This window comes from Pseudocercospora fijiensis, assembly GCF_000340215.1.
Source record: "Pseudocercospora fijiensis CIRAD86 unplaced genomic scaffold MYCFIscaffold_8, whole genome shotgun sequence".
Taxonomy (NCBI): domain Eukaryota; kingdom Fungi; phylum Ascomycota; class Dothideomycetes; order Mycosphaerellales; family Mycosphaerellaceae; genus Pseudocercospora; species Pseudocercospora fijiensis.
The window spans coordinates 2,786,593-2,898,764 of NW_006921539.1; the positions used below are offsets into that span (position 1 = coordinate 2,786,593).

At 44.8% G+C, this 112,172-nt stretch overlaps 25 protein-coding genes across 25 annotated transcripts in view; 16 read left to right on the plus strand and 9 right to left on the minus strand.

Moving 5' to 3' along the window:
• MYCFIDRAFT_178167 (uncharacterized protein) overlaps positions 1–1,254 on the plus strand; it is a gene marked incomplete at both ends in the record, with an annotated part of 1,443 nt that extends 189 nt beyond the window's left edge. The window contains 12 exons of the mRNA XM_007932066.1: positions 36–81; positions 117–141; positions 177–238; positions 274–322; positions 351–386; positions 433–553; positions 595–638; positions 663–676; positions 705–763; positions 789–1,026; positions 1,056–1,076; positions 1,117–1,254. Coding sequence (XP_007930257.1) covers positions 36–81; positions 117–141; positions 177–238; positions 274–322; positions 351–386; positions 433–553; positions 595–638; positions 663–676; positions 705–763; positions 789–1,026; positions 1,056–1,076; positions 1,117–1,254 — 853 coding nt within the window. The remainder of the gene's footprint in view (positions 1–35; positions 82–116; positions 142–176; positions 239–273; positions 323–350; positions 387–432; positions 554–594; positions 639–662; positions 677–704; positions 764–788; positions 1,027–1,055; positions 1,077–1,116) is intronic.
• Positions 1,255–1,282: 28 nt separating this feature from the next.
• MYCFIDRAFT_212258 (uncharacterized protein) lies at positions 1,283–2,272 on the minus strand. Its single transcript, XM_007932067.1, has one exon. The coding sequence runs from the start codon at positions 2,206–2,208 to the stop codon at positions 1,444–1,446; it is 765 nt and encodes a 254-aa protein (XP_007930258.1). The 5' UTR covers positions 2,209–2,272; the 3' UTR covers positions 1,283–1,443.
• Positions 2,273–14,481: 12,209 nt separating this feature from the next.
• On the plus strand, positions 14,482–15,236 carry MYCFIDRAFT_51832 (uncharacterized protein). Its single transcript, XM_007931539.1, has 3 exons — positions 14,482–14,692; positions 14,745–14,867; positions 14,927–15,236. Exons 1-3 carry the CDS (start codon positions 14,493–14,495, stop codon positions 15,054–15,056), a joined length of 453 nt encoding a protein of 150 aa, XP_007929730.1. The 5' UTR covers positions 14,482–14,492; the 3' UTR covers positions 15,057–15,236.
• A 363-nt stretch (positions 15,237–15,599) lies between these two features.
• On the plus strand, positions 15,600–16,796 carry MYCFIDRAFT_199298 (uncharacterized protein; the record flags this gene model as incomplete). Its single annotated transcript, XM_007932068.1, has 1 exon — positions 15,600–16,796. The coding sequence occupies one exon, from the start codon at positions 15,600–15,602 to the stop codon at positions 16,794–16,796; it is 1,197 nt and encodes a 398-aa protein (XP_007930259.1).
• Positions 16,797–16,829: 33 nt separating this feature from the next.
• Positions 16,830–18,525, minus strand: MYCFIDRAFT_37737 (uncharacterized protein; the record flags this gene model as incomplete). The annotated part of the gene is made up of 3 exons (XM_007931504.1): positions 16,830–17,828; positions 17,888–18,045; positions 18,108–18,525. Coding segments are annotated over 3 exons (1,575 nt in total), but the record flags the coding sequence as incomplete, so codon positions are not given.
• Positions 18,526–27,725: 9,200 nt separating this feature from the next.
• Positions 27,726–36,949, plus strand: MYCFIDRAFT_208836 (uncharacterized protein; the record flags this gene model as incomplete). The annotated part of the gene is made up of 8 exons (XM_007932069.1): positions 27,726–27,730; positions 32,390–32,414; positions 32,448–33,998; positions 34,026–34,120; positions 34,155–34,341; positions 34,382–35,230; positions 35,261–36,243; positions 36,295–36,949. 8 exons carry the CDS (start codon positions 27,726–27,728, stop codon positions 36,866–36,868), a joined length of 4,269 nt encoding a protein of 1,422 aa, XP_007930260.1. The 3' UTR covers positions 36,869–36,949.
• Positions 36,950–38,339: 1,390 nt separating this feature from the next.
• On the minus strand, positions 38,340–41,620 carry MYCFIDRAFT_37566 (glycoside hydrolase family 2 protein; the record flags this gene model as incomplete). Its single annotated transcript, XM_007931491.1, has 3 exons — positions 38,340–39,659; positions 39,713–39,806; positions 39,864–41,620. 3 exons carry the CDS (start codon positions 41,618–41,620, stop codon positions 38,340–38,342), a joined length of 3,171 nt encoding a protein of 1,056 aa, XP_007929682.1.
• A 4,145-nt stretch (positions 41,621–45,765) lies between these two features.
• MYCFIDRAFT_37642 (uncharacterized protein) lies at positions 45,766–47,657 on the plus strand (the record flags this gene model as incomplete). The annotated part of the gene is made up of 6 exons (XM_007931500.1): positions 45,766–46,025; positions 46,079–46,105; positions 46,158–46,207; positions 46,275–46,646; positions 46,700–46,990; positions 47,041–47,657. The coding sequence occupies 6 exons, from the start codon at positions 45,766–45,768 to the stop codon at positions 47,655–47,657; spliced, it is 1,617 nt and encodes a 538-aa protein (XP_007929691.1).
• Positions 47,658–47,971: 314 nt separating this feature from the next.
• MYCFIDRAFT_190431 (uncharacterized protein) lies at positions 47,972–49,935 on the plus strand (the record flags this gene model as incomplete). The annotated part of the gene is made up of 3 exons (XM_007932070.1): positions 47,972–48,031; positions 48,096–48,269; positions 48,340–49,935. The coding sequence occupies 3 exons, from the start codon at positions 47,972–47,974 to the stop codon at positions 49,933–49,935; spliced, it is 1,830 nt and encodes a 609-aa protein (XP_007930261.1).
• Positions 49,936–50,362: 427 nt separating this feature from the next.
• Positions 50,363–52,275, plus strand: MYCFIDRAFT_190432 (uncharacterized protein; the record flags this gene model as incomplete). The annotated part of the gene is made up of 7 exons (XM_007932071.1): positions 50,363–50,793; positions 50,867–50,980; positions 51,033–51,114; positions 51,181–51,690; positions 51,763–51,835; positions 51,888–52,118; positions 52,175–52,275. The coding sequence occupies 7 exons, from the start codon at positions 50,363–50,365 to the stop codon at positions 52,273–52,275; spliced, it is 1,542 nt and encodes a 513-aa protein (XP_007930262.1).
• Positions 52,229–60,348, minus strand: MYCFIDRAFT_208839 (uncharacterized protein; the record flags this gene model as incomplete). The annotated part of the gene is made up of 5 exons (XM_007932072.1): positions 52,229–52,759; positions 52,788–52,936; positions 52,972–54,282; positions 54,343–54,382; positions 60,340–60,348. 5 exons carry the CDS (start codon positions 60,346–60,348, stop codon positions 52,559–52,561), a joined length of 1,710 nt encoding a protein of 569 aa, XP_007930263.1. The 3' UTR covers positions 52,229–52,558.
• Positions 60,349–65,923: 5,575 nt separating this feature from the next.
• MYCFIDRAFT_178177 (uncharacterized protein) lies at positions 65,924–66,343 on the plus strand (the record flags this gene model as incomplete). The annotated part of the gene is made up of 4 exons (XM_007932073.1): positions 65,924–66,027; positions 66,056–66,180; positions 66,209–66,273; positions 66,305–66,343. The coding sequence occupies 4 exons, from the start codon at positions 65,924–65,926 to the stop codon at positions 66,341–66,343; spliced, it is 333 nt and encodes a 110-aa protein (XP_007930264.1).
• A 297-nt stretch (positions 66,344–66,640) lies between these two features.
• On the minus strand, positions 66,641–67,035 carry MYCFIDRAFT_18490 (uncharacterized protein; the record flags this gene model as incomplete). The annotated part of the gene is made up of 2 exons (XM_007931401.1): positions 66,641–66,853; positions 66,910–67,035. Coding segments are annotated over 2 exons (339 nt in total), but the record flags the coding sequence as incomplete, so codon positions are not given.
• An 833-nt stretch (positions 67,036–67,868) lies between these two features.
• Positions 67,869–68,132, minus strand: MYCFIDRAFT_19565 (uncharacterized protein; the record flags this gene model as incomplete). The annotated part of the gene is made up of 1 exon (XM_007931403.1): positions 67,869–68,132. A coding segment is annotated over one exon (264 nt), but the record flags the coding sequence as incomplete, so codon positions are not given.
• Positions 68,133–69,950: 1,818 nt separating this feature from the next.
• Positions 69,951–71,015, plus strand: MYCFIDRAFT_81077 (uncharacterized protein; the record flags this gene model as incomplete). The annotated part of the gene is made up of 1 exon (XM_007932074.1): positions 69,951–71,015. A coding segment is annotated over one exon (1,065 nt), but the record flags the coding sequence as incomplete, so codon positions are not given.
• A 235-nt stretch (positions 71,016–71,250) lies between these two features.
• MYCFIDRAFT_81078 (uncharacterized protein) lies at positions 71,251–71,949 on the minus strand (the record flags this gene model as incomplete). Its single annotated transcript, XM_007932075.1, has 3 exons — positions 71,251–71,411; positions 71,469–71,807; positions 71,859–71,949. 3 exons carry the CDS (start codon positions 71,947–71,949, stop codon positions 71,251–71,253), a joined length of 591 nt encoding a protein of 196 aa, XP_007930266.1.
• A 490-nt stretch (positions 71,950–72,439) lies between these two features.
• On the plus strand, positions 72,440–73,390 carry MYCFIDRAFT_81079 (uncharacterized protein; the record flags this gene model as incomplete). Its single annotated transcript, XM_007932076.1, has 1 exon — positions 72,440–73,390. The coding sequence occupies one exon, from the start codon at positions 72,440–72,442 to the stop codon at positions 73,388–73,390; it is 951 nt and encodes a 316-aa protein (XP_007930267.1).
• A 1,612-nt stretch (positions 73,391–75,002) lies between these two features.
• MYCFIDRAFT_167435 (uncharacterized protein) lies at positions 75,003–77,125 on the plus strand. The gene has a single exon (XM_007932077.1). It carries the CDS (start codon positions 75,033–75,035, stop codon positions 77,001–77,003), a length of 1,971 nt encoding a protein of 656 aa, XP_007930268.1. The 5' UTR covers positions 75,003–75,032; the 3' UTR covers positions 77,004–77,125.
• A 67-nt stretch (positions 77,126–77,192) lies between these two features.
• Positions 77,193–77,449, minus strand: MYCFIDRAFT_178180 (uncharacterized protein; the record flags this gene model as incomplete). The annotated part of the gene is made up of 3 exons (XM_007932078.1): positions 77,193–77,277; positions 77,307–77,411; positions 77,442–77,449. 3 exons carry the CDS (start codon positions 77,447–77,449, stop codon positions 77,193–77,195), a joined length of 198 nt encoding a protein of 65 aa, XP_007930269.1.
• Positions 77,450–77,691: 242 nt separating this feature from the next.
• On the plus strand, positions 77,692–78,804 carry MYCFIDRAFT_204877 (glycoside hydrolase family 16 protein; the record flags this gene model as incomplete). The annotated part of the gene is made up of 3 exons (XM_007932079.1): positions 77,692–78,060; positions 78,112–78,184; positions 78,262–78,804. The coding sequence occupies 3 exons, from the start codon at positions 77,692–77,694 to the stop codon at positions 78,570–78,572; spliced, it is 753 nt and encodes a 250-aa protein (XP_007930270.1). The 3' UTR covers positions 78,573–78,804.
• An 865-nt stretch (positions 78,805–79,669) lies between these two features.
• MYCFIDRAFT_199311 (uncharacterized protein) lies at positions 79,670–80,974 on the plus strand (the record flags this gene model as incomplete). The annotated part of the gene is made up of 1 exon (XM_007932080.1): positions 79,670–80,974. One exon carries the CDS (start codon positions 79,670–79,672, stop codon positions 80,972–80,974), a length of 1,305 nt encoding a protein of 434 aa, XP_007930271.1.
• An 834-nt stretch (positions 80,975–81,808) lies between these two features.
• MYCFIDRAFT_37608 (uncharacterized protein) lies at positions 81,809–83,373 on the plus strand (the record flags this gene model as incomplete). The annotated part of the gene is made up of 3 exons (XM_007931497.1): positions 81,809–82,369; positions 82,436–83,072; positions 83,123–83,373. The coding sequence occupies 3 exons, from the start codon at positions 81,809–81,811 to the stop codon at positions 83,371–83,373; spliced, it is 1,449 nt and encodes a 482-aa protein (XP_007929688.1).
• Positions 83,374–84,305: 932 nt separating this feature from the next.
• Positions 84,306–86,253, plus strand: MYCFIDRAFT_87903 (uncharacterized protein). The gene is made up of 4 exons (XM_007932081.1): positions 84,306–84,584; positions 84,656–84,878; positions 84,929–85,484; positions 85,541–86,253. Exons 1-4 carry the CDS (start codon positions 84,325–84,327, stop codon positions 86,119–86,121), a joined length of 1,620 nt encoding a protein of 539 aa, XP_007930272.1. The 5' UTR covers positions 84,306–84,324; the 3' UTR covers positions 86,122–86,253.
• A 1,097-nt stretch (positions 86,254–87,350) lies between these two features.
• On the minus strand, positions 87,351–88,145 carry MYCFIDRAFT_111024 (uncharacterized protein; the record flags this gene model as incomplete). The annotated part of the gene is made up of 2 exons (XM_007932082.1): positions 87,351–87,922; positions 87,977–88,145. Coding segments are annotated over 2 exons (741 nt in total), but the record flags the coding sequence as incomplete, so codon positions are not given.
• Positions 88,146–89,252: 1,107 nt separating this feature from the next.
• Positions 89,253–109,676, plus strand: MYCFIDRAFT_178183 (uncharacterized protein; the record flags this gene model as incomplete). Its single annotated transcript, XM_007932083.1, has 11 exons — positions 89,253–89,477; positions 89,521–89,618; positions 89,653–89,684; positions 89,714–89,747; positions 89,808–89,910; positions 89,953–90,025; positions 90,057–90,116; positions 90,151–90,160; positions 90,211–90,221; positions 100,207–100,212; positions 109,660–109,676. The coding sequence occupies 11 exons, from the start codon at positions 89,253–89,255 to the stop codon at positions 109,674–109,676; spliced, it is 669 nt and encodes a 222-aa protein (XP_007930274.1).
• Between the last annotated feature and the right edge of the window lie 2,496 nt (positions 109,677–112,172).

The following is a 112,172-nucleotide window of genomic DNA, read 5'->3' on the forward strand; positions in this document are numbered from 1 at the left end:
TGAAGCGAGGCATAGTGTTGATGACCTACCGTCAGTCGCGTAGCTTCCAGTCTCGACATGGGACGCGGACGGGCGAGATTTGTACGGAGGATTACATATCGTGCACAAGCGTGTAGGTAGAATACCCATGTCTACCATCACGTCAGAGGGGCCGGCAAAAGCAACAGCACATGTAGATCTGAAAGGAGAGCGGACGCATGGCAGCGGTATCGGATTCGGATCCATCTCAGCATATTTGGTCAAGAGCTGAAGTTCAAGCATTTGCTACTGTAGTTGGAAGAGAAGCAGGTACGCGGAGAGACGGCGGCGCGGGAGCGTCGGGGTTGCGAGGTGCGACATCCATCCGCAAGCATATGATGCTATTGCTCTCATCCAATCAGCGGTGAGTGAATGAATGTTGAGGCCGCTCCCATAATCCTATTCTACCACAAGGCCCGAGAACTCGGAACTCCATCGCTTACGCACTCCTGAAACGTCATCCATCGTTGGTGATCACACTGCAGGATAGGCTCAGGTACAAGATCTCGGTGTTGCGAGAGTGCCGCTCTCCAAAGTGCGCTCCGGTTCTCGCTCGACTTGACTTGTTGATGCTAGTTCCTATCCTGACAGCAGAACAGCGCCTAATGATCACCTCTGGAGTCTGGAATGACAACCAGGGCTAGGCTCAAGATCCAATGTATGAAGCGGCACGAGGATGAACAAAGCCGAGCGATGCCGGTACACACAGCACTGTGAGAGACGGGTACAGTCTTGCGTATGCACCGTGGGCTGGCAAGCGAGACCAAAAGAGATGTCATATCCGTAGAGGAAGCCGGAAGCGCTCCACGCATGTACACCGGACACACAGCCCAGAGAGTAGACATGCTGGGGTTTGGAATCAGTTCCCGAGGCGGCAAGGTAATGACAGTTGCCTGGTTCAATGAGCGACAAAGAAAGGTGCGGAACGGGCCAGCAAATACACCTTCGAGCTTGGACATAGATATCGTTACGGAGACACGCCGGTGTAAAATGAGATTTCGAAAAGACGTCGACTACTTGCTATGTTGCCTTTTTAGAAGTCCAAGGCTGGTGTTTGCGTCGCAGTCCTCGGGCTACTGAGTCCACACATCAGCTTAGCGAAAGAGCTTGGGATTTGAGTCAGCATCAGCAGCAGCAGGAAAGAGCAAGAACAACACGAAAGTCCTGAATGTCGATATCAGCCTTGATTGGGCGGCTGTTAATGTTTGCTGCCAGCCCTGTAATAAGCCCATGTGACAAGTGATGCAAGAGGAGCGGGAAACAATCTCTGTTAATCTTGGAGCAGCAGCTTCCTTCGTGTCAATTACAATATTAAGCTGACGGTCTATCGTTTTTACTATGCATCGTTCCATGTCTTCGTCATTCGTTCCGTGTGCCTTCATTCCTGTCTCTCGTGCTGCCGATTGCATATGCAAGACATTTCTTCTAAGTGCAGATCTCATTCCCGTCCTCATCGATCGAACATGTCGGCTCAGTGCTACAGTACTGCTTGCCATTGACATCAATGAAGCATTGTCGCTTCTGCATCGCCGCCTCCACGTCCCGCCTGAGCACACAGACTTCGTTCCCATCCTTGTCAGTGCTGCATGTGGGCACTGTGTTGCAGACACTCTCACCGCTCTCGGTGATCCTGCACTGACGTTTTTGGTTTGAGGTAGCCGACTCGCGTTTCAACACGCAAATCTTGTTGCCATCCTCATCAATGGAGCACGTCGGCTCGGTGCTGCAGAATTGCTTTCCTTCTTTGTCGATCCAGCACTGTCGCTTTTCCAAAGCAGCATCTGTGTCACGCTTGAGGACGCAGGACTCGGAGCCATCGTCATTCGTGTAGCATCGGGGCTCTGTATTGCATATTGGCTGGCCCTTTTCGTCGACCATACATTGGCGTTTTTGATTTGAAGAGCTCTCGTCTCGCTTCGATACACAGTAGATAGTGCCGTCCTCGTTCGTGGTACAAGTTGGGTTGTCGATACAAGTCTGGACACCGTCCTCGATGTAGCATTGTCGCTTGATTATGTCTTCCGCTTCTCGCTTGCTCACACAAGTCGTCACTCCGTCCTCGTTTGTGCTGCACGTGGGGTTGTTTATGCAAGTCTGAACGCCATCCTTGTCGATGAAGCATTGTCTTCTTTGCAGAGGAGCGGCGATGGCAGTGGCCGCTAGAGCTGCAGCAATGAAAGTGAGCCTCATCTTGATAGGTGAAGGAGACGGAGTTCGGTTCGAGTGCAAGGCTGGGAAAGAAAGGGTTCTTGAGAAGGTTGGGACGGGGTAAAGCTCTTGGGTGTAGATGGAGGTTGATGCCTCAGACCAGAGCAGGAACGAGAATCTTATAAGCTGTTCTTTGACTTACCCTCGTGCCTAGTTTCCTCTTCACTTCTATTCTAGAATGTCCCGTATCCAGCTCGAAGTGTCCACAGTGGGTTGGTGCTCCACTGCTCCGAGTGAATACCTGCATCATAGCCACAACGCTTCCCCGATTTACGATCTCTTTGGGATGCGCAGTCATGCTAACGTTCGGAGAAATGGTCTTGGCTACGCCAGTGAGACGCTAGTGGCCAATGGTGAGTGGCGTACTTGCAGTGCTACTAAGAATATCGCCAAGTGACGCTCGCAACTCGTGCAACCAGCCACGCCAGTACAGAGGCACCGTGACATTCGATGGGACCTTCGGTGGACCGACACAGCATTAGCTACACAGCCATCGTGATGATGCCTCGTGATTCGGCACAAGCAGGAGCAAGCGTCCAGAGAACGTGCCGACTGTCTTGCGCGTGATATTCTTGCGATATTGGATGCTACCCTCCTTCTCTGACAGCTCTACACGTGGCTGGAAATCTGCTGCTGCTCGTGCTGGCGACCATGATGATAATAAGTGAGGCGATCCGTCAGCGACGTTGTTTGCTGCTCGGCCTTTGCAGCTTTTCTGGTCATCCGGGAGAGTCTATCTAGCCTAAACCAAGGCCCGTTGAAGATTTGCACATCGGCGCCTGACCAGTCCGTTCCGCACTCGATGGACCTGAGACGAGCGAAAGAGAGAAGGAAGAGTGTGGTAGTAGTGCTTATGGGCTGTAAGTTGCCAAGGTAATGGCAATGCCGGCAGTTGTGTGGCCGTGAGCCAGGATGTTGACGCGAGAGCGGATCTCCGAGTTTATTCACTCACCTCGCACTGGCTCGCAGGAGGGCACAGTCCGCTATTGGATGCGGCGCCTTCCTCAGCAGCCAAGAATCGGGCACTCCGGACTGAGACCTTGCGCGAGCAAGCTTGTACCACCGCATCTCCGCCAAACCACCAAGCAACGGCATATATTGCATACGAGGCACACAGCTGGCAAGAGACGGGTATGAATTGGCCATGGGAAGTGGCCTTCACTGGTAAAGATACATTATCGCTCGCTTGCTCTCCATGTTGCAGCTCTGCATCATCTTACATCACGCATAACGGTCTGCGTATCATTCAATGTACTCGTCTCAAGACAAGTGCTTTTATTCGTACTTGATATGCGCACAAACAATGAGTGAACACACCGTCTTGACTCGCGTACTTTGGTCGCAGCCTCCACTTGGAGCCACAAGCGGATCTATACCAGCATTCTCCTTTCGTCGATTCCCGGGATCTCGATCCCGAAATGTTCGCATCCCGAAATGTTCGGATCCCGAAATGTTCGAATCGCGAAACTTTGGTCTTTTCTTTTTAAAATAGGATAGGGTGCAAAAGCTAAGATAGAAGATTATAGGGTTAAAGGGCATCTCGACGAATTTACCTACTATCTTATTACGTATAAGCTAGCTTATTACTAGATATCTGTTATATTAGCTTAGCTAATCTAATCTAAGGGCTTCTATAATCTATAGATTACTAGATTATAGGCTAGCTAGTCTAGTAGTCCTTACGCTAGCTTAGAAACTAGCTTAGAGACTAGCTTAGAAACTAGCTTAGAAACTAGCTTAGGGGCTAGCTTAGTAAAGTTACTACCTAAAAAACTAAATGTTAGGACTAAAGAGGTTACACGTAATTGGTATATAACTAGGCTCGAGTAAAGCTAGGGTCTTAATGCTTTAGGCAGGGGCCGTAGGGCTTGGCGCTTAGCGTTAGGCTAACTAGCCTACCTTCCTCCCTCTTCTCTTAGATCTCTATCGAATACTACCTGTACCTACTACTACCCTATCTACCTGCTAACAGACCCTTCTTATATAGTATTCGATCCACCCTTTAAAGGTAGTAGCTAGATAGTTCTTATTTCAAGCTTTTAGTAGTATAGCTACGAACAAGACTAATCTAACTATATTGCGCCCGAAGAACGGGACCTATACGTACTATTCTATCGAAACAACCGTACCAATTATTAAGCAAGGCCTTCTATACGGCCTATTATACTAAGTTAAATATACTAGACCGATATCTACTAATTCCGCTATATCCGCATCTTAGGGGCTAATAATACATTATTAGTGCTACCCCTTATTACAATAGCCGGCTTATTACGAAACAACAGTCGCGGCGCCGCTAGCAGCGCTAGCAACGATAATGCTAGTAGTATAGTGCCTGCTAAAGTGCCTACTAAAGTGCCTACTAGAGCACCTGCCAAAGTGCCTCCTACTAAAGAGCCTACTACTAGGCCTGCCGAAGAACCTGTAATTCTAGGTAACGACCTAGAGTTGCCTATTAACGACATTCTTAGCAATATTATTAACCGTCGATATAGCTAACTAGCTTTTAGCCCTTAACTATTAGGGAGACTTTAAGAAGCTACTTAAAACAGGCTTACTGCCCTACGTTAAGAACAATAGCTAAAGGATAACCTCCTCGAGCTCCGTCGCCTTTAGGAAGCCCCGATAGTAAAACTAATAGCGGGACCTTCTTTACTACCTATCTAAAAGAAGGATACTAAACTTAAGGACTATACCGTATTTAACGGATCTAGTCGAAAGCAGTATAACGACTACATTCGTAACTGTAAACTCAACTAGCGTAACGCACTAAGAGCGCTACTAGACGACTATTCCTTAGTCGTATACGCTATGTAGTACATCAATAGCGACCTAAAGCGTATATAGGATAACTATTTCGATTCCCTCGATAATTAAACCGCTATTTAGTAGCAAACCTATAAAACTATTATACTAGATACCCTTAGAAACCCTATACTAAGGCAATAATATACTTAGGACCTGTATCTTCGAGCTAAATAAAAGACCGATTAATCGGCTCGTTTATTCGAGGCCTACTTAAAAACCCTTAAAGACGACCTTCCGCCTAAGACTAATTCTATATAGATCTCTAAGATACGCCTAAAACTTAGGTAGGAACTTATCCTCGAATTGGACCGTCGCCGCGTATTCGAACAAGCTAACCTAATACGTATTTAATTTATAGTCGAAGTAGAAATAGCCGAACGAGCTGTCTAGCTCTAATAACGACTAGAATTAAGGATCCGACTAGCTAGTACTAACCGTAGTAACCGTAGTAGCCGCGGAGGAAATCAAGGTTCCTACTATAATAACAATACTAACAATAGGAATAGTAATAATAACCGTAGAAGAGGCCGTAGCCGCCGGCTATATAGAGGAGGCCGCGACAGGGGCCGTAGAAGGGGCTCGTATCCCTATAACGCTAACCGCTCGACTAATAATAGCAGCAACAATAGCTACGGCAACAATCTCCCGACCGGATTAAAGTGCTTTAATTGTAATAGCACTAGTTATCTACTAGGCCAATGCGACAAACCTAAGGACTAGGCCCGAATTGACCGTGCTTCCGCTAAGTATAGGAAACACCTTTTAGCCGCTAATACTACCCTAGTCGGCTCTTTTAATTAGTCGAAAAAAGAGTAAGCGCCGCACTAACTGTTAGCCTTATACGGCGTAAGACTATCGATATTGTGCTAGCTATAATACGCTCCTGCCTTATATAAGATACGAAGGGTACTACCTATTAAACTAAGGTTATACTAGATCTAGGAAATTCAGTTAGTGCCCTTATTAGCTATCGCCTAGCTAAGCAATTAGACCTTCGACAACTGCCGAAGACTAACCTACTAACCCTTGCTTAGTTTAATAACGCTCGGCACTTGACCTATAAGGCCTACTATATTCCTATAGCTCTAAAGGACGACCTCGGAAACTACCTCCGTTTAGGCCTTTATACATTAAGGATTACGTTCCGCGGTAGTGAATTAGTTCGAATTGTACGTAATAGCATAATTTAGGGTTCATTTGCCGACTTCCGAGCAACTAATTATACACTACTCTACCTAATCCTTTGCCTAAAGGCCTAAAGCCAAACCGCTGATTTTTATCGTAGATTCCGCTATCAAAATACGATCTCGCTATACTAACGATAACTAGCAAACCTAATACAAGGAGGTTGTAGCCCTACTAATTGCGAGTCTAACGATCCAAAAATCTCGTGTATGCGACGTATGCGCGCTAAGTTACACCAATTTAGCCGAGCCTACTTCTATAGCTGTCCGCCTATCTAGAGTTAGGCGAGACTAGCAATTCATGTTTCCTAATAATAATTCTCGAATTTGTAAAGCAATAGTATTATTAAAATAGCGGATATCCTTAATTACTGAATTATCTAGGAACCGTCTCTATAAAGTGCTATACTACGGGTAATAGTTGTTATGGTATTCGAGCTAATATACATGTGCTAGTAGGTAGATAGGCGAGCCTGCACCCGCCTAGAACAGTTTGTCGTTAGGCGCTTCGCTAGAATAAGATCTCGAATAGCGCTAAACCTAATATAGTATAGTATAGAAATAGAAGTTACGAGCAGTATATATACGAATTCAACTACGAAGCGCCTAAATAGAGGTAGCTCGGAAATGAGCGCCTGCTAGACTTTACTACCTACGCAGTAGATATAGACAGCCTCCTATCCGATATTGTTATTAGTAACCCTGTTCTTAAGTACTACGCTATAGCTATAGACCTAGGCCTCTAGAAGTAGCGATTTAGAATCGCTAGGAAAGAGGACATTAAATATATTAATGTTAGCGAGTGCCCTAACGATATTAGGGTCCTGTTTATTAGCAACCTAATACTAGCCTCCGCCTTAGCTAATCCGACTACCGATTTGCTCGGTAGTAATAACGATAAACCTGTACCCCCTAATAATCCTAATTAGCTTGCTCGTATACTAGAGCCTATCCGAGAGACCTACATTAATGTGTTTAAATACCACCTAGCATCGACATTGCCTATATTTAAGGAGACGGATTATAAGATTAATATTATAGAGGGCAAGGAGGTTCCTTTTAGCCCCCTCTACAACCTTAGTAAGCGAGAGCTTACTATGTTGCGTAAGTACCTAGAGGAAAACCTAGCTAATAGTCGAATTCGGTATAGTAACAGCCCTACTAGTGTACCCATCCTGTTCGTACTAAAGAAGGATAGTAGCCTACGCCTATGTGTCGACTATCGTAGGCTTAACGCTGTTACTATTAAAGACCGCTATCTACTCCCTCTTATTAATAAGACCCTCGATCGCCTTTCCGGGGCTTACTACTATACTACACTAGACATTAAGGATGCGTACTATCGTATCCGTATTCGTAAGGGTAACGAATAGAAAACAGCCTTCCGTACTCGCTATAGCTATTTCGAATACTTAGTTATACTATTTAGCCTAGCTAATGCCCCTGCAACATTCTAGTCCTATATTAATCGAGCCCTTTTAGGCCTATTAGACTATCTCTATATAGTTTACCTAGATAATATCCTAGTTTATATACATTTACCTAATATTGTAGAATACTAGGCCGTAGTGCGCAAGGTCCTCGACCGCCTACGAGCCTATAGACTATATTACAAACCTTCTAAATGCACCTTTGCTACTAAGGAGGTATCCTTCCTTAGCTTCCTCGTATTAACTAAGGGTGTTAAGGCTGATCCTAATCGGATCAAAACTATTACTAAATAGCCTATTCCTACGTTAATTAAGGAACTGTAGTCGTTCCTCGGCTTCGCTAATTTCTACCGTCGCTTTATTAAGGGCTATTTACGGCATATAATGCCCCTAACTAAGCTCACTAAAACTAAGGCCAACCTAATTAGAGAGTTCAAATAGACTAACAGAGCATAAGCCGCTTTTAACGGCCTAAAGTAACGCTTTACTAATGTCCCCTTATTGTACTATTTCGTGCTAAGCAAGCAGATCCGAATTGAGACTAACGCTTTATAGTTCGCTATATCGGCTATTATATTATAGCAATTAGATAATAACTATTACTAGCACCCGATTGCCTTCTTTTTACGAAAGATAATTAATATAGAACGTCGATATAAGACCTACGAGCAAGAGCTCTTAGCAATCGTAGAAGCCTTTAAGCATTAGCGCTACTATCTTAATAGTGCTTAGTATACAATTTAGGTCTATATAGACTATAATAACCTACGTAGTATTACTAAGGTTACAAGGGTTATAGGTCGACAGGCTAGATAGGCCGTCTACCTCGCCGGGTTTGATTTTAATATGTTATATCGGCTAGGCGTAAGTAACCCTACTAATAGCCTATCGAGGCGACCTAATTACGATAGCGAGACTTAGTACATCAATTTATTGTTTCTAACCCTATAGTATAAGATTGCTATAGCCTGTGTTGTTAATAAGTAAGCGTAGGATAAGCGGACTTCCGGACCCCGCGGCGGCAACAAATACTATAGCGGAGTTGTCGTTCTTTTAGTATACGTTAAGAAGGACGTAGATCGCTCGAGCTATAATAACTCGATTAAGGACATTGCTATCTATAGTAATAGTCTATATAGCGATAGTACTGTAGAAGAGGTTGCAGTAGTTCCGGCTGCTAGTACTGTTAGATGCATACAATACGTACCTCGTTTAATAGCGAGGGTGCTATTAAATAACCTTGCAAATAGGGATAGTTAATCGTTTATAGATGAGCTATTGCGTGCTCAGTAGAGGGACGCCTTTGCTATTAACCGTATTAATAGGCTTATAAGTAGGCGAACGACTCGATCTAGTAAGAGTAATTAGTCGATCGACGACAAAGGTTACTTAAAGTTTAAGGGCAGATACTATGTCCCCGCTAAACAATCGATTAGACAAGAGCTTTTAAAGAGGCACTATAATAGTAAGCTCGCTAGTTACTATAGTATAGAGAGGTCGTACGAGTTACTATCGCGTATATACTACTAGCTAAATAGTAAGCGGCATATAAAGGAGTATATATAGACCTGTGCAGTATACTAGCGAGTTAAAGCACTAAAGCACTTACTATTTAGCGAGTTGTCTTTACTCCCTGTTCTAAAGAAGCCTTTTATAGAGCTTACAATAGACTTTATTATAGGTCTTCCCCCTACTAAGCGAAAAGGAAGTAAAGACGTCTTTAACGCTATATTGGTCGTTATAGACCGATTTACTAAGGGTGCTCGCTACATTCCTGCTCGCAAGGATTGGACTGCTATTAATATAGTAGAGGCGCTATAGACTAATATCTTCTATACCTATTAGGGAACCCCTAAGGGGATCGTATCCGATCGTAGATCGATACTAATATCTTACTATTGGAGCGAGATTTGCTTGCAGCTGAGACTGGGGCATCGGCTATTAACAGCCTTCTATCTATAGACTAACGGTTAAACAGAGAGGCAGAATGCTACCCTATAGTAGTACCTACGTAGTTACATTAATAAGAACCCCGAGGACTAGGTCAACCTCCTATAACTAGCTGAATTCGTGTACAATAATAGTATCCACTTATCTACTAAGGTCTCCCCTTATTTTGCTATAATAGGCTAGAACGCTGCCTTACTACAAGACCTATTTACCTCGCTCGAGGCCGAGCGTAAGGAAAGGGAAGCGCGTCAAGTACCCGAAACACTAGCGGCTATTAAGAGGGTTTAGAAGATGCGAGAAATCTATACTAAGATAGCCGAGAAGTTAACAAAGGCTTAAGAGTACTAAAAGACCTACTACGATAAGTACTATACGCCGATAACCTTTAAATAAGGCGATATAGTTATGCTAAGTACTAAGAACCTCCGTATCCGCAAGCACCTATTACCTAACGGCAAAACAAGGCCTAAGCTCGTACTAAGATACATTAGCCTATTCCGCATTCGAGAAGTTAAGGGCTCCTCCGTATAGGCCTATTAGTTGTAGCTTCCTCCCTATTATACTATCTATAACACCTTCTATATATCCCTCCTTAAGCTATATTACCTACGCGAGGGGGATAAAGCACCTACTAAATACGAAGACATACTAGCGGATAGGGAAGAGCTATAGTCTATAGAACGTATCCTGTAGCACCGGACTAGGAAAGGCAAGAAGGAGTACCTATTAAGATAGCAAGGCTATTTACCTAAATAGGACTTATAGGAAGCTAAAGGTTCCTTTAAGGACATAACCGAGTTGTTGGATAAGTATTAGACTAGCGTAAAGAACAAGAAGAAGGCTAAAAGCTTATAATATTACTATTAAGGCCTAGGATTAATGCTACCCCCGGGGTGCTATTAGCTAACTAATTAGAGGCAAGCAATTGTTAGCAATAAGAGACAATAAGACTATACTACTATAGTAAACGCGCACCGAGTGTTAATAAGCGCGCTACGACGCGTTAATTAGTTACTGCTCTTTTAAAGACTCTACCTCTTGTTCCTTTATCCTACCGAGGCCTCGAGGCCTAGGCAATCGACGAGAATGCGCGCGCGCGCGTACGAATAACGGTGTGTTAGAAGATAGCTAGCGCGGCTATGTTAGTAACAGTGTTGCGGAGTATGTTACTATTTAAGAAAGGAAGGATACCGCTATATTAGTAACAGTGTTGCCGAGTTGTTGTTAGTCGAAGAAGGAAATTAAAAGCAAGGTAAAGTTAGCGCTAAGACGACTAGCGCCGCTATTATCGATATTACTTGCTATTATTACTACGCCTATAGACACAACCTTACCTATACTACGAGCCTAAGGCACCTTAATCAAACTTTAATTAAAACTTTAAGGCTAAGTTAAAACTTTAAGCCGCCTAAAAGATTAAGCGACTAATAGACTAACTAAGGGCAAAACTATAGAGCTAAGCTAGCTAGGGTCGATCTTACGGACAATAGGTTACTCCTCGATCTTTCTAACCCTTTAAGCGAGGCGAACCTTAACTACTATACTTACAATAGCCTTTACCTATAGAAACTAGACGAGCTATGTTTTTTCTAAAAAGTAAATAATAGCCCTCGTAACAATAAGAACAAACCCTCGGAAGCGGACAACCCTCGGAAGCGGATATTGCTAGGTCTTTTAAGAGTAGACGCAAAGAACTCGGTACGACATTACTTAGAACGGAGGCAGTGCTGCAATACCTCGTACGTCTACCTATTATAGCAGGGAAGACGCGCTCGTATTATAATTAGTCGAAGGACTTCAATTCTTATAGATATATATTACTTCCTAGTTTATTGTATATAGAGATAGCGTAGTTAGAGTTGTACATTGTATTGTTTAGAGGTAAGGTTTGATATAGTTATATAATTAGGTAGTTAAGTGTTTAATTTAGCGCGGACTAAGAAGGTTGCTAGACCTACTAAGTTAGTAGCGATAGAGGTTGAGAATAGAACATAGACCGGCTACGAGGGCGCGGCCTTTGGAAGGGAAGCGTATATTAGGACCAAAGAGGTTACACGTAATTGGCATATAACTAGGCTCGAGTGAAGCTAGGGTCTTAATGCCTCAGGTAGGGCTTAGCGCTTAGCGTTAGGCCAACTAGCCTGCCTTCCTCCCTCTCCTCTTAGATCTCTATCGAATACTACCTATACCTACCACTACCCTATCTACCTGCTAACAGACCCTTCTTACACTAAAAACTAAATATATTCGACTTATAGTTAAATAGAAACTTAGTATAGCGAGTAGGAAGGGTACTAACCCGTTTAGTATTTACTTCTTCCTATTATCCCTTAAAGCTTCCTAGATACTTTATTCCTACTAATAGTAGACTACTAGGCCTGTTTAAGATTAAGATACTTATACTAAATGTCTAGGACTAGCAAATTAGTAGACTACGTAGTAGTTTAGTCTAGTTTAGTTTAGTTTGCTAAGCCGAAATTCTAGTTTAGTTTAGTTTAGTTTAGTTTACTAAGAGACTATAGGAGTAGTAGGTTCGAGCTATAGAATTTATCGGTTTCTAAGAAGTATAAGAATATATACGTAACTTAAAGCAAGCCCTTTATAAGACTAGTACTAATAGAATTTTTAAAGACTTTAATTCCGTACGCCTAATAAAGTATTTTATACTATATATATATATATACCTAGAGAGTATTTAGAGCGCGCTATATAGCGGTATATTTTGTATATAGAAACGCTTATAGACTTCTCTATAATTGTAACGCGCTTCGCGTAGATAGCTATAGGGTTAATAGCTAAAATCGTATTAGTATAGTTTAAAAGGAGGTAGAAGAGAAATATATATTTAAAGATACAAACTAGATAGGCTTCTATAGCCTCCTAAAGGACGGAGATTATAGAGTATTAAAAGCGGTAGTCGATTATAGTACCTTAGGTAATTTTACGAATAAGTCGATTAAAAGGAGCTCTAGGAATAAGGAGTTTAGTATCCTTCTAATACTTTTAAATCTTACGAAGGGCTACGGCTAAAGAAGGATTAGTAAAAAGAAGCAAAAATGCCGGCTACGCTACTAGCTACGCTACCGGCTATAGATAAAACTTACTTCCTAGACGCTATCGATACTTACTACGATTATTACTACTAGTAGTAGAAGCCTAAGCGCTAGTCGTTATCTTACGCGGAGCCTTACTCGTAACGCCCTTTAAAGTACTAGGCTAGTTGCTTTATAAGTATAATAAAGAGAATAAAGCCTAGAAAGCGGAATAAGTAAAGCTAGCGCTAAGGCGCGCTAACTACCGGCTATTACCGATTATTAATATTACCTAGTATTACTATTATTACTAAAACCTTACTACTAGTAGCGACCCTTGCTACTACTAACCTTACGTGCCTACGTACCCTACTAGCGTTCCGCTAAGGCATACCGCCGCTATATTAGGCCTTACGTAATATAAATAGTTCTTATTACTAAGGGAATAGGATAAGACCTCGAGAGACTAATAACTAAGCGTAAAGGGATTACTATAACTCTCTATACCTAGTTATAGCTAGGTACGCGTATCGCTATTAGTTAAGGCTACTACGTTATAATAGTATTAATATACCCTTACTACGGGATTAATAGTAATAGCTTAGTTAGAAGAGTAGTTGTGTAATAGGCATTAAAGAAAGGTTTAATAATAAGACTAATAGTAACGTAATTAGCTAGTTAAGCGTTCGATTTAGTACGTAAGAAGCGCGGCTAATTAGACTACTAACCTAGCGAGGGGATAATAAGAATAGCTATAAGGGCGTAGCGTTTAGAAGGGAAGCCTGTATTAGAGAGTATATAAAAGGTATATAACTAGCTAAGTAAAGCTAGGGTCTTAATGCCTTAGGTAGGGCTTAGGGCTTAGCGCTAGACTAACTAACTAACCTTCCTCTCCCTCCTTTATAGACCTTATCGAATACTATACGCTTTGAACTATACTATCTGCCTGCTTACCTAACCTGTATTGTGTGTTAATATTCTTATTAAAGGAAGTAATTAGTATTGGTTACTCGTTACTAGTGTTGAAGCAGTATGTGGAAGTTTAGGTACTAGTAGCAAAAGCAGTTTCCTCTATAGTTATTATACCTACTTCTAATTACGAGTAATTAGGGACTTGTATAGTACTATCTAGTATACGGTCTAAGGATATATATAGTAAGTGTGATAAGCTAGAATACTACTAATCTAATAGGAAATTACTAGGCAATATGGGAAGTTGTAAAGTAAAGCAGAGGATAGATAGCTTGGTGTGTAAAGTAAACTAGTCTATATAGTAATTACTATAGTAGCTTTAAGCTTTAGGGAAATTGTGTATAGTATCCCTATAAAATCCTAAGGAAGCTACTCTACTCTAATTAGATAAGGACTATAGAACGGCCCGCTAGTATATACTTAGATTGCAATCTAGCAATCTAAGCTAAGCTGTAGTAGTTAGCTTATAACTTAAAGCTAATCTAATCTAGTACCTTAGGAGACAATCTAAGCTAGGCTAATCTAAAGGTTCTAGTAAGCTAATCTGATCTAGACCCCCTGGCTTAGCTTAGATTGCTTATAGACTGCACTAAGGACACTAGCTTGGCAGAAAATGGCCGGATTGGCTTGGCTTGAAGCTGGCTACACTGGGCTCAAGACGTTGTAGGCCTAGGATAATCGCGCGTATAGGGACCTCCATCTCGACAGTGAGTCGACACACCAATGCTTGCAAGCCCTAACGCGGACTGCGGCGGACAGGAGAATCTCCCGCGACCGGTCACCGAGGAAGCAAAACATCCATACCATAGCCACGAGTATAAGTGTGGCTTCATGACCGCAGCCTGGTGCGTCCGAGCAGTGAGCTTCGTGCCCTTTTGATCCATTCCATCATGCCCTCGAAAGGTCTGGTTTATGCATTCTTGGCCCTGGTAGCCACAGCTTCAGCGGCCACTCTCGAAAAACGGTCTGTGACATGTCTTACCGTCGGCTCAACAGCTACAGCCAGGTGGACGAACGCGGCAGGTCAGACCTGTACCTGGACTGGGACTGTCGGAAGCAACTTTGGCACTAACTCGGTCAACGGCGGAGAGTGAGTACGGATGCGTCAGTCTTGATCAGTCATTAACGCAAAGACACTTTAGCTACGGCTGCAATGGGCGATGTGGCGCTGGATGCTCTGGAACAGCGGTCGGTAACGCATACACGCAAGACTGCTTCTCCCATGACATTTGCTCGTGGTTCAATAACGCAAGCGGTGGTTCAAGGTAAACAGTGTTGCCGAAGCATGCAGAGCCCCCATTTCTATGCTAAAGTTGCCGTGCAGTGATCCGAATTGCGGCAAAGCATACGATGCAGCAGTCGATGACACCCTTACGGGCGCAGCTAGAGGATGTGGGCAGAAAAACCCGTCTAATGCTGCACGGGCTCCAAATGGACTTCCTTCGTGTTCATAAGGAAACGCTGGATAGAGTCCGAGCAAGACATGAAGTGTACGAAATGCTCACTTCTTTCCAGCTTCAGAAAGACCCAAGTACGTCAAGGGCATGGCGATCTGTGCTGGATGGATATCGCAGCTCCTGAGCCTTTGTACCAGAATGCAGAACAGATCAAGAGACAAGAAGTGTGGAAATTTGAATCCCGATGCAGTGCCTTCTGAGATTTTTGATCTGGGAGACGGGCACCCGCTATATCGATATGTCACACACTGTAGACATGGGCCCAGAAGCTCCGACATTCGCCCTCAGCTCTTTGATGTCGGACACGAGCAGTCTCTCGTTCCAAGCTTGCCTTTAGCGCAAAAAGGTCCAGAAACCGAAGAAAGCTTGTGAGTGAAGCAGTATCTTTGTGCACTGACTTTGACAGAATGATCTCATATGTTAAAGTCTTCCTCTCATGCAAAGCAGCAAACTTACTATGGACCATATAAGCAGAGAACTTCACGCAACGTTTCATTCAATTTCAAAAGCAAAACGCGACCTGTCAGCAGACCGAGCAAAATGTCAATTTTCGCCGGCGTCAAACTGCCAGCTGAACCTGACTTCGACATCGATCCTTGGCTGCAACTCATCAAAGACAGACTGATCCCTGCTCTCGCTACACCAGAGCAGCACGGCTCGGAGTACGAACGTATTCTTGCCGAAGTCAACGACTTTCTCTACGACTGTAATGAGTATGAGCCCGAACTGGTTGAAGAGTGCCAGGAAATCACGGCCTGTCTGTTTCAAATTCTTGATTACGGAGATCACATACCCGCTAATTACGTCCAAGAGGCTTCCCGTTTGTTGGAGAAGCATGAAGTGGAGCACCGTGACATGGTAGAAAGGCAGCAGGAACAAGATGAAGAAGAGGAGCAAGAGGATGAGAGCAATGAAGACATCGAGCTGGCTACACCTGTCATCGATGATAAAGGGGAGTGGTGCTATCCCCCAGCTACTGATGCTATCTGGGGAGACTCAGGCCGTCTCCGTGGCCTAGCGTTGAGAAAAAGCAAGAAAGGCAAATGGGTACCAGTTGTCGATCAGAACTACAAGAACGAGCAGAGAAACGCCTTCAAGCAAGGTCACGACCACCTTGCTATCACGCCCGGCGATGTCTTTTTCTACCAAATGCAGGCCTTCTTCCACGGCGGGCACGGCGAAACCCAGTCGAATTTCGCCTTCCACGAGCAGAAATCCATGGTCGGCGTCGACGGAGTCTACTCGCTCATCATGTCCAACAGTGCGGATTTCTGGACGTTCAACGAGGACGAGGGTTCTGTCATCTGGTACAGTCCTGAATACAAGAAACACAAAGCTAACGGCCAACCACTCGATGTCTCAGTAACCCGGGCCGTAGCACTTGGCAAGACCCTTGATAAGAAGGGAGTGATCCGCATCTTTCGAGCCTATGGCTGCAGTGAGCATTTTCCGGATTCTGAGAACAGCAAGAAGTACAACGGCTTGCTTCGATATGAAGGTCTTTACTGCATCAGTGAGAAGAGAGAGCAGACTAGGCAGATCCCGTTGAATTTATCAACAAACGGACAAGGGCCTCAAATTCGACAAGTTGACCACAAGTACTATCAATACCGCTTAGAGCGAATGCCTGATGCAATGAACAAGAATGTCTCCTTCGACCAAGTCAAGCAACACCCAACGCAAGAGGAGTTGAGAGACTTCAGAAAGGCCCGGAAGCGCGAGTTTCTGCAGAAATAGAGAGCTTGACTAGAGTTACATCATCTCCTCAGATCAAAACGTCTTCCAATCCACAACCCCCTCCCAAACAGCCCCAACCTTGAAACAATCACTCTCACAAAACTTCTTCCCGACAAATTGTATCCCAATCGGCAATTTGATCCCTTCAGTCTTCCCTTTCTCATCCATCGCATCCACAAATCCCACGGGCACCGTCAAAGCCGGATGGCCAGTGGAATCGAAAGGTGCGGTATTCGTCACCATTCCAAGATTCCTCCCTAACCTCTCCAGCGGTCCTATACTCGCGGGATCCTCGTACAATAGACAGGCGGGGGACGGAAGGGTTGGCATTACGAGAAGGTCTACGTCTTCGAGTGCGGTGTCGTAAGCGTCGTTGATTTTTCGTAGGAGATTGTTCGTTTTGCCGTGGATGGAAGATTTCCAAGCGGGATTGGAGTTAAGATAGAGGTAGCGCATGTAAAGATTTTGAGCTCCTGGGCCGAGTGCATCGAATTGGGATTGCGAGAGAGAGGGAAGAGGGGGACGGTCATTCAAGTACAGCATTTTTCGGCCTTCGGCGAGACCGAGAAGGCCGGTTTTCGCTCCTGAGAGGGGGAGGGAGAGCATCCAGATTTCTGCGGCGTCGTTGTGGAGAGGGATTGAGATTGGTTTGACTTCTGCGCCGAGAGAGGCGAGTTTATGGACTGCACGGTTGCAGAGGGAAGAGACGCTTGACTCCATGCCTGGGAAGTCGAATCCTTCGGATAGAATGCCGAGCTTGATGCCTTGGAGTGGCTTCTCTTTTGGAGATGTTGAGAGGAATTTGTCGAGAGTTGCCGTGTAATTCATGTATGCTGCTGGTAAGAAGTAGGGCTGTCTGTCGTCGATACCATCTTTGCCTGCAATGACATCGAGTAACAATGCTGCGTCTCGGACAGTTTTCGTCATTGGTCCCACATGGTCAATTGTACTCTCAAGTGACAAGATGCCAGTGTATGGGACAAGTCCCCAGGTAGGCTTTAGTCCCACAATGCCGCAGTTTGCAGCGGGAATCTACGGAAGTGATGCGGTTAGTGGACTCCCTCACAAGTCCGCAGTCGTTGTGAACCTACTCGAATGCTTCCTCCTTGATCGCCGCCCAATGCCATATCGACGGCTCCCGAGCCGACGAGTCTTCCACTACCGGAGCTAGACCCGCCACAGGAGTACCCATCCGCATAGGGATTGTGCACTTTCCCAGTGCAAGATGTTTCGGAGACGCCTTCCATGCCTAGTGAAGGAGAAAAGAGTTGGTGATGTGGCTGTCAAGGACAAGAATGATCGATGACTTACAAGCATTCTCGCAAGCAGCTTTTCCTGTCACCAGCCCACCAGCATCAAGAATCCTCGTTGCAACCGTTGCATCGATTTGAGGCGTCCATTCAATCGCCGCCGTACCATTCGTGCACCTGACTCCTGCAAACGCAATATTGTCTTTCAAGGCAATCGTCTTGCCTTCCAGCAATGAAGTTTTCGGCTTCGCAGCCTTGGCTTCGAAGAGAGTTGCCCAGCCGCCTTTATCAGATTCGGTGTCATTGGCTGGGATGCGGATATTTGTTCTAGGATAAGCATTGAGATCGGGTTTAAGAGCATAGTCTTCTGCATTCGAGACTTTATCGATTGTACTGCCCAGGGACGCGAGGAGGAGAGACCAGTCTTTGATGTGAGAGTCTTTGAGACTCAGTCCTGAGTTGGCAGCGAGGGAAGTCACTGCTTCAGACGCTAATGCCGATGAGTCGCTGGAGGGGGACAATATTAGTCGTAGATATGTAGAAGAGGGATTCGGTGTGTGCTACTTACTCTCCCAGTGTCACGACCGACATCTTGTTGGAAAGGTCTGTTTGAATACAGTGAGCAGAGTCGATCAAGTCTACACAGATTTTGAAGGTGAAGTTGGAGGTCTCTGATCTGTGAGCTACCTATCTTCACGATAGCTGCCGTATGTGGCAAGTCGGGCAACTCAATTCGCCGTCGGCTACCCTAGTCTTGATAAGGCACTTCATCTATTTTGTTTGGCTGTGGCTGGCGAATGTGAGTAGTATTATCAAATGAGCAATTCGATCCTGTGATCTTAATGTGCCACACCTGTAACATTGGTGTCTCCAGCCGTGCCATCACCTTTGGGCCCTCTGATAGGAACAGCGACGATCAGGCTGTGTCCATAATTCTCATCATACGTTCAGATATGCCTGAATTTGAGGGTAGCTTTCCGCAACAGCACTTCGAGTTTCTCCTTGGTCCTCTCCATAGCAGCAAGCATCGTCATTATGCCAATATGCATGCTCGCCTGTTTCCAAGTAGCGCCTACAGTTGGCATAACCACAGCATCAGTTACATCAAGTATAGCCTAACGGATGTGGCTCAGAATGACTACGCTAGGTTCATTATTCCAATTGTAAATAACGTTCCAAGACGGACGTCGTGCTTATATCGCGAGTGTTACCGTCCGTTAATATTACACTAAACAAGGCCCTGTTTGATTAAACTAGCTAGTTTTATTAGCATAATTTAAGTAAACAAGCCTTCCTTCGCTAAGGTTTATACTTTAACTAAATATAGCGCTTTTAACTAGATCCTAGGAGTTGTTTAGTTATTATAGGTCCGTATAGAAGTCCGTATTGCTAGTTAATCCGGTTTGTAAGCGCTTGTTACTAAGCTATAGAAGCTATATCCTAGCTTAGTAACTATAATCTATATACTATACTATAATACTATAATTATAGTACCGGTATATACGGAATCGATTATATTTGTCTCGTTACGTATTCTAATGTAGATATTATAATTTATAGGTATATTATTATACTATAATAGACGCTAAAATCTAGTAAGCTAGATCTTCTAGCTATACTAGTTCGACTTTAGCTTCTTCGAAGAGATAGCTTCTCGATAACCCTCTACTACTAACGCTAGTAATAGAGGCCTCGTCTTCCGCGTAATCTCGCTAGATACTACTCGTTTCTATATACAATTAGACCGTAGTATACCTATTCGACCGCTACCGTAGCGACCGAATTAGGCCGTTATTATACCTAGTTTCGAGAGCGACGAAGCGACTTGTATTAATCTATTTCCGCCCTTTATAATACTAGCTTTTTATTATACTTAAAGGATAAGAAGAATAGTAGCAAGGATAAGCTTCTTATAACTCGAGAGCGCTATTTACGGCTACTATAAAAGGTTATATTAGACAATGCGATTATACTAAAAGCGCTTAGATATGATATACTATCGAGGCAAGAATATAACGAGAATATATAGGCTCGTAAGCGCTTTGAATATAATACTAAAGAGGCGCGTTTATATACTATTAAAAAGGGCGGTTCTTCTAAGAAGGTAATCTAAGAATGCGAGATTTAGTATATTCTTACTACCGAGCACTACGCCTTTAGATACGCTCGTTATAGTATAATATAATACCTAGTAAATAAGCGCTTCTATAGTATAACGAAGGCGGATATCTAAGAGGTACTAAAGTATTACTATATATATAATTTAGTAGTAATAAGGCCGAAAATATAGACTAGTAACCTACTCGAACGGATTGTTACTAGCAAGACACTTAGTAGGGTACAAATAGCCCTTATAAGGGCAACTCGGAGGCCTAGGTACCTAGTTTGCTAACAATTTAATAGGTAGACTTCTATAGTAGTCCTAACGGCCCTTACCTTTACCTACTCTACCTTAAAGACTATAAAACCAAGTTCTATTAAGTCTACGCCCTTACTTCTAAGGAGTCCGCCGAGATTGCCTTCTATATATAGGACTTTGCCTATTTCGTAGGCATTATAGTACTATATTAGATAGATAGTAGTAAGGAACTTAAGGGTATTATTAAGCGGCTATTATAAGCCTATAGTAGGAAGATTACTTACGGTACGCTATATTATCCTTAGTCGCAAGGCCTTATTAAACAAGCTAACGGTATTCTTAAACGTAGAATAGCCGCTATTAATTTATAACTTAGTCTTAGGGGCTAGGTTATAGTAGTATATAAGGCGGCTCGGACCTATAACAATATATAGCAGTTAGCAATTAAGATAATACCCTTTAAGGCCTTCTTTAATCGTAACCCTCTAACGTAACCTCGTATTATTTCCGAGTCTCTATCCGCTATAGTAACGGAAGGAGATACTAACATCCTATATATTATTAAAGACCTGCGTCTAGTTAACGAGATTAACAATAATACTACTAGTATCGTTACTAAGGAAGCGGATAGACACAATATTAAATAGTCTAGCAATAGACTACGGTTTAAGCGAGACTAAAGTATACTACTACTTCTAGAACAGCCTCGGCTAGTACCTAAGCATCTAGAACCTATTAGAGTCGACTTAACTACGTAGTATTAGGCTAGCGAACAACGGCGTGCTACCTATATATCGAGAGCTAGCATTTCCGCTAAGATTAACTACTCTTAGAATATTCTTGTAGACTATATTCGAGCCGCTTAAGAGGCTACAAACGCTAAAGACGACCGCCTACGTAAATATAGCAATCTACGTACCTTCTAACCTAGTAATATTATCGGCGTCTAGATACTATAGCGCTATAAGATACTAAATAGACCTAATTCTATTACTTACTAGGCTATCGAGTAATTTAAGGACGAAGAAGGTAACAATAAGCCCCTATCTAAGCTACTAACTCCTTAAGGGCTTCTTAAGTACTACTAGTATATATAGCACTTCTATAAGAAGGACTCTATCTTCTATAACGACTTCTCGGTCTATATAGGCTATAAGAACAAGGTAATAACCGTATTTTATACTACTAGGCGACAAGCTAATATTCCGCTTACTAGCTAATATTCCGCTTACTATATATACCGCTTGTCGCTATACGATTAGCTAATGCCGCACTAGACACTATAATTGCCGTAAGGCTAGTTATCTATATTCTAAAGCCTATTATAGACCTAGTAATACCTATCTTAATATAGACGACTATAGATACGTAACTAATGAAAGATATAACTAGTAGTAGCGAGCAAGAATCTACTACTAAAGATAACCTTTAGAACGACGACGATAACGACGATAATAATACAATTAAAATAAGTAGCGATAACGAGTCTATACTAAAGGCTTCCGCTATACCTAAGACTTCCTTATCGGTTAACTAACCGTTAGATTCTTCTATAAACTCTTAAGAGCCTTCGAGTAATACTATACTACTTAGCGGTAACGATATAATAACACTAAGCTAGGTTAATAATAAGCTATTACTAATACTATTAAAGGCGCTTAGAAAGAGAAAGATTAAGCTAACTAAGATTCTCTAAGAAGGTAAGAATATAGAAGAGCTTAGATAAGATAAAGAAGCGGAAGGTGCCTACTAGCGTCTAGAAGCGACTTAATACGAGGGCCTTATTACGAAGGACTTAATATAGTAGTAGAGGTAGTAAGGTCGAAGAAGGGGATATAGGGAGAACCTAGCGCTTAAACGGAGGACTTAGGGCTGTTTCTTTATACAATATTAGACTAATCTCCTCTTCTATACCTGTCTTTCCTCTAAAAGGTATACTACTGCCTTTAGAAGCCTCTATTCTATAGTTGTTATCCTCTCTCGAATTTTAAATATACCCCCTACTTATATATTTATACTAAGAAAACTAGTATTAGGCTTTCTTTATATAGTCTATACTAGGAAATAAGATAAGAAGTTATCTCTAGATACGATAGCGAGCGTATAGTAACAATAGCGAGCGTATAGTAACAATAGCGACCGTAGTTAACCTACGAGGGTTTATTTAGCAAAAGATAGCCTTTTTAGTTAAATACTAAAAGACTAGGCTTTTGATTAAACTAGCGGAAAAGCTTAATTAAATAAGCTTTGTTTAACTAAAGTAGTAGTACGATAAAAAGGCGCGGATACTAGAAATACAGCCGCGGTTTAGTAGGTCTACGTATACTAGCTAAGAAGTTAAATTTAAAGTAGCTTTAGTATATATCGAGGGTTCTATATACCCCTATAGAGTGCCCTAAACCTACCGAAATTAGAGATCGGGATATTGCAGACACCCCCGATATAACCTAATTACCTCGGATTTCTACTATTCCGAATAGCTATAATCGCTCGAAAATAACTAAGTCTACGCCTATACCTTAGTACTACTACTTCTACCGCTTAGAAGTAATAACTTCTCCTTAGATCCGTCGTTATAGTAGTAGAATTAGTATAGGAGATAGCGTATAAGAGGATTAATCTATCCGGTACGGTTTAGGTAGTATACCTACGTATAACCTTATACGAGCGCGTTTCGAAGATATTATAGGCTTACTAATTAAAGGCTTCTAATAACGAGGGTTATAAGAGCTACCTAATAGCTATAGTAGATTAATTAAAGTGTCCTTACTAGGCGACTATATAGGTAAAGAATATAGAGCTATAGATAGTACTATAGAAGGTAGCTCTACTATAGAAGGTAGCTCTACTATAGAAGGTAGCTCTACTATAGAAGGTAGCTCTACTATAGAAGGTAGCTCTACTATAGAAGGTAGAAACAGCTTACCTAGTAAGGGCAAATCGTCTAGCAAGGACGATAGTAACGGCTACTAGTACCTTAATACCTTATCGCTATTATATTATTTACTTTTACTAGCGTCTTTTAGTAAAGATAGCGGCAATCGACTGCTCTCGAGTCGACTAGCTTTAAGTAGTATAGATTATAGAAGGTCTATATTAGATAGGCCTTATAAGAAGTCCTTATCGCTTATATAAGGCATATTATTATTAGTAAGGTCGGAGAGGCCTATATCGGCGTTATTATTGCTATCTATAACGACTAGAGTAAAGTTAACGTTATTAATAATGCTATACTTATTAGCTAGACCGTAGACAGGTAGCGTACTACTATTAACAATAATAAAAAGCCGCCGCGGAGCCTCGTCGGCGGCTAAAGCAAAGGTACTAGGGTTAAAGGTACTAGAGTTAAAGGTACTAGAGTTAAAGATACTAGAGTTAAAGGTACTAGATTTAAAGGTACTAGAGTTAAAGGCACTAGAATTAGCGGTACTAGGGATTGTTTAAAGACTAGTTATTATAATAGCCTATCGTCGACTACTAAGCGCTACTTAGCTTTACGACGAGGTATTAAATAGGCCTACGGAGCGCCCTTATTAAGCTATTCTTATATATAAATGTCTATTCCTAATTAAGCTATATTACCGTAGTACGTTACCTACTAAAGCAAGGCTTTATACTACTATTTATTATTTAGTTTAGAAGCCTAGCTATTATAGAAGCGGAAGAAGGTCTTTACTATAATCCCTTCTTATATAGAATAGAAGTATCCCTTTACTATATAGAGCTTATAGATACTAGGTCCTTTATTAAGGTCGATAAGCTATCTAGTAGATCGATAGTTATCGTCGTTATAGTAACGGACGGAAACCAATACTACTACTACTACTAGTAGTAATAGTATAGGCAACCGAGGGTAATATAACCTATAACAATATAGGCAGCTATGTTTAGCATAATAGGATAACAAGACCGTTGCTTAGGCTAATAACTAGAGCCCTATAATATAGGCATTATAGAAGTGTAATATAAACAATATGCTATACGAGGTTAGTGCTCTATCTACTATATAGAAGGAGGCCTCTTATATAGGCTTAAAACTTAGCCCTAAGTATGTAGGGCCGGTTACTAGCTAATAATAGTTAAGAATTAGCTTGCTATTATACTAGTCTAGATAGATAAGATTGCTATTAGGTCCTTAGAAGCGACTAATATAGAGCCTATAGCGCTAAGGAGTTAGACGGCTCGTTCTATCGGTATAGAAGCGCTATATATACTTATAAGGAAGGTAATAGCTATACTAGAAGTAGTAGAAGCATTTAGTATAAGTAATCTCGTAATTCTTATCTTTAGTAGATAGGTATATCCGCTATATAGGCTTGCTATTATCGCGTCTCTTATAAGCCTATATAAGCTTATCTGCTATCTTCTTCCACACAGAAAGCGACAAATTCCTAAAAGTTAGATATTATTCTTTCTTCTAAAGCGGAAGCTAGCCCTAACCGTCGATTTAGCTATTTTAAACCGCGCGCTCGTAGATATAGTTATCGAGGCAAACTAGGTATATTACTAAGCCTAGAAACAGCTAGCAAATAGTATAGTTATTAGTAGAAAGAATATAGAGGGAAGATAGCCGACAAGTCTCGAAGCTATTCTAAGGAATAGCTATACTAAGAAATATATTTTTATATAGAATTTAAGTTCTAACTATACTATAAGAATAGGAAGAATACGTACCTCTTAAGCTCTATTAGAGTATCTAACGCTTATCTCGGCGCTTTAGGTATACGTAATAGCCCTCTAGTAGTAATACTATTCGAATTGCTACTAAAAGGGGGTCTCTAAGCTATATCTAAGTCGCCTATCGATTACTCTATAAAGCTAGCTATAGTATTTATAGTTATAAGAGTATAATAATTAGTATTTTTACTAATATATACTTAGTAGAAAAGGGCTCTAAGACTACGATAGTAATATCCTAGCGATTATTTATAAGAATAAGCGATAGTTACGACGACTATATACTAACTATTTATACTCTAGCTTACTAACTTCTAAGTAACGCGTTAATATCTTTAGGCGCTAAATACCTAGAATAATTACTTATACTAGCGATAGTAAGGTTAAAACAAGCGCGATACGTAACCGCGAGGAAAAGGTAGAATAGGTTAATAAATAAAAGGTAGAAATAGCCTCTAGGTAGGGTCTAGTTTAGCTTTATTATAGCTCCTTATTTATAGGCCTATACTATACGATTACAAGGCTTCAAATTAGCTCGAAATTAGGAGCCTATTTAAAGTCCCGTAAGAGCGTCCGAGCGCCTAACCTACTAAGAATAGGCCTAGCCTGCTGTAACGGACTTAGTAAGATATAGAAGTCCGCTCCGTAGTGTGCGTAACTATAGAAAACGTAATCTCGTCGTCGGCGCGCGTCGCTATTACTAGGTCGACCGTATAAGGGTAGTAGTAGTAGTAGTAGTAGTGCGATTTCCGCTCGCATACTAAGTATCGATAGTAAGAGGGCGGAGTAGAGCATTTAATAGCGAATTTGATAAGGTTTGTACTGTTTTAACGACCCTGCAATCTCTGCTTATAGATACTAATTATATTACTAAAAATAAAGCTAAAGTTTATTAGCAAAACAGCGGTATAGTAAAAAGCGAGGTATTGTTAGCGATTATAGCTAATTTAATAACGGTAATATATATTAGAGGGCGGCGGTATATAAGGCATACTACTATAGACCTATATCGCGCTCGGAGGCGCGTATTGCTACCTATTTAGCGCCGGTAGTATCGGTAGAGGCATGTGGAAGCTATTAGTTACTACCGCGACCTATACGACCTACGCGACGGCGGAATTTAAAGGAAAACGCGACGAGAACGCGTCGATACCGCCTAGAACTGCTAACGGCGCTTCTTTACTAAAATTTAGCTAAGCTAGCGCCGCTAGTGTTCGTTCGGGTATACATTCTTATTCTGCCTGTTTCTCTATCTGTTTCTTCGACCGCTTCGGCGGCTTCTTCTTACTCGTAGTATCTACGCTCTTACCCTTCCGCTTCTTACTCGCTATCGCATCTAGCGGCGGCGCCTTCGAGGTATTATAATAACGCGATAGTATATTGCTTAGAAGTAGTAGTTGTAGTAGCTTCGGCGGTTGCGACGGCGTAATATTAGTAGAAGAGTTACTATTCTTAAAGTAAGTTAGTACTAACTATATAAACTCGCGCTTAATATTATTGCCGGACTTATAGAAGACTAATAGTATCTTCGAGATTACCTACGTATACTTCTCGTTGTCTTCTTTAAGGCCTTCTTCGTTATATATACGCTCTAGCTTATAGATTAACTCGTACGCCTCCGTAAGCGTCTCGCGTACGTTAAGTCGATAGGTAGGCGCGTAAGGTGCCGCAGTTATAGTATCTAGATTACCTCCTTAGTAAGGCGCGTCTTCTATCTCGTAGACCTCGAGTGCGCGGCCTTTAAATATACTAATTTAGTGCTGCTAGTGCGAGTCTTTAATAATAGTACGAAGAAGAGTAATATAATAAAACTAGAGGTAGGCGTATAGTATATAATAGCGGCGGAAGAATTTGCAGTCGCAGGTAAGGAAAGCGCGGTCCTTACTAAGCGGTCTTAGGTCTTAAAATACCTCTTTATCGAGCGCTCGACTAATTTCCGCGCCGACCTTACGTTAAATAGGCTACGGTAGGCGTAGAAGGTATATTCGAAGCTCGTCGTCGTCGCTACGCGCGAGAGGATACATATTCGCAGCCTAGCGGTACGCTACTACGTCCGACCTAATATCCTTAATCGTTGTCTCTCGAAGTACGTATATAGCTACGCCTTTAAGTATAAAGTCCGCTACTATCGGCGCTTTATTGCTATCTATTTTAAAACAAGCGTAGAAGCTCTCGTTTATATTTATAGTTGTATTTTGTTAGACAATTGTAGGTACGCCGCTATACCGAAAGTAGAAGGCCTAAAGGCGGATATCTTTGCCTATCTCTTACTAAAGGTAGGTCTTATTTAACGCGTAATCGGTATTTAAAGGCAGGCTATCGATAGCGGCGGAGAGTAACTATTACGCGCCTTCGAAGGAGCGGCGGTAAATAATAGCGGCTCGAAGGTATCGACGCGTCCTATTATAGGCCTTGCTACCGAAACGACGAGCGACTATCCGTTAAACGTATACGTAGTAAAGAAGGTATATTGTACGGTTTCTAAATGCTATACGAACTGCGCGTCGTTCTACCGCCGAGTCGTCTATTAATATAAATTTAGGTACCTAAATTCTATCTGTCTACGCGCTTATCTTTAATAAGAAGATAGACACAATATCGCCGTCGTTAGTAGGTAATAGTATATACGCAACCGTACGCGAAATGCCGTATTTGTCCTTTACTATAATAGTATAAAGGAACTAACTAAGATAATTAGTCTTATACGTCGCGTCTATAAATGCGATCGTACGATAGGTTTTTAGCAGTTCTATGCCGGTTTTAGTCGCCTAAACGACGCTATATATAGTTTCGCTATCGGTCTCGCGTACCGCTAATATATTATCGCAAAAGAGCCCTTCTATAGTAATATATTAGTAGTTGTTATAATAGAAAACCAAGAATGTAAACAAAGGAATTCTAAAGTTTAGGATGCGGCCTACTAAGGTAAGCTAGAAGCCGGACCGAGGTGTTACCGTAGGTCCTAAATTATCTTATTAGCTCGAAGCCGAGGCTCTACGGCGCTTCCGCTTTAAGCGAAGAACTTTAGAATCTCGAGATTCTACTACTCGAATCTAGTATTTATAGGCAATCGAGTCTAATATCTTCCTCTATCGATTTCTATCGATTTAATAAGTTAGACGAGGCTCCGTATCGATCTATTAGTTAATCGGAGTCCGGATCGGCGGAAAGCGTCGGCCTACTACGCTTTTTCTAACTTTAGATAGCAATAGTAAACAATACAATACTTACCTTCTCGACACTAGTTAAATAAGTCTTCCTTCTATTACTGCTATATAAGCGACGCGCCGCCGAGTTTGCTATTCCTATATACCTTCCGAAAGGCTCGCCCTAAGTTATAGACATCGTATTTCTATATCTATCGACCTCCGGCGGCATTAAATAGCTTATACGCTACTAGGTCGTATTCCGCCTTTAGCGCCCTCTATATAGTACTTAGTATATAGCCTTAATAGACCTACCGACTAGCGGTAGTTAAGAGAGCGCTATAGCGACGAAACACGTCGAAGTTGTCTAGTTAGTAGTAATCGCTATAGTCGTCGCGACTTATACGCTATATTTAATACGCGATAATCTCCTTACTACTACTACTTTCTTTACTATTCTTATTACTTTCCTTATTTAGCGCGTCGCTCGGACTATAAACAGCGATAACCTTTATTAATATAGTATAATCCTAAGCGCGCTCTATCTTCTTATAGTCTCTCCTTACTCCGCGGCTCTTCGTCCTATTACTCTTCTAGTACGGTTGTTTATAGAAGCGATATATATAACGCGTAGTTTCTAGGCCGCTCTTCTCGATATAGTTATAGTTCTTTACCTATATATTATTAATATATAGCTATAGCGTATACTATACTTTTACTAATGCTTTAATAGAGTTATCGAAGCCTAGAAGGATTAGTCGTTCTTACTACTTACGGAGGTTATCGACGTACGGTAACTACGCGTATTTATCGCTTAGCTTAACGAGAACTCGAGACTTTCGAGAGCGACGATAATCGGAGGACTCGGACGCGTCTAACGCGTTATCTTTACTAGAATAGACTAATTCGTCCTCCGCCGGTCGTTTTATCGAGAAGTTAGTAATTCTAAGCTACTACCGGGCGTAATCTGCCTCTATACTATTATATTCTAACGCGAAGTCGCCCTAAGCCTCCGAGGTAAGTATACTACTACTTCTACTATCTCCGATAAGGTTACTAATTAATATAGTATTAGAAGAGATTAAAGGTATAATTTAATTAATAAAGCGCTATCGAAAGAGATAGAATCTACTTATTATAGAGGGCGGAGCGGAGCGATAGCGAGGTTAGAAGGAGTAGTAGGGGTATAGAAAATAAGAACCTAAACAAACCGGAGCGCGTCGATGCGCTAGAGCGGAAGCGTATATAATCTATACCGACCGCTACTCGCTAAGGTCTATAGAGCCTATTCTCGGTAGGTTAGGCGCTCGGACGCTCTTACGGGACTTTAAATACCTACGAAATTAGACCTCTTAGCGGTCTATATATAGCCTATAAACAACTATATAGCCTCTTCTCGTATCGGAGTAAAAGATCGACGAGACAACCTTGTTAGTCCTAACTTAGAGGCACTTCCGGCACTACTAATTGCAGTGTTCTATACTAAATTAAGGTGTCGCTTCCGAGGCTAATAAGGGAGGCTTAGCTATCGGTATCTACTATAGGCCTCCGCAACTAGCTAGCTTCAAATTACGTATAGAGACTAACTAGGGTCAAATACTACCGTCTTTTAGTAGATGCAATAATATATTACTTTTATAGGACTTCTTATAGGTAAAGGAAAGGAAGAAGAAGCAGTTATAAAGGGCGGAAGGGGGTTTTGTTGTTTGATTAGGTGTAGGTCTGCTACTAGATTAAACTCGCTAGATTATAGGTAGGAGGACTCGAGAGTGATTATAGAGTCGCTATAGAGAGGCCGGAGGGCATATAGGGTCGTTTTATATAGGCAAAATAGTCTCTAAAGGTGTCCGCTCCCCTACTGCTTCTCTTCTACTTCTCTTTAATGCCTTATATATATACCGACGCGCACTACGCGCAGTTCGGACGGCGTCGTAGTTGCTTAGGTTATATCCGGACTCGTAGTGCACTACCTCTTCGAGACTAACGATATACTAACCTGCTAGAGGTTTATCGTCTACTAGACTAGCGTAGACTAGTATTAATTAAGCGTCTCGAGTAGGGTAAGGATAAGAGGGCGTAGTTGAGGCTGTTATTAGACCTAGTAGCGAGTAATCGTAGTAGAAGTCCTATACTAACACTTCGGTTAGTTAGTTTAACTCTAGCATTCGATCTAGCACCTCTGCTATTTAGATTAGGCTCTCTAATACTAAGCAGGGTTAGTTTAGCTGCTATAAGGCGTCTATTAATGCTCCTACTACTGCCTAATATTAATCCCCCTCGCCTAACTAGTCTATTCTTTCTATAGTAGCGTAATCGTATACTAGAGGTCGCTCCGCCGGTTTACGACCGTCCGCCGGACTATAATAAGTTAGAAATGCAGCTCGAAGAACAACGAGAGCTTAAGAGGCAACTAGAAGGCTAAATACGTCGACCGTAGGTTAAAGTTATCGATTTAACTAAGGAAGAGTCTAGATCTTTAGATAATAACTTAGCCTCGGTTCGGATTACCCCGCGTGCCCGGCGATTCCTATTAGATCGGAGTTAGTTAACCGAAACGCCGACTACCGATTCTTAAACTTTATCCCTAGATATAGAGTAACTCTCTTAATCGATATAATATACTAATTTATTACACCTAACACTGCCTGCTACACTACTTGCAAACCGGCCTGCTAGACAGATAATACTACTATCTTTAAGCTCCCTTCTTTTTAGAGACCTAGGTCTACTACTAACGTACGAAATTGCGATATAATAGACCCCCGAATAGCGACTTCTTCGCCGAGTCGTTTTGCTATATAAACTGCGTACTACTATTAAACAACTGCACTGTATCGTATAGTAGCTAATTAAACGCATTTCTTAATAGTCTCGAAGGGCCCTTTCGACCGTCTATAAGATCGTAAATAAGCCCTTTATACTACGGCGCTATAGATACTATAAAGTAGATACCGAGGACTTAATCTACGTCCGAGAGGTCGTACTTGTTAACCTACTAACTCGACGACGAGGGCGTACCCTCTATATATACGTATAAGAGCGACAGATTATCGCCTTTATTACTTAGAATGCTATAACTCGTCGTATAACCTTCCGCTAGGTGCGAGATGCTCTTAGTTTAACCTGTAGTCTATAGACAATCTCTCGTATCTATAGAAGGTATAGATACTGCCGCTACGTCGCTCGCCCTCGTCCCTTCTATAACGACCGTATTCGACGCCTAAGGCTCGAATAGGCTACATTCTACCTTAACTAGACACTCTCTAACTAGGCTAACGTTCTATAGAGTAACGAGAGTGCTATTCGTAATAGCTTACACGAGAGGCTGTTTGTAACTCGCCGTATTAGTAAGCGCAACTAAGACGTATATTTAAGACTACGCTTTTAACGACTTCCTTATTAGATAGTTTAGGCCTATATTAGTAGTATAGGAGGCAAAGGGCTACTTCTTCTATAGAACAACAAGGATTAGGGTAATATTAATCGATATAGCTATTCTTCGAAGGTCTTACTAATCGTTTAAGAAGAAGTCTCGAGAATAAATAGTCTAATTGCTAACTAGTAATACCCTTTCGGATTTAAGCCTGCCTTATACTAAAGAACAGCGCTCTTCTAGCAAGACTCGGCTCTAGTATATATAGCTAACTTTACACTTAACTAACTAATAGCTCGGCGCATCGTTATTATAGATAACTAGCCTCCTTCCTTACCTAATTTAAACCCTATTAAGAACCTCTAGCGATATATAAAGTAAGCGATTAAGAGCCGCCGAGATAGGCCTACTAGACGCGTACTAAGCCTCGCTATTATCGAAGAATACTATAAGGTAACTATAGAATAGGTGTAATACTAGATTAATAGTATACTAGCTCGCTACTAGGCAGTTGTCGACGCTAAGGGTAGACATATATAGTAGTAAAGTATATTAGATAGCGCATTCTTGGTTGTCTATAGTCTATAGTACTTAGTCTTTAAACCTGCCTTCTATACGGCTTCTAAAACACCCTCCTTCTTAACCCTTATCGTTACTACCTCTAGTTAAAGATATGCGGTTCTAGGCAATCGCACTAATTGGCTTCTAACACCAGGTCTCACTATACTTTAGATAGTTAGCGGTGCCACTAAGCAAGGGGTGTAATACCCTGGAACCTGCAAGCGCAGTTTCACTCCGATGCGAGAAGAGGCTGTAGAGGTAGACAAGCCGCCGCTGCAAACCTAGCCGCCGTGGCGGTTCACTACCCTCGCATTCTTGGTCGGTATACATAGACCTCGCGGTTCTAGCGGTCCATTCCGTTTGCCAAGAGTGATTCGCCGTACGGTACGTAGACCTCTGAAGTTGGAAACGCAGTCGCAATCACGCGGGAAGGGGCATTCTGCATGTTCTTTCGCCAGCCTGAGAGGTGGAAGTGAAGTCGATGGAGTGACGCGGCGGAGAGAGTTGAGTCCGAGCGGGCAGGGCTGGGCTGTCTGGGACAAGGGTTCATGCCAGCTCAGCTCAGCTCGTCGTCGTCGTCGTCGTCGTCGTGGACAAACCTCAGCATCTGGAAGGCTGCGAAAGAAGACCTGTGCCCGAGACGCATTGGACAAGATGTCCTCGCCAACGCTGGTCGAACAATTCTCACACTACGTGCTCGACGGCTTCTGGCAACTGGGCAACTGCTTCAACTGCTTCCCCTCCACGCCCTCGCTCAAGATCAACGGCCGATCGTTCAAGATCTTGCGACTGCTTGGAGAAGGTGGCTTCAGCTATGTCTATCTGGTGCAATCACCCGGCGACCCGACCCTCTATGCGCTCAAGAAGATACGATGTCCCTTTGGGCAGGAATCGGTGGCGCAAGCACTGAAAGAAGTCGAAGCATACAGTCTCTTCACACCTCACCCGAACATAATTCATGCCATCGACCACAGCGTCGAAAGCGAACGCGGCGATCCCGCCAACAAGACTGTTTATATACTCCTCCCATACTACCGCCGAGGCAATCTGCAGGATGCCATCAATGCGAACCTTGTCAATCGCGCGCGCTTTCCCGAACGACGACTGATGGTACTCTTTCGCGGTGTGTGTCGCGCGCTCAAAGCCATGCACCAATATCGGGTCAAGGGCGGCGTACCTGGAGGAGAGGCGAGTCGCAAGAAGGCAAAGAAGGTGCGACAAGAAGCAGCTCGCGCCGACGCGGAAGCAGAGGAGGAAGTTGTGCATGCGAATCAGAGTCGAAGACGATCGCAAAAAGAGGATGACGATGAGGATGACGCTCAAGCACCATTGATGGACGGAGAAGTCGTGGCTGCACAGGATGGGGTGCCAGAAGGCGGCATGAGAAGCTATGCACATCGGGATATCAAGCCTGGCAACATTATGATATCCGACACCGGCACACAGCCTATTTTGATGGATCTTGGTTCGCTGGCGCCTTCGCCGACCCCCATCACGAGTCGAGCGCTCGCATTACAGGTGCAAGATCAGGCGGCGGAGCACAGCACGATGCCGTATCGGGCGCCAGAGCTATTCGACGTCAAGACTGGAACGGTGATCGACACGAAGGTGGACATATGGAGTCTCGGGTGCACTTTGTACGCGTGCTTGGTGGGCAAATCACCATTCGAAGCTCGAAGCGAGGAGACGGGTGGTTCACTGTCACTTTGCGTTCTGGGCGGTGACTGGAGGTTTCCTGACGAAGGTCCCGCTGAGGCCAAGCGAGGCAAGCAGCGTGTGAGTGATGTCGCCCCAGCTGCGCCCAAAGAAGATTCAATATCGGAGGCAGTGAAAGAAGTGGTGCGCAAGTGCTTGATGGTGGAGCCAGAGCATCGGCCAGACATCGATCAACTCATATCGATGGTGGAGGAAGTGGTGGCTGCTCTGCCGGATGATGGTGACGCGGCGTTGGACATGGAGTAGAGGCGCCTTTCCGGCAGTTGTAGGATACAGAATCAGATGTGTAATGACACGATCATTGACTGTCCGACCGACCACGAGCCCTGTCCTGTATTCTACTTGCACTTGCCTTTCGCTCGCGCTCAGAGAAGGTTGTAAGTACCTGCATGGATGCCCCGCTTCCCTTCCCGAATCGACACATCAAGGACGCGGCGTTGATGCCGGACACCTGGATGTACATGTACACAGCCCTATCCCTATACCGCGTCACGTTACGGTAGAGCTCAAAGGAATCCGCCCTGTCGGAGCCCTCATTTCTGCTTCTCTCCGCTCCACTCCGCTCCGCCCCGCCCCGCCCCGCCCCAATGGTCAAACGGGCAATGAAGTTCACTCCCAAGGTGCTGCTCTCAGCGCCGCGACGGAGTGCTGGCGTCCCCAGTCCCCACGGCACCCACGTCCTCTACACCCTCAGCACCTACAGCTTCGAATCTCACAGCAAAACCACCGAGCTGAGAGTGCTGACGGTGCAAAGTGGAGACAGCCAGGAGCTGGCCAAAGACGACGACATCTCAGACCTCAACTGGCTCGACGACGACACCTTCGCCTGCCTCCAAGCAGAGAAGGATGGCACAACGAGTCTGTGTATTGCGAGCCTATCGGACGTCGTCAAGAAGCCCACGCGAGGACATGGCCACTATACAGCCGGAAAGATCCCGGGGCCAGCTTCGAATCTCAAAGTGAAGCAGCTGGACGACCACAACTACGCCGTCGTTGTCTCGGCATCCGTCTCGCCGGATGGCTCAATGTACAATCCGGAAAAGGCCCCCAAGACTCATTCCACTGCCAAGCTCTACAGCAGTCTATATGTGAGACATTGGGACAAATGGGCCGCGAAAGAGAAAAATGCACTCTGGTACGGCCAGATCAGCAGGAAGTCCCATGGAGGCAAATTCAAACTGTCCGATCTCTCGAATCCCATCCCTGGGGGATTGGAATGCCCTATACAGCCTTTTGGTGGCACCGACAACTTCGATTTGAGCAAGAATGCCATCATCTTCGTTTCCAAAGATCCACATGTAAACCCGGCCCTGAATACGAAGGTAGGAAAGAAGTCGGGACGACAGGAGAATGTATGCTGACGCCAAATTCCACACATTTAGGAAAATGTGTACATTGTACAAGTCGGCGATTGGGCTAGCAAGAAGACCTCTCTCATGCAGCAGGTCATTGTGCCTGGATTTCAAGGTGCCGCGTCTTCGCCCGTCTTCAGCCAAGACGGCACCAAAGCTGCATTTCTGATGATGAAGACTCGCGGATACGAAGCAGATAAAAATCATATCTGGGTTCTTCCAGATCTCTCAGGCCCGGACTTGACACCGCTGCGAGCATTTGCCGAAACAGAGATGGGTGACTGGGATCGTAGTCCTGGATCCATCGTCTGGAGTTATGATGGGAAACATTTGCTTGCAACCGCAGAGGAATATGGGACTGGAAAGCTCTTCCAGATTTCAGGTGATCTGATACGCCAAGATCCTCGCATCTTGACTCATCGTGGATATATTGGTGACGTGCGACCACTTCCGGACGGTCGCATCTTCGTCACTGGTAGCTCCCTGAGCGACAATTCGTTCTACGCGATTGTCGATCCTCTTATTGCCCCACACCCTGGCCGTCCTCAGACCGATGCGCTCCTTGCCTGGACTCACTCGAACTCTCAAGATGGCAGCAAGTTTGGGCTCAAACGCGGGCAGATCTCTTCCATATGGACTCCCGCAAACAATCCCAGGATAAACGAAGAGGTCCACAGCATAGTTGTTTATCCTAGCGACTATGACAGGACGAAGACCTATCCTGTCGCATACCTGATTCACGGTGGTCCACAGGGCGCTTGGGGCGACAGCTGGTCCACACGCTGGAATCCAGCTGTCTTCGCCGAGCAGGGCTATATTGTGATAGCAATTAATCCTACAGGAAGCACGGGATACGGGCAGGCCTTCACTGATGCTATACGACGGAATTGGGGTGGTGACCCATACCAGGACATTGTCAACGTCTTCAATTGGGCAAAGGCGAACATTCCTGAAGCCGACCATAATCGCGCTGTGGCGCTTGGAGCAAGCTACGGCGGCTACATGATGAATTGGTAAGCTTGAAAATAGCTTGATAACCGCATGGAGATGCTGACTCCTGGCAGGATACAAGGCCATGACCTCGGACGGCAGTTCAAAGCGCTTGTTTGCCACGACGGCATCACCTCTTTCACCGGTGGCATGCTTGCGACAGAAGAGCTCTATTTTCCCTTCTATGATCTCGGTGGCACGCCATGGTACAACCCCGGTTTCAAGCCTGCACCAGGCGAGCCCGAATCTGCTTCTGCGCAAGGCCATACCAACTTCGGTGCCGCTTCCACGTCTGCTTGGCGACAGTGGGACCCATCCGAACACTTTGCCAATTGGTCGACACCTCAGCTCGTCATCCATTCCAGCAAGGACTACCGCCTTACTATCGCAGAAGGTCTGACTGCGTTCAACGTTCTGCAAGCCAGAGGTGTCGAATCGAAGTTCTTGACGTTTCCAGATGAGAACCATTGGGTTCTGAACCCTGAGAACTCCCTCGTGTGGCACAAGGTCGTCTTGAACTGGATCAACCATTACGCTGGTCTTCCACCGTATGCGGAGGAAGATGAGAATAGTGACGAGTTCTTCGGTGGTCTGCGTGAGTCAGAAGAGATCGTGGAGATGGAAGGTAGTGGGATGGTCTCGACTTAGTATGCGAGATGGTCGCGAATGATGATACAAAAGCTACATCAAAAGTCATGCGGGCTCTAATCGAGGTCTAGCGTCTCTTTTACGAATTCTTTCGTGAACTGCTCCACGGCTTCCTCTGATCTCCAAGCGGACCAATTGTGGTTGAACAGGCCCCAAGTCTCATCGGAATCCTGAGTTCCTTCCCGGATGTAGTAACTTCCCGCCAACACCCACTGCATCCACTCTCCCGTACCGCCTGGTAGAGTTGTAAGGTACTCTTGAATACACCTCGGACAAGGCTTCTTGAAATTCGTACTATTCTGCTCATATCCAAACTCGGTCAAAACGACCTTGAAACAGAACAGAAAGAAATCAGCATGTCGTGTGCACTATCGGATATTCTTCTTCTTCTTCTACTCACCGGAGCAAAATTCTTCGCCGCACTGTTCTCCCCAACATCCATAGCATTATACCCTTGACGATAAAGACCAAAACTCGCACACGCTCCCTCATACTCATCATTATAATCATCCAACTCAAAACACGATTTTCTCACGATACGGACACCCTTCTTCAAATCAAAAATACCAACAATCCCTCTCCCGTTGTGAAATCTATCCCTGCCGTCACATTCGCTAGATCCGTATCGAATCCCAACCCCCGAGAGGAAAATTGGAGGATCGGAGTTCTCTTCGTTTGGGGAATTTGCTGCTGCGATTATATTAGTATACTAGTCTCTCTAGCCGTAGAGGCAACGTACTGATGAGGGGGGGTCGGGTTGTCGGAGTTCGTTTCGTAGCGCGAGGGAGACGAAGGCCGGCCAGGAGAAGGCGTGTGAGGACATGTAGGTTAGGCCCCGGATCCAGTTCGTTGTGTTGAAGTTTTTGTCGCCGAACCAGGCGTTGACGTTCATCCCGAGGGATTTGATTTTTGATACGATCGTTGATATTGAAGACCTTCGGGAATCATCACGTCTGCTGCGCCTGGCCAGTTGACTCGGGCGTATACGACTTTGTGACTGACCTCTTGTATCGATGATGTCGCGCCCTGAGGTTTTGAAGGGGGCGTAGGGCCAGACATCTTGTGTTGTTTGGAGATGTGAAAGTCTGGGGCTGGCGTCGACCGCGTCCAGCAGTGGTGTAACGACGACGAGAAGTCGTGATAACATTTTGCGTATACTTTTATCATGCGTTGGGATGCTTGCCGTTCCATATACCTTTCCACCACTTTGGCAACTTCGCTAATAAGCTGGCCTGCGAAGATTGATATGTAGACCGCCACCAATAGTCTCGCAGCGACTGGGATGCAACGTCACGTTCCCATTCGGCTTGCACCACAGTGTGACCACTCTGAAATAATCGAACAGGCACAACAGGCACAATCTCATGGGTGCTAGCAGAAGCCCGAAGTCTATCACTGTATAGCCGGAGCAGTTCCTCCACGTGGCGATGCTCGAGAACTCTGGCGGAAGCCCCTGACAACCAGCCCAACACTATCGCACTCTTGTCTTCTGCAGTTGAAACATGAAGTCTGTCTCTCGACACTTAGCCTGGTAGTCTTCAGCAATGCCGGGACCACAGGCGCCAGATCCAACGCCGGCTGTAGCCACATCAAGTCGCAGCAGTAGCACATCTTCCTCGATCAGATCGCAAGGATGTTTGGCTCTGTCCAGAGTCTGAGGGGAATAGTATCCTGCGGCCCATGAGAACTTCGCAATTTCGTCCAGTCGTGTCACTCTCAATCCCGCACCATCTTCATCGCTAAATATCACCTTTGACGCGCCCATTCTGTTTCCGCTTTCTTGTGGGACGTCGTAATTTGTAGAAAGATCCGCGATCGTGGAAGTGTAGATGCCCATTCTCTGAGCCGCCTGTTTGTCGGGGTATGATTCTCCTGGCCCGAGACCAACATAATCCGCTTTCATGAGCGTCTTGTTCAAGCGCAGGTCAAGCCCAATCCTAGGGACTGTCTCTGGCTTCTTGCCAGATGGCTCGAGCTTCACACTGACGGTCAGAGTTTCGGAGGCGGTGATGCGATAGGTGATGCTGGCAGTCCAGCCCCAGTCCAATACAGGAGGTGAGAGGAAAGTCGTGCATTGTATTTCTACCTCGCCGGGTCCTAGTCGGTTGACTTGGGCAGAGCGAAGCTGCGAGGTCATTATGTCCAAGCCGAAGCGTTTCCAATATGGTTCGTCTCGAGGGCGATCGTTGTCAATGGGAGCTCGCCAGAAGCCAGGAGTTAGTGCACTGTTTGTTGTACCATCAGAAACCATAAGTGGCTTGCCTTCGGAGATCCACGATTGAAGTTGGCCTCTCGCGCGGTCGAACGTCATCTCGAAAGATGCTGAACGAATCGTCCATCCATTGCGCGATGTGCGGACCTGGAGAGTCTCGCCACTCGCAATTGGTCGAGGCACTATTGTCGAGCCGTTCGCCGTGGACAGCTGATGTTGCGACCATGCCACTTCATGTCCTTGATCGCTCCAAATCGACGTGTCTTTCAGTTGAAGACTTACGGTCAACCAGGTTTCTGAAGTCAAGCTGGTCTTGGAGATTGCTTCTGGCAGTGGTAGTGAGTGCTTCTCGCCAGGCCCAATGTGTGGTAGCACAAGAGTGCCAGACAAGAGGAGTGTAGTCTTGTCGCCGAAGGACTCTACCTTAAATGTTGCGCTCAAGTGATCGAGATTTGCGAAGTCATACAAATTGTGGAATGAAAGGTGTCGGTCCTTCAATTCGATTCTCACAGGCTCGATGACTTTCTTGAATTCTATCAGCCCTGGTGTCGGCGTATGGTCGCTAAAACAAAGGCCGTCCTATGCTCAGTTAATGTCGAAATTGTGACAGGAATTATCTGCCCGATGCATACCATGACAAACGTGGAATCATGAACGACTTCGTCAAAGTCGCCGCCATAGGCATAGTACGATTTACCATCCGCGTCTGACTTCCACAGGCCATGACTACACAAACATGGTCAGCACTTCAACTGGGAGGTATGATCACTATGACCAACTTACTTTGCCCATTCCCAGATGAAACCTCCTTGCAGGCGAGGATGACTGCGGAAGGCATCTTGATAGCCTTGCAGATTGCCGGGTCCGTTTCCCATCGCATGAGCGTATTCGCACAAAACGATAGGCTTGTCGAATTTCCCATCTGTGACACCTTCGGTCTCGCAGAGTTTGATTAGTCTTTCTAGGCTTGGATACATGTAAGAGAACATATCGGCGGAAAGCACTTTTGCATCGCCCTCGTAGTGTACTGGCCGGGTGGGATCGATAGACTTGGTGTATTCGTACATTGCTTGGTGATTTTGTCCGTAGAATGCTTCATTGCCCAAAGACCAGATGATGACGCAAGCATGGTTCTTGTCACGATTCACTACTGCGGCCATGCGATCAATATATTGTGCTTTCCACGCCGGATTGTTGGAAGTGTACTCCGCGGCTTGAGGGAAGGCAAGCTTCTTTCGTTCCTCATAGTCCATCTCCTCTGGGATGTCCAGAGGCCGAGCAACTGCATCGTAAAATCCATGGCATTCCAAGTCAGCCTCGTCCATCACCCAAAAGCCCAGCTCATCACAGAGATCTAGCATGCGAGGGTCTGGCGGATAGTGGCTGCATCGCAGCGCATTGATGTTATGCCTTTTCATCAACAGTAGGTCTTCCCGAATGAAAGATAATGGTACAGCACGACCGAAGCGTGGATGATGGTCGTGTCTATTGACACCTTGCAGCAGTATCGGTTGGCCATTGACAGTGAGCAGGCCATCTTTGATCTCGACTTGTCTGAAACCCACTCGATGTTCTATAGCCTGGATGACATGACGGCTACCGCGAGGTAGCAGCGAGATTTCCAGATCATACAGCTCAGGATTTTCAGCGGTCCATTTCCTGGGCCTTGTGACGTGCAAGGTGTGAGAGACGGTGCTAGAAGCAGCACTTGGTGTGAACACAGCGTGTTGTACGACACGTCTTCCGTCCTTCGGGTCTCGCAGTGCCAACGATACGTCAACTTCACAATCCAGTGTAAGCGCAAGTTTGACGTCAAGCAATACGTCTCGGTATTCATTGTCTAGCCTTGTCTGTACGAAGAAGTCTTCAATCCTGGAAGAGGGCAATGCGAGGAGGTATACATCGCGAAAGATTCCAGACAGCCACCATTGATCTTGATCCTCAATGTAAGAGCCGTCGCACCATTGATAGACACGGACAAAGAGCGCATTCTCGCGATCAGACCTGACGAGAGTTGAGATGTCGAATTCGCTCGCGTTTCGGCTTCCTTGATGGTACCCAACAGAAGTTCCATTCAACCAAATGTGGAATGCACTATCCACCCCCTCGAAGCGCAGTCTGAGATTCGACGATGTCGGCCACGATTTGGGAAGATGGAAAGTGCGCTTGTATGTTCCGGTAGGGTTCTCCGTGGGCACATGAGGAGGGTTCACGGGGAATGGGTACTGGACATTTGTGTATTGCGGTGCACCGTAACCTTGCAATTGCCAGTGCCCAGGTACATTGATCTTGGTCCATTCGACCGGTGGAAGCGCGTCAATGGTATCCAGACTGGCGTGAAGCGTAGCATCGGACGCAGTAGGAACATCGGGGCTCGGCGCATGCTGAGCTGTGGGAGCTAGATGAAAGTCCCAGGGACCGCTCAGCAGCAAAGTCTCCGGAGGCAAATGGTATGCACGCGAAGGCAGTCGATTTCGTTGGAAAACATGCTCGTTGGCGTAGTCAGGGAGCTCTCCCGTTCCTGCTGTCGTCGACGCCATTTGGAGATGGCGAGCAATTCTGCAGCAGACGACTCGGATACAGCATGGACCTGGAGATGGAGAAATGAAGTCGCTCAAGACAAGAATCTCTCCGGCCCGAGACGGACTTGACAAGGTGTAGGTGGAGGAGCCATGCTAGGGAGGCCTCAGGGTGGAATAAGGGACTCGTGACAGCGCCATTCTTGGAGCCGATATGTGGTCGACAGCCTGTTCCATGCGCGGACATGCGAATGGCATGTGCAAAGCTTGGATCGTGCAGGTGATGATGCCGATGAGAGACGTGGTTGGTGGATTTTCTTCTGTTCGCTTGACTTTGGCCCTCGAAACGTGGACTGAGTGTCTCGCTCCGAAACGGACCGACACCTTACGGTGGTACTTCAGTGTCTAGAGTGTAACTATCTTTTTTTAGGATTTGGATTTGATTGTAGGCGGGTAGACGCTTTCTAGCTACTTTGGGTATAGATACGCGCCTATATAATGCTATCCTATTTAGAAAAAAGGTGCTAGTCTAACTATATCTAGATAGATAGATTAGTATACTATATTATATAAAGAACTTTAAAAAAGAGATAGCAACTTCTCGGTTTTAATTTCGAATAGAGATATCGACGTATATAATTAAGGCAAAAAGAGAGTAGCTAGAGTAGAATTCGACCCTATATATATAACAAAAAGGCGCTATAAGGAGGTATAAAGCAAATTTACCGATCTCTATAAAGTAGATATAGTAAGTTTACCTAACGTATCTACTATAGCCCCTTTTCGTCGACGTATATAACTACTATACTATCTAGCCGAGAAGATATATAACACGAAATGCCTAAATTTAATTAAATAGCCCTTATTATAAATAGTATATAATACCTACTAAGAGTATAAAGAACTTTAAAAAAGAGATAGTAACTTATTAGGTTTGATTTTAAATAAGGATATTAACGTATATAATTAAGGTAGAAAGAGAGTAGCTAGAGTAGGATTCGAACCTACGTACGCGATAGAAAGGCTCTATAGCTTATAGAGAGATATCGGATAAACTTACCGATCTCTATAAAGTAGATACGGTAAGTTTATCTAACGTATCTACTATAGGGACTTTCTATTAACGTAACTACTATACTATCTAGCTATAAAGATATATAATACAGAATGCCTTAATTTAATTAGATAGCCTTCGTTATAAATAATATATAATACCTACTAAGAGTATAAAGAATTTTAAAAAAGAGACAGCAACTTCTTAGTTTTAATTTTAGATAAGGATATCGGCCTATATAGTTAAAGCAAAAAGAGAGTAACTAGAGTAGGATTCGAACCTATATATACGATAAGAAATCGCTATAAAAAGGTATAGAGTAAGCTTCCCGATCTCTATAAAGTAGATATAGTAAGTTTGCCTAACGTATCTGCTATACCGCCTTTTCGTCGACGTATATAACTACTATACTATCTAGCTATAAAGATATCTAACCGTTTCTAACGCGAAATGCCTAGATTGAATTAGATAGCCCTCGTTATTAATAATATATAACACTTGCTAACAGTTATATAAAAGTCTTTCGTAATCGTATCTATCTATATAATTAAGATAAAAAGCAAACGAACTTTTGTTTAAGCTATAATAGGGATTATAAATAAGTAGTATTCTTAGTTATCTATATCTTTCTCTAGTCTAGATAATCCTTATTCCTTAGCTAAGCTATTACTATACTTGCTCCGCGCGCGTATAATATATACCGGACTATCGGTAAAAATATCCGAAGGTTCTTTAGACCGGTCGTTATCCTATTAAGTTCTTAGAGATATAGCGTCTACCTAAGAGAGGTATCGTCTATATATTAACTAGACAGGCGTACTAAGCCGCTATAAAATAATTAGAACTATAGAAACGGACTAAACAGTATTATACAAATATAGATTAATCCTAATTCTTAGAAATCGTAGGATCTACTAGTTCCTAGGCTAAGATAGGAGCCTAACTTTAAAACTCTATCTTCTCTACTAGCTTTATCTTAATATTCGGCTCGGACTTAATATTTAGCTTAGACTTGATTTTTAGCTCGGTTTAAACCTATATTCTAGTTAGAATGTATTATATATAATAGGGTAAGGAGAAAATCTCCTACCTTTATATCTATTTCCTTTTTAGCCTTCTTCTATTCCTTTATCTTTAGAGCGTACTTCCCGGGGAAGGGTAGAGGTTTAGGTAGCGTTAGCTCCTCGTACTTTCCCTATTAAGATATAAGTATAACTAGTTTCCGGTTTAGGAAGATACTACCTAGAAGTAAATATCTTTAGGATTTGTAAAATAGTAGGAAAGGAAGGCGTCCCTAATCGTAGTTACTTCTTTAATTTTATAATTAGTAACGTATTATATAAGGTACCAATATTAAGACTATATTTAAAATTACAGATCTCGATTTTCTTACTAGATCTTAGAAAGCTAGAAATAGATTATCCTAGAAGACAATAAAGGTAATTTTTGTTCTAGCTAAACTAGAGAGTTCTAATTTATAGGGGAGTTGTCTTTAGGTTTTAGCTATTATATAGATATAGATTTATAGTATCCTTGCCCTTGCTTCTTAGAATTACAACTTTTTATTAGTCTTGTCTCCTCTCCTTCTTACTTCTAACCTTTCTTACTACCCTTTTTCTTTTAACTATCTATCTTTAGCGGCGTCTTCGGTACGAATTATATATTTACCCCCTCTCTAATAGTCTTTAATTCGTCGTTCTTTACCTTATACTATTTATAGGTAGGCTTCTTACCGTTCTAGACGTAGTCCTTATATACTCTACCTATATAGAAGTCCTAAGATATATATTTCTAGTTCCTAGAGTTAGTATTACCTATTATATATATATTCCTAGCTCTCTATAGTAACTTACTAGGAAAGGAGCTTGCTTTTTAGCTAGTCGCTTATAGATACCTAGGATAGGAGTTCCTCTATAGTATATATACTCCTTCTTCTTATTCTCCTTACTACTTTCTAAGTTAGCTCCGTTCCTAGGACTTAAAATATATTATATATACCGACTCTAAACTAGTAGTATATTAATATAATTGTCTCGGTACGAAATTAGTCCTATCGTCTTTACCTCTTTACTATCTCTATATTTATACCCTCTTAAATCTTCGGCTCTTCCTTTTCTATAAATTCCTACTAAACTATAGTTAAAGGAAACCCTTATTCTTAAAGCTAATTTATATACGTTAGTAATTGTATTTATATCGCTTATTCTACTCTTACTTTATTAAACTGCTATACTAGCGCGCCCGTTTACTACTAGTATTATATAGCGATAAAAGATTAGAAGTTTCTACGCTTAATTAGTATAGATCTTAGGTGCACTTATAGGCAAAGGTTGGCTACGTGCTTAGTACTAAGCCTCCTTAGCTTCCGCCTTATATACTTACGATATCGCCTGTTATATTAAGCTATAGAGGTACGCCTAGAATACTAGTATATAGATATTTGTTTATATTAATTTTGTTAGAGGCTATAGCTTAAGGTATAGAAATCGTATTATACGTATAAGGATAGTATTATATAGCTTAGAATAGCTAGGAATAGTTAGTATTTAAAATATTAAAGTCGGTATCTAGTAGAAGTCTCGAAATAAAATTACGTATCCTAAAATAGGCCTACGGCTTACTTTCGCTTTACGGAACTCGTAGCCCCTATATAAACAATTATATTAGATTTAAAAAAGCCGGCGAATTGCCTTTAGCCTATAGGTTATAACTATTCTTACAATCGAGTATAGTACTCTCTAGGTTTAGGTAATCTTTAGATTAAATGCCTTAGGCGCGTTAAAATGTATATACAATGCGATATCTATCTACGTTATACTAAGGAAGGCGCTACCGTTCTAATCCTGAAAGAAGATAGTTGCACTCTAGACACTAAAGTACTACCGTAGACACCTCTAACCTCCCACTTCCCCGCAACCAGACTTCACTTCTTCACAAGCCACATGTGTGCAAGCATGTGCGCTCCCGGCAGATTGGACTCTGGAGGGACATCTGGGGTGCATAAAGACAACGATGATCGACGCGCTGGAGAACGAGGCAGCGGCTCCATTCTTCTTCACACGCATCGCATCTCCTACGACCTGCGCCCTTCCCGACCTCTGGCACTACCAACATGGATCCGGCACCTGAGAAGCACGACGTCGTAGTTTCCGAGAAGAACGAGGTTGTCGAACAAGTTACAACGAAAGTCGATGAGGTCGTCAACCTTGTGCATGATGAAAGTCAGCAGCGATACTCCCCATGGACTTGGTCCATGTGGAGGCTTTATGGCTGCCTCTGGATAGCTTATCTTTGTGGCTGCTTGAATGGCTTTGATGGCAGCCTTATGGGAGGTGTCAATGCAATGGAAAGCTACCAGAAGTATTTCGAACTGTAGGTGCATACATAACCATCAAGACATGTCCGAGGCTAATCTGTGGATCTAGTGGACAAGCAAGCTCCGGTACAGGACTGTGAGTGTGCCAGAAGGAGCACGCCGAGAGAGTACATACTTACTGTTCGCAGCGTCTTCGCCATGTATAACATCGGCAGCATACCCGCAGTCTTTTGTACAGGTAAGGGCCCACGTAACTCGCCCCATTGTCTGTTCTGAGCGCTGACTGATGTCACGCTGCTATGCAGGTCCGGTAAACGACTTGTTTGGCAGACGGTGGGGTATGTTCACTGGAGCGCTTGTCATCATTGTCGGAACGTGCGTACAGGCGACATCGCACAATATGGGTCAATTTCTGGCTGGCCGCTTTATCCTCGGATTCGGAGTGTCATTCTGCTGCGTCTCGGCCCCATGCTATGTGTCTGAGTTAGCGCATCCACACTGGCGAGGCACACTTACCGGATTCTACAATTGTACGTGGTACATCGGTTCCATCGTCGCCGGATGGGTCATCGTTGGCTGCGAGTACATGTCATCGACATACGCCTTTCGCGTTCCAATTTGGTGCCAACTGATCAGCTCAGTCTTCGTGGCCGTTGGTGTATGGTTCATTCCAGAAAGTACGCGAATTCTCCCATTCATTCTTCGGTGGAGAATGCTGATTGTGCTTCAGGCCCTCGCTGGTTGATGGCGAACGACCGATATGAAGAGGCTATGAATATATTGGCCAGATATCATGGCGAAGGCAGCACTTCGCACCCAGTCGTAGAGATGCAGCTCAAAGAGATGGCACACCAGATCAGTACTGATGCGTCCGACAAGAAGTGGTGGGACTACCGGGAGCTTTTTAACACGCACTCCGCTAGACGGCGTCTAATTTGTGTAATCGGTATGGCGATGTTTGGTCAGCTCAGTGGGAACTCAGCAACTGGTTATTATCTACCAGTAATGGCCAAGAATGCTGGTAATTAGTGTGCTTGCTTCACAGATATATATGCTCATGTTTTGCCTTAGGAATCGACGACGCCCACACGCAGCTCATCCTCAACGCCATTTACCCAATCATCTGCTTCTTTGCGGCAACAGCAGGCGCTCGGTGCTGCGACGTTGTCGGCAGAAGGCCCCTGCTGCTGTACAGCATAGTCTTCTGCTCGGCTTCGTTCCTTGTCATTTTCGGGACGAGCAAACTAGTCAACGATGATCCGAGCAACACAAGCGCTGCAAACGCCTCAATAGCGTTCATCTACGTCTTTGGGATAGTATTCAGCTTCGGTTGGACACCATTACAATCGATGTACATCGCAGAGACGCTCCCAACAGCAACAAGAGCAAAGGGCACAGCGCTGGGCAACCTTGCCTCAAACGCCGCTGGTGCCATCTCGAACTACGGCATTGGTCCTGGCCTGAATGCCATTGGATACTACTTCTACTTGGTTTTCGTGGGGTGGGACTTGATCGAGTGGGCAGTCATGTATCTCTACTTTCCGGAAACCAAAGATCGAACCCTTGAGGAGCTTAGTGAGGTATTTGAGGCGAAGAATCCGGTCAAGAAGTCGTTGGAGAAGCGAGGCACGAACACAGTACTCAGCACCATGGGCTTGCAGGCAGAGCCCGTGCCCGGAACAGCATGAAGATCATAGCAAGGTGTGGAAGAGAGGAGATGGAGTTTCAATAGTAGTCTACGTACGGTAGAGCGTCGGCTCAGATTTCCGTGCCTTGGCACAATGACGAGAAGCTTTTTCACATCTGCATCAACACCGTACTCGTGCATCAAAGGTGATCAATGAATGTATACTGATACTGCGGGAAGGGAAGAATACCCACTCTCCCGCCCGAGCCGAGACGAGATCGTGGGGACAGACGCGGGGAGATGGTGCTTCTTTTCGTCCACTTCCAACGGCAATACCTTTTTGATTTCTCATACTGTGCCAACGCAGCCACTGCCATGACTACACGCGTAGTCTTGGACTACCGGACGAAGAAGCGAAAGCGAGGGCCGCATGCGGTAGGTCCCGTGTCACAAGCACGCCTCCATTCACTCACGGCAGTTGACGGTACGCTGAAACGAGAAGTGTGCTACATGTAGAGCACGCAAGGTCAAGTGCGATGGCAATCAGCCGTGTGCCCACTGCGCGTTGGCCGACACCGAGTGTGTCTACGGCTCCGAGCCGCTCACCAAAGCTAAGAGTGACGCGATCCTGGAGACGGTGCTCAGATTAGAGGACCGATTATCCCATATCTCAGCGCAGCTGGTCAGTTGATCAAGTCTCCACTTGAGTGAGGAACATCAAGAGCTCACATGGTGCTTGCAAGGCCAGCCACCCGTCTCTGCGCTCGCCTCCAAGCCCCGACACCGTTCCGCCAGCAACACGATCTCCACAGACAGTGACTACCGATCGGCAGCCTTCTTCTATCACTGGAGCCCGTCAGCTTGTTCAAGATGTACGGCACACGCGAAACGAGAGCCTGGACAACGCTGTCCTTTCAGCGGAGCACACGTCAACAACTGAAAGTGTTCTCGCTTGGCCTTATTTCGATATCTGCCACAGTCTGAGGAGCCAGTATCAGCCTATATTTGCTCTTGAGCAACAGAGATCCAAGTTCAGCCCGGCCGCTGCCCACCAATTACCTTTTCTGGACCCTAGCGAGGCGCACACCATTATAAAGGCCTTCCAAGATGTCGTCAACTTTTCTTATCCGACAGTGCTCGCCAGCATCCTAAACGATGTGGAGCATCGCACGTTGAAGGGACCAAACGACGACAGCGTCGAGGCATGTCTAGCTCTCTTGATCATGGCGCTGGGTTGCGCCTGTCGAGTTGTACAGTTTCTCAACCCTGATGTGATCCCGTCAAACAGTCCAGACCAGCAGGTCATCCGAAGTAGGCTGCTTGCACAGACGTACTTCGACTTATACCTTCAACGACTCAGTGTGGTCCACTTGGAGGTGTCAACCACATCTACGCAGTGTGTCTTCTTCACTGCGCTGTTCTTTGCATACCTACAGAGGCCGCTCCAGGCATGGGCTTACATAAGCATGACCGCTGCGAAGTGCCGGCTTCTGCTGTCATACTCATCCGCTGATGCGGGTGTCGATACTGAGTGTCTTCGAAGGATATTCTGGTCGTGCTTCATCCTAGAATCAGACTACATCGCCGAACTGGCTGCGCTTCCCCAAACTGGGGTCAGCGACATGGAGTCGTTGGTACCGTACCCAGCCCTCTATCAGACATCAGAGGATCACATCGAGCGGGAGCATTCGAGCCTCTACTTTCTAGCATGTGTCTCAATGCGGCGCCTGCTCAATCGCGTCCACGATCTGCTCTACGCGCCTGAAACAGGCGTTGCTTTTGACGATGCTCGCTTCCCTCATGTTGTGACCGAGCTCGATCATCAGCTCGAAGAATGGAGAGAATGTTTGCCCCCGTTCTTTCACTTCACGGTTGATGAGTCAAAGACTGAGACACAACATGGAGGTTTCTTGCGGCAAAGATACCTGACGTGTCGAGCGGTGATATATCGCCCTTTCCTGAATCAGGTCCTGTCACAGACTTCTCATGGGGAGCTTGTTGGCTCAAACGTGCTTGACAAGAGTGAGATTTGTCTGAGGATGTGCCTGTTGCACATACTCAATCTTCGGGCTTATAGTCAGACCGTGTTGGTCGACACATGGATCTGCTCTCTCTCCATGGCTAGCACAATGCTTTTGTTGCTTGCGGCGAGTAGGATTCCTGACTTGAAAGCACGCCTTACCGATGATGTTCTGTCGGTCGGAAACCACCTCTGTGAGCTCATTGAGCCTTGGATGAGCGTGCATGGTGATCAGAAGTCGCCAAGCGTCAGACAGAGTCTCTGGATGATTAGCGAGATCGATGGACTACTACACCGAGTGTTAGAGAAGGGCGAGTGATGTTGCAGCCCACCGCTTCTGGCTGTCAGTATGCCTTTGCTCAATCATGTCAGAACTATTGTACCAGGCATTCACCCGACACAGGCTGAATGACCCCAGACAACCATGCCCAGGCCACCGATTGTGGAGTCTCCGCATCGCATTCGCTGTGGCGTCCAGACCAAGACCACGCTCATAGGACCGCTCATCTCTTGCGACTTGGCAGCAAGCTGTGCGACCCAGCCGTAGAATACTCACCACCAATCGATTTTTGAGAACATTTGCCTGCCGCTTGCGAGGCCCGAGTAGTTCTACCCTGGAAACGATCGTCCTTCCGTCTTGGCTCTGCATGGCAGCAGGCATTAGAATATTCTCAAAGCCGAATCTGCAGACTTTCTGTCTCGATTGCCTTACACATCCCTCGCCATCGGGACAGTCTTTTGTTGTCATGAAACTCACCTCACAGGCCCAAGGAGCGGATCCCGTCCTCACTCGTGCTGTTGCAGAGGACAAGGCTCGATGGTGGCAAAAACCCAACTTGCGATATCTGTACCTGTTTCTCTTTCCGACATGTATGGGCATCGAAATCACCAGTGGCTTCGACAGCCAAATCATCAATGCAGTTCAGATAGTGAAGCCATGGCAGGAATATTTCAACCACCCCAAAGGAGCTCTCCAGGGCATTATCGCTGCGATGTATAGCCTTGGGGCCATCTGCTCGCTGCCCTTGATTCCCGCGATCACTCAAAGGTTCGGACGACGATGGTCGATTTTCCTGGGCAGTTGGGTTATGGTAGCTGGGTCAATCCTGCAATGCGCATCGGTGCATGTGGGAATGTATCTCGCCGCACGTTGGCTTCTTGGCTTTGGCATTCCTATGTGAGACCAACGCCTTCACGACAGGTAACGGGTCTAAGCCGTACACTGACCGTGCGGTCCTCGTCTTCTACAGTTGTATCATCAATGGAGCAGCTATGCTCGGCGAGCTCGGCTACCCAAAAGAGCGACCGATCTTGACATCATTATTCAACTCCTCCTACTTTATTGGCGCCATCCTCGCTGCCGGGTGAGATCTGAGCCCGTTCAGAGCATCGGGCTATCACTGATCATGTTGCCAGTATCACATTCGGTACGCAATCTCTTGCGCCATCTGACTGGTCGTGGCGATGCCCTTCCCTCCTTCAAGCAATGCCATCATTGGTACAAGTTTCTCTAATATTGTGAGACGTACTGTCTTCAAACCAAGAGAATTAAATCTAATACCAGCCTAGCTTTGTCCCGGAGTCACCGCGTTGGCTCATCAGCCAGGATCGTCGAGATGAAGCGTACGAAATCTTGGTGAGATACCATGCTGAAGGCGATCGCAGCTCGAGTCTCGTAGCCGCAGAAATGGCACAAATTGAAAACACGATCAAGATGGAACTTGACAGCTCCAAACAAACGTGGATGGATCTGCTTCGAACTGCTGGAATGCGAAAACGTTTGCTCATCGGATCTCTTCTGGGCCTCTTTACCCAATGGTCGGGCAACACGCTCATCAGCTACTATCTGAACGACATTCTCGAATCTATTGGCATCACAGACTCGAGCTTCAAGGCAAAGTTGAATATTGGACTCAATTGCTGGGCTCTGGTGAATGCTTCTTGTGCGGCTCTGGTCGTGCGCAGATTCCCTCGCCGCAAGATGTACTTGACCTGCGCGTCTTCTTTGCTGGTTGTCTATTGTGGTTGGACTATCGCTCAAGAACGTTACTTGTCGACAGGTGTGCTCGCCGCTGTAAGTATCGACCAATTCCCAAACACTCAAAGTTCTCTCGATCCAATGCTGACTTGCTGCCTTTCTCCTCAGGGCCACGCCGTCATCTTCTTCATGTTCCTGTACTCGCCATGCTACAACATCGGCTACAACGCCTTGACATATAGTGAGCTGCTTTCGGTTACATTTGACAGCACTTCAGCTGACATCGAAATTAGCATTCCTGGTCGAACTTTTCCCATTCGCAGTCCGTACCCGAGGTATGGCTGTGTTCCAGTTCTTCGGGCGTGGCGCTGGCTTCTTCAGCACATTTGTCAATCCAATCGGTCTTCAAAACGCCAAGTGGAAGTACCTGATCATGTACTGCGTTTGGCTTGGGTTCGAGATCATATGCATCTACTTCCTCTGGCCAGAGACTTACGGACGCACGTTGGAGGAGTTGGCATTCTGTAAGTCTGTTCCACCTGGTAAAAGACTGTGCTGACTGGTATTGTAGTATTTGAAGACGATGCCTTGAAGGAGCATCAGGAGAAGGTCACAAAACAGGAACTTGACAAAACTGACGCTACCACGACAACGATCGAAATTGTTGAGGACAAGGCTTGAAATTATCCTAAGCTGGCTGCGTGTACTCCAGTGCTCGCTCGTCGATCAGGTTTTGTTTGGGTTTGTCAGTCTGAACGCCATTCGCTTATGGCTTGAACCAGAAGTTCTCAATACTCGCATAACCATCTCACTTTTCTTCGCTTCGAGTCACAGTTCTCCTCTTTCGGATCTTGACATGCGTCGAACATGTCTGCGGGCGAATCCTTAAATGCCAGTCCGATCACCCAGTGCACCAGGTCTGACGAAGAGGTCACATTATGTATGGGTCTAGGTCCGCGATTGATCACAATGTGATTGCCGCCTCTGTATTATGTGGTGTTCCGGCAGCGGCGGTAGTGCGATTGCTGAAGCTTGCTTTGCCTGTGACGAAGAATCCGAGGGAAAATTTGTCGCAATTATGCCACACATATTCCACCGCAGCCTTCCGATTCGCGTCAACTGCATCTTCCTCAGGAGGAGGTGTGGGCTTGTTTCGAAAATCCGCCTAGGCCAAGGCATCCATTTAAGGAAACAATTGTGTCGAGAAAATCGACAGTCGTTGAAACGCGCACTGGTTTCACAGCCGAGCAGTACTGTCCTTCCGCCCAAAACCTGGATTCACTTGTTTGCAAACCCACTTGCAGCTGGATTGTGCCGTTATTAGATGTGTCTACGACTACAGCTCATCATGTTGCAGCAAACCATCTCTTTCTTCACCTACGACATCTGCTCCAGATCTAGAGACTCGAGCCGACTTGGGTAGCGTCTCTCGCAGCCATGCTTCCGTGGTGTCGGCAGAAAGCTTCTGTGAATAATGCTGGTGTAGGCAGTGGCCCGTATTGGGCGGTACGAAGTAATCGAAGCGGGCAGCATGAGGGAATGCCTTTTTGCCTGTGCGAGCGAGTATCGAATTGTCGTTTTGCATGTAGGACCAGGAACCTCCTAAACCGTTCTTATCGCCACTACCGCAGTCGACATGGCCAGCGCGATAACTAGTAGCGCAGAAGAAATCGTCGTGTTGGCCAGTCACCAGAAGTACTTTGCCTCTGAACGAGGCAGCCGGAACGCCATTTAGCAATGAAGAGGTCAGTAATTCCCCAAATGCCACTGTGCCAACCTGCGTCCACATCTGCTTCGTGATAGCGGTGTCGTAGTGTGCCCCTTCGAAATCCGTCCCAGCACCCCAGAAGTTCATTTGTGTCATGCCTTTCTCACTGCTTGGCTGTAGGTATCCCCAGCCAAGCTTGGTGAATCGTTTTCTGGCATCCGCTAGACGAGCCGGCCAGAACTGTAAGCGGAGCGCAGTGGTTATGGCGGCTTTGTGAACGAATGCAGTCCATCCGTTTAAGACAAGCCTTTCAACTGCTCTTGGGTACTTCGTAGCAAGCCCTTGGCCGAGGATCGAGCCCCAAGAATGTCCGTACCAAATAACCTCTTTTGGGACTTTCCCCAAAGCTCCAGCTCGAATTTTTTCAATGAGAGAATTCATCGCCTCAATTTGAGCGGGAAGATGGACCACGAGGAACGGATTTGGTTTATCCGAGCGACCATTCCCCAGCCGGTCAACAGCAAGCGTGTCGTATCCTTTCGATAGGGCATAATCCACATAGCTGTAGTTCTTGCCGCCAAATGCTTCTATGCCTAGACTTGGTGAATCTAACCCTGAGAAGAAGTGTCTGCTTCCACATATTCCGTGTACCAACAATTGAAGCCTTCCATTATTCTCCGGATCTCGCACAGTGCTGGCGCAATGCGTGGCTCGTATGGTATATTTTCCTTGAGCTGGCAAATTAAAGAGAAACCCCAGCCATAAATGGAGGTAGTTTGATAGCGACGGAAGATCAAATCTCTCTGGCAGTGCTGGGACGTTTGCCCCGACAGTCACAAGCACCTCGACTTCCTTGCAATGCTGTTCGGCTGCAAATGCTGTGCTGGCAGTGCAGGCGAGGAGAGCAGAACATGCCGCAGCGAGTCTCATGTTTGTGGTATATCCAGGCTCCAGTGCTCGGATTGTACGGCGTAGGAGAGCTGTGGATCAGCGGGCAGTTTGGGCATCCAAGATATCAGGAACAGTGTCTTGTTCTTTACGTGTGTTCTCATTACAGGCGCTTCTCATGCTCCAGGGATACTGGGTTTTGCGTTTTACCGTAGAATGCCAAGAATAGAATAGCGGCTCTGTAGCACGGAACCTTATAGTTTGCTAGGGAATATGCTCGGGTAAATGCTCAAATAGTACACATTGGCATAGTAATTACTCGGATAGGACACATTAGCATAGTAAGTAAATATTAGTATAGTAATTACTTAGATAGGAAATATTAGTATAGTAATTACTTAGATAAAGAATTCTAGTACCTTTTACTATATCTATAGGTTTTCTAAATGCTATATCCGTAGGATACGTAGATAGGTATAAAAATTAGTAGAAATTAGACTTATTTATAAGTTTGTTTTTAGTTCCCTTTTTTTATATATATTTTAGTAGCGATACTACTAGCGATATAGCTAGCGATACGACTAGTAGCGGTATAACTAGTTACGATACGACTAGTAGTAATACGATTAGTAGCGATACGACCGATACGACTAGTAGCGATACTATCCTTTACTTTACTACTCTTCGTATATCTAAGCTACAAGCGAAATATAAGTAGGCGAGATAGGAAGAATCCTATTAGACTTATCTAAGTAATTCCTATACTAATGTTTACTATCTAAGTAATAGGAATCCTATATAAGTAATTACTATACTAATATATCCTATATAAGTAATTACTATACTAATATATCCTATTTAAGTATTTACCTAGAATATACTCCTCTTCTACTTTCGTAGACCTTAAAGTATATCCTTATACTACTAAATAGCGATTATTATTAGCCTAATACCCGAGTTAGCGTATATAGTCGCAATCTACGTTACTAGCGACCTCGTACGGTAGTACTTTAAGATACCTAATCGTAGTAGAGCGACGACTTCGTAGACTTTATAGACTCTAGGAATATATAAACTAGTCGATAAGGACCTACCGGACTATAAGAATACTACTAAGTAGCGCGAGTCGCCTATAAAAGGTCGAAAGAAGAATAATATAAAGTCGAAGATAGCGGCGGCGCTAAAGAAAACTTTAAGTTTAGTAAGACTTGTATACTAAATAACGGGTAGATATAGAAGGAGTTTACTAAATAGAATAAAAGCGCCTCGACGGCAGTTAGTAATAATAATAGAGAGGTCGTAGATTTGATAGCTATAGTAGACGCTTCGCTATCGAAGCCTAGCCCTATATTTAATAAGTTAGCGCCGCCGCGAGTAATTAATAGGGTAGAAATTAATAAAGAAAATATCGAGATAGCTTCTTACGATACTTATAACACTTTATAGTATTAAGTATAAACAAGCGTAGCGCCTACTTACTAGTAAGTAAGAGGTCGCTATAAAGAACTACGAGCGTGCTAGCTATTCTACTTAATATTACTACGAAGCCTTCTATTAGATAGTCTCTTAGATATAGAAGAAGAAAGAAGTAGCTCCCTATAGGCGGCTACTTTATAATAGCTTCTATATAGGTAATTAGTAAGAGTAACTAGTTTAGGTAGTTTAAAGTTAATAACTATAAAAGAAGAAGGTGGGGTTGCTCTGGCTATATCTATCGCTCCTATCTTATATAAATACTAATCTCTCGAAGGGGACGATTATCGTATAGTACTCGCTACTATACTTAAGTCTAAGCGTAATAGAAAGGACGAGATTAAAGTAGATCTCGAGTTTAAGACAGCGGTAAAGGATACTAGACCTACGGCTATCAAATTCCACAAGTTAAAGCCAAATAACCAGTAGACTATCGACAGAATTACCCACACCACCAAATAAAGATAGGTTAGTATATCGCTAAGATTAAAGCTAACAATTAGTATAGCAACGAATCTTATAAGAACTATAACTAGTACTACTATAGTAGATACTACTAGACGATCTACCTAATATTAAAGATAACTATCTCTAGATTAGCAGTAATAATACTAGGCTCTAGTCTATAGCCCTTACTACTAACAAACCTAGCGTTATAATAAAGAAGCCGCCTAAGAATATTACTACTAAAACAGCTTAATTTACTAATAATGTAAGAGATAAGATAAAGTAGAGAAGGGCAAAGAAGACTCTATATTCTTAGGTACTATATATACTATATAACTATAGTAAGTCTACGCCTATAACTTATATTAATTATAAGGGAGTATTTAAGGCCGCTTTCTAAGCTATTAATAGTATTCTTTAGCCTAGCAGCTCTCGTACTATTCCGGCTTAGTAATAATCTTAATTAGAGCTATAATAAGTATAGTATAACTCGCCTATTCTACTACGAGTTGCTAAGCAAATTAGTACGCCTATCTTAAGCCTTATAAGATAGTTCTTTTAATAGGCTATTAGAGGTTATACGTAATTGGCATGTAACTAGACTAAGTAAAGCTAGGGTCCTAATGCCTTAGGCAGGGCTTAGCGCTTAGCGTTAGGCTAACTAGCCTGCCTTCCTCCCTCTCCTCTTAGACCTCTATCGAATACTATACTAATTCACTACTACCCTATCTACCTGCTAACATAACCCTTCTTATACAGTATTCGATTACCCTTTAAGGGTAGCAGCTAGATAGTCCTTATTTTAAGCTTTTAGCGGTATAGCTACGAAAACTATCGATTTAACTATATTGCGCCTAAAGAGCGGGACCTATACGTACTATTCTATTAGAATAACCGTACCAATTATCAAGTAAGGCCTTCTATACGGCCTATTATACTAAGTTAATTGCACTAGACCGATACTCGCTAATTCCGCTATATCTATACTATAGGGGCCTATAATATATTATTAGTGTTACCCCTTATTATAATAGCCGGCTTATTACGAAGCAACAACAATAACCGCGGCGCCGCTAGCAGCGCTAGCAATAACAACGCTAGTAGCATAGTTCCTACTAAAGTGCCTACTAAAGAGCCTACCGGAGGGCCTACTAAAGAACCTATAGTCGAAGGGGATAACCTATCGTTGCCCGTTAACGACATTCTTAATAACATTATTAACCGTCGATATAACTAACTAGCCTTCGGCCCCTAGCTAGTAGCGAGACTTTAAGAAGCTACTTAGAATAGGCTTACTGCCTTACGTTAAGAACAATAGCTAGAGGATAATCTCCTCGAGATTCGCCGCCTATAGGAGTCCCTAATAACTAATGCTAAACTAGTAGTAGTGCCTTCCTTACTACCCGTCTAAAAGAAGGATGCTAAGCTTAAGGACTGCACCGTATTTAACGGCTCTAGTCGCAAGCAGTATAATAATCATATACGTAATTGTAAGCTTAACTAGCGTAATATACTAAGGGCTCTCCTAAACGACTACTTATTAGTCGTCTATGCTATACAATATATTAATAGCGACCCGAAGCGTACCTAGGATAACCATTTTAACTCCCTTAATAACTAAACTACTATTTAGTAGCAAACCTATAAGACAATTATACTAGACACCCTCGGAAACCCGATACTAAGACAATAGTATACTTAGGACTAGTACCTTCGAGCTAAGCAAAAGACTAATTAAACGGCTCGCTTATTCGAGGCCTACTTAAAGACCCTTAAAGATAATCTTCCGGCTAAGACCGATTCTATATAGATCTCGGAAATACGCCCTAAATTAAGATAGGAATTAGTCCTTAAATTGGACCGCCGCCGTATGTTCGAACAGGCTAATCTAATACGCATTTAATTTATAGTCGAAGTAGAAACAGCTAAACGAGCTGTTTAGCTTTAGCAACGGCTAGAGTCGAGGATCCGACTAACTAGTACTAACTATAGCAACCGTAGTGCCCGCGGAGGAAACTAAGGTTCCTACTAAAACAATAATGCTAATAATAATAGGAATAGTAACAATAACTATAGAAGAGGCTATAGCCGGCGGCTATATAGAGGAGGCCGTAATAGGGGCTATAGAAGGGGCTCGTATCCCTATAGTACTAACCGCTCTACTAACAATAATAGCTATAGCAACCTCCTAACCGGATTGAAATGCTTCAACTATAATAGTACTAGCTATCTACTAGGCTAATGCGATAAACCTAGGGATTAGGCCCGAGTCGACCGTACTACTACTAAGTACCGAAAAAACCTTTTAGCCGCTAATGCTATCCCTATCGGTCCTTCTAATTAGTCGAAAAAAGAATAAGCGCCGTACTAACCGTTAGCCTCGTATAGCGTAAAACTATCGACATTATGCTAGCTATTATACGTACCTGTCTTATATAGGACACGTATAGAACTAACTATAAGACTAAGGTTACGCTAGATCTAGGAAATTCGGTTAGTGCCCTTATTAGCTATCGCCTAGCTAAGCAATTAGACCTTCGACAATTGCCTAGGACTAACCTACTAACCCTTGCTTAGTTTAATAACGCTCGGCACTTAACTTATAGGGCCTACTATGTTCCTATAGTTCTAAAAGACGACCTCGGCAATAAGCGCCTACTAGACTTTACTGCCTACGTAGTAGATATAGACAACCTATATAGGGGAGCTACTATTGTTATTAGTAACCCTATTCTTAAGCACTATGCTATAACTATAGACTTAGGCCTTTAATAGTAGCGATTTAGAATCGCTAGGAAAGAGGACATTAAGTATATCGACGTTAGCGAGTGCCCTAACGATATTAGGGTCCTATTTATCGGCAACCTAATACCTGCCGTAGCTAACCTAATAGTCGACCTATTAGGTAATAATAATAAGCCTATGCCCCCTAATAGTATAGACCCTAATTAGCTTACTCGTATACTATAGCCTATTCGAGAGACCTGTATTAATATGTTTAAATACTACCTAGCATCGATACTGCCTATATTTAAAGAGACGGACTATAAGATCGATATTATATAGGGTAAGGAGGTTCCTTTTAGGCTACTCTATAACCTTAGTAAACGAGAGCTTACTATATTACGTAAATACCTAGATAAGAACCTAGCTAATAGTCGAATTCGATATAGTAACAGCCCTACTAGTGCGCCTATCCTGTTTGTCCTAAAGAAGGATAGTAGCCTACGCCTATATATCGATTATCGTAGGCTTAATACTGTTACTATTAAGGACCGCTGTCTACTTCTACTTATTAACGAGACCCTCGATCGCCTTTCTAGCGCTTACTACTACACTATATTAGACATTAAGGACGCCTATTACCGCATCTATATTCGTAAGGGCGACGAATAGAAGACGGCCTTCTATACTCGCTATAGCTATTTCGAGTACTTAGTTATACTATTCGGCTTAGCTAATGCCCCTACAATATTCTAGTCCTATATTAATCGGGCTCTTTCGGGCCTATTAGACTATCTCTATATAGTTTACCTAGATAATATCCTAGTTTATACCTATTTACCTAATATTGTAGAATACTAGGCCGTAGTACGTAAGGTCCTCGACCGCCTACGAGCCTATAGACTATATTATAAGCCTTCTAAATGCACCTTTACTACTAAGGAGGTAGCCTTCCTTAGCTTCCTCGTATTAACTAAGGGTATTAAGGCTAATCCTAATCGGATTAAGACTATTACCAAATAGCCAACACCTACTAGCATTAAAGAGCTTTAATTATTCCTAGGTTTTGCTAACTTCTACCGTCGATTTATCGAAGGTTATTCGCGGTATATAATGCTACAAACTAAGCTTACTAAAACTAAGGCTAACCTATCTAGAGAGTTTAAATAGACTAATAGAGCACAAGCCGCTTTTAACGGTTTAAAGTAACGCTTTACCAAAGTCCCCTTATTATACTATTTCGTACTAAGCAAACAGATCCGGATTAAGACTAACGCTTTATAGTTCGCTATATTAGCTATTATATTATAGCAGGCTAATAATACCTATTAGTACCCGATCGCCTTCTTTTCGCGGAAAATAATCGACACTAGGCGTCGCTACGAGACCTGCGAGTAAGAGATCTTAGCAATCGTAGAGGCCTTTAAGCATTAGCGCTATTATCTCGATAGTGCTTAGCACCCTATTTAGGTCTATATAGACTATAACAACCTGCGTAGGATTACTAAGGTCATACGAGTTATAGGTCGATAGGCTAGATAGGCTGTCTACCTCGCCAGGTTTGATTTTAATATATTGTATCGGCTAGGCGTAAGCAACCCTGCTAATAGCCTATCGAGGCGACCTAATTACGATAGCGAGACCTAATATATTAATTCTTTGTTTCTAACCCTATAGTATAAGATTGCTATAGCCCGTATTGTTAATAAGCAAGCGTAGGATAAGCGGCTTACCGGACTCTACGACAGCTTAAAGCATATTAATACTCTTGCTATATTAATAGTACGTATTAAGGATATAGATAGGAGAAGTTATAATAACTCCCTAGTCGATATCGCTATATATAGTAATAGCGATTAAAGCACTACTATAGTTAATCCGGCTACTAGTGCTATTAGATATATATAATACGTACCTCGTTTAATAGTAAGGGTGCTACTAAATAACCTTGCAAATAGGGATAGTTAATCGTTTATAGATAAGCTATTACGTACTTAGTAGAGAGACGCCTTTACTACTAAACGTATCGATAAGCTTATAAGTAGGCGAACGACTCGATCTAGTAAGAGTAACTAGTCGATCGATAATAAGGGTTACTTAAAGTTTAAGGGCAGATACTATATCCCCGCTAAACATTCGATCCGATAAGAACTTCTTTAGCGACACTATAATAGTAAGCTTGCCGGTTACTATAGTATAGAGAGGTTGTACGAGCTACTATTGCATATACACTACTAGCTAAATAGTAAGCGGGATATAAAGGATTACGTTAATACGTATACTATATACTAACGTATTAAGGTACTAAAGCATTAGCCTTTTAGCGAGTTGTCCTTATTACTAATCCCTTACAAGCTATTTGCAGAGCTTATAATAGACTTTATTATAGGTCTTCCCCCTACTAAGCGAAGAGGAAGCAAGGATATCTTTAACGCTATCCTAGTCGTCGTAGACTAGTTTACTAAGGGCGCTCGCTATATCCCCGCTCGGAAGGATTAGACAGCTATTAACCTAGCTAAGTTACTATAGAACAATATCTTCTATAGCTATTAGGGAACCCCTAAGGGGATAGTTTCCGACCGAGGCTCGATATTTATATCTTACTATTAGAGTGAGATATACCTATAGCTAAGACTTAAGTATCGGCTATCTATAGCCTTCTATCTATAGACAGATAGCTAAACCGAGAGATAGAATGCTACTTTGTAGCAGTACCTACGTAGCTATATTAATAAGAACCCTAATAACTAGGTTAACCTCCTATAACCTACTAAATTCGTATATAATAATAGTATCTACTTATTAACTAAGGTCTTACTATATATAGCTATAATAGGCTAGAACCCTGCTTTGCTATAAGAACCATTTACCTCGCTCGAGGCCGAGCGTAAGGAGAGGGAAGCGTATTAAGTATTAACCCCTAAGATACTAGCGGCTATTAAGAGGGTTTAAAGGATGCGAGAAATTCACGCTAAGATAGCTAATAAACTAGCAAAGGCCTAGGCCTATTAGAAGGCCTATTATAACAAACACTATACGCTAATAACCTTTAAGCAAGGCGATATAGTTATACTTAGTACGAAGAACCTCTATATCCGCAAACACCTATCCCCTAATAGTAAAACAAGGCCTAAGCTCGCACTAAGATACATTAGCCTATTCCGTATTCGAGAAGTTAAGGGCTCTTCCGTATAGGCCTATTAGTTATAGCTCCTACTATACTACACTATCTATAATACCTTCTATATCTCCCTCCTTAAACTATATTACTACCGCGGAGACCCTAATAAAGAAGCCCCTACTAAATATAAAGAGGTACTAGCAGATAGTAAAGAGCTATAGTCTATAGAACGTATCCTAAAGCTTGAACTAGGTAAGGTAAGAAGGAATACCTCTTAAGATAGTACGGCTATTTACCTAAATAGGACTCGTAGGAGGCTAAAGACTCCTTCGAGGATATAGCCGAGTTGTTAGATAAGTATTAGACTAGCGTAAAGGACAAGAAGAAGGCTAAAAGGTTATAATGTTACTAAGAGAGACCTAGGATTAATACTACCCCTAGGGTAATATTCGCTAACTAATTAGAGACCGGCAAAGTAGGATAATAAGACTATACCTAGCGCGCTACGACGCGTCGATTAGTTACTACTCTTTTAAGGACTCTACCTCTTATTTATTTATTCTATAAGGCCTTGAGGCCTAGGCGATCGACAAGGGCGGCGCGCGTACGCGAATAGCAATAATAATAATAGCGTCGTAGCACGAGCTAACGGTGTGTTAGAAGACGGCGCGCGCGGCTATATTAGTAACAGTATTACAGAGTATATTGCTAGTTAAAGCGTTGCTAGTTAGAGAAGGAAATAAAGGACAAGGTAAAGTTAGCGCTAAGACGGCTCGCGCCGCTATTATTAACATTACCTACTCGCCGCTATTATTAATATTACTTGCTATTATTACTACGTCGTAGATATAACCTTACCTATACTACGAGCCTAAAGCACTATACTAACTAAGTTAAAAGATTGAACCTGCTAAGGGTTTAATTAAAACTTTAAGCCGCTTAAAAGATTAAGCGACTAATAGACTAACTAAGGGCAAAACTATAGAGCTAAGCTAGCCGGGGTCGATCTTGCGGATAATAGGTTACTCCTCGATCTTTCTAACCCTTTAAGCGAGGCGAACCTTAACTATTATACTTATAATAGCCTTTACTTATAGAAACTAGACGAACTGTGTTTTTTGAAAAGATAAGATAAGATTAACAATTAAAGGCTACTAAACCTAACTAATTAGGGCTAGCGAAACTACGATAGTAAATAATAGTCCTTGTAACAATAAGAACAATCCCTCGGAGCGGACATTTCTAGGTCTTTTAGAGTAGACGTAAAGAACTCGGACAACCTTACTTAGAACGGGGGTAGTGCTATAATACCCCGTATACCTACCTATTATAGTAGGGAAGGTACGCTCGTATTGTAATTAGTTACTAGCCTTTAATTCGTATAGCTATATAACCCCGTATTATTAGTATAGTAGCAGTAATAGCGTAGTTAGAAGTTAGACATTGTCGGAGGTAAGGTTTAATATAGTTATATAATTAGGTAGTTAAGCGTTTAATTTAGCGCGGCTAAATAGCTTAGTTAATCTGCTAAGTTAGCAGTAACGGAGATTAGGTTAGAATATAGACAGGCTACGAGGGCGCGGCCTTTAGAAGGGAAGCGTATATTAGAGGTTATACGTAATTAGCATGTAACTAGACTAAGTGAAGCTAGGGTCCTAATGCCTTAGGCAGGGCTTGGCGCTTGGCGTTAGGCTAACTAGCCTACCTTCCTCCCTCTCCTCTTAGACCTCTATCGAATACTATACTAATTTACTACCACCCTATCTACCTGCTAATATAACCCTTCTTATATAGGCAGGTAAGTAATATAAATATTCTAATTTAGAAAAAGGGGACAACTTCTTAAAAATAGAGTTATACTTCCTTACTAAGAAATAGGACTATAATCGTATAGTACGAGTTAATAAGAAGTTATAGAAGGATAAATTAGGCTTCTTTAAAGGCTATTATAGTCGCCTACTTAGGTACTTAAAGCGCTTTTAGAAGGAGAAGTTAGTTAAGAAGGCAGAGTAAAGTCGGAAGTAATAGTAATAATAACGATATTTGTAATAGAGTAACGGCTATTCTTATTAGTTTAGATTTGTTAGACGATCGCTAAGAATAAACGAATCTACTAGCTTATTAGCTGCTCCGCTATATATATCTATATTATTACTATTACTACGAAGCGCCTCTCTAGCTATATCTTGCGAAGCTCTTAGAGCTCTTAGCGGAGGAAATATATAAAGCCTAGTAATACCTACTAATACCTTATATATTTTGCTATACGCGTAGTACTATAGTAATATATATAAAATTAATAGTAGAGCTTCGTATATATATAATCTCGAGATCCTATATATAATATTATATATTTGTTATATAGTTATAGCTAAATATAAAGCGAGTCGAAGTTTCAAAGTAATTAATCCTTAGCTTCTTCCTCTCCGCTATTAGTATTATATCTAGTATACCTAGACAGCCCTCGTACGTCTATTCCTACTAGGTATTCTAGCGCCTATATAAGGAAGTCTATAAAGCAGTTAAAGTTATTAATTAAGTCCTTATTCTTCTTTATCTATATCTTTAGTATATTAAAGGTTTGCTTAGTTAGGTTAAGATCTAGTAGGTAAGGAGGCAGATATTCGAGCGTATATCTAGCGCGAGTAATTATCTCTTCTATATTAACGCTATAGTCAATTAAGGCATTATCTGTTATAAAGATTATTTCCTTTCTAGTAGGAAGTAGTAGCACTTTATTCTCGAGCTAGTCGTTAAAGGTAACTTAATCTATAGAGCCTTAGATATAAAGAGTATAGAGTAGATACCTATTAATCGTTAGCGCCGGTAAGACTAAAGTACGTTCTTCTTATTATACGTATTAATAATCTATACAATCTACGCCTTATAAGTTATAGAGACTAACTATACTTATAGCAAGCCGTCTTCTAGTTTGTCGCTATCTTATCGAAAATACTAACTTCCGAATAGCCTACCTCTTATAATTCTTACTCTAAACGGCTTTTACTAATAGATTACGCTCCTTTACTATCTTCTGCGATACTTTCCGAATCTACTTTATTATATCGACTAGGTAGCGGTATATATTCGAGGAATATAGCTAGATATTAGACTCGTTAGATAGCGCGAGATATATCTCTTCGAGGTATACCTCTAGTCGATAGGAGAGATATTCTTTAAGCTAGTCTTGCATTTCTTTAGTAAGTACGCGCTTATAATCTAGCGGTAGGCGTAGTAGATAGTAGGCCTACTAGAGGAGATTATAGTTAGTATACTATTTATATAGTATCGACCTCGTAATACTAATTACTAGTATTATATCGCTAGTCGATCTTCTATCTCTAGGTAATAACTCTGCCTTCTTTACGGTCTTCTTAGGTATCTTCGTACTAGCGCTAGTATATACCTTAAACTTTTTACTAGGCGGCGCCTCCTTCTTATAATCTATAGGCGAATATAGTAGTTAAAATAATACCCTAACGGTCGCTATACTATTAAAATAAGGCTATATAGTCTATTAAGAGATAGGTTTAAAATACGGTATACGGCTCTATAAGAGGCTTAGTATTCTTTAGTAAAATATAAAACCTAGTAATATCTCTATATTACGTAATTCCGAATCCTAACCTACTTATATAGATATAGAACTATACTAAAGCGACTATTACTAATATATAGGTAGCTCTAAAATGTTTCTTCCTATAGATTCTAGATATAACGTAGACGGCGGCGGTCGTTTTCGAGCTTAAGGCGGATAGTAGTATACCTACTATGGATATAGCCGCGTTAGTAGCCCTATCGGCATTCTATTATAGTATAGTATTAAAAAGTCAGCGCTATATAGAATAGTAGACCTAGCAAACCTTGGCGTCCTAAGTAGTCCATATTACTGTCGCAGTAGAACATATACCTAAAGGACCCACTCTTCGATAATAGGCTTCTGCTAGGAACGTCAAATACAACGAAAGATGCTTCCTAGGAATGTGAAGTCTGCCGCACTCGTTCTCTCATACACCTGTGGCAGTCACATCTACTGGGCTCATCACTCCAATGGCCTCGATTACAGTTGGGGGTCATTGCTGCAGTACCGGTGGATGAAGCATTAACACCTACACTGTCGAAACGACAATCAACAGCATGGCAGGACGATTGCGGCAGCCCATCACCTTCCAAATATCGAGCCTTCAGTTTGCCATACTTTCAATCTCGACTGACGTTCAGCCGCGTCAAGAATGTTGCTGTCCAGTGGTAAGTACTGACAGCCGATCAGGGTACGAACGTCGTTTGGTCAGATACCACCACCACACCCCCAATCGATGTGTTAATCGCTTGAACGCGAGATTCGAGAGCTCTCAACCTTTACGGGTCACTCAGTAATCGCTCTGTGATTGTTGCTGCTGCCGTAATCCAGGGCTAACCATTAGCTTGAGGAAATTGAGGATGTCAAAAACCAGTGTATTGTATTCGATCTCCAATCCGTTGACTTCTGTTTTGTGTCATATCTGTTCTCTTTCCCAGCTTCATCCTCGCTGGCCAGTGGTACCTTTCACTTCCCCAGTCTTGTTGTGTGAGCCAGCTCCTGGCGCTAATGAAAGATCGTGACTCGAGATGTCTCCGTGCTCCTCCGCGACCTTTCCATTTCCTTCAGGGTTGTAATGCGACTCTTGCCTGTGATTCTGGTGTGCCTCGCCTTCTGCCGCAAAGCTCCTGAGATCCTTATAGCTGACTTGGCTTAGGGCTGCTTCGTGCGTTGCGGACAGGTTGACTTTGGGAACCGCTTCCTTGCTCAATTGCCCCTCTTGTGCCGCTTTCATTGCCTCTTGCCATCTTGATGCACAAAGACACCACTTTTGTCCTGGCATTACACCTACGTCTTTGAGATTGTTGCCCTTGGATGCCTGTAGAGAAGAGGTTAATACCTCTGTACACCATATCATATCGCGTCTGAGCTCACGGTGAAGTCGAGAAATTCTGAGGTCATTGTTGCTGCAATGCTGTGATTGCCAGAGTCTTCGGGCCCAGTTCTGCAGAATCCATCTCGGAAGAAGCCAGTAGGAGGGTCCTTAGAGAAAATGGCTAGACGGCCGCCAACAACTATGCAATGGTAAGCTTTGATCAGTAATGGCTTTTAGGAGATGGCATACCGTTGTTGTTCTCCATCATCGGCCTGGTCGATGTTTGTGGCTTGTGTGCCATTATTACGGTCTAACTCTCAGTAATCCTAGTGAACGCCTTAGATGTAGTTGGAGCATAAATGAATTGGCTGCTTGATGAATTTGATGATGTGAGAATACGATTGAAGATTGATCGATGAAGCTTCTGAGGTCTTGCACACCTGCAGGAACAGACATCAAAGCATCATGAACCGCCAAATCCTATGACTGACATCATCATTACAGTAATCGTAGAGGTTCGGTTGAGATCTGAGCTAATGCAGGAACATTGCCTGATTGGGAAGCATCATTGACGAAAAGTGCTAGTCAGCGATCATGTTCAGCTTATTATAAAAGAAACGTTAGAGACAGCAGGAGCTTGTAAGCAGTCGTTTCCTACGTTCGCTCGCCCTCGGATCGATACATCGGCGCTCGAAGATGTATCCAAGTAAGAGATTAGACCAGAGCACAAGGCGAACTTTCAGCATCATATGACCTGTGCGATCAAAGACGGCCATGGCCAGCACGAGTTGAGATGGTGATGTGATTCTGACTCAGCTTTCGCGTGACTTCAGGCCACTCGACTCCATGCTCAGACATTGATGAGTGTGTATCGTATCCAGAGAATACATGACTGCAAAGTGCTGTCATGCTAGCCACGCAAGTAGATGTCAACTGGAGAGTGTGGTTTATGGTAGACGATAGGCAATTCTCATTGCTGGTGCTCCTCAGCAACTTCATGGCTGCTCCTTTCTTCGACTTCTCTTTGGGCACGCTCTTCTTTCTGCCTTCGTTTGACCTTTCCAGGCTTCTTGGCACTGACTGGTCCATCCGCGTGCTTGTTCTTCCACATTCCGCCATATCTGTAGTGCGGGTACTGTCCTTCAAGCCCTTTAGCATCCTCGACGCCGCCTGACACACTTCGCCAGCAGCTTCCAGGACAGACCATGTTCCACTTTTGCGACTCGTCGATGATGCAGCGCACGAGAAGTCCACGCGGGGTGCCGCATATTGTGCACGGCTTGTTGTGGTTCTCCGACTCCGATGGAGCCATGTTTGCTTCGAAGCAGCGTTATTCGAGGTGATGCGAGCTGACTTTTGTTGTCCAGAAGTGGACGCGGAAATGATGTGTCGCTGAGCATGGTGAGATCGCTTCGAAGATTGTGGCTTGGGGGAAGAGAAATGGCTTGGTGACGTCCACGGAGCCCTAGCACGGACTCCAGACCGCCAAGGCCTCCACGATACGTGTTTCACGCATCGCGGCATTCATCTGTTCCAGCACAGCATTGCCACCGTCTCTTGAAGGGCAGACTCGCTGGGAACTATCCGGACGAAGTGTGCACAACTCCCAATGGTGATTTCCCTTTGCCATCCGGTAAGACTAGCAGACTTCTCGATGTTTAAGGCTGACGCTCATATCACACAGAATAACAAGAGTACGAAGAACAACCCTTGCGCCTACAACGTACACGCAAACAACAAAGTTATTGCCAAGTGTACTTGAAGAGGCGTTTTGACTGGGAGGATGAGCTTCCAGCGCAATCGAAACAGGAATCTCTCATCGCTCAATCTGGATGGTTACAGCACTCGGACGAAGGAGCCTCCGGACACATGGCAGGTACTCTAAAGCGCCACATAAACCACGAAGGGAGCCAACCTGCGTCCTTAGTCAACCCGGAAGTGGTCGTGCTCGACTGTCTCTAGGGAAATGCCGTCCGGGAGCTGAGCGGTTGGACGTAGCCACTGCGAAGTAAGCTTGATTCGCTTTCTTCGCTACCAAGATCTAAGCGATCGTGGTATGATCCGTCCGATTCGTAACCAAGATCCAGGCAGGATGGAGACGACTTTCCGTTTATTCGCCAAGTGTCGCCGTACGCGCTCAGGGTATGCATATTATGCACCAGAATCTGCCACCAGAGTCAATGTGATGGAGTTTCCTCTGAAAAGTCTCAGATCTTGGCCTCATGGCCACATGTATGTCTCCCACCAAAATTGACCTTTCCTGTGATGCATAAGCGCGATCGGGTTCTCAGCTGATGAAGTGGCCCAGATATTCGCCAAGACCGCTGCTCGTCTTGCCAGATTGGGACGAAACTGCTCAAGTGAACCATGGTTCTAGCAGTTCATGCGGACCCGGGGAACGATAGCTGTGGCTTAGAATGCCACAACTGCAATGCTCATTGATTCCCATCTGGAATCTCATGCAGTCTCTACTGCAAACGCTTTGTGCTCGAGCGCTTCGAGACCAGTTCACAGTAGGCTGCACGTGCCTGATGGTGAGGGCTTATACTGCGATCGCTGGTCGGGCACAAACAGCAGGGCAGACACAGCGCTTATTCTTCGTGCTGCCAAGTCTATGAGTGGGCCCAGGTTAATCATATATCAAGCCTGGTGGTGGCGAAGAAGGGCCGTGTCAGTCTGAGCTACCACCATCATTGTCACACCATGGTCCGCGCTCCACAGCACACAATCCCATCATAGTATTCCATCGCAGCCCTCACGTGGTCTTCTGGGAGCCCTGGCTCTGGAATCGGGCCCGTAGCTCAGAGGAAGACTGAAAGTCTCGGCTTCAGTGCCGTCATTCTCGGACGGAGCAAGCAATGCCCGGGGCGTATCCACCGTGTCCAGGCCCGCCTCCAAATCGACCTTTGCCGCCTATACCGTCCAAGTAGAGCCGTCGGACAGGTATACATAAGGGCCACGGAGTGCTCGACCGTTCGCTCAGGCTATCCTTTTCCACGCGAAGCAGAGCAATATCTTGAGATCAAACCTTAGTGCTTTATCAGAAGTACGACGATCCCGGGACATCCTTCCCGCACCTGGCCGCCAACAGACACCAACCATGTCCTCCCACTCAGAGTGCTGTGAATTCGACATGTCCTCGGAGGGAGTTCCGGTGCCTGATGAGTTGTTGTCGTCAGCTAAGCTCTCCCGCTCACGACACTCTTCTTACGATCCGGGATTCTGCGACGGATATGCTGGCACACCTCAGCACAGCATCCATTCTCCTCACCAACAAGAGGATGCGACCTTCTCAAACACTCCTCGCTCACCATTCCTCCGCCTCCCGGCAGACATCCGAAACATCATCTACAACTTCGCCTTTTTCGAATCCTCAGGGATCCATGTAGACTTTAATGCAGATTCTCCGTACCCGCGGCGCACCTCAATCATCTCTAACCCGGACACAACGAGCAGCATCTTCTCCCTATCCATAACGTGCAAGGAGATCTACGATGAAAGTTGCAATCTCCCTTTCTGGCTCAACACTACCAACCTCCACGTACCAATTCTGCAAGACCTGTGGACTCTGCGAAATGCCACATTCTACGCTCAGCCTAACTCAGGAAGCCCATCAAGTACCGCCTGGCCAATGTTGCCGCCAAGTCCAGCCTCGAGAAGACGAGTAATCGCGCTGCCACCCGCTAGCTTAACAGTGAAGTCGCCTCTTCTCCGACAGAAAGCTCAGGAATATGTGACGCTGGCAATGAGATTGCCGCACTTGGATGATATCGTATCCAGACTAAATTACACGATTTGTGAGCCAACCAGAATCGGAAGACTGAACAGAGTCCACATCCACCTTGGAAGTCAGACCAATAATGTTTTTATCGAGAGGTTCTTCACGGCCTGGTCGGCGGTTCTACCGAGCTTATTTGCTCTAGAGGCCGCCGTGAGGGACTTGCGGGTGTCATTTGCATTGAGGGTCTCGAGGAGAATGGTGGTCGACTATGAATTTAGTGTCAGCAACGGAGGCGTCAAATGTCTCGAGGAGATTGACCGATGTGTTGTCGTTCCTTACGCTGGAGAACTTACAATTCCTGAACTGGGCACGATCAACAGCATTCGAAGCAGGATCTGGAAAGGCTTTTTCGGCGAGGATGAGAAGCCACCGACGAGCTTCAAGGTTCGTCGAAAAACGTGTCTGCCAGCGCCGAGTTGTGTGACAAACGCCAGCGACTTGAATGAGGCGACTTTGGCTTCGATGAGTACACCTGTAGCATAGCAAAAGTTTTTGAACCCCTGTATCATTTAGCAGCACGAAATACACGGACTTACGAATGAGAAAAGTTTTGGACTGAAACATGTTACTCTCTCATTGCCGTTGCGTAAGCCAACCGGTATAATATGAGGCGACGCTCTCATGACCCGCGAGTGAACAAGCGCGATACGAGCGCTCCGCCCACATTTCGTGCTAAAGATCCCGAGTAAAGTCCTCTTTCCACCAGTCCACTCGCTTGGCTGAATTTATCGCATCGCGAAAACGCCAAAGTGTTCGTGATGGTCAACACAAGCGCAATCGCTGCTTTATGTCAGCTGTCCCTTCCGATGCATGTGTTTGATGTGCATGTGTACTCACCGACCAATGTCAACCATATAAACCTCAGCCTGACCAACGCCAGAATCGCAAGGGCGATCCATAACGCAGGCTGCACATATAATGCCATCCAAAAGAATCTCTTGTCTGTAGGCGTCACAGTCTTGCCGCCAGGCTCGTTTGGCTGCGGTGCACTTTCGAAGACCCAGTGGCTATCACCGCTCTGAGCCACCTCATTCCACCACCGTAGCCCAACAAGCCGTCGGCCAGCGATGTTCTTGAGGTAGTAGAAGTCCATCGCGAGGAGGATGATCGTTACAATGAAGATGAGGACGAAGTTCTCGGTGAATAGCATGCCGAGGAGGTAGACGAGCAGGGAGGCTATATGGGGTGTTAGCGGTATCTCCAAGTAAGATAGCTCGCTGGACATACATATGCGAAAGCCAAGGAAGGTGAGAAGTGTTAAGGGGTGCGCACTCAGTCGCCAATTGAGCTGGCCTTGTTCATGCTGTATGTCCGCCATATTGACTTGCGCTGGAAGCGCTGCTGGCCCAGGCGTAGCACAATGGTGTGGATTATGGGTTGTGTCGTTTCTGTAGGCATTCGCTTTGCTGAGCAGACGCGACGTAGCTTCGAGCTATTTGCAGGGGTTCTCGGTAGCCGGCAAAGAAACATGTGGTCCGGCTACACCGGCTAACTTGAGCATCGCATCTCAGGTCTTGTCTCTAGCTTTTCCGTGAACCTTTCGTCAACTGCATGCGGAACACATGTCGTGCTCGCTATGTCGTATCCTGGGCGCAGCTTCCCACGATGAAGCAGGCCGAGCAAATGTATGCTCGTGGCGTGGTGGAAGACGCCGCTCAGGCGCCACGGTCTCAGCTGCAGGCCGCCGCAATGCAAGTCGGACAGTGCTGCTCGTCCGCAGCCATGACGCACAAACGCTTCTGAAGGATATTTCGACCAACTCATGTCAATACTTGGTCCTAGCAGCATGCCATAGAGACGCCTAAAGCATGGCAGAGGGCACTCTAGCACTAAGCATCCCTGGCTGGTTCCTGACCGGCGTGACCTACTTCAAGCTGGTCCGGTGCGCGGGTGACTTCAAGGAAGACTTCGCTCTTCTATGGCTCAAGTTCGAAAGTGTTCAGCTACGTTTCACTCGCTGGGGCCTTGCAGCGAGAATTCCGGCAGCACCAGTTACGGAAGTCAGTACCAAGCAGTGGGCGGACGAATTCGTCACGAAGTACTCCCCGGAACAGGTCAAATGGGCCGAGTCCGTCTTGAGGCGTGTCACCAAAGCTTTCAAGCGTGTCTATGACAAAGTGGATGATGACACCGAAGAGATCGCTCTCCAGACCAAGGGACTCGCACTCGCGCTGGAAGAAGTCAATGAAGAAGAGGCCCTGGACAGAACCCCAAAGCTTGCGGCTGTGCACAGATTCTTCAAGAAGGCAAGCGAAAAGGGTCACAAATTTGTTGACTCTGGAAGGCTTCTTAAGGATCGGACGAAGTGGGCATTGCATAAGAAAGATTACCTGGTTCAGCTTGTGAACTTGATCGCGGATCTCGTTCTAGAGCTCGAAACGCAATTTCCGGACATTGCTGAAGAAGCAAAGAAATTGGCTGCAGCAGAGGTTCAGGAAGCTGCAGGCGTCTCAGAACCACGGGAAGAAGTACTAAATGGCGTTGCTCAGGTCTCAGAAGGCACTGATCCTGCGCTGACTGAAGCCATCAAAGCTGTCGTTCGGACCACAATCAGCTTTGACTTCAGTGGACTGGGGCTCTCAGAAAAGGCTGTTGGGCACTATGGCGCCAACTTCGACAGAGTTCCAGAGGGCGCAAACATTACACTCACGGCTCGTGATATCAACGCTGGCGGCGATACGAGGACTCATATTGGACACACTTTTGGGAACCAAGGTCGAGTGTTCGATACTAAGCCTGGCGCAACTGCGGAGAAGTGACATGTCGTTGAAGAATGAAATGCAATAGCTCCTCCCGAGGATATATCGTTGTCCCATTTCACCTCTTGAGTTGTTCCCATCCAGACGCCCTGCACTCTAATCTAGGAGAATCGGTTGCAAATGATGCATTGTTGCGATATTTGACCGGGCCCACCCAGCGCATAGGACCTGATGCCGCAGTAAGGACAATTTTGCTTCTGCAAATGATTATTGAAAGCCTCTGTAGCTTTGCGCTCGCTGACTTGTGCCTGATGATAGACCAGGTCCACAGCGAACTGAGGATGTGCCAGCATCGCGTCGTCGAAAATAGCAGTCGACGGGTCCGGTAGCAGTAGGCCCTTGGATTCAGCAGCAACCTTCACAACAGCCTTGCACATCTCTGTAATGATCGGCTGTGCGGTATAAGCGACTTTGATAGCTAGCACAAGGGTACTCCAATGTGGACTCAGCGAGCTGGTGAACTTCTTCGTTGCGAGCTCCCTAAGACCCCGAACATCCCACTTGTCTGCGCACACTGCCATCTGGACGTGAAATTGGACCGCCTCCTCCCGGTCACTTGGCTCCGAGTCGTCGAAGTCGTACATGTATTCGATCAAGGCTTCAATCTCGTCCGTGTCGTGGTCTTCGGACATGTCGATGGCTCGCTTTGAGGACTCCTGTGAGAGTTATACCTGTCAGTTTGCGAAGGAATCCCTGACAAGTCATATGCTCACCATGAATGGCGACACACATGCCCTTTTCAGCACCTCAGAGTGCAGTGAACGCACGAGGCGGTGCACGGGAAATTCTCGTCCATTGCAAATGATCTTGAAATCGAATAACTCAGGACAAGTGGTGAGTCTCGTCACCAGGTCCAGCTTCATAGCGTCTTCAGCCATCGGCGATATTTCTCTTCATCGCAATTGTTTTGCTGTCGTGCTGAGATACAAGGCGTGTGGGCAGAGACGAGATGCAACGATTCGTTTTGTGATGCCAAAGAAGGCTCAACTTTGCGACCGACCCGCTCCTCAGAGTAGAGATTTTCGATAAGTTTGATCACACTTGTCATGTATTCGCCAATTTCAATTGTGCGAATCATGTGAGCCTTTTCTCATCTCATTGAGAGGCACAAGTGTATCTCTCATGCTGAGATTCGCAGCAACAATGACGCCTGGCATCTGGAGGCCGTATGTTATGAGCCAGATACTCGCAAGCGCCATTCAAGACCAGCGACAGTTCAGTGCTCAAGATAATTCGCCTTCGGTGATGCTTCATGCATTCCATACTCGGTCCTGCATGGTACATGTACTTTATGTCTGCAGCTTGAGCCGCGGCGGGGCAGACATCATGAGGCTACGGGGGCGGGGTGTTTGCAGACCATGGCATCCGAATTGTCTCCCGCTAAGACAGTGGATTGAGTAAGAGAGTAACGAACTCGAGACCGCAGCCCCCAAGATGCTGTGTAATCGAGGCGGTGGTCGTAGGTCGTAATAATCGAGGACCGCGAGGAGCCCCCTGCTATCGATACCACTAGCGGCAAAATTAGAGTTTGGCAGGGGGAGGAGCGATTCTGAACTTTTTCGAGTGTCGCCTCCCCAGTCCGCCGCTCTGTTCTGCACACCGACGAGGCACGCCGCCACCGTCCCACCGCACCACCGACAAGATGAAGACGACGTGGAAGGACATCGCGCCGGTGCCGACGTCGCAGGAGTTCCTCGACATCGTGCTGTCGCGAACCCAGCGCCGGCTGCCCACACAAATTCGGGCTGGCTTCAAAATCAGCAGAATTCGAGCATTCTACATGCGGAAGGTGAAATATACCGCCGAGACCTTTTCTGAGAAGCTGAACGCCATTTTGGACGGCTTTCCGCGACTGGCGGACATTCATCCGTTCCACAAGGATCTACTCAATACCCTCTACGATGCAGACCACTTTCGAATTGCGCTTGGCCAAATGAACACCGCGAAAGGCTTGATTGAGACGGTGTCAAGAGATTACATCCGATTGCTCAAATATGGCCAGAGTCTGTTCCAATGCAAACAGCTCAAGCGCGCAGCGCTTGGTCGCATGGCTACCATTTGCAAGAGATTGAAGGATCCGCTGGTGTACCTGGAGCAAGTGAGACAGCATTTGGGCCGTCTGCCTTCGATCGATCCCAACACACGAACACTACTCATCTGTGGCTACCCAAATGTCGGAAAATCGAGCTTCTTGAAGAACATCTCCCGCGCAGATGTGGATGTGCAGCCCTACGCTTTCACGACAAAGAGCTTGTTCGTTGGTCACTTCGACTATAAGATGCTGCGGTTTCAGGCTATCGACACTCCAGGAATTCTCGATCACCCACTTGAAGAGATGAACACGATCGAGATGCAGAGTATCACAGCAATTGCACACTTGCGGAGTGCGATTTTGTACTTCATGGATCTGAGCGAGCAATGCGGATACAGTGTGCACGCACAGATGGCTCTGTTCGAGAGCATCAAGCCACTTTTCGCCAACAAGCTTGTCTTCATTGTGATCAACAAGACAGATGTGATGAAGCCAGAAGACTTGGACATGGAAACGCAAGAGAAGTTAGACAAGCTGCTGAAGAGCGCAAACGTGGAAATGCTGCAAATGTCTTGCACAACTACAGAGGGTCTCATGAATGTCAAAAACGCTGTGTGCGACAGACTGCTCGCAGAGCGGAATGCGCAGAAATTGAAGGCTGGTACGAACGCGTCAGGCGATGTCACAGGCAGACTGGGAGATGTGCTCAAGCGGATACACGTTGCTCAGCCACTTGGCGGCATCGGCTACGGCCCCGATATCCCAGAGGCGGCTCTCAGCAAGATGAAGTACGACAAGGACGACCCGAATAGACCTAAGCTCATGCGCGACATCGAAGAAGAGAACGGTGGTGCCGGTGTCTTTAACGTCAACCTCAGAGAGAAGTATCTGCTTGAAGACGACGAATGGAAAATGGACAAGATACCGGAAGTGCTCAATGGCATGAACGTATACGACTATTTCGACCCAGACATTGAATCCAAGCTCCAGGCGCTTGAAGAGGAAGAGGAACGACTAGAGGCAGAAGGCCATTATGACGATGATGAAGAGCTCGAAGATGCAGAGGAAGCTGACATCAAATACAAGGCCGAGCTGATTCGGGAAAAGCGACAGCTCATCCGGAACGAGAACAAGATGCGCAAGTCTCTCAAGAATCGTGCCGTCATTCCGAGATCGAAGAAGGCTGTGCAGATGGAGAAGATGCAGGCTGGGCTTGAGAAGGCGGGCTACGACACAAGTGCTATCGCAGAGCGGGCCAGGTCGCTTTCGAGACCACGCGGTAGAAGGCGAGCAGGCACTGAGGACGTTGACGATTCTATGGACGTGGATGAGACTCCAAAAGAGCGCCTGTCCCGAAGCATCTCCGTTGCCAGAGTCAGGAGTCAGAGTGTAAAGAACAGGAGAGAAGACGGTGTCACTGATGAGACTGCAAGAACGAATGCTGAGCGTGCTGCCAAGCTTGGTCAGAAGAAGATGAACCGCATGGCTAGGCAAGGTGAGGCAGATCGTCACCAAACTGCTAGCAAGTCGAAATGGCTTCTTGCTGGCAAGAGGGGTATGGGAAGCACGAGAAGTCGCTAATGTGGGCGTTCATGTTCATCTGGCGTTGCATTGCGTAGGGATGTCTGGAGTCAGGGTGTTCAAAAGGGCTGCAGTGTTCGGATTTTACTTGGCGGCCACACCTGGCGACATGAAGATAGAAGGACAGCTCCAACCATATCGGCCCAAGATGGTTTGCAGCTAATGGAATGCACGATACCTTCCAAATATTCATCCGCGTACCTTCATTCCCTGCTTCAACATCATTCCCATTTCAATCCCAGATCTCACCCGTTGACGTCCGCCCTCGCCTCGACTTCAGCTCTCATTCCCTCTAGTGCCAACTTGGACACTCCAATTCCTGTGAACGCTGGCTTATGATCTGGGAGGCATCTCTTTAACGCCTCTCCTGCAGGCTCCAGCTCGTGGCATAAAAGGTCAATTTGTATACTTGACTCATTCCTTTCCCACCGGCTTCACGGAAACATGGATCAATCTAATTTATATTGTCTTATAATAGTGTCGTCTATTTTGTTTCCCTATTTCACTATCTACGATTACTATTAATACCCAATACGATGTTACAACTCTATGTGGTACTACTATTTATTAGTCTTAGCTATAACTATAATTAAATTACCTCGTCTCGAAAGGGAGGGATCTATATGTAGGGACATGCCGCCTTACTGTATCTGATTCTCTGGGTCCCTTACTTATTATCCCTTTCGACATGCACTTGCTAATCTACTTGGTCCACCTGGCTGCCTTTGTTGATGCCATCCTTCCTGAGACATACCACGAACATCGCCTCAAGAAACGCGGCTCTGCTTTGATTCCCTCGGATTGCTTCTCCAGCGACCAGGCTTTGTACAAGTACTTTTCACCAAATTATCCATGGGGCGACCACCACAACGGCGCGGCACTCATGTCGCAAGCGCAGGTCAGTGCTGCTAAGGGCTTCTTGTCGCTCAGGTCGGACTACACTGGCGCTGCCAATTGGTCCTATAACTCGGGCACGGTATATGCGAATCAGCATTTTACTGTGCCGACCGGCGGTGGCCTTGACTTCGAAGCAAGCTACCAGGCCAACACAGAGCCAGTGAGTCTGCATTATATGTCCTTCTGATGATGACCTCTGATTTCAAGATAGGGCTGCTGGCCTGCTTTCTGGCTGACAGCGGTTAACGGCTGGCCTCCAGAGATCGATCTTGCCGAGTGGAAGGGTGCGTGTTCTGCTTCTATTTCTCTGTCACTCATCGGAACGATTCGTGCTCGCTGACTCAATATCCTCAATCTGTAGGCAGTGGAAAGGTCAGCTTCAACACCTTCAACACCAGCTCACACGTGGCATCACTTGATGTGCCTTACCCGAACCCTGGATCATGGCATTCGATTAGAAACGAGCTACGTGCTGAAGCTGACGGCTCCACACTCGCGATCTCTTTCTATCTTGACGGTCGCCTCATAACGAAACAATATGGCGCCAACATGGTGAATGCGCCTTTCTGGCTCATTATCGATTACCAGATGCTCGGAAGTAGCGGCAAGACTGGACCTCATGAGACAACCTATTTCAATGTACGAGGCTTGACGGTGGCGAGCTACCCATAGAGCAGGTCTTGAAACGATACTACAATGCTAAAGTTGCGCCGCGGTGGCACGGAGTGATTGCTGAGATTGCTAGAGAGTATCAGCTTCATTCATAGCATCGTCCGGGCCAGATCAATGGTCTAAAACACGCATTGCTCACGCCATGGCACGTCCGGAGACAGCTGAGGTCATCGCTTTGTGTGGGACATGCTAGTCTGCGCAAATGTACAATCGTCATCCTATGTATCTCTAACAGGACCGTCCAAAATCTCCCTCGGAAGCGGCCACTGGCATCTTCCGATTCGCACGTCAAACCGAATGTGACAGCTTCGAATATCTGGCTCAGGTTCGAAAGGATCGCCTGGCAGACTTTCATCTCTTCATGGGAAATACGTCTTGTGGCGGAACCCTGGAAGTCATACCAAAGATTGGCCTTCGCGTAATGAGCCTGGAACGAAAAGTTTTGATATGTACGTTGAGCTGATCGCGGCCTAGACTCATTGAAAAGTCTAGCGAGCTTTGGTCGACGACTCATGAAGATGAGACGCTCGCTCTCCATCCTGCTGCGAGAGGTACGTCTTGACAATTCTGTGCAACGGTGTTTCAAATGCGGAAAGAATTACAGCCAAGCTGCACAGCCTCTGTGCAGCCTCGCATTTGCAAATGCGACGGTGCGGATAGCAATGTAGTCGCTCCTCTCTTTGAGATATGGACTTCAATCCTTTAATCCGGTCATTGTAAACATCAGATTCTTCTGAAATAAATGACACATCAGCAAGATCAACGATCCTGGTTGCGCTGTGTCTGAAGATGATTGATGAGGTGATGTTCGTGTGAAGAGTTTCACATCCCATCCTTTCATGTGCTAGGCCGGGATAAGCTAGATCAAAACAAAGCGAACCTGGTCTTCAACTTGGCCAGAGCTTCAACTCCACCACATCTCGCCCGCCTTGTACGAGGCAGCAAGGCTGTGCGCACCTGTCGTCCATCACAGAGCAGGCAGCGCCGACGATGTAAACGATCTCGCCGTTGCTGGACACCTTTCACCACCCGACCGTGTCTGCTGCAAAGACAGGTCGTAACGCGACCAGCCCGTCTTTCCGCGTCGAGAGCAGAAGATGGCCATCTCACCGCCAGCGTCGCTTGCCGCATCGCAGCACTACGGCAGAACTACACACACTACTGCACAGTTCTTGCAACCGCCAAAGTCTCCCGCCACGGTCACAACCACACCTGCCTTCGCAACTGCTACAGATTACATTTCGACAGGCTCGAGGAAGAGGCAGCGACCGGACTCGGCACATGCGAACGAGCAACATCACCCGGCACAATCGACTTGGACTGAAACCCCAGCTTGGGCGCGGTGTCCTACTCCGTGCGACAAGCTCTATGAGAGCGGATTTGGGCAGCACTCGGTGAATGAGCGGTATCGGCTCGCGGGAGGATTTGACACGCCCTCTTTGCGAGCCACTTCGCCCATACAGCATTTGACCGTGAATGAGCATGAGTTTAGGCGGCGTCTGCGAGATGATGATATGGACCTTTCTATGCATAGCGGCTGCACACCAATTTCTGGGCCTCTCGCACGTGAGCGAAACGGTGTTGCTCGCTTGAATGCAGTGCCTGACAATCGATCACAGACGACATGGACACAATTCGCTTTCGAGCTGGTTGGTAAGGCGTTCAATTTCGGCACGACGGTGTTTAAAGGGTTCTATTCAGGAGGAGGTAGAGTCTATCAGATAAGCTCTTCGACTGGACCGGATCGGCTGCAGCACAACTCACTTCGAGTATCGACGCCACTACCTGGATCTTGGGATAGCGACGAGTTCCTGGGCGACTTCGAACAAGACAGCCCATACTTCGCACAGCAGACATCGCCGACACGACCACCGGCCAAGCGCCGTCAAACAGATCGAGACAGTTGGGTGCTCGTCGGCAATCCTGATGCTGAGAACCAAACCAGTCCGAAACGGAAAATATCTGGCAATAGCGTACCGCGAAGTAACCCGGCTCCTGGTAGGCCGACCGCATCTCGGGCCTCCAGTCGGCGCAGTCTGGCACCAGTATCAAGAAAGTCATCCGCCTTCGGACCCACCAATGGGAGTCCAGTGCAGTTCTCACCCGCACTGGCACCACCACAGCAGTCACAGAGCAGAATAGCATCCGTAGCAGCGACACGATCACCTCAGCAAAGGCCGAGCAGCGCAGGCGTAACAGCCTACGTCAGTCCAGACGCGGAACGCTTTGTTAAAAGACAGGCCAAGCAGGATCGCGCTGCAGACAAAACCATGACGAATATGGGAAACAGAATACAAGAAATGATGAGACAGGCGCAAGAAGCGCTAGGGACGAAATACAGCGTCGAAGGCGATGGAATGGACCTTGAAGACGAAGGATATGTTGATGATGATTGGCAATGAGAATGATACGTTGCCATAACTTTCGAGACACGACGCCACGACTCGCACGAACTACAGTACGGACGCAGATCGCAAGATCCGCAGCAAATTGATGATACCCACCTAGCGCAAGAGTTCTCGCTGTATACAGTCAACTCACGATAGATCTCCGACATCTGGAGTTTTGCAATACTGCGCAATATCTCCTGACTATTGTAGTCTCATCCTCCTTTGACCGTGCCTCGTGTAGTGTATTACCCGCACGGGATCAGGTGAGGTGGTCGGTCCCAGTGCTGCAGGCCTGTGGTTGCTGTCGTCACCAAGTCACCATATGTCTAGTTTTGCTGCTGGAGGTCGCCGGTCCGTTAATGGTACCTGTATGATGCCAACAAGCGATCTGATCCATCCCACTGCTCATAACAGACTGCGCGGAGCATATCTAGGCTTCTGCTACAGAGTTGCATCAGGAGACTACGTAGCATTCCTTCTTGCGACTTCTGCATTGATTCTGACAGAGGCCGCATTCAGCACTTGACACGGCGGCAGTCGAATCGCTCACACTCCATGGCAGCAATTACAGTGGTTGTGTGGACAGTAGGAATCAGCGGGAGCAGTGAGAAATGATGAAGTAATTCCAGACACTTGGCAGAGGGAGATTCAAGTGATTGGGTCTGAAGTCTTGGCATTTTGATATCCGGCTCGTCCTTCCACTTCCGGACGAGATGTAAACAAACCACAGAAGACATCAACAAACGCTCTGCGCTCGGCGTCTCCGCCCCCACGCGCATTCAAACAGCAGGCACTGTTGACCTCTTGGCCCTCATCGCTATCTTGTATCGTTTTCTGGTATCTGGAATGGCACCCCGCGCAAAGGCACAAGCACCTGCCGCGGATGATAGCGAAGACGATCTCGCGACTACCACAACTCGAGGCGCCGCGCAGAACAAACGCCGTCCCGCCAAAATGACCAAGGCAAAGACGGCAGCGCGCCGATTGAGCGCGACGACGCCTGCAGCGAAGCGCAAGGCCGCGACCAGGCAACCGCGACAGGCATTGAAAGACCGAACCAACATTCAAGACGGTAACGAGACAGAAGAGGTCGACGCGTTCGACGAGGAAGATATGGCCGCAAAGCCGAAGGCAAAGAAAGCAAAAACGACCGCTACGCGTAAAACAGCTGCCGCAAAGGCGCAAGCGACTGAGCATGAAGCAGAGAAAGCGCCGTCGAAGCGTGGGAGAAAGCCAAAGCGAGCACCATCGCCTGAGCCCTTGTTGACCATACCGGAGACGCAGCCAGATCTACCAGAGCAGATGGAAGATGTCGAACAATCAATCGAAGTCGACCCGGACAACATGGATATCGAGAAGGAACCAACGCCAAAGCGGGCTCCGATTTATGTTCAACGCGCACCATCTGTGCCAATACAGCCTCTGCAGCCTCGACTGAGTGGGCGTGCTGCTGTTCGAGCGGCATCAGTCCAGCCTCCTTTTGCACCTATTCGCGACCGCAGCAATAGTGCTAGCGGCACGGAAAGGCGAGGTGGCGACCCTGAGCTCAGGCGCCAGTTGAACGATTTGACCTCCAAGTACGAGAACCTGAACTTGAAGTATCAAGGTCTGCAAGACATACAGCAAGGAGGCGAAACGAACTTCGAGAAGCTGAAGCGCGCAAGTGATCAGAAGGCGAAAGATGCCAACGACCTTATCGCCTCCTTGAGAAAGGAGATATACGAATTTCGCAAGACGTCCAATTTGAGCTCTAGCGAGACGAACAACATGCAAAAGCAAGTCACTTCTCTGACGACTTCGAACGAGAAGTTGACTGTCGAGCGCAACGACTTGAAGGAAAAGCTCCAGCTTTCACAGAACGAAGTCAAGTCGTTAGAGGCGAAGCTTATGGCTGCAAGACAGCAGGTGGCTAATGCTGCACAAGAAGCCAAGACCCAAGAAGTAACGAAGAAGCAGAACAGTTCTGTGTCAGTGAACGTGGCAGAAGCTCAAAAGGAAGCCAAGATGAAGGAGAATCTTTATGCAGATCTCACTGGCTTGATCATTGCCAATGTCAAGCGTAACGAGGGCGAGGACATCTATGACTGCATCCAGACTGGTCGCAACGGAAGTAAGTGCTTGGCTCAATTCGTGTCAAATTCACCTACTAATCGCTTACAGCCCTTCACTTCCACCTCAATGTCGGAAACGATGCCACGACACCTCATCCCAAGACACCTTCTGGTATGAGCTATGAAGATGCTGAATTCTCGTATGAACCACTACTCGACGAAAGCAGAGATCGTGAACTTTTGGAGCTGCTTCCAGACTATCTCACGGAAGAGATCTGCTTCCCTCGAAATCACGCCCAGAGATTCTACAGCAAAGTCGTCGAGAGCATGACTAAGAAGTTCGTTGTCGAGGAGGATTGAGTGAAGCTCACAATGAGCGTTGTTGGATGAAGATGATTGTCACGAGCCTACTTGGAGAGCATGAAGAACAATTCCTGGGTGCATGGCGTTTCTGGCGTACCAGAGTCTTTCAGATACCTCTGTTCGTTGTTCTATTTACAGCTTCCACAGCTCCTGCTGTGTAAAGCTTCATGTCGGCGTAGCATAAACGCAATAAATTGTGCCTTTATCAGCATCTACACCTCCATTCACACATCTGGCTCAATTCAACTCTTCTTTCGGATTTTCGATCCAGGACTTGCAGAAATCCTGTGCTTGGTCGTCGAAGGTTATCCGCCATAAGGGTCAGCACCACCTGTTCGACGTCCAAAGTGCGCTCATCTAAAGCAGGAAATTGCGAATCCGGTAGATCTGACCACGGAACAGGTGACCAACAGGGCGAAAGCTTAGCGGACCTTGCAGGATTAATTTCCAATCAGCTCGACCGCTCACGTTCGTGTCGATGAGCGTCGCTATCTTGGCAGCAGAATGATAGATCCTCTTGCAGTGCCTTCATTGTCTGATTTTGGGGCTTTGCGCGACCGACCCAGATTCATGGAATGGGCGGCAAGGAAAAGAGGAATTTCCTAAGGTTTGGACCCTGGCGCCATGCCGCCGAGAGAGGGTTGGAGCCGTGTGGAGAGAAGAATGGGGAAAGCTGGAGAAAGAGATGTTGATTCGTGGATTATCCAGCGTCGTGAAGGTCGCAACGCTAGAAACGCCATCCACCACCTTCCAACTCTTCTTTAAGCTTGTAGCAAGCCACGTGAGGACGGCGAGGTCACATCGATTCCCAGACGTGCAGGAGTGTTGCACGATCCTCCCTAGTACGTCGTCGGGAAGTGGGTGTTGCAAGGAGCCCAAGCAACTACTTAAGATCTCCGCTCCCACTTGGCCAGCTTGGCCGGTAGCTTGCTTCGATCTTCTACGAACATGTCGGCGGCCGTGAACGATCCACCCAGATCTGGTTCGCTTCACGACCAGGTCGCAATCGAAGACCTGAAAGAGAAGAATGTCTTCCATTCTGAAGTCCTGGTCGACAAAGACCTCATGATCAATGCCTTCGAAGGAGAGAATCGCGAGCACGAGATGGGTGTTTGGGAGGCCACGAAGAAACACCCAATGGCATGCATTTGGGCATTCATAATGTGCTTTACAATTGTCATGGAGAGTTTCGACATGTTCCTGAATGGGTGAGTGGTTCGCGCTCAAGGTATGCGTCGAATCTCACGCACACTGACCATGATCGCTTTGCTCTCTGCAGAAACTTCGTCGCCCTTCCAAGGTTCAAGTCAAAGTATGGCGTTTTGCACAACGGCGAGTGGACAATTCCGACCAAGTGGCAGAGCTCACTTTTTCAAGCCGGTCAGTGTGGTGCATTCGTCGGCGTATTCCTTGCAGGTCCGATCACGAATCGGTTGGGCTATCGCTGGGTGACCATTCTGGCATTGATATTGATGAACGCCACGATCTTCATCTCCTTCTTTGTGAGTAGATTGCATAGCTCGCTTCGACTCATCTGACAAATGATATGCAGGCCGATTCGCTCGAAGTGCTAGTCATCGGCCAAGCATTCGAAGGCGTTCCTTGGGGTTTCTTCATCGCCAACTCGCCAGCTTATGCTTCCGAAATCGTACCGATTGCCCTGAGAGGCGCTTGCACCGCGACGCTGCAGATGTCATGGTCCATTGGTGGCATTATCGTTGCTGCAGTGTGCTACGCATTCAATCAGCGAAATGATCAGTGGGCGTGGCGCGTGCCTCTTGCTTTGCAATGGATCTTTCCGACTCCGCTTTTGATTCTCATTTTCCTCGCTCCTGAGTCGCCATGGTGGCTTATTCGTAAAGGAAGGAAAGAGCAAGCTCTGAAGTCCATCAAGCGACTTGGTAGCAAGACTGAGGCCGAGGCGCAAGAAAAGCTCGCCATGATGGAGCGCACCGTTGAGATTGAAGCGCAAATGGGCGGCACTCCTACCCTCCTCGACTTGATCAAGGGCACTGACTTGCGCCGAACGATTATTACTTGCTTGGTGTACGCCTCGCAGAACTTCGCCGGTAATCTCATTGCTAACCAGGCAACCTTCTTCTTCGAGCGTGAGTGACCTTTTCGCGGAGTTTTTGGTTGAATTGATCACTGATCGGATGTGCAGAAGCTGGAATGTCTACCGACTTCTCTTTCCAACTCAACTTGATCAACTCATGTCTTGGGTTAGTCGCCAACATCGGATCTTGGTTCCTGACCTCTTGGTTCGGTCGCCGAACCATTTACCTATGGGGAACAGCGTTTAACTTCACGTTTCTCATCATCCTTGGTATCTGCGCTTCAATCCAGCAGAACAGTGGTACCAATTATGCTCAGGCCGTGCTTGGAATCATTATTTCATTCGTGTATGCAGGAACACTCGGTCCCATCAGTTACGCCATCATTGCCGAGACGTCCTCGGTACGTCTTCGCGCTCTGAGCACCGGCGTCGGTCGTGGTGCATACTACGTCGCAGAGATCCCAATGATATACCTGGCCTCGCAAATGCTCAATCCCACCGGATGGAATCTGGCTGGCAAGTGTGGATATGTGTGGGGAGGCACAGCTCTCGTTTGCTGGGTACTCGCATACTTCTTCTTGCCCGAGCTCAAGCATCGCTCATATCGTGAGCTTGACATCCTGTTCCACCGCAGGGTGCCAGCCAGGAAATTCAAGACCACTGTCATCGATGTCAAGGACAACGACTAGAAGTCTGAAAGCAGCAGATGGCTGGCTGAGGTCCATCTGGGCGTCATCTCATGTAATCTCGGAAGCTTCGGTTGTGAGACGAAGAGCAGACTGGCAAAATAGTCTAGCAGAATGGCATCGTTTCCGTTCGCGCTTGCCTTCCCTGCATCCTGTTGATGTTGACTGTGGCCCTGTGGAAATAGACTTTGATCACGGGTGCGATTGGTGTTGAGAAAAGGATGATAGTTAATGCTGACTGCTGACTGTTGATCTCGAGATCTCGAGTGATGACCAGTCCGAAGTCGCGCCGGGCTTGGCAGCTGCATCTGATACCACTTCTTGCGCCGTCTTATCCCTCTTCTCCCATGCCAACTATGATCGCCAAACCAGTCGATTCAGCCAAGCTACTAGAAGCAAAGTACTACGAGATCGTGGCAGCACACAATGACAGGCAATTCGAACGCGACAAAGAACCATGGAAAAGTGTCACATCCAGCTTCAGGTCCGAACTGGCATATGGCGACCAGCGGGAAGTAGACCTGGATGGATACTTGGAGACGGGCAGAAAGATGTTTGGTGGAGATCCCTCTTTGAGAGTAGAGGTTCAAGACATCAGCGTAAACGTTGATGAACAGGAAGGTTTCGGCGAAGTCTTCGCAAACCAGGCGTTAGTCTCTCCCGGAGTGACTTTTCGGCGGAGTGTCGTGGTTGCAACGTTTAGGGTTGTTAGAGGTGAATGGAAGTGCTGCGGAAATAAGCACATCAAAGGACTCGACGTTGCTGGCTAAGCTTGCCATTGTCATCCTATCACCTATGTGTACAACCGGCAGCGACGACTTGATTCAAGTTGTTGTTTGTCCAACTAATACATTATGCTCAGCGAAGAAAAGGTCGTTAATCATACTTGTATCTTCATCCGTGCCCAACCCAAACGCTGTACCAGAAACGCCAAGAATGATTTTCTTTGAAGCCTTTCCATTTTCCTGTTCTGTCGCTTCATCAGCAACACCCGATGCGCCTCTACCATCCGAGTGAGTATTCGTAACATGCACAGTGATTTACCTCCAGACTGATCGAGCTTGACTCCAGCATCGCTTGACAGCTCACTTGATAGCTTTACAGAGTCGTGTCGGTCAGAGTGTGTGATCATCGTCACGTTTTGTTTTGGAATGAGTGTGCGCTTTGATGTCGGAGGATTGCCACTTTCGCCTGAGAACCACGAGCTCTTGTCCTTGCGAGGACTCCTAGCCGTAGTTTGGGGGAGAACCTGATCCGCCCGGCGCAGCCTGGCCGTGAGGTCCGCCGTGCCCATTGCCATCCTTCATGACCTCCAGAGTATGTGGAAAGTAAGGTTCGACACCCCAGTTCCGAAGATATGCTCCAGTCTTCTCGATACGCTTGATCTCGCGCTGGACACCCCAGCTGTCACCCTCCTCTCTGAAGCGACCCTTGACCACATCTACCATGGCGTCATCGAGACGGCGGTAGAAAGCTCGTCGCTCAGTGATGTCATCTTCGTCGCCATTCTCAAGACCACCGTGAGAGTTGAGGTTACCACCGAGCTTGAGAAGCAGATCGAACGCAAATCGTGGCCCGCTTGGAAGGGAAGAGAGGCGGGTGATGTCGGGCAAGAATTTCAACATGCATGCGCTGAAAGATGGGGTTGGCAGCGAATCGTTGAGATCGTCTTGTAGCCTGTGCAAGTCAAAGTTGACGATGGTGATCTTGCGATCCAGCTGTGCATTGAGCGTGGCTGCTGCGTGAGTAGGCGACGACGCGTGTGAGGCAGAGTCCATGATCTGAGCAATGCTGGGAGGCACATCTGATCAAGGAATTAGCATGCGATATGAACGAATGTGATGTGCGCCTTGCTTACCTGGCCGAAGACCACGCTTGTCAATCCATGCGTGCACTTCTGTCCGCTGCCTCTCCAGCGAATCGATGTATGCCTTTAGATCTGCAATCTCGCTCTCGAGGCCTTCTATCTTTTCGGTGTAGGGTCGGACTGCCTGATTGAAAGCCTCGACCAGAAGATTCGGCGCCGGCTCGTGCTTGTGGGATGGGCTTGCGTCGTAAGCACCACTGCTGTAGCCATTGCTCATGGTGTTGTTTCCTCTCAGGCCTGCCGACACAGGTGGACTCTGATAGTTGTTTGGCGCTCCGCCGTACTGCGACACCTCAACCGGACGATCCCGTCGCGCATACATATTGCTGTCTGCTCCCGCTCCACTGCTGACGGTCTCCTTGGCCAGCGGGTCGTTGAGCTGCGGCGCACCAGCAGTTACACTTGCGTTGCGTGCGATAGGAAGTCCTTGATCCTCGTAATCGATCGGACTACGATCAACGGGCGGCGCGCTGTGGGCGTATTTCTCGTCGTAGGCCGCGGAGCTGGTCTTACTGTCGTGGCGCGAGTCGTAAGTGTCGACGTAAGACTGCGAGTTACTGCGACTTCTGCTTCTCGAAAGGCGCTTGAAGAAGACCATGCTTCCAGGGATGAGGGGAGGGGAGGTACTAGGTAGTAAGGTCGAGCGCGCTGGCGCTGGCGCTGGCGCTGGCGGGTGAAGGAAGCGCTTATACTTTCAAGACTGCTGGAAAAGCTGGGGCGGGGCGCGGCGGGGCGGGCAGGCGAAGCGACGGTGCTGTATTGGCTGCGCGGACACGGCAAGACAAGGTCAGAGTCGTAAGATGCAGTGAGAATGAGCGAGCGGTGGGAGGCAGGTTGGGCAGAGCAGATAGCGATGGGAAGCTGTAGAAATGGCTGGACAGATGGCTGCGAGAAAAGTAGAGAAATGTGCGAGGGTGGGAGCGAGCACAAGCTCCACCCGATGCCAATGCCCGCGACGATCTCGGATCTCTGATTTCTGTGCTACAGCCTACAGGCCAGTGTTTGCTCGTTGCAATGCAATGCAGGAACAGTTTTTCTTGGTCACCACACCTCCACTCCCCTCGCTCCCTCGTCGATGATTTCTCAAGTAGCTGCGTACTGACCAGCACTAGGCATACGGCCAATCAAAGACGGCAAATATTTATACAATGGCATCCAGCATCGAACGACATTCGGTCTCCCAGCTCTGTTAGTTCACCCGGGCGCCATTCTGGAAACGGACCTCCCACGCCATCAGACAATGGAAAGCGTAGACCAAGATTTCGATATGTCCTCCTTGACACCTATGGCGAAAAACATTCCCCAGGGAGCAGCAACTCAGGTCTGGGCTGCTACGGCGAAGCACTTCAGCGCCAAAGCAGGCTGCTGTGTGGCTGATTGTGGCGAATCGACGCCCTGGAGAGAAGGTGATGCAGTTGCGTCTCCTGGGTATGCTACGCATGCCTACGATGAGGCGAAGGAAGAGAGGCTGTGTAAGTTGAGTTGTGATGCCGTGGGTGTTGCCTATGACTAGGCAATCACACAGCTCGCTTGAGTTACTCCTGGGTACATATAGTCTGTCGAAACGCGTGTTCACTCCAGTTTCCGCTCAGTCAGAAAGGAGCTGGCCCATCTCACTGAAAATACCATCTCTGTGTTGGGACAGACACACAGGGCCCGCAACGAAGTTTTAAGACTTTGAGCCAGACACGAAGATTCCGTTCGGATGTTAGCCCAAGTGACATTCAGAAACAATTACCATCTCTTCCCGCGGAAAATTAACGTGCAGCCCCACTGTCTACACTCCTCAACAAGACACATGATCATCTTGCCAACTTCGAAGAGACATTGTCCTTCTCGCCTTAAACCTTCCTGGTGAACGTGATCGTCGCATCCAATATGTTGTGAACTGCTGGTACCTTTGGAACAGACTTGGCACGTACATGGTCTTTGACGCTCGGAAATAGAACTGTTTAGCTCTGCATAAGGTAGCTGTTGCGAACCAAGGTAACGGCAGCGATATGGCTTGGTTGTTCTCGTTTGGTATGGACCCACACATCTGTTGCCTCACCCTCCAAATGAGAACAGATAGTGGAAATCCAAAGCCTCTCCTGGCACTTATACCGAGCCCCAGCTGCCCGCCCGAGCCCCAGTGGATATACTAATGTAGAATCGCGCTGAATGAGATTACGTGCTGTTTCCACCTATTATATATTATATCTATTCTTGGTTGGTGTTGTTGACAGGCGCGGAGCGCGTTACCTAGGAAGTCGCGCCTCGAATTCTACCGTAGACCTAAAATTCGTATTTCTTCCCCCTTTTGCAGTAGATTACTAGTATCTATCGAAAATGGCTGAATCTCCATCGTACGACGAGTTTCTCGATAATGTTATCGCCGGCGGTAGTAGTAACGAGGCGGCGGTAGTTGTTAAGTCGCAGGAAGAGGTAGAAATAGAGGTAGAAGGCGCGCCTTCGGCGGTAGTTGTTAAGTCGCAGGAAGAGGTAGAAATGGAGGTAGAAGGCGCGCTCTCGGCGGTGGTTGTCGAGTCGCAGAAAGAGGTTTAATTTGTCTCGGAGACACGTATTCGAGGCCGCTCGCGCTTACTATCGCTGCCGCGCGAGCGTATATCTCTACCTAAATATCGATTAGTCTCTCTAAGGCCGCAGAAGCACCTATTCTCGAAGAAAGCGCTCCCCCGTAGGCTAATGCCTCGCGAAGTCGACTTTGTATCGTATATAGCGCTTAAGAAGTATATATAGGAAGAGTTTAGAAAGGTAAAGGGATACGAGTTTAAGGAGTAGAAGCCGCGGAAGAACAGTAAAGGTATTAAATATCGCTATCTCTATGTTTGTAGGTACTTTAGTTAGCCTAATAAAAGGACGTAGAATACGACTCGAAGGAAGATAATAACTAAGAAGATAGGGTATTAGTTCTACTTCTACGCCGTTACTATCGACCCTTCTAACCCTTCTAGTAGCTAGACTATCCGCTATTCGAGTAAAGAAGCTTACTATTACTATAATTATAGACCTAACGACGTTGTTAGCCTTACTATCTATAGAAGCCGCTTAAGAACGGCTAACTTCCTCGAGCAATTAGAACGGCTTTAGTCCGTACGAATACTAACCTCTAAGATAATAGCCTATTTCCGAGGCCGTAGTATTATTATTAAACTACAAGACCTATATAATATCTCTTAGCTTCGAAACCTTAACGTACGACGAGAAGCTAATTAGGTCGAGCGGATAGTTAAATTACTCGAAGAATACGACATCTATAAGGACATTTAAACTAGACCTAATAGCGCTATTAAATCTATAGTAGCTCTTTATCTAGTCTTAATTAAGGCCTTTAAGCGGATACTATATACGCTTATTCTAGATACTACGTATTCGACTAACCTATATAACCTCGAGTTATTAGACATAGTCGCTACTAGACCGTTAAACGATACGATTAAGCTCGGTATTAGCCTTGTCCGTCCGAAGCCTAATAAGGCCGATTTTATACAACTTCTTATATCTATTAAATAAGCCTTTAAAGCCGCTAGTTACGCTATACTAATTGTTATCGGTACTAACCGTAAAGAGGCTTTAATACTAGCTTATTAAGAGATATTTCCTAGTTCTAAGAATATCGTTTGTAACTAGCTATTAGGGCTAAAGAGGCTATACGTAATTGGTATGTAACTAGGCTAAGTAAAGCTAGGGTCTTAGTGCCTTAGGTAGGGCTTAGCGCTTAGTAATAGGCTAACTTGCCTACCTTCCTCCCTCTCCTCCTAGCTCCTTATCGAATACTACCTATACCTACTACTACCCTATCTACCTGCTAATATACCCTTCTTATATAGTATTCGATCTACCCTTTAAGGGTAGTAGCTAGATAGTCCTTATTTCAAGCTTTTAGCGGTATAGCTACGAATAAGACTAATCTAACTATATTGCGCTCGAAGAACAGGACCTATACGTACTATTCTACTAAGAACAACCGTACCAATTATAAAGTATCGTTTAAGCCCTATAGTACTTATCCTAATCGAGCGGAGCGACGGCGTAGAGCCCGAGAACAATATTAGATTTACGCCTATTACTACGGTCTATATAGCTATAGTATTAGTAGCTTTATCGCTACCGCTACGAGTCGCTGCATTACTTAAATGCCTTATTACTATCGTCCTGTATCTGCGCTAAAGCTAAGTCCTTCTCCTAATAGCGACGCAATCTATCGTTAAACGCCTATTAACGCGCCTATTCTTCTATAATAGCAATCTAAATCCGAGTCTCTTTATTAATATTATCCCTAACGTCTATCTTACTACCTTGCTCTTGCTACGTGCCTTGCTCTTGCTACGTGCCTTGCTCTTACTACGTGCCTTGCTCTTACTACGTACCTTGCTCTTACTAAGTATCCTGTTCGCTATCTATAATATTACTACCGCGAAGAAGCGGCGCTTGCTAAGACTATTAAGCTTAACGATTAGCCTAAACGTTGCGCTAGAAGGTCTTATTATTAAGGAATTCGCTAGCGATATATCGATTACCGAGTCGATCTTAGTCGGTCCGCTCTATAGCTTTAATACCGCGAGGACCCTCGTAAACAAGTTTATTACGGGCCTCTATATTCTAGAGAGCATTAGTAAACGCGGTGCCCTTAAGGCGGCGGCTATAGACCTCTATAAACCTGCGAGATAGTTTACTAAATCGCACGAACCGTCCGGGCACTATTAGAGTCGGCAAAGTGCGCTTAAGGAATAGAATAGAAGTAACTAGAAGTACGGCTTTATCGGATAACTAGCCGCGAGATTCTATTTTAGCAATCTTAAGTAGGTTAGTATTAAGCTATACCTCTTCTTATTACTAGCGCTAACGACGAGCTTCCTCTTAATCCTATTCGCGTACGCGCTATTGCTAAAGGCAGGTTTCTTACTAAGCTTATACGGTCTATAGATTACGCCTAGTAGTATTAGGGTCTAGGTGCGGTAGATCTAATAAAAGTATACTACTAGGCGGTACCGTACGCTACTTCTTGTAACGGATGTAGTCTATATAGCGGTCGATATGTAATTTATATAGCTTGCCTTTAAATCGGTTATAGTTAAAAGGTTCGTCGAAAAGGATATCGTTAAGACTACGAAACCGAGAGTATGCGACGTATATTAATATAGGCGTAAAGTCCTTCTTAGAGATATCGAGGACACCCTTATCGAGAGTTATACCTTATGCCTTATAGATAGTAATAGCGTAGGCGATAGTTAACGGAAACTAAGTACGAGTGCATTAGCTATCGAAACGGTCGTTATACTTCTACTTACGGCGAGATAGCACGATCGGTACTACCTTAGGCGGCAAGCTATCGATCTCTTAGTTTAGTATCGGTCCGGAATATTAATCTAACTCTACGAGTATAGCTACTAGTAGATCGTTATCGACGACCTCTTACTCGGTACGGGTTGTATCCTTTGCCTATATAACGTTACGAATAGTACCGATTATCCTATTAACGACGCCTTTCTATACCTAAAGGTTCTCGGTAACTAATATACGGGCATTAATGCAGATCGGGAGTATCTTATACAAGTTACCGCCTATCTTATAGTCGGCTTAGACTGTATAGCGGCTAGTATGCTTAGCTTTAATAGCTTTAATAGGCTACTAATTGTCTCGCATCGATATATAGTTAAGTGTAGCGACCTGCTTCTTATAGCTAAAAAGACGAATTGCGTTTTAGAAGGCCGTAGGATATAGATGCGAGGGATCGCGGACACGAGACACTAGTATTTGCTAGTAATCGATAGTAACCTTGCCTAGTCTAGTACGTAGGCCTTCGAGTACGGCTTTAAAAGCTTAGGTAGTAGGATTAGTACCCTGCTAGCGTTAAATAACATTAAGCTAGATAGTTTTATTAAACAGATGCTATATATAGCGTCTAAGAACAACTTTAGGTATATTAGTCTAGCTTAGTCGACTAAAGAGAGGGCGACCCGCGACTAGAAGCAACTAGCTAAAGTTACTATATATATAGATCGTAAAGCCTCTAAATAGTAGGGAGGTATCGACACCCGGATTATCTTAGTCCGCCTATAGATAGCTCGGATCTTGCTGCCCTACCTGTCGCAGTCGCTTATTAATCTAGTATAGCTTAACTAGATTAATTATCGATTTCTCGTCGATTATAATATATAGGATATTAGTTATATATGCTTAGAAGGCCGACAATGTATTACCCTCGAGAGGGATATATTCTTTTATCGTAAGAGGCAACCGGAAAGTAGAATAGATAGTAGAGCCCTTTATACTAAAAGCAGCAGCACTAGTTAGAGCGATTCGTATAATCGGATTGCCGAGCTAGTATTATACAGTACTAGAGGCATCGAATTGTTCTGCTAGTCGCTTAATAGTAGAAGAGAGAAGCTCGATTATATAGGACTTACTAACGCCCGCCTTGCTATCGATGTTTAGCAAGATAGGATCCGGTATAGTTACCCTATTAATTATCTTATTAGTATAGTTATAGATACGGTCGTACTAAAGTCGCTATTCTAGAGAGAGGCCGTTAACCTTCTACTAGTAGTTAGCAATAGTGCCGATTTTCTAATAAGTACTTCTAGTACTACGCTTGTTCTTCTACTAATCCTTAATCTCTAGTCTAAGATTATAGAGCCCGACGTAAGCGGTCTAGTCGTAATCCTTATCAATTTGACGATTGCTAAGGTTGTTAAGATCCTTATCTTCTTTAGCGGGGTTTCGGTTAGGTATAGTACGTATAAGAAGCTCGCCCTCTACTTCCTCCTCTTTAGGCTTATAGTATTCCTCCTCGAACAGGTCTTTAGTTAGGGTAGGGAGGTTGATTCTAAAGTAGTTAAAAGCGTAACCGGTATAGTTGTTTGTATACTACTTATATACGTCTTACTATATATAGAATTCTTCTTCCGGATAATCGGTAAAGGTATATAGTAGGTTAGGATATCGACTATCGAAAGGGTAGTATAGGGCGACCTTAGTACGGCAGTAGTCTTCGTAGGTCCTATTATCTTCCTATAGATTGCCGTAGTACTTAGGAAAGTAGTTAATAAGACGAGCCTTCGTACAAGGTCGTAGCTTAAACGTTGCAAAGTCCTATCGAGTTAGGAACTCGAATAGGGTAAGGTTAGGCCGATTAAGGAGGTTAGACTTAGCGAATTTCGCTAGTAGGATGCTAAGACGATCGATATACTTTAGTAATAGCGATTTGCCCTATGTAACGATCTTACCGACCTGCTTATTATATCGCTTAACTTTAGACTAATGCTATAGAAGCCGACAATCGAAGCTCTATATCGTACGAGAGCCTTAGGACAAAGGTAGACCGAGTAATTAGTAGTAAGCTTCCTAAGTAGAGATATCGCGCTTACCGATAAACTTATTTATTATTTTAGCAAAGAAGGAGACTATAGGCCGATTAGAGTTCTAGAGTTGTAGACTAAGCTGTTTAGCGATGTCGAGTAGCAGTATACTACGCTTCTCGGCCTTGCTATAGTACTTAGTAAGATAGTCGATAACGGTACCTTTTAAGGTATAGGGAGCGAAGTCGGTATTCGTAAGCTACGCTATCGAGACGGTACGATTATAGCTATTTATCTACTTGTCGTTACGAGGCCCGTTATATATATAGTATCGGGGGTTAAGGTCTCTACTAATACGTAGTTTATCGTAAAGCTTTCGAGGATAGCAGAAGCGGCAAGTACGCGCCCCTATGTCCTTATTCTTCCGCTAGCAGTATTCGTAGCCGCATTTATACCGCTAAACTCGATTAAGGTTTAGTATAAGGAGGTATACCGTATTACGTACCTTATACGGCGGTATAGACAACACTATAGGTTCTCCTAGCTATAGACTAGTACGATCCGGGTCTAGCTAGAAAGCAGTAATATAACGACCCTAGAAGGTAGCGAGCGCGTTACGATCCGCTTAGGTATTAGATCTCGGAGGCGGAAGCAGCGCCTACTATATATACAGGTCTAGATTATTATCCTTAAGCTAGTATATACCGTAATTATATAAACTGCCGCGAGCCTAGAATTCAAACTAGTTCTAATAATCGATAACGCTAAATTTAGGCTTAAGGACGGTTTACTAGAGGATAGTATAGCGCCGGAAGTAGTAGTAAGCTACAATTGCTAGGTTGTCTCGTATATTATTACGAGCAATCTTACGGCGCTAGTGCTTATCGCTAGTAGGGATGTTAGGCATATGCTTCTATAAAGACTACTACTAGTTGTCGGCGGCACTAAAAGTAAGGAAGAGATACGGACTACCTAGAGCTATAACGTAGACCTTAAGTTGCTTACGCTTACTAATCTAGTAAGCGCGGGTACCTCGTAGCTTGTCGGCATGTCTTATTAGATTAGAAAGTAGCTTCTTTAACTTATTATCGTTATATAAAGCTAGTGCGGCCTTTAGATCGTTAAGGGAAATCTCCTAATATTCCGGGTTCTGCTAGACTAGGAAGTCGGCGATGCGGTTGCTCTACTTCCTTATAGAGGTATTTAAAGCAACATATCGGAAGCGGGTATATTAAGCAAAGCGTCCGTCTTAATACTTAAGCATATACTTAATGTATTTATCGTACGATATACTACGCTCTCGGCATTCTATAAAGTCGCCTACCCCTATTAGATATAGTAAAGAAAACGCGAGCAAGAGGAGGGCAATCGACTTATTAAACTTAGAAAGAGGAACTCGATCGTATAAAGGGAGAGTTAGGTAGTTCTATAGCGGATCTCCTAGGCTATCGTACTAAGCGGCCTATATACGGAGCTCGTCGTCTTTAGCCTAGCGCTACTCCTCCTACTAATTAACAACCTCCTATAACTGTTGCCGCTAATCCTTTAGTATCCGGGCTTACGGAAGGGCAGATTCGAAAGGATAGTCGGCGAAGTCCTCCTTATCTTCGGCTTGCTCTACTTGTTTAGAAGAAGGCTACGGAGCCGATATATTAGGAATCGGTAGAGGGATGTCTTCCTCGGTATAGTACTAGACATTAATGCGATCGATTACATTATTATCGACTAGAAGACTAGATAGGCGGTTCTCGTCGATAGCTATATCGGAGTAGCCCTTATAGTTAACCGTTAACTATACTAACTACTAACGAATAACGGCTTAGCGAACCCGGAAGTCGCGCTTAAATATACGCCTAGTCGTATTATCGCCTTATACTAGTTAAAGAAGAACGGTCTCTAAATGCTTAGGAAGTAAGGGAAGTTCTTACTAAAGCTTGCCTATATCGCGTAGAAAGTTAACTACGTTATTCTTATATCGGTACTACGCGCCCTTAATTAGGCGAAGCTCGACGTAGATATAGATACGTACGATAAGGATCTCCTTAATTATCGTAAGCTTTAGAAGATATACTAGGTATTCGCCGGGGTCTATTCGATTGCGGCTCGATATAAGATTAGGCTCTTTAGGTCGCTTATTGCTATCGCATATTATACGACACTTCTTATAGATATTAAAGGTAGGCGATAGTTTGCGATTGTCTAGTTGTGTGTTAAACTAACGCTCTTTATACCCCTTCTAAAGCTCTTTATTCTAGTATATCTCTATCTTCTCCTATTCTAATACCGTAAAGAAGTCGGTAACTAAATCGTAGTCGATATTAGCGAGAGCTTACTAACCGTCGAGATCGGTACGTACTTAGATAGGTAGATCGACAGGGTTATTAGTAAGGAAGTAATTACGTAGGTCTTGCTTATATTAATCGACGCGGGTATAGTCGCGCTAGCCGGGTCGAGGCGTACGATATAGTAGAGGCTCGTTATCGTTATTACGGACAATGCGGTAAGCTATATAGCAATTCTCGAGTTCCTAAGAGCTATTAGGCATATAGAAATCGCGTCGCTTTGTCTTATATCGGCGAAGGATATACTACTTATACTAATTAGGCTCGTCGTTATCTCCTTCTACGTAATAGTAGTAGATATCGATACTAGGATCGGCCTTAGGGGCATCGAACTTGCGGGCAATAGCACGTAGCTAGTTACAAATACTATACTTAAACTAGCGTCGGGCATTGCGAATTAGTAGATTATATAGATCTCTAGTAGGTAGGCTAATATTACTAAAGGCGGAGCTCGGTAAGGGAGGATCGCTACTATAATTAGTTTGCTATATTAGTCGAATAGTCTATAAGGACTAAAGAGGATGCTCTACTAATAGTTGTTTAATAGTTAGCGTAGGAGGAGGATGTCTACTAGCGCGACGCTCTTATCGGTATTAGCGAGAGATTGCGGCGACTTAGGTACGAGCAGTAGCGGTCGCTACGTCGTTACTGCTATATTAACCGCATAGACGGAGACCTGCCGTACTAGAAGACTGCGTTAGAAGCGGCGGTAGGCCTATCGAGCCTAAGCCTAAGCCTAAGCCTAACGAATATAGCGGGTTACGCTTAATTAGATCTCTAGCGGATAGATTAGATAAGGAGGGGATAGAGCTTAAGGGAATAATAGAGCTCTATATAGGGGAAGGCGAGATAGAAATTAGATTAGATATAGCGCTAGCTCGTAGTATTAGTATTAGTATCTTAAATAGACGGCCGCGCTTATTTAAAGTAAGTATATCGGTATCCTAGTCTATATCGCGAGGATGCTTTTTAGAGGCAGCTACGTTCTTTTTCTTGCTCTTTATATTCGTAAGACGATATCTAAGGCAGTACGCGGTCGCTTTAGTCGCAGTGCTAGTGCTAGTGCTAGTGCGAGTAGTACGAAGGCTCTAGAATTAGGTACGCTTCTTACGCTTGCTATATAGCGGATTTGTGCAGACTCGACTACTATTAATACTCGGATCGACCTCTTTATCGTCGAGTACTAGATTGTCGATAGCGTCTTCGTTACAATCGGGCGGAAGAGTCTTACGCGGGTTACCGTTACCGCTAGGAGGGCCTTATCCGCCTAGTGCGCTAGTAGCGGCTTGCTAACCGAAGTGCTAAACGTCGGCTATATTTAGATTAGGAGGGTAGCTAGAGTTAGCTATAGAAGGAAAGCAAAAGAGGTAGGTAGAAGTCGTAAGGGGCAAGTTAGAAGGTAGAAGATAGAAGGCGTAAGGCGGAAGGTAGAAGGCGGAAGGCGGAAGGCGCTCTCTATTTATAGAACGCTAAGCTATGCCGAATTAGGCCTAGAAGGTGAATGCGGCTTCTTATATATAACAGATTAGACTTGCTATACCTAACCGAGACTCGAGACTTGCATCGCTCTTAGTACCCTTATTACTTCGTCCGACGTTAGCGTTCCGGACGTATTAAGCGCTCGCTAAGGCTCGACTAAACCGCCCTCTACTTTAGTACCCTTATTTATCTAACGTTAGCGTTCCGGACTAGTTAAGCACTCGCTAAGGCTCGACTAAACCGCCCTCCACTTTAGTACCCTTATCTCTTTATCTAACGTTAGCGTTCCGGACGTATTAAGCACTCGCTAAGGCTCGACTAAACCGCCCTCTACTTTAATAGTCTTATTAGGTATAGGTTTAGCGACTTAATTCGGTCGGCTTCGGAGGGCAGGTTAGTATATTAGTTTAGGGCGTACCTAGTAATATTAATATCGATACTAGCTTAATATTAATAATGCGGCTTCTAGACACGGAATTAAACCCTTAACTAGTATAGTGTTCAAACCTTACCTACCTGCCTCCCCCTTCTAACTAAGCTATTACCCTAGGTAGCAGCAATAAGGGTATATAATAACACTGCAATCTACGACCTTTAACTAATAATAATCGACTAAGACGAAGCGTCGCCTAGCTATAACTAGGTAAGGAGTTATAGTAATCCTTTACGCCGAGTTATTAAGTTACGTAGGGAACCTAAGGGATTTAGGCTATTTAATAGTCTTTTCTAAGGCAGCTAGTAGCCTAATAAACTAGTAGAGGTAACTGCCTATTGTCTAAACCTAAAGAAATTAGTTCTCCGGGACAGGTTTTCTATAGCGGCGTTTCTTCGGAAGCGTATAAGGTCGAAGTCTAGTAGGTATATTTACTTAGTTGATTCGTAACGTGTCTTAAAGGGTTAAAAGCTCGAGGTCTATATCGTGTCCGTAAGAGTGACTCCGGGTATTGCCCGTCTATAGTTTTTTTGCCTTTTAGTATTCTCCGTTTTTTTTTTAACTAAGTCCTTTATGTCTCTAAGTCCTTAATTACTTATCCTTGCTCTTCCTTTATGCCTCTTTTACCGTTAAAGGTCGCTACAGATTGTGTTTGTTTTGCTATAGAAGGTCGTTGCTTCGTTAGTTGCGGAAGAGGCAGGTATAGGGGTATTATATAGTACTATTGTCGCATAGTGCTATTGTCGCATAGTGCTATTGTCGTAGGGCGGTTGTCGTATAGGGCTGTTAGCGCATAGTGCTGTTATCGCATAGTACTGTTAGCGTATAGTACTATTAGGGGATTATAGTACTATTAGCGCATTATAGTATTGCCTTTATTATAGGACCTAAGGTTAGAGGGCACGTAATAGTAACTTGAATTGTTAACTAATTATAGCGCGCGCTCGATTTTGCGGGCACATCTTTAAAATTTAGCCCCCCTACGCTAATACTACTGCTACTGCCTCCTTACTACTAATATTAGCTACGTTATTAGTAGCAATCTAATTTGTTCTCGAGCTCTACGCTAGACTAAATAGACACCTTCTATAACCTTCGTCGCAAGCTCCTTAGGTTGCTCTAGGTGCCTGTTTTTAGTCTATCGCTCCGCTCGAATTAAGTAAGGCCTTCTATACGGCCTATTATACTAAGTTAAGCATATTAGACCGATACTCGCTAATTCCGCTACATCCGTACTATAGGAGCCTATAATATATTATTAGTGCTACCCCTTATTACAATAGCCGGCTCGTTACGAAACAATAACCGTACTGCCGCTAGTAGCGCTAGCAACGACAATGCTAGTAGTACAGTACCTACTAAAGTGCCTACTAAGGTACCTACTAAAGTACCTGCCGAAGAGCCTACTACTAGGCCTACCGAAGAACCTATAATCCTAGGTAACGACCTAGAGTTGCCTGTTAACGACATTCTTAATAATATTATTAATCGACGATATAGCTAACTAGCCTTTAGCCCCTAGCTAGTAGCGAGACTTTAAGAAGCTACCTAAAACAGGCTCGCTACTCTACGTTAAGAACAATAGCTAAAGGACAACCTCCTCGAAATTCGCCGCCTTTAGAAGGCCCTAACAACTAATACTAAGCCGATAGTAGGGCCTTCCTTACTATTAGTCCTAGTCTAGAAGAAGGATGCTAAACTTAAGGACTGTACTGTATTTAACGGCTCTAGTCGAAAGCAATATAACGACTACATCCGTAACTGTAAGCTTAACTAACGAAACGCACTAAGGGCTCTACTAAATAACTATTTACTAGTCGTCTATGCTATACAGTATATTAATAGCGACCTAAAACGTACCTAGGATAACTATTTTAATTCCCTCGATAATTAGACCGCTATTTAGTAGCAAACCTATAAAACTATTATACTAGACACCCTTAGAAACCCTATACTAAGGCAATAATATGCTTAGGACCTGTATCTTCGAGCTAAACAAAAGACTAATTAATCGGCTCGTTTATTCGAGGCCTATTTAAAGACCCTCGAGGATAACCTTCCGGCTAAGACTAATTCTATATAGATCTCGGAAATACGCCTAAAACTTAGATAGGAACTTATCCTCGAATTAGACCGTCGCCGTGTATTCGAATAAGCTAACCTAATACGCATTTAATTCATAGTCGAAGTAGAAACAGCCGAACGAGCTATCTAGCTCTAATAACGACTAGAATCGAGGATCCGGCTAGCTAGTACTAACCGCGGCAATCGTAGTAGCCGCGGAGGAAACTAAGGTTCCTACTACGACAACAATACTAATAATAGGAATAGTAATAATAACCGTAGAAGAGGCCGTAGCCGCCGGCTATATAGAGGAGGCCGCGATAGGGGCCGTAGAAGGGGCTCGTATCCCTATAATACTAACCGCTCGGCTAATAATAGCAATAATAGCTACGGTAACCTACTAACCGGATTGAAGTGCTTTAATTATAACAGCACTAGCTATCTACTAGGCTAATATAACAAACCTAAGGACTAGGCCTAAATTAATCGTGCTTCCGCCGAGTATAGGAAACATCTTTTAGCCGCTAATGCTACCCTAGTCGGCTCTTTTAATTAGTCGAAAAAAGAGTAAGCGCCGCACTAACTATTAGCCTTGTACGGCGTAAGACTATCGACATTATGCTAGCTATTATACGTACCTGTCTTATATCTAGGCGCGATACTAACTATAAGGCAAAGGTTATACTAGACCCCGGAAATTCAGTTAGCGCCCTTATTAGCTATCGCCTAGCTAAGCAATTAGACCTTCGGCAATTGCCTAGAACTAACCTGCTAACCCTTGCTTGGTTTAATAACGCTCGGCACTTGACCTATAGGGCCTACTATGTTCCTATAGTTCTAAAAGACGACCTCGGAAATAAACGCCTACTAAACTTTACTACCTACGCGGTAGATATAGACAGCCTCCTATCCGACATTGTTATTAGTAACCCTATTCTTAAGTACTATGCTATAGTTATAGACTTAGGCAGTTAACAATAGCGATTTAGAATCGCTAGGAAAGAGGACATTAAATATATTAATGTTAGCGAGTGCCCTAACGATATTAGGGTCCTGTTTATTAGCAACCTAATACCTGCCTTAGCTAATCCGACTGCCGACCTGCTCGGTAGTAATAACGATAAACCTGTGCCCCCTAATAATCCTAATTAGCTTGCTCGTATACTAGAGCCTATCCGAGAGACCTATATTAACGTGTTTAAATACTACCTAGCATCGACATTGCCTATGTTTAAAGAGACGGATTATAAGATTAATATTATAGAGGGTAAGGAGGTTCCTTTTAGCCCCCTCTACAACCTTAGTAAACGAGAGCTTGCTATGCTGCGTAAGTACCTAGAGGAAAACCTAGCTAATAGTCGAATTCGATATAGCAATAGCCCTACTAGTATACCTATCCTGTTCGTACTAAAGAAGGATAGCGGCCTACGTTTATATATTAATTATAGAGGGTTTAACGCTGTTACTATTAAAGACCGCTGTCCACTCCCGCTTATTAATAAGACCCTCGACCGCCTTTCCGGTGCCTACTACTATACTATATTAGATATTAAGGACGCCTATTACCGTATCTGTATTCGTAAGGGCGATAAATAGAAGATAGCCTTCCGTACTCGCTATAGCTATTTCGAGTACTTAGTTATACTATTTAGGCTAGCTAATGCCCCTGCAATATTCTAGTCCTATATTAATCGAGCCCTTTTAGGCCTATTAGACTATCTCTGTGTAGTTTACCTAGATAACATCCTAGTTTATACCTATTTACCTAATATCGTAGAACACTAGGCCGTAGTACGTAAGGTCCTCGACCGCCTACGAGCCTATAGACTGTATTGCAAACCTTCTAAATACACCTTTGCTACTAAAGAGGTGTTATTCCTTAGCTTCCTCGTATTAACTAAGGGTGTTAAGGCTAATCCTAATCGGATTAAAACTATTACTAAATAGCCTATTCCTACGTTAATTAAGGAACTATAGTCGTTCCTCGGCTTCGCTAATTTCTATCGTCGCTTTATTAAGGGCTATTTACGGCATATAATGCCCCTAACTAAGCTTACTAAAACTAAGGCTAACCCGTCTAGAGAGTTCAAATAGACTAATAAAACACAAGCCGCTTTTAACGGTCTAAAACAACGCTTTACTAAAGTCCCCTTATTATACTATTTCGTACTAAGTAAGCAGATCCAAATTGAGACTAACGCTTTATAGTTCGCTATATTAGCTATTATGTTACAATAGGCTAATAACACCTATTAGCACCCGATTGCCTTCTTTTTACGAAAGATAATCGATATAGAGCGTCGCTACGAGACCTACGAGTAAGAGCTCCTAGCTATTATCGAGGCCTTTAAGTATTAGAGGCACTATCTCGATAGTATATAGTATACTATTTAGGTCTATATAGACTATAACAACCTCCGTAGCATTACTAAGGTTACTAGGGTTATAGGTCGATAGGCTAGATAGGCCGTCTATCTCGCCGGGTTTGATTTTAATATATTATATTAGCTAGGCGTAAGCAACCCTACTAATAGCCTATCGAGGCGACCTAATTACGATAGCGAGACCTAATATATTAATTCTTTGTTTCTAACCCTATAGTATAAGATTGCTATAGCCCGTATTATTAATAAGTAAGCGTAGGATAAGCGGACTTCCGGACCCCGCGGCGGCAACAAATACTATAGCAGAGTTGTCGTTCTTCTAGTATACGTTAGAAAGGACGTAGATCGCTCGAGCTATAATAACTCGATTAAAGACATTGCTATCTATAGTAATAGCCTATATAGCGACAGCACTATAGAAGAGGTTGTAGTAGTTCCGGCTGCTAGTACTATTAGATATATATAATACGTACCTCGTTCGATAGTACGGGTACTATTAAATAACCTTGCAAATAGGGATAGTTAATCGTTTATAGATAAGCTATTACGTACTTAGTAGAGGGACGCCTTTGCTATCGAGCGTATTAATAGGCTTGTAAGCAGACGGGCGACTCGATCTAGTAAGAGTAATAGTTAGTCGATCGACGACAAAGGTTACTTAAAGTTTAAGGGTAGATACTATGTCCCCGCTAAACAATCGATTAGATAAGAGCTTTTAAAGAGGTACTATAATAGTAAGCTCGCTAGTTACTATAGTATAGAGAGGTCGTACGAGTTACTATCGCGTATATACTACTAGCTAAATAGTAAGCGGTATATAAAGGAGTATATATAGACCTATATAGTATACTAGCGAGTAATTAGACCCCGTAGTAGTTCGGTTTCCGAACCACCAAACGTATATAGTTTAGTTTCTTAGCGGCGAACTAGCTCCCTAGTTCCGGTTTGGTTTTTTCGAACTATATAGATTCCTAGTTTAAACTAGAGACTATATTGGTTTTACTATAAGGACACTCTTATTCGACTGCCGGCTACGATTGCCGGCTATAATAGTAACTCTGTTATATTTACTACGCTCTTTTGCCGTTGCTAGGGCGTGGTTGCCGTTGCTAGGGCGTAGTTTTGCTACAAGGACACTCTTATTCGACTGCCGGCTACGATTGCCGGCTATAATAGTTACTAGGTTGTATTTACTACGCTTTATTACCGTTGCTAGGGCGTGGTTGCCGTTGCTAGGGCGTAGTTGCCGTTACTAGGGCGTAGTTGCTATTGCTAGGGCGTAGTTACTATAGTTGCGAAAGCTTACCTATATAACGTTACGTAGGCGGCAACAATTAGGGCTTCGCGACATTCTTATACTTTTAACTTCTTCCTCTATACCTATACTAATAACAACTACTATACGCTGCGCCCCCGCCCCTTTCCCTTATAATAGCAAGAGAGAAGCGCGCCGCGCGCTAAATAGAAGATAGAACTAAAGACCGCGAGTTTATTTTACCTAAGCGTCTAACCAAAAAGCGTAAGACTAAAGAGGAGTACTCTACGAAGAAGAATTCCGTACGAGACCGCGAGAGAAAGGACAAGATAGATAAAGATAAAAGAGCTAAGGATAAGAGAAGAAAGGCGCGGAATAAGGCATTCTATCGATAGCTAGCGCCTATAGAAAAAAGTAAAGGTTAGAATAAGAAGACAACCTAAGAGAAGGCTAAGAGGAGGAAAGAATTACGGCTAGTTTTCGAGCGTAAAGTTCTAGTAGCGTAAGTTAATCTAGCTAGCGGCCGTAGCTAGCAGCTATAGCCGGCAGCCGTAGCCGGTAGCTATAGCCGGCATATTTTTCTTTAACACGTTAACTAATAGCATTTAGACCTGTAGTCGCTACCTCTATCGATACGACCGATAGTAACGGAGATGTTTAGATAGCCGAGAACAACAATACTAGAGTTTAGGATACCGCGATAGAGCTTAATACTGCGAATAAAGGAACTAAAAAAAGCGAGGAGATACTATACGTCGATCTAGTAATAGGTGCAGTCTTAGGGCCTAACGCTATAGACGATAAGCGCTAGGAGTAGATCGAGCATAGTTAAAGAGACGAGATACTAGTAAAGGGCTAAGGTATAAGTCCTATTAATCTAGAAAATTATAGTTAAAGCTACTACGAAAAGCTAGTAAGGATTGGAATCGAGACTAGTCGTCTTTATATCCTCGATATAGAGTAGAAGTTTCTTTATTAGTATTAGAGCGAAGCCTTTACGTCTATAAAGGCAAAGTAGCTTACGATTAATGCGATCGGGGCTAGGTATCTAGGGACGGCAGAAGTGTTACTATAGGAGGAAGGGGTATAGGTAATTATTCTATACTCGGTATATATAGCCGGCGTTCGTAGCCGGCAGATACTAACAGTTAAATAGAAAGCGTTTCTCGAAGGCAGAGTGCTACTACTATATAAAATCTTTACTAAGGTAGAGAGGGCTTATATCCGGAATCTAAGCTACTAGTAGGATAGGTTAGCGTTAGAATTCTCTAAATCTCTATATAAGCCTCCGAAGGATTACCTATTTTAGCGATACGGCTTTATCTCGACTACTCCGTAGGTACCCGAAGAAGCTCGAGCGCTCTTTAAGGTCTTTACTAAGAAGCGGAAGGAGTTCGAGGATTAGGATTAGTTAATAGAGCTATTAGTTAGTCTTAGGTTTCGTAGTTAGACTCGGCCTAAGCATTTGCTTATCGAGTGTCTTATACCGAAAGAGGATAGATTAAGACTAAAAACGAGCTTAGATTCGTTAGGTATAGTAGCTCGGTTCCGTTAGTAGGAGAGAGCCGCCGTATAGAAGGCAAAATTCAGGTAGTTAGGGTAGCTAGGAAAGAAATTCTAGTAGTTAGGCTAGCTAGGGTAGCTAGGAAAAAAAATCTAGTAGTTAGGTAGCTAGGAAACAAAAAAAAAAGGTAGCTAGCTATTTACTGCCTAGCTATTCCTAACGATACGATGCTATAAAAGAAAGGGTGTTTCTCTATAGCTACTAGTATATATCTACTACTCCTAAGTCCTTACCTTACCGTACGAAACCTTAAAACATGCCGACCGACATTGTATATATACTAGGCGCTATACTAGGAAGGGTAACAACGAGACGACAGTCGAAACAGTCTAGTATACGAGCGAGATTGCGACAACGTCGAGAGGAGGTCGTATACTTACCTTCGAGCCTATCGAGTCCTAGACGACGATTAGGGCTAGATTCATCCTCTCCGAATCCTAGTAGTAGGAATTTATTATAGAGTACTACTACCTAGTCCTTACCTTTACGGAGTCTAAGTAGAAGGTTATTCGGAGATATAAGAACATCGAGTATTAACCCGGAAATCTTCGAAAAGGCTAGCTAGGCGTATCTTTAGAAACCCGAGTATATAGAGCAGTTCAATTAATAGGTCTATAAGATATAGTTCCCTTTATACTTACGTTCGAAGGAGTATAAACTCCGGAAGTACTCGATGCGATAGGGGAGTAAGGAGCGAACGGATATATTCTAGAAGTTCTTTATAGAGGGGGCATTATACCGTTATACGACTTCTCGACTTAAAGGTTAACTAGTAATTGTCTGCAACTTCTACGGTTTAATCTTAAAACACCCGAAACTAGGGGATAGGAACTTATCGCCTACGAACTATCTCTATTCTAAACGGTGTCGGGAATCTTAAGGAGAGAGGAGAGTTAATATAGATATAGCGTTCTAGAAAGAGGTATATCTTCTAAAATGCCGGCTATAGCTACCGGCTATAGCTGCCGGCTATAGATTCCGGCTACCTAAATCAACCGTAGAGATCTAGCTAATTATTATAGGCTACGCTTAAGGAAGCTCTAGGATTAAAGGCTACCGATTTCTCCCCCGAAGACTTTAAGCAACTAGTAAACGAAATGCTAGCTATAAACGGTCTTCCGGAAGACTTCTACGAAAGGGAGTCTATATAGAAGACATACCTATATCTTACAAACTACCCTCCCCTATTTCTCGGCGCGACAACCTAGCGTATTATGTTCGAAAAGAACAAAGAGGCTACGTTAGACGATATTCGGGAGATCCTCCGTAATACTCGCCGAGTAGCTATTACTATCGATAGCTAGTTAAGCCGGACTATAAGAGCCTCCTTCCTCTCGATTATACTATACTTTATTAATTCGGATTGGAAACTCTAGGAACTTATAATCGGATTCCCTAAAATTCTAGGTTCCTATACTAGTAAGGATATAGCGAAGCTTGTCTATACGGCAATAGATAGGGTTAGTATAACAACGAAACTAATCTCGATTACTACGGACAACGCTAGTAATAATCGAACATTATATAAGGCGTTGTATATACAATTCACTCGTATATGTCTTTAAAATCACTAATTATATCGATAGGGTCGAGTGCGTAGAGGAGATTACAAGGTCTATAATCTAGCTTAATCTTCCGAATGTTAAGCTCGCTACGATTCCGGATACGCACGACAATACGCACGATAATAACGATAAAGAGGAGCCTATTAATAGCCCTAGCCCTATTGAATCGGAGCCGACGTCGTTGCTAGTTGTATCCCTATAGAAGTTTCCCTACCTCGCTTATATAGTTTAAATCGCGATCCGAGCCCTCTTTAAGACGCTTAAAATTGTACTATTAAACGACGACTAATAGAAGATCCTAGATAAGGATAAAGCAAAGTCGAAAGTCGAGAAACTTATTACAGCAATAAGACGGGATAAGGTAGAGAGCCTCGCTCTCGTTTTATATAAGGTATAACTTTTGTCCGTAGCCGGTACCTATAGCCGGCAACCTAGTATAGTTCTAACTCTTTTTCTCTAGCTTCGTCGTCTAGCAATATATACGAACTCGAGCTTATAGAGATGTAACCGATTCGAGGCTATTTAAAAGAACCTAATCGAGCGCCCTAAAACCGATACCTAGAATATCGTATAGAATAAGCGATAGCAAAAGCGGCCTCCTTAGCGCCTACTCCGTTTTACCTAAGACGTTAAAACCCGGTTCGATTCGACTTTCTATATAGTTACGAGGGGATATACTTTATATACCGCTCTCGAGATCTATTAGAGTTCCGAGGGTATTAAGTAGCTCGGCCTTACCGCCGCCGAATAGCGCTAAGTAGAGTATCTCGTCGATATTAGTAAGCATTACGCGAAGGTTACTACTACGATTAGAAGAACCCGAGGACCGACGATCTACCTTATCTTTACGTACTATAACTAGCTCTTTAACGAGCTCGAGGAAACCGTAGCTAAGCTAGCTAAGAAGAGCGTTCCCTAGAAAGTAGCTATAACGAAAGCTATAGACACCTCCTATACTAAGTTGTATAAATATTATAGTGCTACCTTTAACTCGTTCGGGGATATCTATAGCGTTGCGTACTTGCTTAACCCGGTAGAAAAGGATATATACTAGTAGAGGCCGGAATAGAAGGCGGACGAGGTATAGCCGAAGCATTACTAGACTATTCTAGAAAAGATATTCTACGAGCGTCGGAAAGAAACTAGTCTAAATGCAGCTCCTATAAAGAAAAAGAAGGTTTAGAAGGCTCCGATATTATACCTATTTCGTAGGTAGGAAGTAGAGGCAGAAGAGGAAGCAACTACTAAAGTAAATAAGGAAGAGTTCGATCTCTATCGGCGCGTGAGTAAGTACAAACCCGTAGGCTCGGAAAGAGGGCTAATAATCTCTAGATCTTACCGGTCTTCTAGACGAATTCGGAGACGATATTCTCGCTATATAGTAGCGGTTAGAGCCTAAGTTTCTAACGATAGCGTCGGTCGCTCGGGACGTCCTCGCTATCCCGAGCGTAGGTATAGGCTATAAGAGGTCTTTTAGTATCGCTCGTTACTAGGGCCGCTTTAATCGAATATACTCGCCTACTACCTTCGAATCTATTATAGTATTCCGATACTATCTCCTCTACTAGAATCGCTAAGGCAGGTTACTAAAGATTATGCTAAAGGAGTTAATTAAGGAATTAGAAAACCTTAAGATCGAAGAAACCTAGGAGCGCGAAGAGAATGCGAAATTTAGTCTAAGCGAAACCCTAATTAGCGATAACGAAGAGGAGGAGGGCGGAGGTAGAAGGCGATACCGGGTCGAGAAGCGGAAACGTATACAGGCTTAGAGTAGCTTTAAGGAGACGAAGCGTTTACGTATAAGGTAATATAGCCGGCGTATATAGCCGGTATATATCCGAAATGTGTTTCGAATTCCTAGGACCCAAATAGACTAGTTGCTATAGCAACCGACCCCGCTTACCTACGGACTATTTCTAATTCTCTATTCGCTCTTCCTCTCCTTCTTCCCTTTCCCTATATTCTTAAAGACAAATATGCCTTAAGGATTCGGCTCTTCGGGCCTTCCTAAGCCGGCTACCTCCCCTTCCTTAAGCTACTATCCTTTATTCGAATCTAACGATAACCTAATAAGGCGGTTTAATAGAAGACTATTTGTTCTAGAAGGCAAGAAGCATTAATGTCTCCCTACGATTATATGCTTATTAATTTTCTAGGTCCTACCGATATACCCTCGTCGCCTAAACGCGTAGATGAATATCTTTAGAGGCTAAAGGGTAAGGGTAAAGTAAGCTAAGTATAGGGAGACCGTAGCGAGAACGAGATATCGGAAGAGTAAGGCTCTCCGTAGTATATACGAAGGAAGGGGGTTCTTCGGAAAACAGTACCGAAAAACAAGAAGGCTATAGGTAGATAGGAGAAGGCTAAAAAGAGTAGGCGGACGAAGACTGTCGCGAAGAAAAGTTATCTTTCTATTAAAAGAAAGGGAATAAGGCAGGACTCGACGATAAAGAAGCGGCGCTTTAAACTAGGTACTATTGCCCTTCGCTAGATCCGGCTTTTCTAAAACAAAAGAGGGACCGAGCTTTTAATCCCTAAGACTCCCTTCTAGCGACTCGTCCGAGAAATTATATTAGATTTTCGGTCTAGTATGCGATTTACGGCTAAGGCGATTAGTGCTCTTTAGGAAGCTATAGAGGCATTTCTCGTAACCGAGCTTAAGCTTTCAAACCTCCTTACTATCTATACGAAGCGGGTTACTCTTTAAAATAAAGATATGCAGCTTCTAGCTAAAATTCGGCGTCGGTTTATAGCGGATTAGTTAGAAATTGTATTTAGTCGTTAGATTAACCTAGGAGGAGGCCCATTTTCGCATCCTTTTGCCGGCTATAGGTACCGGCTACATTTCTGATTTTATCTCCGCGCCGTCCCTAAATCTAAGGTACGAAGTAGAAACCTAGCGCTCTATATTCACCCGGCTCTTATAGAGACGAGCTACATTTAGATTAGTTTCTTCGTATATCGCGACCTAGCGGGTAGTAAGCGAAAGGGCGATAGAACGTTTATAATACGTCTCTATTTAGACCTAAAATACAAAGGTCCTAAGGAGCCCTAGCATCCTAACTATAAGGAGATTCTTTAGTATTAGCACTTTGATCCTCTATACTACGAGGTAGATAGCAAGCCTACGAGAGAGAAACTTTAACGAGAAATTCTCTATAATACGTAGCGCTATTATATAGCTACAGATACGCACTAAGTCCGGCAACTCGAAGAAGAATTAAGATAGCGTATTAGCGACCGAGGAGGAGATCGATAGTATACTAGTAGAGTCGAGGTCTTACAAGCGAAGTACAAGATAATATAGGCTCTTAGTCGTATAGAGTAACGTACTATATAAATAACTAGGCGTACTACTCTTATTCACTTACGACCTATATCCTAGGATGCTCTTATCGTACTTTTTATACTCTTTTCTAATACCTTACCTATAATCGCTCCGCGACAACCGAGTGAATATAAGCTATAGGATTTCCGCTCGGTACCTTAGCCTTCGAGATACGGCGGAGTTGATTCTCTATAATACGTAGCGCTATTGCATAGCTACAGATGCGCACTAAGTCCGGCAACTCGAAGAAGATTTAAGACAGCGACCGAGTAGGAGAATAATAGTATATTAGTAGAGTCGAGGTCTTATAAGCGAAGCACGAGATAATATAGGCTCTTAGTCGTATAGAGTAACGTACTATATAAATAACTAGGCGTGCTACTCTTATTCACTTACGACCTATATCCTAGGATACTCTTCTCGTACTTTTTATACTCTTTTCTAATACCTTACCTATAAGCGCTCCGCGACA

Excerpts from the sequence above, each read along its gene's own strand:
- MYCFIDRAFT_167435 (XM_007932077.1), top strand. The coding sequence starts at position 75,033 with ATGAAGACGACGTGGAAGGACATCGCGCCGGTGCCGACGTCGCAGGAG.
- MYCFIDRAFT_87903 (XM_007932081.1), top strand. The coding sequence starts at position 84,325 with ATGTCGGCGGCCGTGAACGATCCACCCAGATCTGGTTCGCTTCACGAC. Across the intron at positions 84,585-84,655 it reads TTCGACATGTTCCTGAATGG|AAACTTCGTCGCCCTTCCAA; the intron begins GTGAGTGGTTCG and ends TGCTCTCTGCAG. Across the intron at positions 84,879-84,928 it reads CGATCTTCATCTCCTTCTTT|GCCGATTCGCTCGAAGTGCT; the intron begins GTGAGTAGATTG and ends AATGATATGCAG.
- MYCFIDRAFT_212258 (XM_007932067.1), bottom strand. The coding sequence starts at position 2,208 with ATGAGGCTCACTTTCATTGCTGCAGCTCTAGCGGCCACTGCCATCGCC.
- MYCFIDRAFT_51832 (XM_007931539.1), top strand. The coding sequence starts at position 14,493 with ATGCCCTCGAAAGGTCTGGTTTATGCATTCTTGGCCCTGGTAGCCACA. Across the intron at positions 14,693-14,744 it reads AACTCGGTCAACGGCGGAGA|CTACGGCTGCAATGGGCGAT; the intron begins GTGAGTACGGAT and ends AAGACACTTTAG. Across the intron at positions 14,868-14,926 it reads AACGCAAGCGGTGGTTCAAG|TGATCCGAATTGCGGCAAAG; the intron begins GTAAACAGTGTT and ends GTTGCCGTGCAG.